The sequence below is a fragment of the Cylas formicarius genome, unplaced genomic scaffold (assembly GCF_029955315.1).
Source record: "Cylas formicarius isolate icCylForm1 unplaced genomic scaffold, icCylForm1.1 PGA_scaffold_4__25_contigs__length_36172078, whole genome shotgun sequence".
NCBI classification, from domain to species: domain Eukaryota; kingdom Metazoa; phylum Arthropoda; class Insecta; order Coleoptera; family Brentidae; genus Cylas; species Cylas formicarius.
The window spans coordinates 7149968-7265499 of NW_026844334.1; the positions used below are offsets into that span (position 1 = coordinate 7149968).

The window sequence follows — 115532 nt, forward strand, 5'->3', positions numbered from 1 at the left end:
TTTTGCAGAAAGTTGGTTTTAAAATTCAAGATGGTAATTGCGCCCTCTGGTAGCCATTTCTGGATTCCTCTTGCGTCGGTTTTTGCTGAATCGAACTTGCTGACGTTTCGCCAATCATCCTGTTGGCTTCTTCAGAGCTTGACTGAAACTGTGAAACTGTGAAAACGTCAGCAAGTTCGACTCAGCAAAAACCGACGCAGGAGGAACCCAGAAGTTTTGTAAAAAGCATTACAGTAACCTGTGAAAGTTTCTTTGAAAAAGAAATGTCTAGCAGTTTCTCCTGGTCGGTTTATTTAATATTTATTCCCAATACCGTACCCCTTTGCCCTTACCGCCGCCCCGATATATGTATTATATGGCTTCTTCTTAATTATTTGAAAGGTTATGATAACTGAAAGTTCAAAAAACATCTTTTCGCGAGCACTGTATCCCAAGTATTTCCAAATCCACTTTCTGTAGAACCTATTGTAAAAAAAAAATATTTTAGGTTATTAGGTTTTGTGTTGAACAGTAAGAATTTTTAAAAATGTGTGATAATTTATGTGCATTTAAAAAATTGTTAAAGGAATATCTTGTGATTAAATGCCTATACTGCCTTTTACCTTCCTTGTTTATAGACACTTTACTGTTTGTAGTCTTAGATTATGTGTCATTTTATTTTACTTTATTTTATTTTTTTGACCACAAACACGCACAAACATTCTGGCAGTCGATTTGGAAAATAAAGATTATTATTACTTGTCATTAACTTGTCTACTATTGAATTACTTTACTGTTTCGACTAATCAACTTTCATATCGGATATATTTGCCTTTCTGGCTCTGTTCAAAAAAGGGCCAACAGGAATTTATCCGACGAATCCGTTGTAAGCAACCTTATATTGAACGCACGATCTTAACTATTGGAAAAACTCATAGCTCATTGATCAACAACTGAGGCATGTTGAGGAATCATAATGCTTTAGCAAAGAACCTCGGAAAAGAACTAATTTTAACATTTTATTTTGTCGAGAATAATTAACTGTCATTTTTATTTTGTATATAATATTTGTTTTAATTATAATATATAATATTTGTTTTAATTATTTTTCTTCTTAATTTGTTGTGTTTCATTTTTTCCATCTTCAAATTGTAACGACTGTCAGATTGTGAGTTGGAGCGATTTTTTTAGTTTCATACTAAATTATAACCTTAGCCTACATCAGCAACAAAAACAACAATAATAATCGCATTCGATTTCCATCAATAAAATCGCACCAAATAAAAATCGTTCCGGCAGCTGCTTGACGATTTTGATAGAAGCTAATTACCCGATTTAATAAGCTAATGCTAGGATCGTGGTCGTTTTGTTTCGTTTTGCAAATAAATCGTCTGATTTCTCCCCGAAGTAGATTACGGCGACGGATTTAAGTAAAAGGGAAACCGAACTGTTATTATTTGGCTAATTTCCTGACACACTTGAGCATACAATTTGAAACGCATTATCTTTTTCTTTTTTCTTTATTATGTTTGTCTTCGCGCCGTTCAGTTTCGCGTCAGGAAAAACGGAGACGGCTAATTATTCTTAATAAAAGTGAGTGGAGAGGAGATTGGAAAAAAACTAATTTGAATCAAACTATACCTAATGACCTAATTTTTTGAGTTTATTATTATTGCTATTCTGATTGAAAGATTTACCAATATACAGGGTATAAAAAAGTATACTACCAAACATTAAGAAAATATGCCTTGCATAATTTCCAAGATGTCTTCATAATCTTTTAACTAATTTGGTAAAATGTAATGGTCGCCTTTAACTTATTAAGAGCCTGATTTAGCCCTAGAATTTATTAAATCCTAATATTTAAGTGTGATTTTAAAATGGAGCTCTTTGCTTTTTGGTTTTTGCGTGGAAATTTCTTTTAAAGCTTTCCTACCAAAAATATGCTCGAAATGAACGATTATAAGGTTCGCCGACCTTTTAATACGGCAGTTTTGTGATGGCGTCCAGGGAAATAGCAGTAAATATACGACCGAAAATTATTATGTTATGAAAAATGTAACAGTATTTGAAACGTGCAACATTTTTCTCTTAATTCGAATACATTTTTTTCTTGACCTGACGAAAGGGCAAATTATTTAATCTGAGGCAGCGAGTAAATGATAGAAAGGACAAATTGGCTATGGTAAAACTGCGAAAAAAGAAGGAAACTTTAACTCTAGCTTCAGGTTTAGTTTTAGATTTTAAAACTGTGATAAATTGTGAATTATTTTTAAAAACCAATGAATAGAACTTTAGGTAATTTTTTAAATAAATAAAAAATAAAAATAAATATTATAATTTAATAATAATAATAATTTATAATACAGAAATCATTACTATTTTACTAAAATACGAAAAAGAAACTGATGTGGTAAAGTGACGCTTCCCGCACATCTCGGTGTGTAATTAGGCATTTTACAGGCGGAAGTAGAAAAAAGAGTTTACCAGACATGTTGCATCGGATTACTAAATTTCGTACTAGTCAAACAAAATATTTACTAGTTGCATTAAACCTATTCGTTTATTGTTCCGAGCGGTTCTGCTATTGTTATTTTTAATTTTTAATTGTGTACATTAGACAGAGAGAGACGTATTATTGGATATGTCATATAAACGACGGAATAAACACAATTTTAAAACGTTAAGTTGTTTATTTAACTTTTACACTTGATCATTAATTAATTTGTTTAAAGAAAAAGAATGTAATTGGAAGAACAATGATCCAAGGATAGGGCTTTTAAGAGGATTAAAGTTTTACGAACGTATGATCAAGAAAAAGCAGGTCCTAACCTTCAATTTTGTTTTGTTTGTACTGATAAGACATGAATATTTGGCAAGATATTAATATAAAAACTGTAAAAACCACTAAAGTTCATTTTGTGTAAAAAAAAAAATGTAAATATATTGCATAATATTTTTCGGTGTATTAGTTTTTGAGTACATTTTTGCAAAACAACACATTCACTGACATGACCGTCAGAATTGACAAACGTCAAAATTCAAACCGTGCGGTAAAATCTACGAAGACATCCGATTGCTCCCAAACTCGTGCGGTAAAATCCCGGAAATATCCGGATCCGTGGGAAACGAGACTTCCCGCACCCTAAATCGGCGTGTAATTAGGTATTTTACACACGGGAGTAGAAAAAATTTATAAATACACGAAATTTTGTCATTACATCTTAAAAAATGATAAATAAGTTTTTATTTCTTTTTTTACTACACCATTAGGTATGGTGATTACACTATATTTTTAAAAAATCATATTGTTGTATTAAATTTTTTTACCAAATTTTGTAGCTTTCTGTAATCTTAAAAAAAAACGAATACAGAACACAGAAAACAGAAAAAATGAATGACACATAACCAAACTCATAAAAACTAACGAAAACTAATCCAGCACGCTAGTTCCCGTTCATTTTATTTGAATTTATTTCAAATATTAAAACAAGACTTCAAAATAAAAAACTTTTAATTTTGGGAGAAGACTATATGCTATATTTTGGTGCTGCTGTTACTTCAATAAATAATGCGTTTTATAACGTTAAGTTCAATGTAAAGAGATGATATTTTAAAAACGCACATTTTTAAGGATTATAAAAAAATTAAGCCCCAGACATCGAGGAGTTCCATTTACAATTCTCGAATTTGGTTGTGCGGGACGATTCAAATGACACACTGCCATTTTTATCTCGTTTCGGGGAATATCAAAACCCTCGAAACTGGATTGTTTGCTCGATTGCAAACGAACGCGCATCAGGTTGGTTGCGAAATTAAACCCATGACAATGACTGCTTCCGAGGTCAGTGGCAGCGAAGGGGTGATACACCGGAAGTGGCCGAGTCCGGTGGGAAATGGTGTCGCGATAGTAACCGAAATTACGGAAACGTGATATAAATAGGGCGACGATCAATGGGACCAAGTCAAAACTTAAATCGAATATACCGGATTTACGGGCCAAAGTTCGATGGGACCTAATTTTATGGCATATCATTTCACAATTAATTCCTGAAGGCACAATTCTCGAAACTTGAAACATGTTCAGTCACTCATATTTAATTTCTCAAGAAAGCGTTAAAGGACAGGGAATGAAATCGTTGTCGAGAAAACTGTTTCATAAGTTCAAGAATTATGGGGGAATAGAATACAAACAAAAACATATTGTTTGACACACGCGCAGTGATGTTGAAAATGTTAACAGAGAAAAATGTGCTGTCTGTGGCTGTTTTGTCCTTGTGAATGAAAAGAGTTTTATCGTTTGGAAATTGACGTTGAAACGTGTTCAATTTTAACCTAAATTATTGAACATTTGTGAAGGAAAATGTACCGAAGAAAATGGTATACATATCATTTAAAAACAAAAACATTTTTGGATTAATTTTATCACTCTATCAGTCTTTAGCTTGGGAGTTCCCTACGTATTTAATAATAGTAATAATTGCAGTAATTTTTATTGAGAATTAAGATACATTCAGCATACATGATCCGCAGGATACATTACAATATTCTCAAATGGCAAAGTCTAGCTCACTAAGTCAGCTACACAACATTAACTCAACTCGATAAATCTATCTATTATACACCTTTTTGCAATACATAATACATACATTTTATTCAAATCAGATTTCCATTATTATACTGTATTTCAATTTCGTTTATTACACTTCTATTTTTAATTATTCCCTTTTAATATGATATGATAATGTGATAATATGATAATATGATAATTTTTTATCTTTTTTATTTTTTTCTTTCGTTAATAGAGTTATTTTTTGTTTCTTCTTTTATTTTTCCTCAACTATATAAAACAATTGCGTTATTGAGTTGATGTGTTCCTTCGGTTTTATTTATCCACCAATGATGACGTTTTGATAAAAATTTCGCTCAAAGATATTTTAGTTTATTTATTTTTGTATTAACTTTCTTTCTTAAATAAATAAATAAAAAAAATAAAAGCATGTGGAACACCGTGTACATTACAAATGAAGCGAAATTGTAGAATAAAAAGTGTTGCTAGTTTATAACAAATTACATATCTACTCCCTAACAGTTAATTGGAAACATGGTATAAAATAAAAAAATAGGTATTCCTTTTTTTCATCTGTCACGGCCTCATTATCAATAACAAAGCCTAATTAGTTGAACCATACGAACTGCTCTGTACCTAATTTACCCAAAAACTCGCCGTCTCGGCTTCTACGCAAAAAATAATATACTGAATGAATTTTTAAATCGTGACAATATTTGCATTTCATCGGATACACACACATTGTTCGTTTAAGGACACACCTCGCGTTACACTTGAGCCGTTTAGAGAACAAATTTAGTCCACTATTCCGCAAACTCATAAGTTTTATTCAGAAGGATAACATTATAAACTTTTATTGAATTCACCTCTTACTAGCATGTCACTTATATCACTTATATACGAGCTCATTTACTGAAAAAACTGTCGAAGTCATTAGAAACCGTTTGACTACTATTTTTGGAAACGATCATCAGCACATGCTTCTAAATTTCACACAGTAACCTGCACTTTCAAAAATTCGTCATTATATGATGTAACAGAGATATCAAAAAATGTCTAATGATTCTTCAATAAAATATATTAAACACTAATTTTAAATAGAAAAAAAAACAAAGATTTTAGCCAGAAAAATATTTATCACCAAAAAATTCCTCTGGATGCGTAAAAGATGGGTACCAAATTTGAGGAAGAAGTGAAAATTAGTATTAAAATTATCATAACAACATAATTTAGTGGTTAGGTTTCACTGTTTTTTTTTTGAAATAGTGTTTATTCATAATGGACATTATTTAGTTTAAATATTTAAGCTACCAATAATGTTCCTCTCCTCGTTGCTTATTAAGAACTCATTATGTGCTATTAATTTCCTAAAAACTGACATTCTAAACTCCTAAACTCATTTTTGATACAGTTCATGTTATTCCAGTTTTCCAGTTCTAAATTTCACACTTAAACACAGCATATAGAACAAAATACGTCAACAAATTCGGTGAATGTGCGCGTTTAGTGGTTTCTAATAATAACATAACCTTATTTTTTAATTCTACAATTGACATTGCTTGCGACGTATACATGTGACTCAAATCGATTTGAATCGAGAATGAATCCCTAAAAATGATAACCTATTGGGTTGTTCGGAAAGTCATTTCGTTTTTTTTGGGGAACATGAAAGACAGTTTTCGTATAATGAATAAATATTTTATTAAATTATATATTGGCCATTCTGGTCCAACACCTTTTGCCATCTTTCTGGCAGTAACATAATTCCCCTCTCATAAAAGTTTTGGTCCTTGCTAGCAAAAAACTGGTTCCGGTGGTTTTTGACATCTTCATTTGAGGTAAAGGTTTTGCCATCCAAAAAATTTTGCAGGGACCGGAACAAATAGTAGTCGGAAGGCGCCAGATCTGGAGAATATGGTGGATGTTGCAGTACGTCCTATTCAAGCTGTAAAAGTTTTTGGCGAGTGACCAAACTTGTGTGAGGTCTCGCATTATCCTGGTGGAACACTACACCCTTCCTGTTGATTAATTCGGGCCTCTTCTCTTTAAGTGAATCATTCAATTTGTCCAGTTGATGACAATAGACTTCTGAATTAATCGTTGTATTGTCCGGCAAAAGCTCAAAAAAAAAACGATTCCTTTGACATCCCACCAAACGGAGAGCATCTCCTTTTTTTGGTGAATGTTGGCTTTTGACACGCTTTGAGCCGGTTCATCTTTTCTGCTCCATCACCTCTTGCGTTTAACATTGTTGTATACAACCCATTTTTCATCCCCAGTAATAATCCGCTTCAAAAATGGATCATTTTCTTGACGTTTGAGGAGCGAATCACACACGTCAACGCGACGACACAAATTTCGCTCCGTAAGGACATGGGGCACCCACACATCGAGCTTCGAGGTTAAGCCCATGCCTTTCAAATGGCCATAAACAGTCGAATTCGACAAATTTAATCTCTCACCGATCTCTCGTGTGGTTATTCGCCGATTTGCATCAACTAATGCGTTTATCGCATCTTTGTCAGCTTCGACCGGCCTTCCAGACCGTGGTGCATCTTCGACATCAACATTGCCGGATCGAAATTTTGCAAACCAGTTCTGGCACTGGCGTACTGTTAACACGCCTTCTCCATACACATCCGTCAATTTTTTTCTCGCTTGGACAGCATTTTTACCTTTTCTGAAGTAAAAAAGTAAAATATGACGAAAATGCTGCTTATTGCTCTCTATATTTAAAAGGGCACCAACCAAAAACTACTGCGTAGAATTAATAGAACTTTTTCACACACAAGCCTTGCAATATCAGCTCTCAAGGCATATAATGGTTATGCGGCTTAAGTGTGAAGTTGGTTTCGAAAAAACGTAATTAAGTCCTCTGACGGGAAAAAACGAAATGACTTTCCGAACAACCTTATAAAAAGTGTGGGTTTGTATTTTTAACTTTACTATGCTTCAATTGTTTAATGATAAAACTAAAGGAAACTAGTTACAGTAACTAAAATCAGCAGAAATTTTTGACAGGAAATGGGAGGTTAAAGTCATCTTGGAAGTTTTAATAAAATTTAAACCATTTAGACGATAGTGTACTCATTTTTGTATCAATATCAGTAATGTATTAACGTCATTATTAAGACAGAGGACGTGATTTTGACAGATACGACTGTCAAAATTTAAAAATAGCACGTCGAATTCAAAACGATCGGAAACCTCACATGAAAATACCTGAGAATTTAAATCAAAAACCAATTTAGAAAGCGATTCGAGTCAATATGTCTAATTTTATGAAGAACCTCGTGAATTTCTTGGACGAGTAATTGACATCAAAATGTTGAATTATGCTTGTTTTTCAATAAACTGCAACTTTTCGCTAAATTTTAGGTTTATTTCATTTTTATTTTTATCATTTTAAGTTCCAACAAATTCAAACATAAACGTCACTGTCCTTTTGGTTCAGGAATTCAGAATTGATTCATAATAATTGCCACTTTAAAAACTAATGTAAGAAATGCAGCGAAAATTCCAAAATGCGTACATCAAACTAACCAAACTTTTTCATCATGTGCATTAACACTTTTACCTGTTCAGAGTGTTCCAGACTTCATTTTTCAGACGCAAAGTTCGCAAAACCGCAGTTTATAAACATCGCGTATAGAAGGAGAGATCAAATCAATCAGAAACGCGTTTTTAAAAAATAATAAACAGTACGACCAACGGTAACAAACAGCAAAGAGAAATAGCTGACATTTTACTGTTCCAATTTCCGATCATAAATTAAAAAATTCAAACGCACGTCGAGCCTTATGTCGCAGCCACCTGCCGCAAAATTATAGACCAGATACATCGTATTTAATGTCGGCGCGCTGAGCTCGATGAAAGTAGAAAAAATCTCCGATGATCCGTTAAACTAGTGAAACGTCGTCGGGGCGTGAACACGGCGCAACTAAATAAAATGATAATTCCGATCGGGAAAACTGTCTTTGTTTATTTGCGGCAAATTAACGAAGGCGGCGCGGCGAGGCCTAGATCGCGATTTTTCCCTGCGCGACGAAAGTGATTTTGATTTCCATAATGCGCCGGTTTTACGTTATCATTTTATTCAGATAATGACAGTGATTGAGTTCGCGAAACGAAAGTGACTGCGAGAATTAAAGAGGCACGCTTATAAGTGTTTTTATGATCGTGTTTTTCAAATGGGAAATGATATTAAAGTTCATATAGTTTTTTTAATACTCAAAAATAACGGAATGGCAAGTTGCCAAAATATTTTTTTTTATGAATTTTCCTTAATACCTTTCTTTCCAGTTTGTCGATTAACATTAAATTTAGCACACTTAATGCCAAAACTGACCAAAACTGATTTAAAACCCTTAATCCAAAGTTAGTTAAGGTCGTGGCTTGGGAAAATTACCTGTTTGTTGACTTTTTACAAATTTTAAAAGCTCACAATGAAAGACCATTTAAAAAGCCTAAGACTGCCAGTATTCATTAATTCTATCTTATCTTTAAGCCATATAGCTACTACAAAGAGAGAAGCCCCGCCTAATATTGACAATACAGGAACTGAAGAGAATTTTGAAAAGATATATGCGACATTTTTATGGCAGTATTTTTTCAGAATATATCCGGAATCTTTAGGAAAAAAGGAGTTGAAAAAATACTGTAATTTCAAGAAAGAGCAAAATATTGAAGGCAGCGGTTATACTAGTCTCTGAGTCACATATAAGGCACCTTTGAATCTTTTCAATTGACTTGTACATAAGGCAACACACTTAACCCCTCACATCCTTATTCTTAGTTTGCCAGTGGGCCACACAAACATCAAAAAGTACGGAGATAATCCCCACATCAAAAAGTAAAAACAACAATAATTTCGGAGACTGATATAATGTAATAAAAATAAATAATTTTCTAGAAAAATTCAAACCCCCACAATTAAGGGGTAGGTGATAATATAATTAATAGTTTTAAGTTATTTTCCCCAATCAAATTCAAAATACTGTCAAAATGTATATTGTTGATTTTGCTTTGAAAATTGTTAAACAAAAAGCAAAATTTATCGCCATTCATTCATGAAATGGAAATCTCGAAAGGATAAGTTATAAAACTTTTTTTAGTGTATTTTCATTGCAAGCTTTTAAACAAAAAATTTTGAGGACATTTTCTTAGAACCGTGGGCAGCTTTGGCATTAAGTAAAGTTAAAGTTAAAGTATCAAGGAAAATCGGAAAAGTAGAATTAATAAAATAAAAACTCAATTATTCTTTTACACCCTGTAATTCCCCAATTTTTTCAAAGTTTTTGAAAAAGTAGTATGAAATTAATTTTGGAATGAGCTCTTTTTTGCGGTCGCGCTGTATAATAAATAATCAGATACTGAAAATTAAGAATGACACTCTCATAAATCTAAAAATTGCAAAACCCTGATAAAAAGCAACTAGTGGTGTGTGTGTAAGCCATGTTTATATTATATTTTTGTTATACTTTTTTATTTCTTAAAAACAAGCTTAGTTCATTCTTTTACGAATAAATTGTTGAATAATAATAATAAAATAGAATATATTATTAAAAAGAATTACAAAAAAATGGGGAGTTAATAATAATAATAATAATAATAAACAAGATTACATTTGGCTTTAAATTATGGCCTGAATATTACTTTTTACTCTTCTAGTGTATTGTAGAAATGATTCTCTTTTATTATTTCGTATTTTATTTTTGAAAAATATACTTAATGAAGATAAAATCAGATATTTTGAACTTTCTTTGTCTGTGTCTGTGTCTCTCGACGTTTCAAGTGTTCAAAGTGTTTCCAGTCACCTACAGCTAAGAGAGTTACAAACAAATGGGGAGTTATTATGACAATAAATAATTAACAAAGTTGTTAATAAAAACAATAATATTAGAAACAAGTTTGCTTTTAGCTTTAAATTATTGCTGAAATATTACTTCTATTGTATTGTACAAATAATTCTCTTTTATTATTTCATATTCTATCCTTTGTCTTTATGATTTTTTTCTCACGACATTTCAACTGTTCAGGTGCCTCCAGCCATCTTCAGCTAAGTTTATTTTATTTACGTATAAATAATTGCATAATAATAATAAAATAGAATTTCTTATTAAAAAGAATTACAAAAAAATGGGGGTTATTACAACAATAAACAATTAACAAAGTTGTTAATAATAACAATAATAAACAAGATTGCTTTTTACTTTTCTAGTGTATTGCACAATTGATTCCTTTTATTGTTTCGTATTCTATCTTTTTTTTTAATATTCTTAATGATAGTAAAATGAGATATTTTGAAATTTCTTTGTCTTTATGATTAACTCTTACCACGTTTCAACTATTCAAGTGTCCCCAGTCTCTTTCAGGTGAAAAATGTATTGCATTGTACCAAATCTTGTTTTATAAAGATTTGTCATTTACCTTCAAACAAACATACTTATTGGTTTCACTATTTTTGACTTGCTATTACTGGCGATGCGAATGGTTTATAATTCTATTCTAGTAAATATCACTGAAGTTGCAGTTTCTAAATAAGTTTTTGAGTTATCTTCCAGGACAGATTTCGGTTTTTTTAGGAAATATTTTTAACGTTAATTATTTAAATATGCCGCATTAAGTTTACACAACTTGAATAAAGGTAAGACATTCTCAAGTAACGAACAGGTAATTGAGTAGAATATACATGAATCTCTCTGACTTACTCTAGTAAAAGGTTTTGGTCTATGCAAAATGCACGAAAAGGACATGACGGACCTAAAGTAATCATCCAACACCATTATCCATCCACCAACACTTCCAAGCAACATATGTAGTGCAGGCGGATCAAAACGAACCTAACAACTTTATCAACTCTAAAGTCATATATCGTCGTCTCGCCTTCAGTTGACACCTACAATTCAAAAAGGAGAACCCATCAAAACAAATACCGTCTAAATCCTTTGGGTAAACTCGTCGGAATATCCCCATAGACGAGCGTATATTACACCGAAGAAATAAAGCAGACAATTATAGGAAACAGTCCAGCACGTATGGAAGCATCTCTTCCGTTACACAGGACGTCGAGTGAATCCGTTCGCGTGGCTGCACACCGAGCGTTGACCATCACGATTTCGCGTTGACCATTACCATATTATATCCTAAATTATGGCGAGCATTAATTAAAAATTTAATCATTTTACCCTAACGATAACAGTTACTCGTTCATTTTTATTATTACGTAAAATAGGTCGCCCTTAACCACGTCACTTTTGTGTTTAGACCGGCGCCGTGACCGGAAAAACAAATGAAAAACTAGCCGGCCAGACTAAGGTCACGTCACGATGAACACAGAAGGACGGTTTAAAAACAGACTAAGGACGTTTTGGGGACATTTTGTGAAAATAAAGTTCAAAAGTGCCTCGCTCTCTGGGACACCAGCGGACGTTATACTATTTCTAGGTCTAGTGTTAAGTTTTAGTGTAAACAGGGTGGTCGCCAATAGACCGCCGCGATTTTTGATGGACGGCCAACCAGAAATCGTCTTAAGACTGAAAGAAGGCGAGGAAACTCCCATAGGTGAGCCAAACCTGATCATAGTGCACACCGATCTACGTTTTCCTCGCACTCCGTAGGATCGCTACTCTACTCCTTGAAAGGTTTTGATCCGGACGACGACAAGCTAGAGTTTGGAATCGTACCAAGTGCCGGAAGCAACGTCATAAGAATAGAAAACACCTCGAGTACCGAAGCAGAGGTGTACCTCGACAAACTGCTAGACAGAGAGGTGAAGCGTTTCTCGCTGTGCCGTTCAGAATTAACGGCACCATCTTGTTGACAGGAACGTGACGAATACGCGTTGGTCCTAACTCTGACTGACGGTCACTTGGGCCTAGGCAACTACATCACTCAGAGCCTATTGATTCTCGTCGAAGATGTCAACGACAATACCCCTACGTTCAAGAAGCACCGATCATCCGTGACGTTGAAGGAGGACGCCAAGCCACGAATCCTGGCAAAGCTCGAAGCGACAGATGCCGATATAGGTCCCTACGGTCAAGTGGTTTACCATTTCGCAAATGACGTCGACCGAGACCTGTTTGGTTTGAGTACTACTAGAGAAAAAGCGGTCGTACGCTTAATAGGTAAGGGAAATAATTTATTTCGGCACATCGAAAATGTCTTTCTCGCAGGCCCCTTGGATTACGAAAAACAAACGGTCCACCAAATCAAAGTTTTGGCGGTAGATCGGGCCAAAGAAGGCAGGGTAAACACCGGAACCGCCGTTATTTTGGTTAAAGTCGAAGACGTGGAGGACCAGCCTCCGGAATTCGTAAAAGTCACACCGGTTGTTAGGTTATCGGAAAACAGCCCGATAGGTTCCCCAGTCTTGCAGGGTACTACGGTCCATTGGGATACGAATTTATTTTACAATTTCGGATTTCGTAGTGACCGCCGTGGATGGCGACCGCGGAATCAACAACAAAATCCAGTACTACCTATCCACCAATAACCTAGAGCAAGTTGCAGACTTGTTCAACGTCGAAGAAGATACAGGGAGGGTGGTGACCGCAGGGGTAATAGACAGAGAGGCGCTGCCGTTGGGTTCCAGTTCTCACATCCTGGAGATTATAGTAAGTACGTGGTGGAAATTGTAAAGAGCATTATCCAGTGTCGCGCGTTCCAGGCTACGGAAGTGGGAGGCAGCATAAATCCGCAGCCGTATGCGACTACCGAAGTCACCATCATCATAACGGATGAAAACGACGAAACCCCATCTTTCGCAAACCCATTTTACGAATGCGAAATCGCCGAGAACTCCCCTAGGAACACACCCGTGACTTTCTTGGGGAGCTCGTCGCCTGAGGTGTTTGATTTCGATCAGGGACTCAACGGTACCTTCCAGTTATATTTGAAGGGCGGTAGCGAAGTGTTCGAGTTGCTACCCAAACGAGTAACCAACGAAGCGACGTTCAGTATCAAAGTCAAGAACAACACGGCTCTGGACTATGAGAAAATTCGACAAATCAACTTCACGATCGTGGCCAAAGAGGTCGTTAAAGACAACCCGAAATTCAGCGAGGTGCCAGTCACCGTTCACGTCCTGGATAGGAACGACAACTATCCAGAGTTTACGACGAGTTATTACGAGGTATCCGTACCCGAAAATTGCGAGGTAGGCACCACAGTAGCGTGGGTGCAAGCCCTCGATGAAGATTCCGATAATTTCGGTACTCTAGGAGTGCGGTATACGAACATTGCCGGAACCATTGCCTATATGTAACAGTGCTTCTATTTTATAGTGCATTTACTAACGAGGTTACGCTTTTAGGTTGGACATTAATCCCATTTCCGGAATTGTGACCGTGAAAATTGAAGGTGGTCCGAACTGGGACCGGGAACAAATCTCCAGACATTTCCTCACGGTGGAAGCTCGAGATGATTTGGGTCACGGGAACCGCAACTCTGTACCCCTGATCATAAACTTAGAAGACGTCAACGACAACCCGCCCGTATTCACCCAAAACAGGTACGAAGCGAGGGTGCTGGAAGGAAAATTCAACTTTGAAAATCCCCTGAACGTAGAAGCCAGAGACGCAGACCTTAACGGTAATCGATCCCACTCTTAATAAAACAAAATTCGCAAGGAAGTTTTTCTTCCAGGCACCAAGAACGCCGAAATAGAGTACTACCTGTTTGGACCGTTCCACGAAAACTTCACCATAGACTCCGTAACAGGCAAGATTTCGTTAAAAGAGCCGCTCGATTTTGAACTACTAGTAGGACCGCCAAAGGAAAACATCAGAATTTTGCCTTTGTCGGTTAGGGCGAGAGATTGGGGTACCCCGAGCCTCTTCAGCGACGTAGAGCTGCTAGTTTATGTGGAAGACATCAATGACCACACTCCCGTATTTGAGGAATCCTTCTACAACGTCAGCATACCGGAAAACATCACCGGTGGAACCGACATTATCCAAGTACAGGCCTATGATGATGACGGCTCCTCGCCCAATAACCGAGTGGTCTACCGGATCCAAAGCGGAGCTCTGGATAAATTCGTTATTGATTCGGAATCAGGTATCATCTCCGTGGCTCACGGAGCAAACTTGGATCCGGATTTAACGCAACCGAAGAAGATGCATTACTCGCTGAACGTCTTGGCTTTGGACGGGGGAAGTGGAGATTATCAACTCCAAGCTGCCGTGACGGTGGAAATTTTAATAACGGACATTAATAACAAAAGGCCGAAAATTTCTCAGCCGTTCGAAGTACTCATAAACGAAAATTCTCCGGTGAGTATATACACACGCGTTTTCCAAAATAATGGGTTTTCTTAGGTAGGGGTACCCGTGACGAAAATCAACGCGACTGACCTGGACGACTCTGCAGATCTACGGTACACAATCGACTCCGATAAGTGCGAAGCCAAGAACGAGCTCGGGGTTGTGTTGAAACCCTCTGAGGTGAATTGCTCTAGTTTCTTCTCGGTGAGTTCAAAGACTGGACTTATCACCATAGCACGACTGATAGATAGGGAGACGGTCGAGTCTTTTCGTTTAGGAGTGCTGGTTAGGGATGATAATTCGGACACAGGCCCTCAGCAAGATTCAGGTATGAAATGACGGTTGTGATTAATGCAAACCGACCAATAACATCGTTTCAGCCTTCATCAAGATCAAAGTTGAAGACATTAACGACAACAGTCCCAAGTTCGATCAGCCTTATTACAAGTTTGCCGCGCAAGAGAACAGCAAAATCGGGGTTCCAATTGGAACCGTCAGGGCCTACGACGCGGATAAAAATAAAACCGTTACGTATTCGCTAGACCAAAAGGGATATTATCTGGGCCTAATCCACTTGGACAACAACACCGGTAACATCGTCGTAGCTCATAAGGTCGACCACGAGGAATTCCAGTGGCTAAATTTTACCGTCAAGGCGACCGATTCTGGCATCCCGTCTAGATCTAGTCGCGTGGAAGTCTTCGTTCAAGTGCTGGACGAAAACGATAACAACCCGGTGTTTTTGCCCGAACCCAAGTGGTTGGTGATACCCGAAGATATACCGGTCGGCACCGAGATAGCGACAGTAAACGCGACAGACGCGGATTCGGGAGAGTTCGGGAAAATCACCTACTTCCTCGACAGACTGTCTTCCCACGAGAAGTTTCAAATCGACAGCGATACCGGGACCCTGATAGTAACCGACGAGCTAGACAGAGAGGAAAACGACAAGTACCTGCTGATAATAGAAGCGTGGGATAATTACCAATACGGATTTAACAACGGGGAAAGTAGGAACGCTTTCAAGCATCTAAAGTGAGTCGACGCATCCGAAATCCGTCGCCAAGTAACTCTTTGGTTTCCAGCGTGACCATTTTTGACGTGAACGACAACAGACCCCATCTTCATCAGGAATCCAAATGCGTCAATATAACTGAGTTTCAAGAACCCGGTGAACCGATCACCATCATCCACGCGAGCGACGCTGACGATCCCAACACATCCAACGGCCAGGTACCAAATGACTTCGACGCGAACTAGATGAATACCTCCTCCATTTTAGGTGATTATAGATATAGCGGACGGTAATCAAGACAATTTGTTCGAAGTGGATCAAATATCCGATTGGTCCGCCGAAGTCAGACCAGTTTCTTCCCTCAGAGGGTTGCACGGGGACTATACCCTGACGATACGTGCCCAAGACTTGGGAACCCCGAGCTTCTTGGTCGAGAAACCATTGAAAATCTGCGTCGCAGACTACAACGACCACCCGCCGGTCTTCGTATCACCTCCTCACAACTCCACACTGAGAGTTCCAGAGGTTTGACTGTTTTAGACTAAATAGTCACTTACTCTAGAGACGTTTTTGTTTTGCAGAATGCTACAATTGGAAGTGCACTTATTCAAATAAAGGCGACGGATGAAGATTTCGGGCCAAATGGTGCTGTGAGGTACAGGTTGAAGTCGGATCCGGCGGGACACTGGAAAACGTTCGAACTGCAACCCGTTTCCGGAATTTTGGAACTGAAACTGCCGCTCGACAGGGACGTTCAGAAAATTTACGACGTACGTCAGCCAGTCGCGTCCCCATTCCCATAACTCATACGAGCGGTTTTGCAGCTACGAATCGAAGCGTACGATTTGGGGATCCCCACGTCTCTAAGTTCGGATTTGGACTTGACGGTATACGTCACGGACGTGCACGGCTACCAACCTCAGTTTCTAGTCGACGAATTTGTCGTCGAATTCACCGAGAATACCAACCCGGGCGTGGAATCGCGACGATTGCCGAAAACTCTGGACAGAGACAAGTTCGAGTACGACGGTCCAGCGGCGCCAGTCTGCTACTTTATTGTCGGCGGCAATGAAAACGGGTTATTTTATTTAGACCCTTTCGACCATACAATTTCGGTAAGACTTACCATAGAGTTTGGGTAGAGAATTTCATACTCTTGAATCGACCCAAATTCAAGAGTTCGAACTCCATGTTTTCCAGTTATGGTAAGGGTATAACGTGTAGTCGTTCTGCGATCCTCCTACGCCGCTGTTAAAGATATAAGTCATCATAATAACTTCCCTTGCACAAAAGTTACTAGCATGAAATGAGGTAATATGTAAAGGGTGCGATCTTTAAGGCTGTTTTTTTTTTGAATACGTATTCAAGTGACTAACTTTGTGGCGGGAAAACTGACCATTATAACCTGAAACCATTTAATTATTTTTCTTTCTAGGTCTGGTTTCTTCAGTTATTTGGTAGCATTTGATACTTGCCGCTCTAGAATAAAAATTAATCAGCTATCCCTTCTAAAGCAGTTTCAAAAAAATTCAGAAATGAATAATTTCGTTTTAATGGACATTCTATGGAATTCTTTATGGACGTCACGTTTCAGATTACCAGTACCCTGGACCGAGAAGAGACCGATCTTCATTTAATATTCGTAAAAGCGACAGAGAATTGCGCGAACCCGCCGAAACCCCAAAACTCTTTCGACGCCAACGACGACACTCAAATAAAAGTTATCGTAAAGGTTTTGGACGTCAACGACAACCCGCCTAAATTCACCAGGCGTATATTTACCGGAGGGGTGAGCACGGCGACCCCATTCGGAACTAATTTCATGCAGGTCGCGGCAGAAGACCCGGACAGCGATGAAAATGCGATAATATCGTATTACATAGTGGGCAAAGTGAAAATGACCTTGACGGAAGGTCTGGACCACCTGTCTAGACCGCCGTTTATCGTGGAGAGAGACACGGGCGCGGTCAGGCTCAACTTCGACCCTCAACAAGGTATGAAGGGCTATTTCGACTTCGCGGTGCTGGCCAACGACACGGCCGGGTTGCACGACACCGCCAGGGTTTTCATTTACCTGTTGCGAGAAGATCAGCGGGTCCGGTTCGTACTGAGACAGACGGCGCTTGAACTCAGGAACAACATCGACGTGTTTAGAGAGTAAGCCTTAACAATACGAGTAATTCAACTACTTGCGAATCTTCAAGATGAAGAGTGCAGAATAACCTAAAAAAACTATTTATCTGTTAATGGCACATAATACGTACCTTAAAACGGGTTGAGGTTGACCAATTTTAACTTTATTTTTTGTCGTAATTTAAACAATTTCCTATATTAATGCTTTGCACTCGTATATATGGATTTTTTATATTGAATTTGTTTTAATTAAAAAAAACACTTTATATAAACTATGGGATGAGAAAATGGGATTTTTTAAAAATATTTTATTATTATCATAATCACTACCATTATTATTAAATAAATTCATACAGAATATAAAAAGAAATACATCCTATAATGTTTATGGTACGGTTCCAAGCAGTCACCGATGTGTACGGATGCAAGTGTCACAAATATACCTAGTTTCCCGCCTGCTGCCTTGTACTTTACGGCCTTTTTTCTTTCTTTAGATGTGTCATTTGTTTTTTGTTTTGGTCCCGTTGTGAAATTTGATGTAATAAATATTTTTATATAAAAATGACTTTCGCCACCATTTTAAAGACTTTCTTAGGAAACAGTATGACGCTGAATAAGGGTCTGTGCGGTCGACACTTCCCATAAATTTATTACAACTTGTAAGTTACATCCACGTACTCTTCTGTTGGTAGGTTGTGTTTCTGAAATATGCCAATAACAATTTTATCCTTAAATTCAACTATAGATTCTTCTACCGATATCTCTCTTGGTGGAACAAAATGTTCTTTGCTTGTCCAAATAATCTAAAAGTGGAGCATCCAAAAAATTTGCAAAAATCGTTCTCTAAATATGTAAAAAAGGTTTTTTGGCGTTAGAATGTTGTGAGCAAAACTCTTGGAAATTATATTTAGGACAACCCCAATAAATACGGTAAACTCTTCTACTGTAGATCTATCCACGTTTTGATAACTTCTTCTGTGCTATTTTATGTCTAGCGTAGTTATTTGTTTGTTCCACTATTTTTATTACTAGCTCATCGGTAAAAAAAACTTGAAAAAATCTATGGGTATGGTACAAGTATCACGAATTTGTGGTCCTTTATCCCCAGAAGTCAATAGAATCCTGTCTGGTATCTGATCGTGGCATGCGACGTCCTGCCATTGACCAAAATTACCTGATTGTGTTATATTCTCGTTTTCTTCACTGCTGCTAGAACTTGGTGGTAAAGGTACGGTTGTCCGTATTTTTATAACTATAATATCACTACCACTACTAGAGTCACTAATATTATCACTATCCAATCTATCATTTTCAGGCGCGTCAATATAAAATTCATCGTCTTTGCAATTCATTTTCAATTTCATCTTGTAAAAATTTCTTGGGCATTTGAATTTTTCGAAAAATACACCGAACTTTATCCAATCGTGTTAGTTATAAAACCGAGTAATATTCAAAATGCAAAAATGGTGCACATATGAACTAAAGTAAAATAAACAGCTTACGATGGCATTTATAAAATAAATATCATGCTATCTTTTATTTTTACGTAAACATGTCCTCAACGAAGGTTCAAGAAAGCAATTTAGAAATCTTAGAATTGAGCTTAGGGGATGCCAGACCTGCCAACCTTTTGTAATGATAAGATATAGTGTGCTGCCTATACGGCGACATACAAGTGCAAAGGGTTATCTCTAACCATTTTACTTGTTACTTTATGGAGGAAAGAAAGAAACGTCAGCACTATTTTTAAAATATGTATTAAGGGAATTGACTTACCCCATGAAAAAACAGTGACTAATCTTAGACCATGAATTAACTAGTAGTGCTGCGATCACTCTCAACCTGGAAAAATGCGTTCATTGTTTTCGTTTTTACAAAGAGCTGAGGTTGATCGTGCAGGGTTAGATTGATCACACTGTTCTTAATAAGTATATCGTCTATTATCTAAAAATTAAAAAAAGACAGTTTTATCATTCTTTTATGTTAATTTCTCTGAGGAAATGGTATGGTTAAATCTAGTAAAAAAAAAGTAAGTCGTTTTCAATTATATCAAACACTTTTCTCGATACTACAGATTTCAGGCCTGGAACTTCGACTTCTTCTCCTTCTAATACTTCATTAACGATTTACATATGGCGAAGTTTTACTTTTTCCGAAAACCATACAAAAATCTCACTAGCAGAAATTTTCCCTTGTTGATGTTTTCTAACGTAGGAGAAAAGTATTCAACTTTCTCTTGGTCTTTGCTAAGCGTCATTGTCGCTGTCCTCTAATTCAACATTTTCATCATCTCTCGTATTTTCCAATGGTTTGACTGAAACACTTCGTCCTGGTTCCTCAGTTTTCTTTTACATATAGATTTGCCTGAAAACTCGATTACGGTTGAATGGTACAAATCGGAAAGTAAATTCTTTTTGATATCACTTTTCTCTCCGTCTGATTTTTGAAAGGAACCTTCAGCCTTGATCTCAAGTGTTTGCTTTAACAGCTTAGGGGATTCGTTTTTTTGAATTCCAGAAGATTTGGAATTTTGCATTTTCCAGGATGTTATAGTTTTCCTCCAGTTATCGAAGTAACAGATTTGAAACGGTTGCATACTTTGTCAGGGTATTTGGTCCCTTACAGTAGATGCATAATTTTTTACCAAGATCGTCCGAGACATTGAACGTGTCATAATTAAATATATTTTCGACGGGAACATCTTCAATAGTTTCTTCGAAATTGTCGAAGTATTTTTTAATCAAATCAGAGGAGACGGTTTTTTTACCAACAACACTCCGATGTCTCTTTAAGGAACTTATCGAGTCAGGCCCAGACACTTTTACCAGTTTTGTCTAAAACACTTTTGACGGACATTCTCAAATCCATGACGCTGGGTGGATATCCCCAATCTGCCCACTTTAGAACACTGTTGATAATGGCAATTTCTTTTTGATATGTGAACAATGATTGCCCTCCCATGATACTTGTTATTTAACATTCGTTTAACGCCTGGTTGACTAATTTTACTTTGTTAGTTCCTCCCATTTTGATTGGTATTTATAGATCTGCGAAAAATGTTCTGAATAAAATTTCAATACGTACATAACGCCGGGTTAGATTGATGAGCAGATCAATGCCACCCCATTCAATATTATTAGTCCTCTTTAAAAAACTGCCCTTAATAAAACCTCCGCATGGGAAAATAAGTTTTTTCTTTACCATCAAAAGTACTGCAACTTTGAAAACCGACAAAATATTATGGTCAAATTTAAAGGAATACATCTTACTTCCAGTGCTGATTGCAAAGTAACCACAACGTTAACTAATCTAAGGCATGCTCAAGGATATGTGACTGAGACGTGCAGCATCAAGCTTACATTGTTGCCAGTTATACCTGCATATATGTGATGCAGTGACAAACGAACAATGTCACCCAGTCAGATCACTCTCAATCGACTTTGCCGTACACACAATTAAATTTAATAATCTAGCATTAGTTGTAAACTCAGCCAGTTTAATCTTCCGCTACAGGTGTCCAGTCTTCGCATCATTAGCTATAATTTCTTACTTTTGAACTGGTGCTACAAGACCCACCTCTTCGATTGAACACAAAATCTAACACAACACATCTGGTATAACGCAAACAGCAATCATAAATCGTAGTCTTCGACCTCAGAAGTGTTGATGATTTGTATTCGCTAGTGTTCTGGGTAATGTGACCGGAGCAATCGTAAACGTCGACGAATTCCGAGTACACACGAATCACGACGGTACCATTGACAAAACCAGGACCGATCTCTACTTGCACTTGGTCAACAGGAAAGACAATTCGATCCTGGAAGTCGCCGAGGTTTTGAGACTCGTCGACCAAAACACGGAAAAATTGGACTCCCTCTTCAAGGTATACGTGAAAGAGTCACGTTACAACATTTTAATGACCAATTTGCAGGATTTTAACGTGTTGGATACCCAACCTGGTGGCATCATGGCGTTGCAGTCGAATTTGCAAAGCGGCGAGACCACCTTCTGGCTATCGGCAGCTTCTTTATGTCTTCTTCTCCTGTTAATCTTGTGCCTCGCACTTTGCGTGAACCAACGACAAACGTACCACAGAAAATTGAAAGCCGCGACAGCTACAGCGTACGGTAAGTAGATACGAATAAAATTCTGGGCTCTGGTCTGTAGGGTAGCTTTGTCTAGTGCGAGCAGAGTCGGATATAGATGGCAGAGGTCTAAGCATTTTGAGCGGAAGAGTGCCCAATACCAACAAGCATAGCATGGAAGGTAGCAACCCGATGTGGCTGAAAGCATACGAGACTGAATGGTATAAAAGTCCAGATGACTTGAGGTAAGATGGCGGAGGGAATTCGACACGAAACAGGATTTTTTTTTTATTTCGTTGCAGTCAAACTTCTGATCACGACTCGTTGGATGAGAACGTGATATGCGGCGAACTGACGGACACTTGCGACAATGACGAGCAGACGGAAGAGGAAAAACGGCAAAATTTGTATCAGACGCTTCCCGTGCCGATGCCCAGAAAGCTAGAAACGACCGAACTGTAGAGGAATTTAGCGCGTTTCTAGCAAAAGCCAAAAATCGGTGTGCAATAATAGAATACTAACAACACTTTCCACGAGAGCGTGCGTGCCAAAAAAAGAACGCGACCTATGAAGTTGGCGCCTTACGATCAACCATACAACGAAATATCTTGCGATAAGTTAATGACAATACGAAAACGCCACTGCCCGTTGAATAATCTTAACTTTTAAACAATGCCTAGCCATTAGATATTTATACATATATATTTTAACGAAACAATTGAGCAGCCGGGATATAAAGAAAATTTGTAACGAAGTTGTTTGTTTCATTTTACCAAAAATAACAAAATATACGGCGCAGTATTGGACTGAGGTGGATTTTACTTGATGAAAATCCATTTAACACAATTCAATTAGAACAAAAAAATATTCAGATTTTCACAGCATTTAATGATATATATATATATATATATATATATATATATATATATATATATATATATAGTATATATATATATATATATATATATATATATATATATATATATATATATATATATATATATATATATATATATATATATATATATATATATATATATATATATATATATATATATATATATATATACATATATATATACATATATATATATATATATATATATATATATATATATATATATATATATATATATATATATATATATATACATATATATATACATATATATATATATATATATATATATATATATATATATATATATATATATATATATATATATATATATATATGTATATATATATATATATGTATATATATATGTATATATATATATATATATATATATATATATATATATATATATATATATATATATATATATATATATATATATATATATATATATATATATATATATATATATATATATATATATATATATATATATATGTGTGATGACACTATATTCACACAAACACTTCGAACACTCGGAGCGCGAGCATTGAAGATGCCAAGTGAGATTTTGGCGAAACGTCTGCAGGATTCCAGTCGGATGCAAGATTTGCAGGATTCCAGTCGGATGCAGGATTCCAGTCGGAGTTCAACGAGCGAACGGATGATATCCCGGAATATAGTGTCATCACATTTTTCCATCCGTGAATCAATACGTGAGAATATATATATATATATATATATATATATATATATATATATATATATATATATATATATATATATATATATATATATATATATATAACTTCCTTAGTCTCATTAGAATAGTGCTTTCTACATTTGAGCGGGAGCATAATTCGCACACTATTCATCACACGCTGTATTACACACGAAATAAGAATGACTACTAACAAACCTAAACTAAGTAGTTTATCAAACCAAAGAATATTAAACACAGGTAGGTATAAAATTATTTTCTATTACGGACCACAATTTTACCTGAATTTAAATTCCGAAAGTTTAGGTAATAATCTTGTTGCATTGTATGTTAATGACCACCCTTGGATAATCCCATTCAAAGGCAATTGGTCACTTTCTTATATTTATGAACAGACTTTAGTAATAGAATTGCCGGTGTAAGGTTATAGATTTAAATTTAACAACGGAGACGCCCTTAAGTCAAACTGGTCATTAAGTAATAGATTCGAATATCTCATTTTGCTAATCTCCATAGCTTCCAACCAATTAGTTTTTTGCTTTTCGATTGATTATGTGCATTTCTGAATTTAAATGAATGGTTTTAACATGTTTCACATGTTAAACTAAATCAATTATAAGGCTTCCCAAAATAATATACAATTTACAAGAGCAGGTAAAGGAAAGACAGTCCTTGATATCGATTCTCTAGAATGTATTACAAAAACCAAACAGTTTCTGAACCAGACATATACTGAAGTATACAATATGATCCCACCGAGTTATGTCAAAAATCTACCTATAATTACCGATTCATCACAGTTTAATGACAGGGAAAAATACGAACTAATAATCATGAATCCTCCCTCCAAAATTATAGTCTCTAATTAAATTACACAAACAGGATCAGGATATGCCAATAAGGCCTATAGTTTCTTTTGTAACAGACCCATCAGTTAAATTCTTAACAAGATTAATAAAAATAATACAATTCATTCGAACTAATTAACAAGGTTAAAGACATTAACATTCCTCCTAAGGCAATTCTAGTTTCATTTGACGTCCAAAACCTATTTCCTAGCATTCCATCAATTGAAGTAATAACCATAATAGACAATATTCTCACTCAGAGCAAAGTCAACCCCATCATAAAACAAGATCTGCTAGATAGTTTAATAGTCTGTTTAGACCAAAATTATTTTGAATTTAATTAATTTTTAATTGTTATTTAATGGTCAATTTTATATTGCGAAGAAGGATTAATTATGGGAAAAATATCATACATAAACATCTTCTAAGTAAAGGATTTCTCTGGTAGAATAGATACGTAGACGATGTTGCTTGTTTCACTGAAAAATCTCTATAAATCTCAACATTTTTTGTTCTAATTTAATTGGGATAGCGCAGTACCTAATTATTTATTATTTATTTTTTTATCTACAAGATGGCGGAGTTAAAATCTTGATTATGATTATGAATTATGAATGACTATTAAATCATTAAAGCTAGTCCCTAGTTGCTACAAATTACCCGAAGTATTGCTAAATGAAAATAAGAATTTATGTCCAAATTGTAACCTGTTATTATGGAATTTTAACGCTCCACACCAAATTGCACAAGAATTATGTTTTCTTAACCATATTATTGGCCTTGCAGTTAACCTTTACTACACACACAGGACGTTGTTATAAATATAAGTTCTGAAATTCCATCATTGTGAATATAACCAACGAATTTTAAGTGATGGTTATTGGACTTCGATCCATTTTAACCAAGCAATATACACGTATATATGTGCAATATGATCTAAATTCGCTAAGCTCTTAAGACTGCTTCGACTGAAATCAATAAGGAATTTTTGGACGACGAAAATAACACATTCTTTTAATAATTTATACACCAAATCTCGCTGGCTACACCGGGGCGTATGATTTTCACAAATATGACATAACAACCGAGTTTAGAATCCCACATCACCATTGCGTGCACAGATACATGCGAGCGGCGTGTTTTGAGACCGGTAGGAGAAGGTTAATGGTCCGGTCCGATACATCTTAAACATGGCTTTGTAACTTCGCCGAGTTTGTTAACGAACACTTGTCTTGAACGTTAACTGTGAAGCTAAATGATATTGAAGCTAGTTCCTGCGTAATTTTGAAGCGTTATTCTGTAATATTTGCGTTTCTCGTGGCACAAAATAACGTTTCCGAAATATTTTTTCGTAAACTCGCTGGACTACGGCATTTATTTTACGGTGGATGTGCCGCTCGATAAGAATGGACGCGAACACGGACGTTTATCGCGGTATTTTTGATCATTCAAATATCGTTCCTTACCAAGCAGACGCCAAGTTTTCGAAGTTATAAGTAAGTAAGCGAATTTCCGTTGTGTTTATCCTGATTAGTTTTGCGTTTTTCTGTGAATAGCGCGATGGCCGAAGCTAAAGCAGATACAGTTCCCGGGTTGGGTTTTAAGGACAAGGAGAAGGCACAGGAGACGATCAAAATACTGGAAGGTCGCGACCCCGATTATCAACGGCTTGCCGTTAAAGGGCTGGTCGGTAGGGCAAAACGCACCCTTACACGTAAGTAATTATACTCAACATTGGCGAGTTAAAAATAAACTTGAAATTTGTATAGCTGAAATTTTTGTTTATCAACGCAGTGGCGCGCGTAACTGAACCGAAGAAAATAACTTTTTTTTTAATTTTTTATAAGTTTTATTTATATAAAATCAATGTTTCTTTTATTGCAACAATTTTCGTACCTGTAAATTATCGGAAATACCGGCAAAATCTGCCTGCATTTTGATATTCATAGCACTACATCACACCTATGAATAGAAAATCCGATTATTATTTGCATATACACATTTGGAGTCTATAATTTAAATTATACTGTGCAAACAAATTCGGATGAGAGTCACAAAAGTATAAATATGACCTAATCCTTTAAAAGTGATTATTTAATTTTGTTATTACATGGACTTGCCGGCTTTTCCAAAAATTTCAAAAGGGAAAACCGTTGTTCCGCGCCATCTCTGGGTCAAGTGCTGAACTTTTTTGATCTTAGTTTTGTTTCAGTTACAAAAGACAAGGAAAAACTGCAAAATATAAATGACGCCTTGTCGCTTTTCGAAGATTGGCTCAAGGACTTCGAATTCAAGAATTTATCGAAGGAAAACCGCGCATACTTACCGCTGCAGTGCATAGAGTCCTTGTTGCCGTTAAAGGAAAAGTACAAAATCAAAAATGAAGATGCGGAGTCTTTCATTAAAGCTTACAAAGAGAAAGCCAGAGGAGATTATAAAAACTTGCGAACGGTGGCTAGTGGCGAAGATAAACCGACATGGGATATTGTTCGGAATCAAAACTTGAAGAAATTACTGAAAGAAATGGAGGAAAGTAAGCCGGACTTGTGGAAGGACGATCTGCCTACAAAAGATCACCTTGAACTCATTTTATGGGCTTACAGTCCAGATGCCAGCAAGATAAAGAAAAATGTGTCTGTATATCAAGAAAAATTAGGATCTGGAAAGGCTGAAGACGATGATGAAGAAAAAATGGAAGTAGAAAAGAAGAATGATGGTGAAAAGAAAAATAATAAAAGAAAATCAGGGGGATCAAGCAGCAGCAGCAGCAGCAGTAGTAGTGGAGACGACGATGACTCTCCAAAAAAGAAAAACAAGAAGGAATGAAGTGCTTCGTCGTTATAACTATATACTACCTTAGCAGATTGTAGCAATTTTTTTATTACCTAAAAGATACAGTTATCTAATGGATTTTTGTTTAGAATGTTTATAATACTAAATTTATATCAATAATTTGGTTGTGTTAAAATTGCGTTCAAATTTATTTTTACGTAAATAAAAATTTTTGAAACGACTTCTAATGATTTGTGCAGTTTTTTCCGTGGCAACCTTACAGGTGCTCTAGATTTTGTTGCTTTTTCTATTATTCCAAGTCAATTTAAAATATTGCACGTCAACAGTTTTGGTTAATGGTTAGCTTTTACTTTTAATGGCCACGACTGCAATAGGTCACTGGGCCAGCTTACGATGAGTGTAACATATACAAATATCCTGAAGAATGCCTTCCTTAAAGAAGGGTCTGGACCAATCCACTTTCCTCCACGTTAATTAACATTTACAAAAACGGGAACAACTTCTAAATAAATTGTCATAAAATGACGACCTTTTCTTCAAACAGCATCAGCGCGCATGGGATATCCGTTCCCATCCGGCCTGGTTACCAGCGTGGGTACAAGACATCCGGAAACCGTGCTAACATAACACATCACAAATCCGTGTACAACCGCGTAAAACGAACACTATTTCTGGAAATTATAGGCACTGCGCCTCTATCACTTCAGATAACAAATGTACAAAACAAAATTTTCTTTAAACGACACTAATTTCAACTGATTTCTATAATTTTTTTGAAACCGGGCAGAAGCAACGTCCGCCATGTGCAAAGGTTCCATCGAAAGTCCTGGTTAATGGTTAATGTAAATGAGACCCAAGATACATCCTGATGTACCATTTGACTTCTTTCTATGCTTTTGGCGAATGACCAAAGCAATCTTGCCCAGCTGTGAACGAATAGTATTATCCTTCTCTTTCTATGCTTAGTGTCATAACTGTCAATTTTTTTACCAGTGGAGTGGCCAATTTGTTTACAATACAAATGTTTATAGATGTATTCAACTAGATAAGCAACGTTCACTATGAAAATTTATCTAAAATTCAACAACAGGGAACCAATTTGATATTTGTAACCTATAAAACGGAGATCGCTTTAGGACAAAATGGTTTGGAAGACGTCTTGGACCAATTTTTCTTAAATTTGATAGAATGGCGGATACAGATTGTGCAAGTGAATCTGCAAGTTCTATAGGTGACGAAGAACGGGTAAGGCGGCTATTTCAAGCTTGCGACGCCAATGGCGATGGTTACATCGATAGGTATTTTAAATTATTGACAATTTATATTAAAAAAATGCAGCATATTTTTACAGCCAAGATTTGTCGGCTATATGCCGCGAATTGTCTTTAGAAGATTCACTGGATGAACTTATGTTGCAACTTGGTGCTGACTCTCAGGGTAGAATATCTTATGACCAATTTTTAAACCGCCGATTAGCATTACGTCCAGAAATTGATGCTTTAAAGGTGTCTTGCAAAGACAACAGCAGTGAAAACAGTCAAGGTTTGTATGGCAATTAATCAATATTCTAATTGAATACCTATAGAGTATGTATGTAATTGGTATAGGCAAATTGGATAGTTGGGAATGGGATTCTGGTGCAAGAGATATGAGTCCGGTTCCTAAGAACATTTCCAAGAAATTAGCAAGTGAGAACTATATGGATGAAGAAATATTTAAGGTAAGAAATGCACTATTATTTAACCATATTATAATTTAATAATTTATATCATAATCTAACATTTTCCGAGAAGTAATCCACCATATATTCAAAAATCCAATATCTAAAATCCTGCTTAACACGCCCACGTACGGCACTTGTAAGTATGGACAGTTGTTTTCATATAAATCACAGCCTTCACTATATTTATCAACCCATATAACGGAAAAAATTCCACAGTTTATATAACGTATTAAACCCGCATTGAAACATTGTTCCATGTATTTTAAGTGTTCTGCTGCTTTTTTGTTTACAAGAGTTTGGGGAACAAGATTTAAATTGTTGGCGCATTCAATATATTTTGCTCGGAAACTTTGTAAATTGGGGTTATGTGTTGCACAGTAACCTAACAATCCGGCTGCACTGAAATAAGCTGCCGATTTTAGCGGTTTAGTTTTGATATCCTGACCCACGGATATGGCCACTTCTTTGTAATCCCTGGCAAGGGTCTTCCAGTATTTGATCCACTTTTCCACTATTGTACCTTTGACTTTTCTTTGAAATGTTTGATTTGTCACTTTCAGATAATCTAAAGTGTTATTTCTTGCGTTCCAGTACTTAATTTTATTCATTTCAAGCCCGCGTTTCAGGTTGATTTTCAAACAACAAAAAATTGTACTTGTGGGTAAGTTTGGTTAGCTTTTTCACCACAGTAAATAAATTGGTCGTGCCTCCGTTTTGACATCGATTTCGATTAAGCAGGGCCGCATTTGGTCCTCTTGTATCTGCGATGACTGGCATGGGTCGTAATTGATCCCTCTAATTTTTTTTATTGATAATTAATTTTCCGCATGTTTGTACAATGTTACTTATAACCCGGGTTTTCTAATAATCCCTACTAGTTAAATGGAAACGGCTAAAATCTCGCAAGGGAAACGCGATACAGGTAGAAGTGATGTGATATGTTATAATTGGATAAGAATGTTATTGGTAGAAATGTCTCCGTGTAAGGATTCGGATCTGTTTACGGTACGTACACTGCTTAACCTTGTCTTGAACTTATAATAATAATAAACGGATTTCGGAGCGACAAGAATCCATTAATCTTAAGTTCGGTTTATTTAAACTGCAAGTAATTGCCGAGGGTGCAAACGACAGCCTGGATTCCTGGCCCATACTAATTCGCTTATTTTTCTTCTGTCGGAATGAACTTTTGCTTTGGTAAATATAAATATAAAACGTTTTCATGCTATTATTACGCCACGGGATCTATAAATAATGCCGTGGAGTCGCCAAAATGAAAAAAGTTTCATGACGAATGTTCTCGATTTTTCATTTCTTTCTTGTTGGAGAAATTACCGACCGCCGAATATGTCTACGTATTGTACTTTAATTTTCCATTTTTATAAATCGGATCCTAGCTTAAGTAGACGTTACGTGTTTTATGTTGATGTAAACTTAACAAAAGTGTATATTTAATCGGGCGTGCAGAAAGAAAAAAGTGTAGTCTGTGACGTTATTTACGTCCCTCTAGAAATTGCTTCCCGAACGAGACGAGCGTTCTGCAATTCAAATGTTTTAAACGCCTCCATTCGAAATGAGCCCGTAATTTCACTTTGTTTAAGTCGGCTCCTCATTTACTTTGATATTCACGTTCATTTACCTGCTATTCGCCGTCCTCTCGGGCTATTGTGATGTGTAATGTGTCACCGTCATTATGCACCTTCAGAAATTATCTTAGAAATCGCAGTTATTCACACAGAATATTCGAGAGGCGAATAGACACTAAAGACCAACTTCAAACCGTTATAGTTAAAATAGTGGATTTAATTATGTATACAACAAAAGCAAAAATTATTCTAATGATCAACAATTACATTTCGCTTGAATACGTTTTGCAGTTTTAATTAATTGTTATAGTTTTAACACTTATGAGGTGACTAGATTGAAAAAAAAATCCAAGTATATTATTAAAAAATTTTAACAGATAGATGCGCGATATCTTTTAACATTTAGTTTGATTTTTGTTAAGCAGAAATTTGAGTTGTCGTTTTTCTATTCCGGTTTTAGGTAAAACAATTATAAAAAATCATTTTTAACGTAAATTTTTTGTAAAATGCATGAGCATTTTCAGCGAACGTTTTTAAACTTAAATTTTAATAATGTCGAAAAAAACATATTCCATAATCTCTGTGACTTGCAAAATGCTAAAAAGCACAACTATGCTGTTTCATAATACGAGAGAGTTATGAAATGTAAATTTGCAATGACATGAATCATTACATAGGGTGGACAACTGAAAATCTATATCGTAAATTTCAGATAAATTGCAATTATATCCATTTTTAAGACCTACATACCCCTGACCGTTCCTAAATTAGGGTCACACTAATTTGCATATAATAGAAAGACGAGTTTTGGTGAATGAAAGCAATGTGACAGCAGCGTGAGATATTAATGATTCTAAGATCAATTAAATAAAAACTTCTATAAAAGTAAGAAAAATAGGAAAATATTGTAATAAATTTTATTATTAAAAAAAAAATCTACTATTTACAATACAGAGTATTCAGATGTCGTTTGAGTTCAGAGAAATCCTTCATCTATTCGTCCTTCTAATTCAATTACATGTTCGCCGCACTTCAAAAGGGTTTCAATTTCCCTCAGTGCCGTTATGTCTTGCTACAAGCACTTGCGCGCATACCATTTCTATAGGGCGTAATTCACAGTGCTATGGCGGAAAACAAAGTTTTAGTTAGTTGACAACAAATTTCGTGCAAAGAGGTTTATTCAAATTTACAATCAGCACATATCTCTAAAATTGCTTTTTATTTAAAGTAAGCCAATGAATGATGTCATTTTTGTTCCAAGAAGACCTGTTTTTCATTATCCATGACTATAACAAAAACATCAACATTCATGTCTTCTTTGTAGTCCACGTGAAAACTTATTAATTTTTTATCTCTTCGCTAGAGTGTTTTTATTCCAGTGGACCATAATTCCATGAAAGTTTGCCTCACGTTTTATTTAATTTAATTTAATAGAACTTTAACGATCTTATTACCTATTGTTATTGGGTAAAGTCATTAACAAAAAAATTATTCTTACTTAAGTGACAAGGCAGGGGGTTCTTTCTGATATATGTCTTGAGTTTTGAACATTTGTGGCAGTGTTGGATAATCGTTTTTACTGTGCGTTTCGAAAAAGTTTTTTTACGAGAATATAAAAATGCAAAACAGATTGTGAGAGTTGTGTACGAAAATTTAATCATTGAGGGACTTATTAAATAAGAAACAAACGCCAATATCGTCGATAAGGGATATTATTAATAGAGGAGAATTGAAGAAAAGGCTTAAACGCAGTGATTTTTAAACTCGCCGTGTAGACAATAGTGACTAGGACCTTATAAGATGGAAATAAATTTTGTTTATCAAAGCGAAGTTGTTCCTACCTTGGATAAACTCAAAAAGAAGCTAGTGTCTCCCAGAGTTGTTTGTAAATGTAATGGAGACACTTGGAGATTTAAATACCTTCAAGAAATGAAAAGATATAGGTTAATCAGATCAATAATTTACCTTGATGAAACATGGTTCGATACATACGGCACTATATGCAAAGGATGGGTTGATTCCACTTAAAACTGTCAGACGAACCCACCTTCAAATAAAGGAAAACGCATCGGATTAGTCTCAAACCGCTTGCTGTTGTCTGTAAAGAATGTTAAGGATTCCAGCTTTGATTATGCGATAATTTAGCTGAGCAGGCTTGGCATACTGTTTTACGCATATAGCTATAAGATAATACTACGGTAAAAAGTGATGCGCCGCAGGTGGCTATGACATTTTCGTAGAGAAGGTGTGGATCTTTTGCGCATGCGTCACTCCCAACTAACCTAATTGTCACATTGCCGTAATTTAATTAAGAATGGACTAATTTTTATAAGAACGCAAAATCAGTCTCTGAAATCCGCATATAATTGGCAACGCCGAGCTAGGAATTGATATGGCCAGAGAATACTAAGTCTGCGACATTGTGGTTTATATTTTTGGTGGGTATGATCTCTCTTTTTGGTTATTTAGATTTGAATCCAAATTGCAATAAAATATAGCTAAATTATTGTGTAAATTGATACAAATATCTAAAGCCCGGTAGACACGATGCAATTTCTACATGTATTTTTAGCATTTAACAATTGCTGTTAAATGTTTTAACGGGGAATTTTTTGCGGTAGCCGCCATGCAGTTTTTACTAGCAAAATGTTTTTTAAATTTTGAGACAATAAACTACACTTTTTAGGATTTGGTAATGTTAATTCTGTTACATTTAGGGCTAATTGTTTATTTACTTGTTTTATGCTAGTTTTTAATTTTCTTCGCTCCATTTTCTAATACCTACAGTTTTTTAATGAAATTGTCAATTGGTACTTTTCATTATTATATATTTTGGAGGCGAAGCTTTCTAAAAAGAGTGGGCGTTCTGTCTATGTGAGGTGCTGGTGTCGATTTACGGGCACCAATTCGGGAAAAAATAGCTGGTATCGTGTCTATCGGGCTTAAAGAATCAAAACACCAAACTACTTACAGAATTATATTATAGACGCCGATCCATATGCTGTAACTCAGCATAACATTAACCATGCACTTGTCGCCAATTTTTTTAACAACGCTTTTCACACCTTAATTCCTTTTTTGCCTGATTTCGGCATATTTTGAGAAAATACTGCCGTAAAAATGCAGCATCCAAACATTGACGACCAGCCAGCGACCATGTTGGTTGTTAAAAGCCGCAAGGCCTTATGGGTCGAACGTTAGAATTTGTAATTAGGGCTACCATTGGTTAAAAACGAAATTTCAAATCTCGCCCATTTGTAGAACTAGGTAAAATCAAAGGTTAGAACAGAAAATGTTACTCCTAGTTTAAGTCCCAGTATTAATAAAAATTTGATAAAAAAGAGAGTTGGAAAAATTCAGTACAGCACATTATAAATCTTGAGCACTCTTACATTTCTATACAAAACAACATATATAATATTATAATTAATTCCATTGACGACTCTGATAGTGAAACAGAAATAGATTTAGACATTTGGAATAAAAATGTAACTATGTGTAGATATTCTTAGCTATGGGTTTATTGTATTGTATATTTAATGTCGTCGCTTTTTCTTAGTGAGTCCCTTTAATACCTACCGGACCCGAATTTTTGGTACCGTCGGCAGGTAACTTCGATAATTGCGGCCAAAAGCCAGCACCATGAAGATTGAGATTTTATAGTTTTACAGTTCGATAATGATTTACCTGTCTCAAGTCAGTGTGTACCGCATTTCAACCCCTAAAGTGGGCCGCTGTAATCAACTGGCCTTTAAATAGAAACGCCCTAAATAAAATAAAGGTCTCTTTGGGTCACCAACCCGTTTATTACGTTTGGATCGTGAAATAGAGGTCTCGGAAGAGTCGTGGTTGACGGAATTATTTTGTAGCGGAGAATGTAGTGCGGTTGCTTTATTTTGTCCGGCCCTTTTAAGATGGTGGAGAAGAAATCGGAGAGCTTTATGTAAATCAAACTAGACGGGGCGAAAGAGCGTCAGACGTTCGCATGGACGGCTCGTTACTTAAATATTTGCCGTGTGTCTTTTTTTTTGATAATCTGAGTACGCCACTAAGACTTGACATGTTATGCATAATTATAATTATTTAATTAACTGGGCTAACGTGTAGGTACTACAATAGATGAGCTAGAAGGTCAGCTGTAACGAAAAACCTAAAACTTTTCTATTGGCAGTAACATTTTTTTCAAAGATGCAAAAACAAAAGAACGCAAAAGAAATGAAAATGTAAACAAAAGTATAAATGTCATTTTACACTGCAAATTTATACTAATTATTATATCTATAGTGTGTTTGAATCAAGAAGAACAATTCAGGTAAACCAATTACTTAAACCTTTCAACCTTTGGACTACCAGGGAGTTTAGGTTTAAGAAAAAAATCACTTTTATAACTTTAAGAACCTCTAAAATATGTTTATGAAATTTTTAAATTAAAAAAATGTAAAAAATGGCTTTTGAAGTTATAAAAACCGCTTTATTTAAACCGGAACACCCTATAGCTCAAAAGGTAAGTTTATTTGAATTTTTCTTCTTTAAATTACCTAACGATTACTACCCTTGAGTATTGAAATTTACTTTTGAAACACCCTGTGTATTGGATTATAAATTACGCTTGATTCCACCACACAGCGACATCGATCATAAAGGCTTTTACCCAATCAGAACAAGACAAAGCTAAACGAAAGAAAAGACGTTGCACGCTCCTGGAACAATTCGTTCCTGGTCTTTCCTCCGGCTAACGCTTTGGCGTAAATCTTTCATTAAACGTTCTTTTCTGTCGCCCCGTTAAAAGATGGCGTTTTTATCCCCAAGGTGAGGCCATTTTTTTCCTGCAAGTCATTGAAAATGGTCATTTGAGTGTCTATACTACCATTTGGGGCGAATTTGTAAGTACAGGTGTGATCGAACAATAGGAGGGACGCATTTGTAATGTATTTTGAATAAGAGGCTACCGCAGAGGATTTTAACGGTGTGAATGGATTTCGTCATATGTCGTTCGGAAGATTAAGGAAAAACGAACGGAAAAATTGATCAAATAGGAAAAAAGAATATTTTATAAGATAATAATAATATTTAATTTGGCATGCATGCTTAAATGGTATATTTAAACTGCAAAAAAGGAACTGAAAACAGTTCATTTGAATCCAAGCGTGTTCTGTTCATAAACGCGCGAAATTATATTTACACTACGTTGGTAAAAGATAACCTATGGAATATTTTACAACACAACTTGCTAATCGTCATATTAATTTTGAAATGGGAGAAAAAAAATAAAATCACATACTACAGTGTGTTCTTTTATATAGGTATTCGACTTTTCGATTTTTTCGAAAAACTCTGCAGTGCAGAGGTGGAAAAAAACCATATATTCTGAATACTTTGTCAGGATATTATTAGCAAAAGTTTAAACTATTTGGACAACTTAAAACTATAATAAATTCTAGCTTTGAAGGCATTTTTCAAAGGAAAAAAAAATAGTGGAAAAAGAAATTCAGTATTTTGTCCCTAGTACATAAATAATAACTCTTAGGTTACTAATTTCAACCTAGTAAGCATATAGAGTAAATATAGATACAAAAACTAGAAAAGAATCATAAGCAAACAATGGATGAATGGATTTCATCTCTAGTTATTTCAGCTTTAATAACAACGAAAATGTTCTATTACTAAGCAATCCTATTATTATTTTGTAAAACCGCAGAGAGATAAAGAAAACATCTATGTCCTATTGTTTTAGATACCACAGTTTTGACGTTTGCTGTATTAATTCTGTTTCTGGTTGAGTAAAGATGTTCATAATTTCTAATAGGAATTTTATTTAAAAAGATTTGGGCTGCTCTTTTGAAAATATAGTTGTCTTGTATCGGGCATATCGGTTCATTAAAAATTTGTATTGTCTTATCCCTATCCCTTTTGTAAATATTTTTTAAAATGCAAATAATAATAAAATATTTGTTTGTCAGCCCACCCCATGCTAAAAAACAAGGTTTTCACTTAGTATAACTCTAAAATTTTTGTAAAAAATCTGAAAGATACTACTAAATTTGATTTCAAAGCTACTCGAGTTAACTTAAAATCTAAGAGTATCATATAATGGTATTTTATTGCTATAGTAACTGAAAGACATAAAAAACAGTTTTTGTGAAGTGTTTGCTAAACTTGTTGCTATTAGACCATTATATGTATTCTGTAAAATTACCTTGTATTTTTTTTTAAATGTTCCCAAGTATCAGTCTCATAGTAAAAACTTTCTTCGTCTGCAAATGCAATAGAGCTTCCCCCACCCATCATTCATTCATTTATTCATTAATATAAATAATAAAAAAATAATCATTCGTATATAAAGCTTAAATTCATAGAAGCGTAGAATTTATCACCATATAAGCAGGCAGCCGGTATATAAGGCGTCGCCAATCTTGGCAGGAGCAATCCAAAAGATTTTTAAATAGTGTCACCGAGAGTATTTTTTAGATTTACTTTCTTTTCTTTATTTTATATTTTGAAGATTTTGACTCTGAAGGGATAGCGGAAGACTCTTTTGCAATGGTATATACAACTTTTTAAGTAGATCTTGAGACATCCAAAGAAAAAACGTCAAAGTAAAATGACAGTCTTCAAACCAAAATCGAAGCTATATTTTTTGTTGTTATATCCGTGTCTTCCTATGGCTGTTTGATTTATTGATTTGAAAGGAAAACTATATGGGAAAATCTGTGAAATGTGAATTTAAAAAAAGTGTATATGTCGTTCGGAAGAGAAAAGACTTTTTTATTAACTTGGTTAGTTGGATTTTTATCGTATTTCTTTCGAAATAGAAAGGAAATAATTTGGTGACTGCCGACTCGTTTTGCTTTAGTATTCACGGCGAAATGGCGAAAACGCGACCTTTAAGTGTCGGTGTGGAAGCAACTATGTGACGTGGGACCATAAGACCTTGCGGCTTTCAACAAACAACATGGCGGCTGACAAATCGTCAATGTTTGGATACTGCATTGTTACTGCAAAATATGTCGAAATCACATAAAATTTTCATGCAAAAAAGGAGTTAAGGTGTGGAAAAGCAGTGCAGAATTGCAGTACTCACCTCGGCGTTTTTATTTTCGTTTGTTTTTTCATTTCGAATTTCCACATGTATTTTTTCATGTAAGCTATTTTTTTTCGAATTTTCGTGTTAATTTTCATAAACTCATAGGTTTAACTTCTTTTAAAAAATGTAAACAAAGTCGAAATCACGAAAGGTGGCTGTTAAAAGTCCAAATACTAATTTGAGATGCGAGATATCGCAAAAGAAACATCTAAGTGCAAAAAATGTTCAAGAAGCAGCTCCTATAGACAGAACGCTCATTCCTTCATAGCAAATCTAGTAAAGATATAATTATGACAAGTGCCAATGGGCATTTTGTTTAAAAAATTATAGGTATTGGAAAACATAACCAAGAACATTAAAGGCTAATATAAAACAAGTTATTTAGTATATTTTATTTATCACTTCGAAGAAGCATCCTGATCCTTACGAAACATATGCATGGTAAAAACATTTTTGTAAAAAGTTTGGCCATATTGTTTGTTGCGTCACAATTTAAAAAACGAAATTCGTAATAAGCAGGCATATTTTGCTCAAAAAAATTGCACTGTGTCCGCCATCAAAAAAGTGACAGTTAAAAATTGTTATAGTTTGGCACAGGGCACAGACCGTTCTGCGACAATTGTAATTACTTAACTCTGCGTTGCCAATTATGTTCATATTTCAAAGATTAATTTTGCTTTATAAAAATTAATCAATTTTCCGGAAAAATTACTGCAATGTCACAACTTGGTCAGTTGGGGGGTTTCGCATGCGCAAACGATCCATACTTTCTCTACGAAACAATCATAGCCACCTGCGGCGCAATTTTTACCGAAATAGGGCGCCACTATATTATCTTATAGTTATATGGTGTCGGAAAACTACCCCGACCTACATCGCGAAATGTTCCCTATAGAAAACCTGAAGCAACGCCGTCGCGGTAGGGTTTCTGAACGGCGGCAGCGGCTATCCGAAACGCGTTACGTAATAGAACTACGACGCCCATAGCGTAGTGCATCGCGACGTTCCGCGTCGCGACGATACCGTCTTTCGCCGTACCCCCACGCGCCGACAGCGTCCGGTCTGACGATCTGTCTGTTTCGGTGACTTCCCCGCCGTTTGTCATTTGTTTATGCGGTGCGTGTCAATACGCACATCGAAGGCAGCCGCGATTTCCGATCGGGTCCGAATCGCGACGGGGCGTCGAAAAATGTGGGTCGTCGATTAAATTGCGTCGTGACGCCGGCGACCGACCGTTTCGTTGATGCGGTTTTGTTTTGATCGGTGGTGCGCGTTTGGGTTGACCTTGTGACGGATTTTTGCGTTAAATTTTTGTGAGGTGACAGGGGAGTTCAGTGGGGAAGAGCGTTCTTTTAGGACAGTGTGTCCCACTTAAGAACTGTACACCCTTGTAAAATCTTTGTTTATGTTTCGATTTTGATATTTTTTTGTTGTTATATAGATCTCTCAAAAACGCAGTCAAACCTTATTATATCAACCTGAAGTCATGGCTAACTGGGACTAATTTTTGATGTCCAATATCGAGGACTACATAAAACCAAACTATACTTATTTTCGTGCATTTCGAATACAGGGTGCTCGAAATATCGCGGACGCCTCGCTTGGGTATAATGTTTGTTGTTTGTGGCTCAATTTTGATCATTCTTTTTTGTTGGATACATTTGACTGAAGGATACTAACGATTTTCTTAAAATTAAATGTGATTATAGAGGATTATATATGCTTTACAATGCTGTATTTTTTAATTAAAAAGGATTTTTAATTCTCCTCTAATAATAAAAATAACAGATATATCAAAATCAATTGACGATTTGTAAACCAAAGTTATATTTTAATTTTGTTTACGTCTTTTCGAAATTTGTATAATTAAAATTTGTAACATCTTAAAATCACACACAAAATAATCGTTATTTACAAGGTTTACAATATATATTTTTTAATATTAAAAACTTTGGTCATTGGTCTAGTTACTTTTAGGTAGTCCTGAACACGAATCTGTTGTCATCTTCAATTTTAAAAAATATCTAAAAGTACTTCTCGATTTTCCGCTTCGGAAAAAACTGTTCATATCTCTTTACTAAGACCTATCCAGCAAAAAAGAATTATCAAAATTGAGCCATAAACAAACATTCTACAGGAGTAATGCCTAAGCGAACATCATGAAAATTTGTATAATTTGTTTTTATGTAGTCCTCAATAAGAATTCGTTGACGCTTTAAAATTTTTGACAGAACAACAAAAAAATATCAAAATCAAACCGCAATCAAAGATTTTACAACGATGTATAGCCTTCAGCGGAGCGCAAACGATATTTCAAACACTAAGAATTCGTTAAAAAAATCCCTACTCTCTCTTCTCGCTCTTTTGTTAAATAGTGTCATTTGGTTATGACTTTAAGTTGAAGCCATAAGGAAAACAAGGTTTTAGTGCATTTTCAGAGACCTATACAACAAAAAATCAAATCGAACCACAAAGGTGTACAGTTCTTAAGTGGGACAGCTTCCTATTACGGGATTCTTTTAATCTCCATAAAAGTTTATTTGGTCGAAAAGATTGTTTGAATGCGCAGCGTGCCATGAAACTGACTACTATTATACAGGGTATCTCATAAATATCTCGTGGCACACAACTTCCTTATTTTAAGTGGGACTCCCCGTATTTATTTTTTTTAAATCTTAATTTTGATTAATGATTATTTCAAAAAAATTGCCGCATGTAAGGTGTTGAAACACAACACCCTGTATATTATAGGCCTTAGTCCTTTCCCTATACCTGCGGCCAGTATATCTTGTTAATTCACATTGTTAGCATTGATTTCGAAAAAAATTGTCATGCTTTTGCTTCTATTTATATCAAAGGAAACCCCTTTCACTATTTTTAACTGTTGATAAATGCTCATTCATTTGACAATTGCGTTATTTTAAAAGTTTAAAATTTGTAAATTATTTTATTATCAGATACAAAATTGTTTTGGATTACTTGAATATGTTCTTCCCCAAACCTATTTTCAAAAAAAATTTTATTATTACATATTTTCTATTTTAGTGTGATGTGATGAAGTGAATAATACAAAATGAAAGTAAACGAAAGTATTACAATAATTGCTTCTATAGACAGATGAATTGTTGAAACACAACAAACTCTAATGTTTTTCCTGTACTTTGTACAGGCCTAGAGTGCACAAATTATTTTATACAGCTACGGAGCGGAAAATTCAAGGGCTACAAATCGGGTTATCTGGATGGCGAGTTTCAGAGTTCATTAATGCCTTTGCAAACACAACCAAGAACATGTCTAACTTGGTCAAATTCAATACTGATCAGAAAGAACTTTTTCGGTTTGATTGACTTGAAAACACGAAAACATTGAAAATAGGCATAGGGAAATATATATGCAGTATGTATGCAATAAATCTATTTTCGTAATCAATTTCGAAAAAGATAATTTTTGAGTTTGACTTTGTGGTTCAATAATCCAAATAATTCAAAATTTTTACATTAATCAAGATATCTATTTTTGTTATTTATGCAGGAAGAATCCGAAAGTATTTCAAATAGTGTCGTCAAAAGTATTTTTTTAGATTTACTCTCTTAACATTTTTTTTCGGTTTATTTTTTATTTTGAAGATTTTGACTCTGAAGGGATAACGGAGGGCTATTTTTACAATGAATGTTTTTGATGGTCTGCGTTAAATATCCACTTATCGTCAATACAACTTCTTAAGCAATGCCTGAGACCTCCAAGGAAAAAACGTCAAAGTAAAATGACAGTGTTCAAAACAAAATGGAAGCTATGTGTTTGCTTTTATATTCGTTTGTTTCTGTGGCTACAAATGCTGGTTTATTGATGTAAAATTAAAACTAAATGACAAACCCGGTGTTTTTTTCATTAGTAATGTGAATTTTAAAAAATGATTTTCTGTATAATGTGTTGCCGATCTGAAATTTTCTCCACTCCATGTGAATTTAAATTTAACGTAAACACTTATAAATTTTCATCCTCAGTATAGATTACACATCACACAATAAAAAAATAATCCTTAATGGCTTACTGGCGATAATTGTAACTTACATTTTTGAATTTAACGTAACTGAAGCCGTTTAGGAAATAATTTATACATATATTCTCAATTAAGGTTCTTTCGCAAAAAACGTGGAAAAAACTAAAAAACCAAGAAAGTCGTCGGCTCCTGTGGATGTACCAAAAACCTGCTGAGGTGACCAATTAAAACGCTTATTCTTGACAGATCACCATGGCAACAGATGAATTTTAGCGGTCATTTTTTCCTCGTGTGAATTATGCTGGAAGTTTTTATACAAACATGCGTTGCTATGGAAATCTGTCAACAAAATCAATTTTGGATTTGTTGGTCGTGCGAAATTTTCTTACCTGATCCGGAAATAATTTGACCTCTAGTGGTATTACTGGTAAAAAGAGGCCTTCTAGACCTTATCACGTAGGTCCTGAAACAGATCCAGGGTCGGCTTGATAATCTGTTCGCGTACACATTAATCAATGTATATGAAATGTATCAAAATGAAAAGTTTATTGCAGTTATAACACCAACTAACCAAAAATATTTGGTTAATTCGCGGCGACCACCCTGTTCGCAATATCAACGAACCTGTCTCGCGATCGTTAAAGCACGTCATTGCAAATCAGTTCACGTATATACGCGTTGCATACCGAGCGACAAAAATGTCAGAAAAATAATCTCCACCGGAAAGGGAAAAATGGAAATTCTCCACGATGACGACGCGACCGTCTAACCATATTTATGCAGCTGGTTTCGATGCGAATGACGCAAACGAATCTAAGTTTTTGCTTAACTGGATCGTGTTTCCTATTAGGTGCCCGGCCCGTTACATATACAGGGTGTTTGCTTATATTCCGACAACTTATCTACAGGAATTTTCGAACAATCATTATCTCTCAGAGGGCTAACAACCGCGGTACATCTTAATAAATAAAGCCCTGGCTTGCGTGCTCGTACTGAAAAGAATGGTCCCTTCCACTTTACAACAGGCGGGTCTTAAACTCATTCCGAACTCAAAATCATAATAGGTAGTAAAAACGGTATATCTTTAGGCGAACTTTACCTCCTGGGACGGAATTAACACGACTTATGTCTAAAACGGATTATCCATGTTTTAATTTCTTTGTATTCATTCAACCCTTTTTTCTCTAAATATGCGACATGCTATAGCGCAAATTTTATGGCATTCTCCGAAAATCACAAATGAAATCCTAAATATGAGCAAAACTGCAATTATTTTCAATTCCAGCCATTTTTGTCGCAATAACTGGCAAACTAAATTATTGTGGCTGACTAATTTCAATCAAAACGGATATGCGGGTACATTCTGGACAAACACCTTTATATCTAAAATGAAATGAAAAATTACAGGGTGAAAAAGCAAGTATCATCAGTCAAACTTGTCGCGTTTTTAACCTTTTTCTTTTAAATTTTTTGCTTAATTTTTCCTTTTTTTCCTCTGTACATCTTGGAACGTAACCAGGTTGTCAGTTTGGAAAACAATTTATTCTAAGATTATGTAGTTTAGCGAGCAAATATATCAGAGCAGTGAAGAGGAATAATGACCTTTAAATCGTAAATTTAAATTTTACATTTATTATATGTGTTTTAAAGAAAGTCGATACGGTTCTGCGCTGTTTCTTTATTCGAGAGAGTTATATATTATTATTGAACTGTAACGCTGAGTGGTCTTAACCGTATTCCATAGGCGTAGTGTGATGATTGTTAAGGGTCCAGAGAGTAGTAGGTAGACGGCCAGGTAGTTGACCTACCTGTCTTAGTGTTGCAATTGTATAGAAGAAACTAGATATAAAAACTTACTGGTGAATTGTCGAACAAGTCCCAAGACGCTATACATATCATCTTTAAGTTAAAGCGAAGGTTGAAGCTTTATTTATTGTATATTTTTTATATTTATGTATTTTTATTTATTTTAGTTTATTATAGCATACTTCCAAAATTATTAGGAATCCGAATAAGAGCTATAAAACCCTATAGAACTTGGTTTGTTTCTTGAGTGTTCTTTAATAAACCCACTTACATGATAGGTGTATCAGCCGTAATATAGATAGATAGACCTAAGATAATAAGAAAATAAAAATATTAATTTTCCCTTTAATGTTTGTTTATTTGTCGCTTTTATATTAAGATATTAAAATGAAGGTTTTAGGCGAAACGGTACGCTTGTCTTAATTATTAGTAAGCTAGACTTAGCACATAAAGATAGTTTGCGTAAAAATTGAGACTTAAAGGTCTTCATTCAAAAAACACACTTGAAATTTTTCATTTCTCTTTCCAGATGTTCATTTGTTTAATTTGAAAGGAAATCCCTGTAGTTCAGGACGATCCCTAAAATTTTACAATATACAATTTTATTTTGTTTTCTTCTTTGAGAACGCGATACATCGATAACGACCGCTCGCTTAAATGATGTATCGGCGTTAATGTACGCGGGGGTCGTAAATGTTTTATCGTCCTCGTAAAAGATTCTATTTTTAAAGTTCGGAAACATATTCGGGGGAAAACGGCCTCGACGATACATCATCGGGCTGTTTAAAAGTTGTACGTATGTCTTTTTAAATGTAGCGAAGTGATTCTGCCGTACCGAAACAAACAAATCCGTGCTTTGATGCTATCAAAGTCGACTATTGTTTTATCCCGGAATGACACGTCACCAAGCGATGTGAATTTGTACAGGTTATTAGAAAAAAGTGGGTCAATCAGTTAACCGCACATTGTTTTGGCTTTGTTACTGGGATATTTCGATTTGGACGCTTTTTTTTTGAATCTGGAAGAGGTCAAAGTTAACCTTTAAAAATGTATATTTCAAGAGCGTTCATCCAAATACAGAAATCACCGTAGTAAACATAAAATAACCATAAAATGTTAATCTAACTGATTTAGAACATGCTTTTTTCAATTTTCCCTCATTGGTTCTCTTAAGAATCCTTCAAAATCAGTCTATATTAGGCAGAGGAATGTGAATTTAAAAGTTTAATTAATTAATTAATACTCCTGCACACACAAACAGGAATTGCAATGGAAAAGTGCTTACTGATAGCTAAACTTATAAATCTAGATTAAAGAGAAACATACCTACATACTAAGTTTCATTTAAAAAGTAAGACAATTACACAAGAAAGGGCTTGAAACTACTAAAAATAAAATTAATTAAATAAATTTATATTAGACAATTATAATTTTGAATAAAACTTACTCATTTATTAATATCTGCATTAAGTAAAACGTAACTCCATTTTTATTCATTACTCCTTTGAACTTTTTTCTAAAAATCATGCCGGTACTGTATTGAGATGAAAATATAATGCGCCAAATTTCAAAAAGGAGTTTCAAAATACAGCGGAGATATTAATAACATTTTAAATAGCTGTGACACCCTGTATATTCAAAACAAAGCATTTACCGACTTTTTTGAGAAACGATGCATGCAGTATAAGTCATAGGTATGTGACGTGCGCGCCAAGTTAAACTGATCGTATTATAGCGTTTTAAGTTTCAACGTTTCGCTCAAAAATAGCTAATAAAAGGACGAGGCCGGATTGTTGGGTATACATTTTATATTAATGACAGTCTCGTTTACTATAAACTTGCTCGATCAAGTTAATTAAATCCAAATGCCGAGACAGGGCGGGAATTTATACATCCTAAAGAGTTTTGCTCGCCACGAACCGCAAAATGAAATAATCGTTGCCGCGTAAGATCTAGAAATTGTTGTGAAATTAATGAGGTTAACGAACTTTGAGGTCGCATAATAAAACCGGGGCGATAATTTGTTGAACAAATAGACTGGCATGATACAGGAAATGTTCACCAAATGAAAGAATCGGGGACCATTTTTGGCCTCGATATTGTTTTTCACCATACCGAGTGTTTCAAAAAACGTATGGGCTAAGTGAAAACTTTTTATGTGAAAGTTGTATTATCTTCTGGATATATCAATGATAATACTAGAATAGAACACCATGTACTCAGAGTGAAAGGTTTTTGCAACTTGTTGAACATTTTTATTGTTTGAATAATTTTTTTTTAATATTTCATTCTTTTGATGTTACTAGAAATTAGTAATAGTGGTGGTTACTAAATTCTATTATTGAATAATAAACTCAAAATTACTAAAACAAATACATATATATTTTTGAAATCGGGTTATAAATGGTTTTGATCTTAAGTTTATAACACACCGGTTTCTCCATAAAAAAGTGAAGTTGTTGATTTTTTTGACAATAGCGGCGCTCATTTGTTTTTATTGGTACCGTCAGATCTTCTCCCTTAGGTGCCTTCTTGATTAACCGAAGATGTCCACACTTGTAGTTTCAAGCCATGAACATTTTTGTCTTGCGGGATTTCTTCTAACAGTCCCAAAAGTTGATTATTTTCTCTTCTGTATGTATATTCTAGCTAATTACTTTTACGCCCTTTAACATATTGTTCCCATCATTCTTAAAACGTTATCTTTTGTCATTCGTATTATCCATGTGGAAGAACCACATTCCAAATGCGTTGAGTCGCTGCATTATTCTCTTTCCCATTGTCGAAGATTCTATGCCGCACAAGACAATAGAATAAGTGTCTGTTTTTCACGAAACAGTATCGAGTATCGACTGACAGGGGTGGTATTTGTTAGAAATCTCTTCCTTCTCACAAATGTGGCGTTTTCAGATATTGAAACTTTCTCACTTCTTCTATTTCAGTACCATTTTTAGTGAGTTTAGATTTCTACCGTTAAGATTTCTACATTATTTTTGCTCTATTTAGTTTTCATTCCATGTTTGTCATGTGATTCCGCAGTTACGGTGCCACCAAACCGAACATTATCTGTTTCCACTATAGTTGATTAGCTTAATGTCTGCGTAGCCTAAGCCCTGTTTGTGTGTGTGTGTGTGTGTGTAGATGCAGATTTAATGCGATTGAAGGTCTTTCCATAATCAATGATTTGCATATTTTTCAAGTAATACTGTTCCAAGCCCTAATCTAAATTCAAATTGTTCGCATTTTACGTTGATACGCCTGTGTAATATGTTTAACATAATTTTCAGAATGTGGCACGTTGAAATCGAAGCACTTAATATCACTTCATTGTCGTGTTCTATTTCAGGTTCGATCCGTTCTTCGTCCAATATATCTTTAGTAGATCCTGACTATTCTTTTTTTATTTCTTTCTAGTCTGTAATTAATTGGTTTGCAGTACTTTCTTTCTTGTTTCTGTTATTGCATTAATTTTTTTGTAGTTCCTCTAGTTCCTTTAGTTCTCTGCATCGATGGCTCATCGATTTTTCATTTGCCGTGTCTGACTAATTATTGAATGGGGTTTCTTTGTATTGACCACCCATGGTTTCTTTGCTGCAATATGTTGTTCTGTTTGTATTTGGTTAATTGTCTGCTGTAAGGAATATCATGGATCTTCCATCGATTGCTTTTGTTTGCGGTGTTTTTTTTTAATCGCTATATTTATTTTTTCAGTTATTTTAAACGAAATCTTTATGCTTGATTATCTTCGGTCTTATATATACTGTTCATATGACAAGGTTATGATCCTACTTCCAATGTCTGTTCAGAAGATTGTAGAGAAAAAACCGTACAACTGTTATGTAAAAAGTTTTTACCGATCCCCTTTAATAAACTCTGTGATGACATGACAAATGACAACCATAAAGTCGAAATTTTTTTTTTTAGAGTTAGAGAGTTTACAGTTAATTGAACTTTTAACAATGAATGCTGACCGAATTGATAAGTTCATTTTTCCATTCCCCAGTCTAAAATAACCAATTGTGCCCCTGCGCGAAATGTCACTTAATCGACGTTTTGAATATTTTCATTTTATTTAATTATTTATATATTTTTTAGTGTTAACGAATGGTGGTTAAGTCCAGTGAGTTGATTCCTTCCTTCGTCTAAAAACGTATCTCGACTGGAATAAAGTCGGAGAGACGTTGAACCGTTTTTCCACGAAGCATTCGGAATGTGTAATAAAGATAAATGGCCGCTCCCAAATCGGACAAGTATAATCTATATTTATAAAGGCGGCGGCACGACAATTTTTTCGGGATAATGTTTCGGGATAACGTATACGAGGCTTTCGATTGGGTGACATTTGTCTGCCTCAAACGCAACCCAAATGGTCTACGTTAAGTCTACAAGTCCTACTAGACCCGCATAAAGGTCTATTATATTACTCTCATTATAATAATTGTCAGTGGCTTTTTTTATACTTCAAAAACGGTTCTTTTGAAATGACAAAATTAGAATTATGTATATTAACCAAGAAGTTCAAATTATCTAAATTGAGCCCTTCGAAAAGCTTGTAACGTATAGTCTGTCTCAATCTTCATCGTGCTGGCTTTTCCCTGCAATTATGGAAGTTAGCTTCCTACGCCATCCGTTAGGTATTAAAGGATAGAACATTCGGGGCGGACTCTCAAAGGTTTTGGTAATGATATATATTTTTTAGTTTATTTACGTTTACTAAATTGCACTGAGAAAGAACAACGACATTAAATATATACAATAATTTTATAACTAGGAATAATTATACATAATTAATTTTTTATTCTAAATGCCTAAATCTAATTATGTTTCACTATCAGAGTCGTCATTGAGATTAATTATAATAGGATTTATGTAGTTTTGTATAGAAATGTGAGAGCTCTCGATTGGTATGTTCTTAATTACATTTTTTATCAAATTTATAACACACGCAATGATATGGAGGAAGACGTAAAACAGTATGGCCAGCTTGTTCAGCCAAATTATCGCATACCTACTATTTTTTAATTGCATATGAATTTATTATTATTATTATTATTATTATAAGAATAAAGTGCAGAGGAGAACCTATTATGCACATTGATAGTTAGTAGCATGAGAATGTTATACATATAATAAATATTTATTTATTGCTGTAAAACAATGCACTGTCCAAGTGACGTTTAAATACAGATAAGTTCGCCGCACACACAACATCTGAGGGTAAACTGTTCCAATAATCGTTACTGTTAATTATAAAATGCAGGCGATGTGAAGTCCTGAATTTGGGACCTTCAAAAGTTGTGTTTTTTGTAACTGAATTCAAAATGAAATATCATTTTCTAACAAATATTCCTGGATGTCAGTTTTTCAAACTTGATGAGGCTGGACTTTGCGTAGCTGTTATTGGGTATATTTTTTAAAACATCGTTTTGAAATCAATTTTCAAAAAGTTCGGCACTTGTATCCTCATGATAATCGAATCTAGAACATTTAATATTATTTGCACACAACAGCAAGCAGTTTTAAGTGGAATCAACCCATCCTATCGTGTTTATCGAACCATGTTTAATCAAGGTAAATTATGGATGTGTTGTCTAATCTATATCTTTTAATTTCTTGAAGGTAATTAAATCTGCAAGGACGTAATCTGTGTGATCCCATTACTACTTCCATTTTGCCTATTTTGCGGTACTTAAATCCCATGGAGGGTGGCACAGCTTATATTTATATTAGTTTCATCCTCTTCCATCTTCTTTTTCATTTTATACAAGGTAGGAACAACTTCGCTTTGATAAAAACAATATGTTTTCCATCTTATTAGGTCCTGATCACTATTGTCTATACGGTGAGTTAAATCACTGCGTTTAATCCCTTTCTTCAATTCTCCACTATTAATAATATCCCTTATCGACTATATTGGCGTTTGTTTCTCATTTAATAAGTAGACAGTAAGAATAGATTTTTGACAACCTGTTCTGCATAGTTGTTGTTTTGTTTAGGCGCTCCACAGTGTCCTCCTGCCTTAGATGAATTTCGTGGAGTACTGTTTTTGTTGGGGAACTGGCTGAATTTTTTAGCTGACTCAAATAGTCAGCGGGTGTATCTCCGTCCAGTTCTTTTTACCTTTTCCGATCGCACGCAGGCACAATGTTCACCGGCTGCCTAACCTTCTGAGATTTTAATATTTTCGATGCGTATAAAATGAATATGGCTCTTGCTGTTTTATCGATTTTGACTCTCATTTTAATTGTTTCACATTTGACGTTGCAATCAAAGCTGAAAACGGCGAGCCGTAAATAAATAAAGATTGTTATTGCGATTTATTACCGTCATTAAAAACGACATAGCGGCGAGGACCGGGTGTTTCGACGACTGTCGGACCCCCCGTATCATTCGTTGTATGTACAAAACGGCCATAAAATGCAGTTATTAACGACTACCACGTTTTAAATGTTGTTCGCGTTTTATGATGTGCGAATGTCTGATGTGTGAACATTAACGGCATGCGTGCGCTGTCATAGCGCCATTATTATTTGGAAAGTAGGGACCGCGGAAATGTCGATCGCCGTTATGTTGCTCGCGTGCGTCCATTGGTGGCGTCTTAACGTTTCCGAAAACAATATTTTTCAAACCGGTTGAACGTTTTTATTCCTTTTAGTCCTCGCAGTATAATAATGGATTAATTATGTTTAATTTATTATTATTTATAATTATCACACATGGTGTTCGACAATTGAGTTCGGAAACTTGGAGGAAAGATTCATTCATTGATTCATTTAAAGATTTGGTGAAATAATGGTAGTAATTTATGTAACAACAATTCGAAATCGTAATATTTTGCTTGTCAAAATTATAATTTTTTTAATTTTATTTTTAACGCAGTGGTATTGATTCTCAACGAAATAAGCTGGTATTTTAAACACAGGCCTGATTAAGATGCAAAGATTTTTTTATTTTCCCTGTATTTTATTTATTTAGACTGATATTGCAAAATTGAACAGATCGCCTTAAGCAGAACCATAAATCCTCAAAAATTGTTACTCTTGTTGTAAATCGATAAGTGTTATCGTTTAGCCGCAAATCGACTTTTTTATTTTCGGACCGAATACCCCTCACTTCTAATTTACAGAAAGGTGATACTGGATAGTGGGCTGAATTTTCAACGGAATAAGTTGGTATTTTACACACAGCTCTAATTTAGTAAAAGTCATCGTTACAAAATAAAAGTGTTTGTTTCAGAAATCTGTCACTAGAGGGCACTTTATCTAGAACATTTTTTATTTAGACTGATATTGCAAAATAGAACAGATCGCCTTAAGCGAAACCACAAAACCTCAAAAATCGTTACTCCTGTTTTAAATCGATAAGTGTTATCGTTTAGCCACAAATCGACATTTTTATTCTCGGCCTGAATACCCCGCACTTCTAATTTACAGAAATGTGATACTAGATATCGCGATACGTTACGTAAAAGCAAGTGGAAATGCAGCCCTGCATTAAATTTTTCAAAACCGTATGCTCCAAATTAAAAAAGTGAAGCAATGGCATAAATCAATCCAAAAACATGTTTAATTTAAGTAACATAAATGCATTTAAAGTTTTCGAAAATGAAAAATTATTAATAATAATCGGGAATTAAGCAGTATACAACATTTTCAAAATGCCCACCGTTCATTTCAAAACATTTTCTTACACATTTTCAAAAATGCTGTCCAACACGAAAGATACGTCTAACCTATTTGCAAGAGTTTCGCAACCGTTTATATTTTTTTTTTTTGCGTAGATAATTAATATCTGTTATAGGTGTTTCATACTTTAAACACTTTAAGTGTCCCCAAACAAAGAAGTCCATCGGATTAAGGTCTGGTGAGCGAGGCGGCCAATCTAGAGGTCCGCCGCGATCTATCCATCCATGTCCAAATGCCTGATTTAAATATCTTCGTACAGCCGATGTAAAATGGTGTGGAGCGCCATCTTGCATTAACCACATGTTTTGTCTCCACTGCAAGGGTACCTCTTCCAGCAAAGGTGGTAGTTGCTCTTTTAGAAATCCCCACCCATTCATTTAAAGAAAGCCGACGCTGATGTTTTCCTTCATTTTTTGCATGTGGGTTGTCAATGTTCCACTGATGCATATTTCAAAAATTTACAATGCCATCACAACTGAATGCAGCCGCGTCAGTGAACAAAATGACATGTAAGAATTGCGGGTAATTTTGAATTTTCCCTAAAATTTGATTGCATAAACTTACCGCTCAATTGCTCATCACCCTCATGCAGTGCTAACCTTTTTAACATGAAAGGGTCGAAGATCATTTTCATTCAAAACTTCCCAAACTGTAAAGCTACCAATTCTTCCACGCGCACCAGGATTTCTCGTACTCATTGACATATCAGCCTCCACATTTTGAAGTATACTTTCTTCTCTTGCAGCCGCTCTTTTATACCTTGATCTGCCTTTATTCATAATATCAGGTTTGAATGATCCTCTTTCACCAAGTCTTCAAGTTTCTATTGGGATAATCCTCGCTATAAAGCCGTCGTGCTTGATCTGCATTTCTATTTGCTCTTCCGTAGCAAAAATGCATATCACGATATTCAATATTTGAATATTCCTAAGGATTTGTGACTCTGCTTAAGTCAATCTGTTCTGTTTTGTACTATCAGTCTAAATAAATAAAATACAGGGAAAATAAGAAAAATGTTCCAGATAAAGTGCCCTCTAGTGACAGATTTCTGAAACACTTTTATTGTGTAGCGATGAATTTTACTAAATCACTGAGTTAAAAATAAAATTTAAAAAACTGAATTTTGAGAAGATATAACTCGGAAAATATTACGATTTCGAATTTTTGTTACGTGGCTTACTATCATTATTTTACCACGTTGAATATTTCCTCCAAGTTTCCGAACTCAATTTCCGAACACCCTGTATACTTAATTAATAAAGAACATTGTTTCACCACTGCCTTTACTGAACATTTGTGATAAATTTTCAAATAATTCTACTCTAAAGTCCAGCAAACATGATCAATTTCTATTTTTACCTGCAAAATAATTTAGAGTTTGTGTGAAAATTAACTGGAAGCTTTTGTGGGTTTAGCGTTGATAAAAAATGTAAATAAAGTCGAAATCATGCACGAAAGAAGACGATTGAAAATGTAAATGTAGTATTTATTATAAATGCTACAACAGGAAAAAAACATTTTTTCGGATCGGTTTTTAGCTTATTGTTAAGGAAAGCCTCTTTTCCCAAATATTATTATTAGGTGAAAATGTTAGTCTCAAAAAAATTGAGGTAATGTAATGGAACCAAGAAATTAAAAATGACTTTTATGAAAAATGCAAACATTTTGTTTTAAAAAACTGTCGCTGTAATATTGGAAAAAATTTTTTTTGGGGAACAAAAAAATTAATATAATTCAATTCAACTGTTAAGCAACCCAATTTCTCCCATTTTTTCCTTCTTACGGTCACGAGTACAGTACAGTACAGTGTGTTCAAGATAAGGAAGGTTAATAAAGTGCTGTTGAGAAAACAAAAAAATCCAGTGACTTGAAGATACGCCAAAAAAAACTATTTTTTTTCTGGTGTTATTTGAAGAGATATAACAAGATAAAAGGCAGTTTCTCGTTACCACTTTTTGAGATTTTAAGTAAAGAAACGTGATACTTGAAATCTCTTAACTGTATTTTATAGAGCTCAAAAAGTGGAAACGAGAAAGTGGCGTATCATCAACTGATTGAAATTTTTTAGTTTTCTTACCAGCATGCTATTATTAATCTTTAAATTTTGCAACTTTTATCTAACTTAATCAAATTGATATTTGCATAAAGTTTAGTCTTTTAATTGACGATAAAAGCTACGTTTATTGTCTATATTAAAAAATCCAAAACTAACCAAAATAATTAAAACATATTTTGCGTGAAAAAATTGCTTAGGCCCCTGCCATTTTAACAGCAGTTAGTTTGTTGGGTTGATACGCGACCAACTTAACGGCGCAATGGGCGTGTACCCTTAGCTGACTTGCCCAAGGTAATAAGAAGAAAAGGGGAAGATATTGTTTAGTACCTATTTCTCTCGGTCTGTGGATATCATCAACACTAAAATTGTAAGCAAAAAAGAGAAAACCAGTTCGGATTTTAAACAATAGTAATTTATCCTACAAACGGAACACACAAAAAATAATACTGCGTTTGCTGTTTGGAAATCCGCAAGTTTGTGGAAAGAGTCGATTTCTAGTTGGTAAACTATCGAAAATCCTCGATACGTCACATTTGAGGTTGCTGCGCAGCATCGTTGCGATCATAGACAGTTTCTGAGTCGTGTAGGAGCGAACTCATTGAATGTAAAATAGACAGCTGTAGACCGGGCGATATGTATGCAGACCGCGGCGTTAACGTAGCTGAAATGTACCGTTGCAATGCCTATCAATAAATGAATAATTTTATTCGTTAGTTAAGCATTCTTAAGCATTCCTAACCGACTCCTACTTTAAATGTAGGTGATCTTTCGTCTTCCCTCGCAGACGGTGTTCCGTTTAAATCTCTCCGTAGCCGAGTCGTATTTTTTTTCTTTTGGGGGAGTGACTTTGCATACCGAAAACACTTGGTGCTTAGTGATTTAGTGTCCAGTGCCTCGGAACTGAAAGCCTCGACCGCGTCATATCGTCGACAGCGGAACCGGAATGAATGACATTCATTCCGATGAAGTTTTGAACGTTTAATAGTCAGGCTGGCGGGTGCTGAGATCATTTCGGAGGGCGGCGGGGACGGCGGCGGTACGGGGACGGTCGACAAAAGTTGTCTCACGACGTATATATTTAATCCCGTGGAAACTTGTACCGGCACGCCCAGTCCCGAGAAATATCCGCTCGACGCTACCAATAGCGTTTCCGGTAAGTTCAACTTCGATCCTACCCGACTGCGCCACTCGCGACATTGAGATCCGAATTGCTTGATAAAAACGAATGGATTTGTCGACGGACTCGAACGTTTTTTATATTCAGAAGAAAAATATATATTTAACTCTTAAATTCATGAGTTTTTAATCAGTTATAAACTAGTAGATATAATGGAATTTTCTTTTTATTTAATTTAAAAAAAAAACGATAGTTTTTTTTTATAAGACGCCTCCTTTAGTGGTAGAGGCCGAGTCAACCCTTTTCTTCGTTTTTATGCGATTTGTAACTTTAAACTGCTCCTTCGATACGAAAATCCATTTAAATATTCTTGTTTTAACTCTTTTACAAAACCAAGCATTTACTACTGAGTGCAATAAAAATTGATAAGGAGTTTCAAGTTCTAAAATCCCAGCAGGCCATATTTCTATAGATAATAGACTTCTCTCCGGGCTTATCTCCCTGTTTATATCCCTGTTTACTACGAGGATATCTGAGGTGTCATTGAGACATTCGAATTTAGCATTTTCTCTCTTTCCTTGTCGCTCTCTTCTTATTTAGTCTCGTAGTAAAATTCAACGATAGTAAAGATCGTTATCTCATTGGTTTCAGTAGTTATGAGCAGATTTTAAATACAAAAAAGATTGTTAGTATGCATAATTTAAAATTCTTTAAACTATACAGGGTGGCTCAAAAAAATGTAACGAAAAAACATTGTTTTAAATGGAACACACATTATTTTTTAATTTTGCTTTGAATTCCTTTCAAAATTCTTCAACTTTTTTATTAATAATAATACGTACAATATTTGACTTTTTAAAAAAATTGCTAGATTTCCCAGAAAAAAATACGATAGCGCCATTACTTTTGAAGGTGGATCATTCATATTTGACATTAGTGTGATTCGAAGATGACGTAAAAGATTTACGCAACGGAATTTGAATTAGATGCACGCTTTTTTGAGCCATCCTGTATACTTTAAAATAATGTTAAATTGTACATGAAAGAAATCTTTATAACTTTTGAATTTACCTTCCTATTTACCATTTTCTCATACATACTCTGAACTATTTTATTTTGCTAAAGATTGTGAATATTCATTTAAGAGTTAAATCAAATTGTTTGAGGCGTCGAAGATAAAATCCAGATAAATCGTTGTCAATAACAAGATTTTTGTTAATGTTGGGCCTAATTCAAATTAATTATTTAATTTTTTCTTTATTCTTGAGAACTTTTCGAACCGACTCGTACAGAAACAACCGCAACCAATTCCTTTTGTGTCCAATTTTGTTGCGAATTCCATGGGGAACCGCCTTGCCTTGTTGTATCGAGAATGTGTGTTGGAAAAATAACATCAAATCAATATTTTAACAGGGCGAAAACGAAAGGAAGCCTCCAAATTTAATATTTGGTTCGCGATAAATGTAGTTCCGGACTTTCGTATCCAAATAGTTTTTCTTCGCAGGAACGAATTGAGCACTCACTTGGAAAACTGTCACTTTTTTTACTCCGTATGGCTGACCGATACGTTAAAAAACTTTATACAAGATTCAGATTTAGGAGGTGCATAGACAGGGTGTTTACAGTTTCTAATATGTTAAATGTAAAAAAGAACACCTTTTTACAATATGTTAACTATTTTTTACCTGATTTTGTTGAAATTTGTCAATGAGCATTGTCCATAGACATGTACGCCAATGACTTTTTTTGCAATTTTTGTAATTTACTTTCTAAAATTATGTCTATAGAAACATTAAAATACTGGAAAAACTATTAAGCTTAGGTATGTATTTATTATTTATTAAAAAGTTAAATACTTTTTAAAGGAATTCAAAACAAAATTTAAAAATAGAGAGTTTCATTAAAAAAAAAAAGTCTCGTTTTTTTTTGAGCCGTCCTGTATACTCTAAAATTAATAAATACAATTCATTTTTATGAACATGTATTTCTTTATTAACTATTATTAATTTAGCTACTTAAATAATTTAATTAGAATGCTGATATTGTAAATCAGCAATGAATTCCTTTCTTTAGGTGTCAGAAAGAAATCACCTTTTCCTTCAATTTTCAAAATTAAAATTTTCTGTAGAACTATTTTCTGATATTTTTTGATATAAATTTATCACTATCAATTATATCTTTAAAATTATTCATCTTATTTTAATAGGAATTATTAATTATTAACAAATATTGTAGTCTATCGTTTTTTTGAATCGCCCTCTATATTTTAGATATGAAAACGTGATGAAATGCGTCGTTGTTTTCACTCTGCAAATTGTAAGTCAAATTTGTTGAAGTTCAACTTTTTCTTGAGATGTTCAAAGCTTTAATTAATTTTTTTTCTGTGTGTCCTTTTCTTCTATTAAACTTATATATTTGTAGGACGAGGTTCAATCACTTCAACCACATCAAACGAACATCAATTTTCTTTATACAATCTTTATTAATATTACAATGTGTATATTATTAAAAATTGAGAATTGAGAATTTTTTTGACGAAATGTTCACAAATAACAATTACATTTTTGGAGAAGTCCTTTCGTTACTGTAAAAATATACACACTATTATGCCATAGAAAATTTTAATCGGTGAATTCATCAAGCTAATTGTAGAGCTGCCGTTTTCCAATTACGAGGAAATATGGCGTGGTATATAAGGAAGGCGTGATCACAGAGGTAATTTATATGACGAGGCATTTGTGGCACTTGGGAAATATTCTTGATTAGAGGGGCCACTGGCTGCCATCTGCACATTATAGCTATGAATTGGATGTCGTTGTACTCTTGCTTTCACATGTCGGTTTTGATAACATTCAAACAATTCGACAGAGGCCATTTTTGTTTGCTTTTAAACCCACCTCCGAAATTTTAAATACTTTTTTTTTGGATATTTCATAGTGACAAAATGTCACCAGAGGAATATAGATACAAGGAAGTAGCTTTATACAAGGTCTGACTAAACAAGGAGGTAATTATTTCTTTGGTCCGAAGGATTTTAAGGCGAAAAAGGTACGACGTGTCAAGTATGGCCGCGTACTAACACCCTGTATTTCTCCAATTTGCAGCTCCAATACGCAAATTTTTTTGCAGCAAAATTGTGCAATCGATCCGTAAAAAAACGTATAAATGAAGAAAAAGTGGAGATCTGGGGTCATCAGTCTCTGTCAGAGAAGGAAAAATTAATCATCTTAAATCGACAGGGAACTCAACAAATTTAATCCTGATAGCTCAATATTCCTGCGAAGTAAACAGACGTAGCAGAAAATTAAATATAATCTTCGTCTATGTATCGGAAAACTTTGGAAATTTATCAATCCCAAATACTTATTGCAATGTTTGTGATTATTTGTTTGCCGCCTATTGATTTTGTTTTTCCGAAATTATCAAGTATAGTTTATAGAAAGGACGTTAGATATGATTGAATTCCTCCAATCCCTGGCTAGCGATATAATTATTGTTTTTTTGTAATACCAAAAATTTTATGTCGTTAAGCATTTCGGCAGTCACTTTTTTTTATTTACTTGGTCGAGTTTGATTATTTTCCTTCTGTCCGTTATGACATACAAACCGCACCATGTTACACTTGCCAACTAGTAGTAAAGACAATCTTTTAATTGAGCAATATTGTACTGGAATATTTAAACAAGACTGTGAAGGGGAGAATCGTGATTCCATTGGTATTGGTATATTCCACAAACATCTCAAAACCATTCTTGTGTTTTAGAAAAATTTTATTTGAAAGTTTGAATCATTTTTGTTGAGTATTCCATTTTTGATCATCAAGTAGAGCCCTCAGATTTTACCTCTCGGGTCTAGTTTTTGCTATAGGCAGGTGTATATTTTTCGTTATTACTGTTATATTGCCATTGTCATTAAACAAAAACAAATACATATGGATGGAACTAACCAAAACTAGAAATTATATACAATACTCAATTATCACTTAGGAGGAAACAATTGTAGTCCGCCATCATATGTCTATCCCATCGTGGTCGATAACGATCTTCCATCTTCCTTGTGCACATGGAATTTTTTCCCCCGTCCTTCACTACCACCATTTAAGTTTTCTGGAAAGCAATCTAGGTGGTTGTGGAGATAGTGAACTTTTATACTTAGACATTTTACAACCGAGAATATTAAAGTTTGAAAACAGAGTTTTCACTAATTCTACATAATGGAATGGAAGAAGAGAGAGAAGAAAATTTTGTACTACTTGAACAATTGCGCACCAAGTCCAACCTGTCTCGTTCATTGATGAGGTGAATTGTGGAGCTTTAATAAGGGGCCTTAATTTAGGACTATCGAATATATCGACTTTTAGTTTTACAGGGCTAATCCCACGAAATTGTGACAAGTACCCCAAAGCTTTCGCAAATTGCTTCATCAACCTCAGCGTGGTGTGCAAGGGTGGAAGGAACAATTTTTTGTTTTTCTCGAATCATGGGATCTCTTGAAGATCAATTCTTGTTAACCCAGTGCTCATTATTTACCCTATTTTGTACAGCCACTCTATTGTGCAAGGAGGAAATCAACACAATCTTAAATATTTTTGACAATTAGGTATATGTTTATTTATTTATGTCCCTTATCAGAATATCAATCAATAATATCAATTAACCTGTAACTCAACGACTAGAGCTGATAGAAAAAATCTGGTGGTACTCTTGGAATCAGTTATTTAATTATTATTATTTATAATTTAAAACTTCAAAGCTCGGCATTCGTACGCTTTCACATGCTACCCTTTAAGTCGGAAAATATTAAACTTCAAGAAAAATGCAACCCCCTTTAAGTAACGCGCATAACCTGACCGTCGACGGTAGGTGATCTAAAGCTTTCGCCGCATCGCGACGATGGAGGCGCCATCTGCCGGACGCCGACTGCAGGCGATCCGGGGCCCCACATGCACCCGAATTTCCTCTACGGGAAAGTGTTGCCCGACGGTCGACCCAATTTCTTCATCGATTACGACCTTAGTTTCCAGGCTTACGGGCCGCGAACCGGCAAAGGTCAAACCAAGTGCTGCGTGGCCAGTCCGTTCCTGGCGAACGAGCTGAGTTTCGGGCATCTGTACACCATCAGCAAGAGCGAAAAGGTAATCAGGAACCACCAATGGTTGTTATGTATATATTTTTTGTTGGATTTCGATCGAAAATTGGCCCAAATGACAGGTTATGTATAGCAATGAGGAAAACAATGTGTAGAGTAATTATAACTCAATGGATACGTAAAAGGACTACTACAGGGACTTTCAATGTTTGGCATTGTGTTCATTTCAAAATTCTTTCTTTCCATCGAATGCGGGTTCTACCACCCGGATTTGGCTAAATTTGTGGGTTTTTTCAACTTCTTCAATAGCTTAAGGTCTTTCATTTTGAATGTCGACTTGTGTTTTGTTGGAAATGATTTCCCTTTACACCATCCTAAAGGAATAACAAGAAGCAATACGTCAGATAAAATAGTATGTGGGTAAAAATAAGGATCAAAAATTATTTTTTTGGTTTCTGTTTATCTGGAATTTTATTTTATTTTTTATGTAGCATAATGCTAAATAAAGATTATATTATTATCCTTAATTTCCAGAAACAGGACTGAACAATTTGAGATCATTTTACTTTTCTTCGCGCCAATAAAAAAACTAAATTTTTGAGATAAGTTAGCTCGCAGCTTATCCAGAATCATGGCAGTCACATTTGATTGGTACTAGAAAATAAATCTTGTTGGGTATCCACGAATTGTTTATTATTCTAGCAATATTAAGTTTTAAGGTACTGTAATACTATTTATGACTGTTCTGGATTCCTCCTGCGTCGATTATTGAAGCATCGAACTTGCCAATCATCCTGTTGGCTTCTTCAAAGCTTCATCGAAACTGGTTTACATAATGCTATGTAGCTGCGTATATTGGGTCTGGTCAATAAGCCTCCTTCCGAAGGAATCCTTTAACCCCATTTTTTTTTAAAGATAGGGATGTTACTTTCCGACATTTTTAAAAAAACCGTACTCTTGTTTAAAGTACAAAAGTACTGGTCATTTTGGTTATATGAGTTTAAATAAATTAGCTTATTTGCTTCAAACTCATCAGCAGTAACATTTATGAACTGTTTGAATAATATAATTTATTTCCATATTGTGATGCAATTATATTAAGGTGTCTTAAACCGTTTCAAGAAGGAAAAATATCAGATGCATAAAGAATTTATCCTTTCACCAGACAGCACATATCCCAACAATTATCCATAACGTATTCTCTGAAGATACGGAAATAAGAAGGTGCGTCCAAAAAGGATGTATTCTATCTCCACTATCATTCAGTTCTTGTCAGAAGCCATATTTAAAGAAATCTTTAAAGAGCAAGTCATAGGGAGTAAAAGTAAATGGTGTGCCAATATCCAATCTAACCAGAGAAAAGATAAACTCTACATCTTGGTCACATTTTTAGAAATGAAGCATATAATATTCTACAGTTTATTAAAAAAAAGCTAAAATACAACGGCGAGGTAGACTCTTATTGAAGCGTTAAATTAAGGGTGATAAGACTATAATTGTACTCGGTGATTCACTACTCGAAAGTTGTTTAAAATTGAGGGGTTCGTCCTACTTTTGCCCCGGCCACCGAGTGAGGGGGATGGGTAAAACATAAGCAAAATTAGAGAGATTTTGGCGTCACCCGTTTTTCACCGGAAAGGAGAAGTATTAGCTACAAAAAAAAAGTCTAGGCCTGAAGTTTACAGCAAGCATCTATTGTTATTAAACAAACTCTATGGTTGTTTAGATATTTCTATGGATTCTTCAATTTGTCGTAGTTTTAAGGCTCTTTCATGTTCTTTCAGTCTATGTCTCCAATGTATTCTTTACCGCACTTGGATGGAATGCTGCAAACTTCTGTTTGATATGTGGTCATTAATGTTTAGAATATAAGAAAGGACCAGAGTGGCAAGTTGCATTTGGAGTAAAATTCTTGAGGAGGTTGTAGTGAAGAAGGTTCAATATCTCTTGTGTGAAAATTATTCGATAGAAGAGCGGATGTTAATTGTTTTAATTTTGAGTTCAATAATTCGGGATGCGATAGATGAAAGTTGATAACCGATGAGATTTGGACCGGATAGTGATGTGACAATGCATTAAGGTCTCTGTCCGCTGTTTTTCTGTGAACTCAATGTTAAGAATTAATAGAAATATCTAAGAATAAGAACAATCGACGCAGCATGAATCCAACAGGTTTGTAAATAGTAAGTTGTTTAAGTTTAACAAACTAAGAACGCAGATAAAAATGTGTATTTTTCTTGTAGTTTGCATTTCAAATCTTGTGTTTCGATAATATTCACGAACTGGTTAAGCAGCCGCACAGCATACTCGACGTTGTTTGGATTCGCTAGGGCAGTATGCTCGCCATAACTGAGATTGTTTTTTCATCTAGGAGGAGCGAACATACGACGAGCCGTATTCAGGCGACCTGCCACGAAGATCGTGGCTATGTTGTCCGGGATCCCAGAGACACACGGAATGCGACCAACCGCCATTGTTGGAGGAGTGCAAAGTCGTCGGCACTCCGTCGGAAACGATAACCAAACCTCCAGGGTTGAACGCGTGTAGCGGCGCTTGCGTACGTACAAAGAAGTGCGCATGCGCACCCGATACGAGTACTCATATCGCTCATGTGCCGAGTCAATATTTAATATGGAGACGCAAGTCTAATTTTGTCCCAGATTATTTCCCCCGGGGGACTAATTAGAAACGTCCGTTGCCGCGTCACAACGGTCACGCCCACCTAATAATTCGACTTTATTCGAGCCATTAATCTGTTGTCGGCGGTCGTTTCGCCTTGGATCCATTACAATCTATATTTAGGTGCGCGTTGTAAAAAAAAAAACGTTCAACTCGTAAAATACAACGTCGATATCCATAAAAGAAATTAGATTAAAGATGAAGTGACGCATTCTGCGCAGATATAACCGGCGCAGTCGCTAGGATCTTTTCGTACTTGCGAAATAGCGAAGATAAGTTGCCAAATGTTAGGTCTAATTATAAGAAAGCGTTATTTCGGTAGTATTGAAAGAATAATACATTTCTGCCCATATGTTAGATAAATAAAGATCCGTTTAATAACATTTTCATAGTCTTTTTAGTTTTTAAGATGCAGAGAATTTTTGGAAATCTTGCAATTTGGGACGCTCCTCAACTCCGTTGTCTTTTAACTTATGTAAAATAGCATTTTGTTAGATTTTTGTTGTATTGTAGATAATTTTTATAAACCAAACTTATGTTTTTTTTTAATATATAATCGTCTGCACTTTTTCCTAGAAACACATAAATATAAATGACAAAGTTTTCCTTTTTTTTTTCTTCAAAATATTCCATTAGCTCAATATAATACTCTTTACTTACAGAAAGATGCCGCCACTTATAATTCTAGACTCTTAAGGGCACTTTGCATGGCAATTCATTAAGCCTTTCATAATCTCCTAATGAAACCAATGGTTCTGTGTCAGTTTTGCAATAGAAAAAATGGTCGTTAATTTGGATAAAATTTAGTTTTTATGTAATAATGTTAACTTTCATAACTTATAACTTGTATATATAAGTTATAAGAAAACTATACGTATTTTTTGAAATGGTGTATCTAAGGTATCCAATTCTTCGTTAGTAATATATAATTGTCAATATTTTATTGTTATTATTACTATCTACAGGGTTTGATGTTTAGAAAACATAGGTTTGGTTTATACCTGAAACATTCAATAAAGTAAAACATTTTCAAAAATACCTTCTATCTTAAAAAACCAAAATTTTGATAGCTGCATTTTGTTAACGCACCCCCACAAAAGTACCCAACATGGGGCACCCGGTACTGCGTTTTAATATTAAAATATCTACCCCATCCCAGAATCTCATTATAAAAAATAGATTTCTCTATTCCAAGAATTAAATCACAAAACTTTAGCTACAAATTATCCGAACTCGTAAGAGTTGGCTATTCAAGGTACCAATGTAAGTAGTAAAAGTGGAAAGAACCCGAAAATTATTTTTTAAAGAAGCCCGAGTTTACCTTGAAATTAGTTCATGCTCTTTGTTTCGCGCCTCCCTTAATAATGTGCGAAAATAAAGCGGCTTTTAATAGGCGCAGTCGCTGTAAGACTCGCCTCCGGCGAGGCAATTTATTTTTTCGACGCCGTTTTGTTTGGTCGGAAACGATTGGTAAGTGGCGGAAGAAAAATGCGGCGACGCTCATTTGTTTTTTGCTCGTTTCGAGTCTTTCCCGACCGCATAAAGGTTTAGCTCCGTAGTTTCGCATCGCAAAAATTAGATTATCCTAAATCAATGAGCACGCTGGAACCTGCAATCGATAAACAGGAAAATCGCACCGGGCCTTGTGTACATTTTCCGGGTCGGCGGACAATGGGTTTATAAGCTGTAACATAGGGCGTAGAAAAAAATATTATGGCTTTGTTATCGCGATTAAAAAGGCACACCTGGCCTAAACTTATATAGACAGGGTGGCCACTTTTCGATTGGTAATTTTTAATTGTATAAAAGTTGTGAATTTATATGCCCTGAAAATTAAATTATCAGAGGTGGGCTAACGAATATTTGTGAAAAACTGCATTTTTTGATTTTAGTATTTCCTTTCTAGCACATTTATTTACAATTAAAAAAAAAGTTGTAAAGTTCAAATGAGATTCTGCGATATTTATTTGGGGCTCCCAATTTTAAAGTGACGAAGTTGTATAATTACTACTAGTCTATGGTTACTCATTTCGTAGAAAAAACCACTGAAAATCGTGTAGTAGACAAGGTAAGTTAATTCCTAAGAAACATATTTTAAACACTAACTCTATAACTCGTATAACTTTTGTGTGTAAAGTTTGAAATCAATGAGCTCGGAAGGAACTACTAAAATCACGAAATTTGGTTCTCCTAAAAAGTTTCTTATTCCACCCCTGCTTATTTAATTTTGATGGCTTCCAGCATTATAATTCTAAAAATTCAACCCTATATCTTTAATGATTAAAAGTTAGCCATTGAAAATGTGGTAATGTCCCGTATTTTTAAATCAAGCCTTTAAACAATTACTATCAATAAAAGTGATTACTCAACAAAACCATCTATACAATACGATCTGGCGATTTACTTCAATTTGAAAGATGATTTGTCATAATTACGAAGATGTTAGTATACTGAAAACTTTAGCAAGCGGCAGTGGAAAATCGTTACGCCGCTGGATTGCTGAATGTCATTCGGTTAAAATAAAATCTAAACGATTTGCCTGCGAGGATACGTTCTATTTCGAAAGCTTTCGTTAAAGAATCGGCGTCATTAATTTCGGATAAAAACTCGATGTTTTCCTTAAGGAAGATAAATGCTAAAAGCGTTTCCATTGCGACGTTTTACCCGGCCCTGGTAAATTATTTATATCGAACCTCGTCAAACGCGGCACTCGAATGTTAAAAGCATCATCAATTTTTGATAAAGGGTTTTTAATTATACGTACAGATCATGTTCACGTCTTCGCGTTTGCGAATGTAATATTTACAACCAGTTAGACAAACGCTATTTTAATCACGAAGTTGATTTGGCACAAACGGAGCGAGTGCTTAATGAAGGAATGACTGAAAAAGTTTGTCAACTTTTTCTTCTTTTTTGTGCACATTTTTGACAAGACTGAAGACTGACCAGAATGTTAATTAAGCTACAAACGTCACACTCAGATCAAAGACCACAGATCAATTTTATGTGCAATAAGCTCTATAGATAATATAAATGCAATTCAAAATTTAATATCTTCGGAACGTAACTACTTTGCGAAGATATTTCTCGGAGGAAGCCATAACGTCTTTTGAATAAACACTGGTTGAAAATTGGTGTAATATGTACAGTGTGTGTAGTCTTCATTGTGCGTTTGACTCTCTTTATTCGGCATTTTTGCCAAATTTTAACATGTATTTCCCTAAACGTGTATTAGGGCGCGTACTTTGTATATTAACGGTTTAGAGAGTTTGAGTTACAAATGTAACGTGGTTTTAAGTAAAGTGAACTCTTTTATAAGATTCCATCATAGTCAAAAGCTATGCCAAAAGATTTGCGATCGGTACATAGTGTACAGTTTCTTGGAATATTCATAGATACAAACATGAATTTTAAAACTCATTGCTCTTCTTCGGTATCGGTATGGTAACCTGAATGATATTTTACCAGAATCATATTAAGTTCTTATTACGCTCATGTTGAGAGTAGAATTAGGTAGGGTATAATTTTGTGTTCGTGGTTCTGAAAATGACCAGAAGATGTATGAGGGATATTTACAAACCTATCCTGAAAAATCTATTTTTAAAAAATAATATTTTAATATTTTCTAGCCTAAATGTGTGTTTATGTGTCTCAAAATAGATCAGTTTTTGTGTTGAACAGTAATTTTCACTCAGTGAAGACGACTTTAGTGTTCCTTATGCAAAGTATAATAATTCCTATAGAATCCTAAGTGTAAGTGGTGTGCAATTTTTGAACCTCTTAGCGAAAGAAATAAAAATGTGTGATAATTTTAACAAAAAGTTAAAGGAACCATAAACACTATCGTGCACTAGGTAAACCGTTTCCGGTACTTTAGTCACAGTCGATATTTAAAACACTGATGGTATTTTAGCGTTTGTCACTTCCCGTTACTCGCGTACTTCTCATAGAAAAAGTGTTTATAACATTCTTCAGACACTCGCTTATTTTTTTTTAAATGGCTAAAAGATAAATGATCTTCCGTGACGTCTTAAGACAGTAAATAAATATTAAACCATATTACTACTTAGATATTTGTGTTATTCTTTAATAAGGCAGAGTTTTGTTACACATAATAATAATAATAGTTTAATTAGAACAACAGTAAAAAGCAAGGGGACAGAAAATTGTATGCAGTTACTATGAACAATAAAAAAATCTCACCTCTTCGGTTGAGAATGTGTAGAAGGCGAACAATTTTCCTGAAAATATCTTCCGCCGATCGATTTCGTATCCGAGTTGACCGAAAACATTTCAAAGGGCAACTTGCACACATACAAATGCCACAATTTCGTCAATATAGCTGAGAGAATTCCTATACCGTAAGCGAACAAAGGAAGCTTCGAAAAGTTTATTTTGCGGCAGCGGGATGTTAAGATGTGTTCCCGCTGGTCTTTTTGAAAGATATCCGGTCTAAAAGTGGTATTATTTGTTTTATTAGCCCGGTTTGAGCTTTTGCCGTTCCATACTTTGAGTGCGATAGTAAAAGGTCTGGAAAATTATTTTGTATGTTTGCCTGTTATTTGAATGAACGCGGATGGATATTTGTTTTCTGGGCTTCAGGTCGACCCAAAAAAAATAAATAAAAATACAAGACCCGATGGTGCCCAGATATTCTATGCCGCATGTGGCGGGTGAACTTTTACCTTCATGCCAAATTTCAAATCCATAGCTTTAAGTTTATCGTTCAATATTTCGCGCACCCTGTAGAAGATGCGAAAGCTTTAAATACAAAAGTTTTAGTTCTCGAGTCGAGCTACACCGCTATGTGTGTTGTTCCATTTATGGCCATTTTTCATTCGAAGAGGAACTCAACTTCTTCAAATTTTGAAAAATATTTATTGTTTCATGTCAGTAGCTGCAAATTTCGCCTGGTTAAAATGACCGGAATACGAAAAATTGTTTATAAATAAGTCCTTAATATTTTTTTTGTTTATTATTTATTATATTTTATTATAATAAATAGACTCAAAATATATACCATGAAGATGCGAAGTTCAGAATATCTGCTCTCCCACGTCAGTGAAAATATATCTTTTAATGACTTATAATCAAACATATTTAGTGTAATGCAAGTAACGGATTGAGCATGCTAAATTCAGATTAAGGTGTCGCAAGTGCAATCCTAAAGCTTTCCCTGATAAGTTATTTACTGTCTTATGACGTCATTGAATAGCGTACCGTTTTTCGGAAAAGAACATTAACCATTTTCGCATACGCAGAACAAAAATTGTACAATATAGTTTCCAGAGGCTTGTCAAACACCCCATTCGGAAGAATCGGAAGTATCCCTAAATTGTCGACTTCGCAACGATGGGAAATTGTGTCTCGCGCTTAATGCACAGCAACTATCTTTGTGTCCGCGACTAGAATTCTCAAAACGTTATACACGTTCGCGATTCGAATCGATTCTACTTTCCGGATGGCGCGAACATTTCCCGAGTCCCGAAATTAGATTTATGGGCCGAAATTGCACATTTGGCCCCGTAATATCCTTTGCGCTTCGACAGTTTTCGTTTTAGATGCGAACTGCAAGGATAAACGATATACAGGTACTGCTGCGTCAAGCGACTACATACGTGACGTGGGTGTTATAAGCTCTTTTTAACGTTTGACGTTAAAATCATTCATATTCCACAACGTAACATATGGTAGATTACTTCCGAATTAATTCGCGCGACGCTGCGGGACGTATTTAAAAATTTTATCCGTTTTAATCAGGAAAGGCTGCAGCAGCAGCTGGACGACCAGGCCCAGAGGTACGAAGAGCAACTGACCGAGTTACATTCTGTGATAGCCGAACTGACCAGGAAACTTCATCAACAACGTACTATGGCGATCGCTGAAGAAGACGAAGTTTCTGGTATGTCATTGTTTATAATATTTAATAACACTTTTTTTTTTTAAATGAACTGAGCAGACATAGCTTTTATCTGGATTAAGTTTGTCCTCTCTTTTACATCGAACTATCGACCCGTTCCGAATAGTTCAGGATACTAGATCTTTCCCTTTGGGAAGGCAACGAAAACTACATTTTCGAGAACTTGCTTTTTCATCAAAATAGTTGTTATTGCACCCATACTAGGCATACCTAACTATTTTTGGATGTAACTTATCCCACTGAAAAAGGTAAAATGTATTTCTTACCTTTACCTATACTGTTATGTTTAATATTTTGAGCTTACCTCCTAACTAATAACACCGCTAATAAGCAGCACGTACACAAAACTTTTAAGTCTTTGTTTAAGGTTAAAATTTCTGTTTTTCTCAGTTTTCGCCACTCAAGCATATACAGTTTTAAAGTATTTGTTAAAGCTTAAAAACACTGTTTTGTCCAAGTTTTTTTTACAGAAATATAATTAACACAAACATAAGCACACTACTCACTAGTTTAAATTATTTTAATTGTTCAAAGAACACAAAATACAACTGTTTAATACGACTTCAAATTGATAATTTTGGTCTTATGGGATTGGACAATCCTATTAGGTTTACGATTCTTGATATCTACCACTTAGCATGCAGAGAGCATTAAGAAAACTTTTTTTACCTAGTTTTAAATATTTAAAAAAAAGGTCAAACTATGAAAAGCAAAAGTAGGTACTGTAAATCTAAATTAATAATGTTAGGTTATGTCTTTAAAAAGGAATAACGCTTAAAGTCATCACCGAACTTTGCTTTTCGCTATAAAAATTCTCTCTAGGCTAGAATTTGTTTAAGATTGGTTTGTACATGGACGGTTTAAAAATAATACATCAAAATAGCGTTTGATAATGACCGTCAGATAAAAATATATTCTAATTTGAAAGTAAAAAAGTGAAAATTATTGCTTCTTTGGTTTCTAGTATTTTTCCTACCTGCAAACTTGTTAGTTTCGAAAAATCGATGAAATCGAATTTTTCGAAAGTATGCGCGCTTGGCAACGAAACTTATATCTTATATCGAGAAGTATTTCATAAAAATTAAAATTCGCACTTGCAGGGTATCGAGAAAAAAAATCGTTTCTCCAAGACGGTATATACTATCAAGAAAATGCTTTCTTTATCCAAATGAGGCGTAAGATTCGGACCAAAAACCTTTATTCTTGATGATTTTTTAAAAATGTACAGGGTGCGTCGGTAATTTGCAAAAAACTGAAAATTGGTCTCCCTTTGTAATGATAATTGACCATAACAAGAAAGATGTAATTTGATTGCCAGTTTTTTTTTACATAGCTATATAGCCCGTATGGACAGCTAAAACCTTTGGTATTTAAAGTTTTCACATACTGTACAGTGTGATCGGAATATTCTATTTTAAATTTGGCAAGGAAGTAAAAGGCCGTACCCACATCTAAACAGTAGAATTTGAGCGTAATCAAGTATCGCCAAATATTTTATGAAAAGTTTTGAAAAATGTTCCTTGTATATTTTATCTTCCAAAAAAACATGATTTTCTCAAAAACTATTTCAGACATTTTTTCGATTGTATACAGAGTTTTTCAATTATGGACAAAAATCTAAAAGACCATGAAAATCGTTCTTTTCGATATTAAATTATTAGTCGTAAATTAGAATTCCTGAAAAATGTGGCCAATTGGTTTAAACAGTGTAATAAGCCACATCGAGAGCTACAATTTTTGTAATTACGGTTTTCGTCTATCACATACGCTGTTCGAGATATTTGAAAAAATCCAAATGAAAATCAAAATTTCTCGCCCTTAATCGAGACGCAATGACGTCGTACTGCACGGTTTCAGAAAACAAGTATTTTCTTGAAAACCACTTACCCTATTGGAAAAAAACCCTACACCAGGAAACGTGGGAGATCCAGGGCTGTCAGGCCTATTTCGAACATTGTTTGAAATATATAGAGGGTGTGTCGATTATTGGCAGAAATATAACAGTTCCTTAAAATTTCCGTTATTGTTGGTAAATTATTGGCTATAAATGAAAAATTGCTAAAGATGCAATAATTTGATCTGAACAGTATCGTAAACTAGAGAGAGTTTCAGGTTTCCGTCAATTATACGGGGCGCGCGAGATATTATTATTACATATTATTTGTACAAATTTAAATATTTAACAAAGTTTGCCGTAATTTTAAAATTCGGCGGGACATGAAAGGCACTTTATACAGGATCCATGCACAATTAAATTACATCGATTTTGCGAAAGTTCAATAGTGGTCCGCAGGAGCACGATAGAATTGGCTTCTCTCTGAAAATAAAATCTGGTCCGCGCTACACTCTCCGAATTTGCCCCGCCCACCAACGATTTTTCGAAAGCAACTTGTTAGTTAACGTTTCATAATAAACGCTCCTCACTTGCGTCTTGCAGAATCTTGCACGAGCGCCCACGAGGAGTCCATAACGTGTCCGTTGGAGGTGAGCGAGTTGGAGCCGCTCGAAAACGAACTCTCCGATCTAGATAATAAATTACCGGTAAGTGAGGTTAGTTTCACGTTACGCGACTCCCTTCCAAACCGGCGTTCCCAGTTCTCAGAAAGTCCGCTGGAACTACCAGAACCAAAGTTAACGTCGTCCCACCACGATCATTCCGAACTGTCGCCGTTTTCGGAGGTGGTGGAGCCTTTGAAGCAGGAAATTATGTCCCTGAAGCAGCAACTGCACGAGGCACACGTCAGACTGGCTCAGATATCGCTGAATAAGTTAGACGAGGCGGCGGATGAAGAGACAGTAACCGAATGTAAAAACGTAGATTCTCCGGATAGTCATATCGAAGCCGATTGCGAGCCCAGACTATATCAGGAGAGCAAGTCGGACATTAAATATAGCAGTATAGTACCGATTCACAAGACCAACGTTAAGGATAATAGTGAATGCACGCAGCCTGTGATGAAGATCGCGGAAAGGTGTGTCACAAAAAAATCATTTCCTTTATGTTTCTTAAAAAACTTCTAATTTCGAGGATTTTGAGTAAAAAAGTAACTTTGGATTTTACCTGAAAAGTGGAAAATGTAGAAACTGTCATCGTCACGTCCCATATTTTTAGGATAAAGTTGAGGAGGACCGCGGACGGTCAAAGGGAAGTGAGCCCTAACGACCTATTGAGCGGCGACCTGTCAACCGCCGTCGCGGAACACATTGTGGGTGATATTTTGAGGCAGTGCGATATTCAGACCGAAAAGCAGACGATCGATATGGAAATGCGAAAGGTCCAGTCCAAATTGGAGCACGCGAGAGCACAGAATACGGTTCTGGTGCTTACGCTGTCCGAAACGAAAGCTCATTGCGATAGGTGAGTGGCTCCGCGTGACTCATAGAGGTCTGCTTATCAACTGTGAACCAAAACTAAGCAAAATTACTTGCCACGGTGTCTTTTTGACATACTTGAGCTTTGCGAATTTTCAAGTTCTCGACAAGTTATTTGCATCTCTCTTAAAGTTTGCCTCTTTTTAATACCCCATCGTGTCGAATCTTGCTTTTACATTTTTTTTTTCGAAAACCTGTTGAAACAGAGTGGTGATCAGTGATTAGGAAGTTTTATTTTATTTTTGAAAAATACAAATGTGTTTGTAACCGCTTGTGTGGTTTTATAACATTAAGAATAGGAGTGCGTAATCGCTAGATGTTGATTGTTTTTTCAGGCTAGCTTTATTGTGCGGGAAATACGAATCGAACGCTATAGCTCTGCGGCTAGCGCTGGGACTGACAGACCGTGCCATCGAGGCCTACGACGTTCTGCTGGCCCTGCTGGAGACGGAATTATCGTTGAACGAGGAAAATCCCGACACGATCCGAAACCGAACGGCCGCCGAGACTGTGGCGAGACAGTTGCTGTCTCACCTCGACTTGTATCAGAAGACGGACGTTTTGCTGTCGCCGTGGCAGAACCACGTGTATAGCGCGCCGATCGAAATGAACGAACCGTGGACCACCGAACACGAGTTAAGACTCCGCGACCACGTGTCCAGACTGAAAGCCGAACGGAGTGGCGTTCAAGGCACATACGTCGCGTTGGAGTCGACGCAAGTGGAACATGCGCCCGTGAGGCCTTCGAGCAGTCAGGAAGCCCGGAAAATGGACTTGGAAATGGCGGTATTGATGCAGGTAATTTTATCTAACCATAATTAAGAATTTCAACTTGTATGTCGGTCAATCGCAACCTCAGAATTTACAAAATGATTCAAATATAACTTGCGTGCATGTTTATCGGTCCTTTGTGAACTTTTGACTTCAATTTCATTTTGTTTAGAAACTACTGATCAGATCCATAAAAATAAAAATGTGTTTCTGCTTTTTAGGTTTGGCATGGTAAAATAACTGCACGAGTCAAATTAACTTTTTTTATTACTAAAAACAAATGGGGTTATTGACAATTAGCAACTCAACACTTATTTTTTAATAATGGGTATGACCCCCCTCTTGCCGTAACAACATCTCTTACTCGATTAGGCATAGGCTATTGTTTCTTTGGAATGTTAAGCTACTCTTCCTCTACTGCAACAATAAGCTCTGGAATCGAGATTGGGGTACGAAGTCTAGCTCGAATTTTCCGTTTTAGCTCATTCATAACTCATAACTCGAAAACCGACTTCTGTAATCTAATCTTGCACAATCCTTGCGGTGTGCCGTCTAGAATTATCATGTATAAAAATGAATTCTTCTATCTAGTCCACATATGGTACCACGTGATCTGATAAAATATCCTCGATGTTATACCTCCTGCTTCCATATAAATTGCACCCCATATCATGGAGGAACCACCTCCATAAGGGCTCCGCTCTTTATTGCAGCATTCTACAAATCGCTCTCCTGGTTTTCGGCACACTTTTTTTCGTCGGCCACTACCAAAAAGGCATATTCTGGTCTCATGTAAGAACAGAACAGAACTCTAGTAAGTTTTGGACCAATTGCAGTTGTTTTTGGGGTAACGTTATTTTCCTTCAGTCTTCTTCTCACTGTCCACTGACTAATAGCCACTCTTCGAACTTCATGGAGCTATTGTTATACTTGAAAGTGACGATTTCTGATTATTGTTGAAAGCGGTCACTACGAGCCGTTGTAATGTACTCCAGTCTCATATCCTCGGCATACTCTTCGAAATGCTGCCCGTGTCATATCCAGTTGTCGAGCAACAGCTTGCTTTCAAAGCCCACTTTCGATTGAAGCGATAACTTGAGCAGCGTTTTGCGGTGTAGTATGAATTAAGTTAACACAATTAACCGATATCCAAATGGTTAAAAACGAAAAATGTGATAATTCCAATTGCAAATGCGATTAATTTAAATCTATAACAAGTTTGTTACTATCACTATAACTACTGTATGAACACGTTTCATATGTTTAACCGTAGCTACGCATATAAAAGATCAGCACTCTTGACAAATTTAAAGTCATACTAAAGCGTATTTAATTCTCTTCCAAATAGCATGTTTATTTTTTGGGTCACATGAATAGTATCTAGAAAAAAAAACTAAAGTCAAAAACCTACAGTAGGCCGATTTCTATGCACATGTTTTCATGAACCTACGGTAAGCGTCAAACTTGAACTATGCTGCCATCTCTCGTCGAGTGGCGAAACTACGAAATCTATATTTTGCGTACGTCATATCTCGACGCGGTGGGCTTAGAAGTAGCGAATTATACTACTCAAGAAAACAAAATTACCAGTGGTATACGTTATAGGAAGAAACTGAGTATTTTTTGAAATAAAATTATAAGTACGACGTATGTTTCGAAAGATCTGGGAACATGGCTGTAAATGTTATTATTTTTGTTAATCTTCGTCAATGTAATTTGTCAACAGAATCGCTATTTAACTTTGAAACATCGAATTAATTTTTTGAAGTTTGACTTATTGTACGTATTTAAGTGTAAAGACGTGTTTTAAGGTGCCCTGATAAAAAAGTGTCATATCTGTTCAATCTTTCATAATAGACCTTCAGAAAAAGAATGAGTGATAGTAGTGACGGGGAGGAATATAAATCTCAATACCAGAACGCGAATAAAACAAACAGAAGGTCTAAAACAAGAAGTTTATCCGCGAGCTCGGTAAAATAATCAAATATCGACATAAATAAAATCGTCCGAATCGAGAGGAAGAAATCCTGGCCTACGATAAAAACCACCGCAGATAAGGATTTACTAAAGAAACTGCCTAGTAAATACGATGAAATACAGGCCCTAGCCAGATAGGAGGACATTACAGTTAAGGAAAGTCAGCTACAAAATACACCGTATAAAGAAAATGAACTGGAAACCATTGTCTCGCATAAGGAAAATGCCACAAGAAGACCATACTCATAAAAAAGTAGAAATAAACCAAGCAGTAGACACGAAGATGGAAAAAAAGTGGACAACACCCAAAACTACTAAAAGCCTAATAATCGATTATGTTAAAGATTCAAAAATAGTTATACAAAAACTCAAACATGAAATAGACGTAAAGGAAATTGATGGAGGACTTAAAAGTATCAGACCAACAAAAGATGGAGCAATTATAATAGAAAGCTATAATCAAAATCAGCAAGAAAAGCGAAAAAGTAGTTCAAAAGCAGATATTTCAAAAGCAGATATAAATATCAAGCAACTAAATTATAGTAACGATCCAATGTTTATGGGCACAGGAATCGATAAAGGATTTTCGGATGAGTTCCTTGAAGAAGTACAGAGATTGAAAGTCGAAATAGTGCAGGAATTAGGGTATAACATTGTGGATAAAATGAAAGTCATGTATGTACCAAAAGAGAATTGGATTCTTCAAGCCAAACGCAGATATAGTCAAATGGTTTCTGAGAAAAAGAACTATCAGTTTTGGCCTAGTAAAAGTGCACGTCCAAGAGTGGTTTCGGACACGTGACCAAACATTGCAATGAAGCACAATGCTATCACAGTAGTAATCACTGCAGTAAAATGAAACTCGCAGAGACAAACCATTCAGCGAGGGTTCTGTTCAGTATTCTAGCGACGATTGGAATGCTTTCAAAATAGCACCGAACGCAGGAAAATTGGTGAGTTATCAGTTACAAGGGGAATTTGAATGTGTTTGTGCTACAAAAAAAGAAAATCATCATCGTATCAGTTTATAGACCTCTTCAAGAACAATTTGATCTATTTTTAAATAAACTAGAACTGATGTTGGCACTGTTAGAAATAGACAATACTATAATATTCATTGCAGGGGACTTTAATATTGAAATGTTGCTAGAAAACAGTAGGAAGAATTTTTTTTTCTGTTTAGTTTTTGCGGAATACATACATGTAATACTAGAATAACACCCAACACGAAAGTTCTCTAGATAATATTTAAAGAAGGGGGATGAAAATAAATTTGTACAAAAAAATTTTTTTTCTACTCCCGATCTAGCGTGCGGGAAGCGTCACTTTACCATGTCAGTTTCTTTTCCCACGAATCCGAGCCACTTCGGACATTTCCGGGATTTTACCGCACGGGTTCGGGAGCAATCGGATGTTTTCGGAGATATTTCCCACGCTTTGAATTTTGACGTTTGTCAATTCTGACTGTCGTGTCAGTGAATGTATTCGTTTTGTTTTGCGAAAATGTACCCAAAAACTAACGGTCGTAGAAGAAGTATATTATGCAAGACATTCGCTAAACTTTTTAACTCACTCGTTTATTAAACACTCGCTCCGCTCATGTCAAATAAACTCTTAAGTCAAATGCCATTTACCGCACTTGTTACATAGTATACTATTACCGACGATGACAAAGACAAAATACCTACAATGCTGACTTCTTAGATGTAAATGTGCAGTGGAATACGTTTAAAAAAGATTTCATAAATATCTTCAATGAGTGCGTCCCCCTCAAAAGGGACCACAGCAACAAAAAGAAGAATGTTACAAAATCGTTAAATCTAAAAGTGATTAAACAGAGACTGGATATACTGCTAACCTTGTCAAAAATAAACACCAACTACAAGTATTTATATAAAGCAACAAAGAAAGAATATGATGAACTTCCAAATGAAGAAAAAAAACAATTATACGAAAAGAGAATAGTAAACTCGGATAACAAAATGAAAAGTCTGCGGCGAAATTATAGGAAAAAGTAACAAAAACGGTCCAGACTTCCTTGAAGGTCCTACAAAATTTACAAACGGTTTTAACAAGCACCTAACAACCATAATCCCGGCACTTTTAGTCACGCAAACTTATATTCCATTTCAAAATAACATATTAGGTAATAGTCAGTCAGTACATTTAATTCCTGTGACACAAAATGAAATACTAGAAATTTCAGTAAAATTAAAAAACAAATATAGCAATGGCTATGACCAAATTCCGGCTAGTATAGTGAAACTATCGATTTTAGTAATACCACAGGTTTTGTGTTACTTAATAAATAACTCAATGAAGCAAGCGGTCTTTCCAGAGGAACTAAAAAAAAACTAAAAAAAAGGAGATTTGAAAGATCTAGATAACTATCGACGAATTGGTCTTTTATCCAGCTTTCCCAAACTGTTTGAAATGGTGATATGCTCCAGATTAGTTGAATTTATGAATAAATGTCAATTGTTCTCTAGCTCTCAACATGTCTACTTAAAAAACAGATCAACCAGTTCCGCCATTTTTTAGTTCACAAAAACCATCTTAGAGCAGTTTGACGAAAAAAACTTAGCCATAGGTTTATTCTGAGACCTCAGTAAGACATTCGATTGCCTAGACCATAAAATCCAAACCGGGAACAAAATATTTGTTACAGGAATTGATGGGATTAAGGGAAGACAAAGCAGAACTTTTGTCGAAGTTGTTCGTTTTGGAAAAAGAGAAAAGTACACTCGAACTGAAACTGAAGTACGTGGAAGGCCAGCAGAAGGCGCAGTCGGCGACGTTGAGGAACCTTCAAGGGCAATTGAAGGACACTGAGGCCTTGTTAGCGTTGGCCAATAAAAATAAGGTTCGTCGCTCCACCCAGTCAGTAAGCACGAGACCGACTATTTCGCCCTTCTAATTTTAGGAGAGGGGTTATTCCGACGCGGAGCACGCTCAGGGCGTCGAACTCGAGCTAATGCAAGCGCTTGCGCGCGAAGCGCGTCTAAAAGTGAGGTTACAAGAGTTGGTGACGACGTTGGAACAGGTGACCAAGAACGCGGAGGCTCGATTGATGGAAGGGAGGGAGATCGTACAAGACCTGAATCATACGAATAGTATTTTAGCGGAGACGGTGGACAGGAATAATAAAAAGTACCAGGCCAAGTTTAAAAAGATGGAATATCAGATGCTCAGCATGGTGGAGAAGCATACCGCACAAGTAAGTGATGGAACCAGGGGCTGGAGTAAATTACGTCACGCATTAAGCACAGAATACACCACAACCAGAAGGATAACTGTGAATTATTGCCAACATAAAGATTTTGTTTGCTATTGATCTGTTATTAATTACACTCTTATTCAAAATGCTTTGAGATTTTCATATTTTTTTACGTAATTTACATCAAATTTTAATGCAGCTGTGGGTTCTATCTGCATCAAATAGAATGGGGATTTGTGAAACACATTTTCGAGATGTCTATTCTGGGGTGCGGGGAGGTATCATAAGCGTCGTGACATGGCATGCATAAATCTAAAACCTATTTAAAATGTTACCAACAATCTTATCAATTCAATTTTCCTTTTTAAATATTTATTCAAACGCCTAGAAGGCCAAGTTCATAGAAACACGGAATTAAAATGGAGAATAATATGAAATTTTCGGGACGAGCAATTAATTCCTTGGCTTTTGGATAATTTAAGATGATTTGTGACTTTTTTTGAATGTTTAAATTTGTTTCTAATAATTTATATAAGTGCTGAATTGCAAAATATGTGACGTCACGACAGGTTTCGGAGTAGCATGGTAGACGGAGTGTCATGTTGTGTTTGACCGCCTCCGACAAAGGGCGGAGCTCCAAAAGTTCGTGTGACGTTGATATTTATGTCATCGGATTTTTCTAGGTACAAACGTTGCAACAAAAGATAGCCACGTTAGAGACGCCCCCTACGAATAGTTCCGAGAATTCGTTAAGTTCGGCTCCGGTTTAAGGAACCCGCCGCCATTTAATATTATCATTCGTTAGATGCCAAAATCATTTAAGTTTTTTTTTATGAAAATGTTTCCAGCGCCCATTTATTACGTTTACGAAACGCAAAGCGGTCAATTAGGGCAGGATCGGAACGCGACGATAAAAAATAATAATGTAAAAAGATATGCTAAAAGTGTTTGCCTCGCTGTGATTTTAATCCTAATCGAGATACGGGAAAAGTGTACGAAATCTCTTTGAATTACAGTAATTTATTATTTCGTTTCGCATAGTAGTAATTTAATGTTTTATATTGTTTATATTTTTAATAAAATTATATTACCGCGTTAATATAAGTGGCAACTATTGACCCATACTGTATAACATTAAACAATAAATGTTGCATAGCTTGGCCGTTTTTTTTTGTATATCGTATATGTAGTGGAAATTAAATTGACTCGGACTGCCAATAGAAACTCTGTATTTTAATTAAGATAAAACAGTCTAAACGGTACATGTACATGTTTAATCGCTCTTGGAGCTCGATCTGGAACGGGATGATTTAGCAGGTGACGCGGACCTTGATCTTCCATCCCGGCTGGATCCAGACTTGGACCTAGAGCGACTTTTTGACCTCGAACGACTCTTCGACCTAGAGCGGCTCTTTGACCTTGACCGACTCTTGGACCGCGATGCGCTCCTTGATCTTGAGCGACTCTTAGATTTTGACCTACTCTTAGACCTCGACCGACTCTTTGAACGAGACGGGCTCTTTGACCTGGAACGGCTCTTAGATTTTGACCTACTCTTGGACCTGGAACGACTCTTCGATTTCGATCTACTCTTGGACCGGGATGGACTCTTAGACCTCGACCGACTCTTGGACCGAGACGGGCTCTTTGACCTTGATCGACTCTTCGATTTCGACCTACTCTTTGACCGGGATGGACTCTTAGACCTCGACCTACTCTTGGATCGAGACGGGCTCTTTGACCTGGAACGGCTCTTAGATTTTGATCTCGACCGACTCTTCGATCTTGACCCGCTCTTCGACCTCGAACGACTTTTTGATCTCGACCCACTCTTCGACCTTGACCGACTCTTGGACCTAGACCTACTGCGGGACCGACTCGACTCCGAATCGGACATTATCCTCCCCTTCTTACTCTTCTTCCCTCTGTCGCTATCGTCGCCGCTGCTGGCGACTTTACGCTTCTGGTCGTCGCTTTCGTCCTCGCTGGTCGAAATGGTCGCCTTGGAGACGATGCGCAACTTCTGCTTCGATGTGAGCCCCTCGTCCGACTGCTTCTTCGATTTCCCCTTTTCTTTCTTGCCCTTCTTCCGCGCCTTGGGTGCGTCGCTGCCGCTCCCGTCGGAATCGCTATGATCTCGCCTGTGTTTCCGTCCGCGACCGCCTCCGCCCTTCTTCCGGTCACCGCTCCTCTTCCTCTTCCTGCCTCTTTCTTTCTTCTCTTTGCGCGGCTCGCCGTCGCCGCGATTCTCCTGCCCGCTCTCCGAATCCGACACGTAAACTTCCTTCCGTCCTCTACCTTTCGCCTTTTTCTCCGACGGCATTTCCTGAAAGAGGAGCGCGTTCTTCGTTTTCTCCTTGTATTCCTGCCGTTTTTGGAGCGTCTGCTCTTTGGTCAATTGCCGTTCGACCTCGCGCCGTTTCTGCTCCTCCATTTGTTTCATCTTGAACGCCGTACGTTCCTCGTCCTGCTTCCTGCGCAACTGTCGCTCTTCCTCGTCGACGCGTCTCGCTCTCCCCACGTGGTACTGCGCCTGCGACAGCAGGTCCTTGCACTGACGCGCCTCGAGTCCGGCCAAGTTCACGTCGTAGCGCATCTTGTCGCCGAATTCGGACAAGTACGTGAAATACTTGAGCGACAAGCCCAACTCGTGGACGGCCTGCAACACGGTTTGCAGGGTCGACTTTTCGTCTTTGAGGATGTGCGTGGCGAGACGTTGCAGCACCAACGCAATGTTGTAGAGGAGGACGGTGTCCTGCGGGGCGACCCTACGCGCTTTCAGCAGCACCATCTTCGCCTCCTTCAGTTTCGATGCCTTGAAATAAGCGCGGGCCAGGTACTGAAGCACCTCCACGTTGTTGTATTTGTAGAATTTGCGAAGACAATTCTCATACTGCAACGAAAAAATAGAATGGTCGTGAATTGTACGCCACGACATAACCAAAAAGAATATGAATGGAGAGACAGTTAAGGACCCTCAATCTATGAGTAATAATAATATACAATCTAGGCACATAAAGTCAACCAATCGCGAAGAAATTGTTGTACTTGTAGAAAAAGATGGGTGGTTAGTAGCATCATATCAACTAATTTCGAGGAAATTCTTTATGCTTGACAAGGGTTTCACACAATACAAAAGACAGTTTTAAAGTGTAAACGATACAATATAATTAGTGTGACGACATAATAACCCCGGTACACCTCAATGGGAGCTCCAAGTCACATACTGTAACTTGGGGGCGAGAACTAGTATAGTAAAATTAAATCAAAATTTATTTGTAATAAAGAATATAACCTGTGGTACAATTAAAAAAAACAACTCAGACTTTTTTATTCATGCTATCACAGGTGATGACGCATCATGAATTTTTGAATACTATAATAAGACCAAAAGGCAAAGTATTGACCAGCAAAACCAAAGAAAGCTGGACGGAGAAAATCGGAAATTAATTAAGTTAATGCTGATTTGTTTTTTTGACAAAGAATTTGGTCCTGCAAGACAAATTGTTAAATCAATTTTGTTATAAAGACAATGCAGATAAATGGATACTAATGTGTTATAATTGTATGAGGGGCCCAATTCGAGTAAATCATGTAAGACGTCGAGGAATTATGGTGACAGTACGAAAAAATTCCCTTTCCAACTAATTATAACCAAACCGACGGCCTTACCATTTGAATAGCGCTGACAAACTGCTTTTGCTCGACGTAGACGTGAGCGATGTTCAGCCAGACGTCGCAAAAGTCGGCCGTAGCCTCTCGGACTTGCGCGAAAATGTCGCGGGCCTCGTTAACGGCGCCCTTGTGGGCCAGCACGGCCCCGATTCCATTAGCGGCCCAAATGTTTTTCGGATCGATTTTCAGCACTTGCTTGAACATGGAAAGGGCCCGCTCCTGGTGCCGTTTTTCTCTCTCCTTATCTTTGGTCGGCTGGTGTAGGGTCTGAAGCCACACATTACCCAACGCGATGAGCGAGTACGAGTCCTGAGACGTGGCGGGGTTCTAAAAAAATAAGTAATAATATAGTACAGTGTGTCGATTTTTTGGTGTTATGGCGAGGTATCTCAGCTGCTGTTAGGAGATAGAAAGACGTACTGTGCTCGCTTTTCGTGAAACCAAAGATAAAGAAACAGAAAATTTCCCCATTCCATTATTTAGGTTTTGTATTTTAAACGCTGGAAACGAAGTCTTGTAGATATTTCTACGTTGAATCTAGTGACGTACTCAGTTTTTTTGTAGAAGATATAATTTTTTAAGATACGAGCTAAAGTTCTATTATTTTTTCAATGCATATATATTTAAAAAAAATGTTATTGGCCTTTTTATAAACTACATTTGAAAAAAAATAATTTTATTTTATCCTAATTTCATTTCATTTAACATATTGTTATTGTTATTATTTTTTGTTATCACGTTGAGGAAAAAATTCAAACTACCAGAATAAAAAAACTAATAAACATTTTTAACAAATTCAAAAACTGCAATCACGCAATAACAACGAAAAATGGACACACCGTACACTCATCACTTAAATCACTTGAGTAATAATAAAGAAAAAGATTGAAAAAATATTGTGGTGCACCTACACCTAAACAAAATTAATTATTGGGCAAACATTTATGAATGAAGTAGAGTAGTAGATTGTACCACATGGTACCCATAGATTAAAAAAATTAAGTGTTTATTCTTAATACAACAAAATTAGCAACAAGAGACCATGAATGAAGTGAACATCAATGTTCACTACATCGGGGCCCCTATCTCGAACTCAAAGTCTGACAAAAATGTGGAAAGTATGAGACAGGAAGCTCGCAATGCTTTTAATTTTAAAATTCGCCGTTACCACAACTACAATTCTGAAGAGATTCTTTCATAACTTACTTTTAAAATACGCTCGTATTTTTTCTGTCCCGGTCCCCATTCGGCCTTCGCCAGATGCAGGTTGCCCAATAAGGACCACGCGTCCGGATGCTCGTTATTTATCAGGAGCGCCTCCTTGAACCAGTCGGAGGCCTCGTAAATTTGACCCTTGTCCCTGGCCATGCAACCTAACCTAAAAATATCGGAACATCCACTATCCGTTAGCGCGTGGAAAGGAATTATTTTGCTTTATTGTCTAAAAAGAGACAAAGCACAATGTTCAAACGTCCACCACTTTTTTAAATATATGTCATATTTCGAAAATATTAGTTACATTACATCAAGGTCCTCAAAATAAAGTATGACACCTGTATGACATGTTGATTAATTTTTACAAGAGTTTTTCAGGTGCTTTTTCCCAGCCTAAAGTTTAATCTAGTTGGTCTCTAAAAAGTTTACATTTTCGACAATTTTTGAAAAGGTAATAGTCCAATTTTCTTAGAATTTAGCCTTGCACTTAATGATGTCGACTAACCTCAAGTAACAGTCAACATAATTCGGATGCTCTTTCAAGATATCTTTGTAAAGCTTCTCCGACTTGTCAAATAAGCATAGGGCCTCATTTAACCGCGCCAAATTGTAGGTTATAGTGACGGATATCGAATTGTAATACTGGGGATCGTGTTCCGCCTCCGTTTTGGCCCTGTGGAGAGCCTCCTCAATGGTTTTTTTAGCTTCCTCCAAATTACCAGTCCTGAAATACAAAGTTAACTCAACTACTACTACTACTACACTGCCATAACAACACAAAAATATACAAACAGTTTTAATACAAGATAATTTTCAAGATGCAAGCAATAAATGTAAACGGCATTTTATACCAAATGGCAATAGCACTATTTTAATGTATGCGAAAAAATAAATCTAAATATGTCAAATACAATTTCCAAAATTGCAAAAAAAAAATAGACAATTTGAGTATAGAACATAAGTTTCATACAGGAAAATAAGGTAAAGGGTCCTTTGTATACTGCACTAAAAATTATTTTTTATGGCAATTGTAGGAAAAACAAACATTTTTTCCACTTTTGCAAATGCTTATGCAAAATAACGTAAATAAAGACGTCTTATTATGCAAGCAGATAATACATATAAAATATGATACCTGTAATGTAGAGCTGCCACATTATTTAATATCTCAGTGGGTATTTCCGCTTGAACATCCTTTTTCAAAATGTTAATCGCTGTGCCATACGCGTTTAACGAGCCCTGTATTTCAGACTGTTCCAAAATCTGAGCTAACTCTATCCAGGCCTCAATATCATCTGGAAACTGCTCCGTGACCTTCTTCAAGTGATTTTTGGCAATATCCCGTTTGGACTGGGAGGTGGAATTGGCGTAAAGAGAACCTAAGATTTTCATTGTTTCATAATTACCAGGCTGAGCCTTCAAAACTTTCTCAAAACATTGCGCAGCCTATAAAAAAAACAATGTCACCTCTAGCCGATCCTAACCTGGTACTTTCAATGTACATTTTCCGTATCACCTCTGTAGATGTACATTTGTCCCAGACCAAAATGAGGCAGCACAAAAGCTATTGGAGCGAATTGGGTCGCTTGGTAATAGTATTGGAAGGCTTGATCATAATCGCCTTGCACATGAAAAGCTCTGGCCAATTGATAACAACTTTCCGCTCGCATAGCTTCATTTTCTGTATTGTGAAAAGCATGCAATGCCAAATGCTGGACCTTGTTGTAATCTTTTTTGAAGAAGAAATGATTTGCCAAGTGATTTAAAACCATCGGATTGGAAGAATCTATTGTGTACGCTTTAGACAACATCTGGACACCACTTCGAATAGTTTCAGGTTGTTGCAAGTTCAGTTTCAGTATAGCCAAACCCACCAAAGCTCCCACACATTTTTGATCCAATTCAAGAGCTCTTTCAAAAGCTAATCGGGCTTTATCTTGGTTGCCCAACTTCATGAAACAGTGACCCATACCTAAGATAAAAGTAAGGTTAAAGGAGTTCCATAAGGGCACTCTAGATAATATTTACCCAGCCTAACGGCTGCTGGACACTGGGGGTTGGTTCTCAATGCTTTTTTATAAAAAGCCAGAGCTCCTCTGTAATCTTTTTTATTGTAAGCTATACAAGCTTTACCAAGTAGTGAAGGAATATTATTAGGAGACTGATTTAATACAAAATTGAACTGGGCATCTGCCTGCTCCATTTTGTCACCCTCTAGTAGGCAGAAATAGGCTCTTCCCAGTAAGTGGTTCTATTATAATAAAACACAAAAATATACCTACATGGTACTTTTTTAAGATGATAGTACATACCTGGTCGTACATGATAATTTTATCAGCTGTCGTATACAAAAGGGTGGCTTTTGTAAAAAGTTCTCTCTTCTTATCCTTATTCTTTTCACGGTTTGCTTCCTGCACATAATATGCAGCAAGCATATCGAGACCACGCATTTGATCCTTTTCATAGTCTCTGTAATCGGTATTCGCGTCAGTGCGCGAGGCCTCGAGTATCTTCAAGAAGTCTTCGATTTTATCTTGCTGGTAATATGCCAACTAGAACCGATTATTTAAAATATAACAAATACCAAGTCCGCAAAACTTCACAAACTCACGGCAAGATTGACCCATATTGAAAGCTGGGTATTCTCTTGGCGGAGAATACCCAATACTTCATCCCCTTCTGGAAGTTGATTTGGGTCCAACTCAATTACCTAAGATGTAGCGATATTACGCCATAATTTAGACTTTTCGTGATTTGAATACGTACCTCGTCGGTATCCCGAAGAGGGATTTCGATTGAGGTAGACATTTTTCGGTTTTTCTATTAACTAAAAAACCACAAAATTATTTTACACACAACTCCGCGCATATCAACTAGAACAGATGCAGCGAAAATAAACATCTTGCATTGTACATAATGTAGAGTTCTTCTTCTTTTACTTCTAATAGCCATGTTACATAAGGTCAATCGCCCAGCAAACTACAATTGATAAACAATACGCAAAATTCCTAAAGGATACCTTCGTAAGAGAAGGGTTAACATATACTTAATTCATTCTCAAAAAAATATATTTAGACCGATAGCAAAAAACGGTCACTCCTGCTTTCAATTGGCGTGGAAGAAAAAAACAGCGGGGTCGACAACGATTACACACTTTAAAACTTTCACTGAACACTTAAGAAATTACATACAATTCAAACCGATATCGGTTTTTGGGACGATTACAAAGGATTCTGTCGGGAGCGATCAACCGCCAAGTGCGATGGTCACGACAGAATCCTTAACATTGGGTTAAGCCCATAAGGTAATTCCGCCAGATTTTAAGAATTGCGGTGTCTTATGACCATTCGCACATTGCCGACACGCAATGAGTTCAGACCCACGCAATTGTTGTTTTAGGCGCAGAGAAAAAAGATCTTTGGAGTGCCAAATTGCTCAAGACATAGGCCAAGAAACTTAAGAAGAAGAAGACCTTTGGAGTTTCCTTGGGAACAGCACAGACCATAGCATTGATCACAGAATGCGATACCAATTACCTGTCCGTACACTTTACTCATTACGTATTAGAACAATGACCATTTAGTTAAAATATCTGAACACCAAAAACAAAATTCCACCAAAATAATCAAGACATTTTGATCCAAAAAATTGCATCGTGTCTACCGCGCTTAATACTTTTTAGCGAATTATACAAAAAAGCAGTGGTAATAATTTAATTTATGCATGTTCTAATTTCAAAAATTATAAGAAAACACTAAAAAGAAAAGTAATTTGTTTTTCACAAGGAAAGAAAATAACGAACACAACGAAATTAAACCCCTTGACTTTCCATAGCGGGAGGCCTCAGCAACAAAATACAGTTCTATAGATTACAACGTTAAACCCGCTCTGCGTTAATATTTGAACAGCTTGCCACTAAAAGGATTTCGGCAGCAGCAAATTCCTGCAAGATTCGCGAACGGCATCGGTCTGCGATTTTGCGCCTGGCATTTAATCGACACCGGAAGTGCGATTGGCCCTCGGCTCGAGCCAGACGCCCAATAACAAGTGACCACGCCTTTCCGTTTGCATAATATTAAACATTTTTGCTTTTCCCCGAGGTAAACGCCCGACATATTGATATTTACATGAGGGGTTGGAATCAAAACTAGCTTTTTGATGATAAAGAGCTTTCGCCAATTATCAACAATTTCATTCGTTAGCTGGGGAAGAAATTTCGCATCCCGTTTTTTTGTTTGTTTGTCTAGCCTTACCATTAATGCTTTTAAAGATTTTGAACACTGACACTCTTCCGAACGAGAGCGATAAAATGATACTTACAAAAATAGGCGCTACACAAGATTCATCAATAATAAAACGGACATCGCGAATTATTACGCAAATATGTCGATCTGTGTGTGTGAACCCGCATAACAGGGGCGTTACAGCCTAAACAGGCGTGTCCTCGTTCCCACCTCTGTGATTCCTGCGAGTCCTGCCGTTCTTTCGGCTACAGGTACGCGCGGAAGCTTTTGAAGCTTTTCGATGCCACTTCCTGTCGTCTGTGCTTTATTGCGCTTTCGTCAGTTGAAGTGGTATTCCAGAAAGTTGGTAAACTGTGTTGCAATGTTGGTGAAATGAACGTGGATCAGCAGGCGCAGGTTGCCGCGGCAAATTCAAATTTTGGCAGATCTCTAGTAAGTACCGGAACATTTCCAAGTCACGAATTACATTCACCAGGTGTTTACCATAGCATAAGAAGAAAGATAAACACAGATCTAGAACCATTTTATTAGTTGCAATTTGAATGGTAATGATTTTTGCCCATTTTGTCATTTAGCAACCTTCATCGGGGCCCGAATCAAAAATTGACATGGCGTAAAGTGCAAACAAACTGGATGCAATTTGTAAGGTGTAGAAAGTCAATAGCCAGTATTTATTATATAGTACAATTTAAAACAAGACAGTAAAAAAAATTGACGTCAAACCATAACGACAAACAAAAAGATACCATTGTGGTTTATTTTGATTTTGATTGTGCTGTTTTGCCTATTGATTTTATAGAGTTTGCAAAGTACATCAAGCATTATCTATTGTCTCAGAAAACCGACCACTACTATTCAAAGTTAAATTGATTTGAAGCGGAAGCACAAACTGATCATCCCTATATATAACAGCCGAAAAATATAACATTCACACAGTTTCTTTCATACTTTACTTTAAAGTCTTTTCAAAATTATTGTTCTTTTGAACAAAAGAAAAGCAACCTTCTGGGAAATTTGATTATTCTTCAATGGGAGAGTGCGCAGAAAAATGACAATAGCTAATTATAAAAATCACATAATGAAATAATGTCTTATGTATAACTTTTCTTTCTATTATTAATTATACATCATAACAAAGTACTAAAATAGTACTTTACTTTGTGTATGTACGGGATACGAGAAAAATACGTACGTACTCGTTACCGACACAAAGTGAACTACTTAAGGTACTAAATGTCACTGAAATATCGTTTGCCACCAATTAACAATAAAAACAAAACGCATCAATGTTTATTTTTTGAGACCTTGTAGTTTTAAAAGCAAGCGATATTCCAAAAAATTTTATACCACTTTTTCTTCTTAAAATTAAGTCGGGGTCGGAAGGGTTGGTTGGTATATATTTTGAAGAAAAAAACATCACTATGTATGTAAATGAAATTTAACTTTTCGTCCAAACAATTTGGAAACACAATTTTCTCTCTTGTATTAGATAACGTATGTAAAATACACTGTAAGTTATAATAGAATACAGGATGTCCCCAAAATGTGCACTTTTCGGAATTAAACCTCCTTTTTCATAGTTTCCACTATTTTAAAATCGGTTTGTAGAATGGATAAATTAAAAGAGGAAGTTTACGACAAAACATTCCATTTTTTTTTATAGTTTATAGTTCTTTTATGGCAGATTAGGGAAAGAAACCGAAATACGACCGAAACCTTATTCCATCACGGTGACGAATACTACGAAGGGTCGGGTATTTATAAGGTAGACAAAAACCCCTGTTTGTTTTGTACAAGTTACAACGGTAGTCAGCTCATTAAATTAATTGCTGTCCAACACATACTATGCGCGGGCACTTCGTAATTGAAGTGCATTTTCGTAGGGCGCCTATATTCTCTTTCGTCAAAAATTAGATAATAGTTAAGGATAATTTTTTGACCAAAGAGACAATTTTTTTAAAAAATGGAATGTATAAAAAAGAAAGCCAAACTAACCAGAATTTGTGACATTTCATTATTTTATGCTTATTTTTCAAATTGCAATAAAACGTTTCACTTTCGGTGGATGGAATCAAAGGATTTACAAAACCCACATAATTCGAAGCTTCCTCTAACAAATAAACCAAATCAGAGAGCAAACAAAACATAGACACATAACCCAAGTTTTGGAGGTCGGCGATTTATTTTCAAAACTACTTTGGCATATTTATTTTACATAACATGGTACTTCGTCATTACAAAATAAAATGTTCGACAAAGTGCCCATTTCACAAACAATCAAGAAATCAACACAATCTTATAATTGGTGATAATTGTAATTATTTTAATTTATTTTTGTTATTTTATTTATGTAGTATTTATTTTTTCCAGACACTCCATTGTGTGACTTGATTTTGCTTTCTACCTTTTAAAGTATTGTTTTCCTCTTATATATAATATTAAAATTTTGTGAGGTTTTTTTTTGACGACGAACAATTTCAAAAATCACCAAGAGAGAAAACACTTGGGTAACCTTGGCGTTGAAACCTCTAACAGGTGTTAGTAAGATTTTGTAAAGGATTGAATATAAAGTAAATGGAAATTGGAACTTAAGGTGCGAATGTAAAACAGCGAACATTCCCATCTTATGGGGGAAGAATTTGAAGGAAATTGGGAGTTTTGTAATGTTTTCTATAAACTGCGTTGCTATTATGGAAATGTTATAAAGTGTCGTTTTTATTTTATAATTCTGGCTGATACAATATACCGTCTAAACCGCATCAAGGAATAACTTACATTTTACAAAAACTACTGGATTCCTCCTGCATCGGTTTTTGTTGCTCCGAACTTGCTAACGTTTCGTCAATCACCCTGTTGGCTTCTTCAGAGCTTGACTGATACCGAGGAATCCATAAGGTTTGTAAAAAGTATTACTGTGGAAGTTTCTTTGAAAAAATAAGGAATAACTTGTTAAGAAAAGAAAGAAGAAGAGAAATAAGACGGCTATTCAGGATAGATGAGGGTCTTACTAATAACATTATCAAAAAACGTCAAAAGCAGACTCAAATTTTATGGGAAATAAACTGTCTCAAAAGTTATTAGATGTCAACTCAATAAAATTATTAAAAATTTAAAATAAAATCGTTTTTTTTTTATTTTATAAACTTCCTAGTATTACGTTAATTGCAGAATTTTACTTACTAAGGTAAAGGGAAGGAAAACTGAAAAGGAAAAACACTGAAATCAGTGTCAAAATACAGTAACGTGCTATATGAACTCGAGAAACGTTCATATACGCAACTGGCCTACACTTTCTGGCAAATATTTTGTAATTAGCGAGATTTCTTATGCTAAAGGGCAGACAATTATATAACTTTGGACCCAAGCTTGCAACAAATCTGTGGTTACCGTCCTTTCTATAGAGAGTGTCGTATCTATGCGTGCTCAGCTCATGTCCGTAAATTTGTGTTTCTTTTCATAAGGAGACAGGTGTTACAGAAATATGACATTATAATATTTGATATATTTTCATTATATCACTAGTTAGTCGGAAAACGTCTTTCTTTTTGAAACACAATTTTTTGAATATCATTGTGAACAAGGTTTAAGTGTATAAACCACCCCATACAACTGTAGCATATGGTATTTATTAATAAATATTCGCAGTTCATAAAATTTGTAGGATATGGTGGGGCAAGGCGGCCAACTTAAGCTTTTTATTATTTTTTGTGGCTTTTAACCATCAAGTCGATTTATGTTTGACTACATTAACTAAATTTACCCCACTCTGTCGTATTTATAATGTTATATATAATAATTATATTTATTAAAAAGTATTTGATAACAAAAAAGTTACTGATTCGTAACTATTTTTCTATCCATTAAAAAATTTGTTATTGGAATTTTCGAAAGCTCTGATTTTAAGCTAAATAAAAGAATTATCCAAAAAATAACACTTTGAATAAATTATTTATGATTCACTTATAATAATGTGGAATAGGTTTTTTTTACGTAAATGGCTAAAAATGTACAAATTACCAGAATTAATAATTATTACAAGAAAAAAAAATGGTTAATTTTTGAGGTGGGCCCCCTTGCTTAGACAAGTCCACTTTAAATTTTTGTCAGCTATGACATCTAAGTATTTAATGTTTATTATAATCAATGTAATATTTTTACAAAACTTCACAGAAGTTTTGTAAAAAGTATTACAGTAGCCTGTTGAAGTTTCCTTGAAAAGTTATCAATGTAATATAATAACTTAATAACTTAATAACTCAACAAGTGTACAATACAATACAAAAAACAAATTTGACGGAAAATTAAAAAAAATTATTGCCGTGTCAAAATAATGCTTAAACGCACCACCGAACGATAGGCGAAAGCGGGGCATATCTTTTAATTAACTATGTCAACATTGGCTCGCCCTTGGGGCGACGCCGTACCGCCACGCGTCTCCATTCCCGCCGCCCCATACGCACATAACGTCTTCAACTATTATTTGAGACACTCGATAAAACCAATCAATTGATTGTAGCGGGAATTTCAATTAATTTTTCACCTAAAATTAGCCCTTTCAATGTTTTTCGCTGGCAAAGCTCGCCGAAAGTGTCGACTGTCTTTTGTTTGCTTTTGTCGTCGTCACCGGGCCGATTCTGGTCGCCTTTTAAGGGGCCACAAACGCCATTAGTCGCCCTTGTAACCTGCGAATCTTTGTTTTGTCCATTCGATCCGCTCGGAAAATGATTGATAATGGTTTTGATTTTAACGTAACGCGCCGGAGCTTCAATTTGTAAATTGAAATTTTTCATTCAATTTTATAAAACCGGGCGATATGGATTTTTGGCGAAGTGCATATATGCATATATGCATTTTGTTGGTAATTACAGGATTAATTTATGGAAAGTTTGATTTTACTTTTCTGAATATTTTCACATACATAATATGTGCCTTTTTTGGTGGATGCATAAACAAGATTGCTTTCGAAAAATCGTCACGGGGCGTAGCGCGAAGCAGACTTTTATTTTAAAAAGAAGGCGCTTCGTGGTTTCTTGTCCTAGAGGGACGCATGGTTTTTCTCTCGTGCTCCTGCGTACCACTATGGAACTTTCGCAAAATCGATGTAATTTTATTCTACATACACCCTGTATAAAGTGTCCTTCACATCTCGTCGAACTTCAAAGTTACGGTAAATATTAAAATTTGTACTGGTAATTGCGATTTAAAATTATATTTTTTCAAATATCTCGCGAAACGAGACTCAAAATCAAATAAATCAAATCAAAATATCCCATCTCTAACAGTTAATCATTTATCGCCAATAATTTCCCACAAAAACGGAAATTTTTAGGGTCTTTTAGATTTTTTGTCCATAAACGACACACCCTGTATATGATTCAAACAATGTTCGAAGTAGAATCTATAGCACTGGGTCTTCCACGTTTCCTGGTCCAAGAATTTTTTGAAAATAGTAAATGCTTTTCGTGAAAATATTTTTTTTCTGAAAACATGCAGTGCGCCGTAATAATCAATGACAGTCTTGACAGCCCCCGAAATAGCGATATCAATATGGATTTTTTCAAATATCCCGAGCAGCGCATGTGATAGACGAAAACCGCAAATACAAAAATAACACTGTTTGAACCAATTGCTGCTAATAATTTACTCTGTAAAAAACAATTTTCTAGTTCTTTTAGATATTTGCCTATAATTTCAAAACCCTGTATATAATCGAAAAAATGCCTGAAATAAATGGATCTTCCGCGTTTGCTGGTTAAATAATTTTGCCGATCGGGTGAACAATTATGGAGGAAAACATATTTTTCTAGAAACTGAAATTACCAAAAAAAAATTCAATTTTTTTTAAAAAATAGTTGCTAAAATTTGACTGCACCCAATTTCTACCGTTTAAATGTGGACACGGCCTTTTACTTCTCTGCTAAATTTGTAGTTGATATCTGCAAATTTAGGACGCTTAACATTTAGCACGGAATATCGGGAACACCCTGTACAATATGTGAAAAAACTTTAATACAAAAGTTTTTGCTGTCTAGGCGCGCTATATTGCAATATAAAAGAAAGTGAAATCTAAATCATACTCTTTCAGTTATAATCAATTTTCAAAAATTAAGGGCTCATTTTTCAGTTTTTTTGAATTTGCGAAATATGAAGTCGATTGCTTCAAATTTCGGACACTTACCGTGTTTCAGAGCAATGTGCAAAAAAACAGTCGAAAATCACGAAAAAAACATGGATACCGGCGTCGGATCAGGGCCATTTCTTATAAGCTTATGTGCCTCGTGGAGGGTTAAAGAGGAGGCAAATATTAATTTTGTAGCTCCAACGTTCCGAAAGTTATTCAGGAAAAACCAAAAGACGAGAACGGAGAACGGACAAACATAAAAAAAATTTTTTTTTCGTCGATGATCATTTCTGTACCAACGACGATCCCATAGGGCCTACCGTTACGGAGATGTAAAATTTTTATACGATACGATTTCATCGATTTTCGAAAGTAACAAGCAATAAAAACAAATCTTTGGTCCAGTTCGACATAACAATATAGCCAAAATGTCTGAGTACACTTAGTAGAACACAATACTAACTTCTAATATTTAACATTTTAAGCTAAATTGTTTAAAAAAAGGTTATTTAGTTTTATATTAGTCACGGAGTAGGTAATTTTTAGATTTTTATGAGGATTTTCTCAGAACTTTCTAGCTTTTGTTTATATTTAATAAGTTTGATGCATTTAAAAAAAAACAGGCCATTTTCTTAACAGGTCCTATGGTCACTTTTTCACTGTTTATTCACCAAATATTCCTCGACTTGCATAAAGAAGTGTTTTGAACGACTTATTACCTCAAAATTTCATCTAATTACCTTCAAAGTTTCCTTACCACTTATAACCGACTATAATTCCCACAACTGATTCCCACACTGATTTTTCCTAAAATTTCGTCTAATTTCAAAGACTGTACATTTGGTTACAACAATAAAATCCATCACAAGTCTTATTAAACAATGTAATTGCGGGACTAGATTAATGGTAATAACAACAACAAAATTTTAAAAATTACATCCATAATAAGGGCTTCGTGGTTTGTAAGCTTTTTGTCTATCGAAGCACTTCCATTTGTCGTTTTCTTAAAAGAAGAAAAATTTTCAACAAACTTCAACACAGTATTCAAAACCACCATCATTGACGTCAAAACATTTTCATATTATTGCCAAATCAATAATGGGAAACATATTTATTTTTCTTAATTTTTATTTTGTTTCATGGAGTGCGTTTAAATAATAAAAATACATTCATCGTTGTCTATGAAAATTACAAATACTAGGCAGCTCACAAATAGTAATTAATATGATATGAAATATCTTGTGGTTCACTAGATGAACGAATATACACCATTCTTTTTATAGCTACAGTTTTTCTGGAATTCTTTGCGGAATTCCTTGGAATTACTGGGTAATTAGTTCGCTGCATTTCTATGCGGAATTCCTCTCCGTTGGAATTTTTCATACTATACACTACCATTCATCTGTTTTGTTATTAATTAATTTTTGGTTGTTGTTTTGTATATATTAGGTTTTTGATTTAAATTTAAAATTGTTGAATCAGTGTACGCACAGACCATTGGTTGAATGTGCATTTTTCTCTGCTTTTATCATTAAATGTTATTTTAGTTTTATAAAATTTATAAAACAGCTTCTCGGATGACTGATTAATGACAGGTAAAGACTTGAGTTGCGGTTAAGACTGTTATATTTCTATAAACTCTCGGATTTTTCGTTGGTAGAAGAATTGATTACATGCAAGAACTTTAGTGTTATCGATTAAAATTTTATGTCTGCTTTCGTGATTGTGTTCGGCAACTGCTGATGAGTTTATTTGTCTTAGCATTAAGGCTTTTTCATATTCTTTGAGCCTAGTTTATATTTTTCGTCCTAAAAAAATATCAAAGCAACTAAAACTAACCAAAACTAATCAAAAAAAGGAAAAAACCCAGCCGAAAAAAATGTTTTTCGGGTTGATTTTACTAGATTAAAACAACATAGAATAAAATGTTTCGGTGCCAAAGCCGCAATATTATTTTTAAACGTTAATCTTTTGCCTTAGGGTTGTCTGTTCGGGTCCCCGGTGAATGCGACCTGTTACCCGACGCATCAGGAGCCTTACAAGACCGCGACTCCCGCTGGTAAGTCAATTACAACCTTCTATCTGCGTCGATATTGCCCGAGTGTATTTTATAGATGTGATTTTTTTTCGACTCCATTGACCGTGAAGGAGTGCCGATTAAATTTTGTCAACGCAAATACATTTTTTTTTGTAATTGCTTTCTAGAATAAAATGAGAAAAAAAATCCGCTCACGATCACAAGATATTTTTACAAACAAATACTGTAGATATCTGCATATACCTACATAGTGTTTATTAATTAACAATAGGTATTAAATTATTAATATTAATTATAGGTGTTATTTCTTCGATGAATTGTAATAAAAATGCGGCTAAAACTTAAAAAAATCTTTTTTTAACAGAATTTTTTATTCCAATGTCCAAAGGGGCGTCACTGGTAAAAATGTACAAACATCTTAGAAGTTAAAAAATGCTATATAATGATTAAAATTTGAGAATAAGATTTCCTAAAAATATCTAGAGAGATAAGAAAATTATAATCAAAATGTTAAGTTTTAAATTTCATCTTGTAGCCCTGTAGCTCAAAAATTTGAAGGTTTAGGGAATACGTTTTCTGATTAAAATTATTATTAAAAAAATATTACATTAAAAAGGAACCAATTATCCCTTCCACCAAATTATTACAAATTTTTAAATTTTTCAAAATCCCGACCTTTAACCACTGCCGTTATTGTTGTTGGTCGTTGAAACATTTTAATTTGCTACGTTTGGACAATATATACCTAGATATGTTTTGAATATTTTATTTTATTTATTATATTTATATTTTTTGGTATATTGGTATATCTTTTTTTATTTTTGTTTATTATAATTAATTTGATCTAATCTAAATCATCGTCATTTACAATGTATATTGTTGAATCATAATCTAGGTTTTTTATTTGCCGGAACAATATGTTGTTTCAAATATTTACTAGATTTTTAATAATTTTGATTTTAAAACTATGCAAAATGCTAATTTAGGGTTAGTTGATTTAAAATGAAGGGTTTTGCTGAGTGATTTATCTGCGATATCTGAGAAAACTGGCAATAATCCTAACCAGCGTTTTATTAATGTTTTTAGCGACGTTCCCTCCAGATTGGAAAGAACCCTGGCATCTCGAGGGTACGTATTACAAGCTTATCTCTTATTCATGTTGCAAAATACAAAATCTAAGCTCCCTCGCAAGCGTTTCACATATATTATTCGATACCGAAATACATATACGGGTTCAAATGCACTGAGTGTTTTCGAAAAGTTTACACAAAACTTAGATGAAAGTAAAGCATAGTATAAGTTGCAAACAAAACTGATACTGTGATATTAATCAGGGATATTTTTCGAAAGATTTGCATTTATACTATTCTATAATAATAATCTAACACTGAATCATTTCTAAATAAGGTCAGGTTTGTAATCACCCTTTCAATTTTCTTTAATTCCTTTCATTTATCTATCTATGTCTTCCTTAGTCTCTGTCTGTTCATTTTCTTATCAATCACTGTTCCCCAGCTTCTCTTGTTCTTCTTCCAGTAGGTGATTATTCTAGTGCTTGTTTTGACATCTCATCAGCGATGGTATGGGTATTTTTAATCTGGCAAGCTTGGATAAATGGTCTTAAATTATGAAAAAAAAAATCTCCACTCTGTGATATTTATTGGTTTTCTAAACAATCCGTTTTTTTTTTTATGTTTCAACGAACTATAAACCTAAGTTGATGTTTTTGAGTGTTTGGAGAGACAGGAACATAGTTTATTTGCACGCTTTATTTTTATTTTAAATCGCTTTTTAATAATTATATCTGAAACATTTTAAGTTACCTAAAAGAAATTTAGACAAAAAATACCTTTGGTTGGGCTATAAAAGTTAGTACTGACGTAGTTGTTTCTGAAACAATCATTATTCGCGCTCAAATATGAAAATTACTTAAAATAATTTATTAATTCGGGTTAAAAAATTTAAAGAACCCCAAAAACACTATATTTTTTTTACTTTGAACAATCTTGCTGAACATATTTTAGGTCCTATGCTGTTTTCCGTTTAGACCTCCGACTTCTGTAAATTTATTAAGCATTGTTCCTCCCATCAGTACGCAGACGACACTCAAGTATATCTCTCTTTTAGTTATTCTCAAATTAATACCGCCGTTAATAATATAAACAGTGACCTACGTGCTCTTATTTGGATAATAATCTGCGTTTTGAAGGTTGAAGCTTCATTGATCCAGAAATCATTTTACAAGCTTCGGATTCTCTACTTTAATAAAGATATTCTGGACACAGCAATTAAGTAAAAACTTACCGATTCCTTAATTCTCTCCTCAATTTCATACTGTATGGTAGTTTACTGGCGTGCCCTACTTCAAAAGGACAAGGTTAGTCTTCAGCGTCTTCAGAATGCCTGTTTCAGATTCTCATACAATATTCGTAAATTGGATCACATATCTACTAGCCTAGAGGATTCTCGCTGGCTAACATTAGACGAACATTTTAAATCGCAGCTTTTAGCCTTAATTAAAAAAGTAATATCTGTCCAACGTACGACGTATCTTTTTGACAAACTTACTCGTGGATCAGATATTCATTCGGTTAACACTCGAAATAGGGGGTTGTTTACCGTTTCCAAACATACTTCAGCACAGTTTCAGCGCAGTTTCACGTACAATGCTATCAAGGCTTACAACAAACTTCCTCTGCCACTGAGATCAATCACCTCACTAATTTCATTCAAACAAAAACTTAAACAATACATTTATCATAATAGAGACCGATCATGAAACTAGTAACTATCAAATTGTATATATGTATTTCTTTTTTGAATTCACTTTAGCAGAGTCTACCATTTTGAATGAATGTCTATGTAATTTATATGCTATATGTTATTTTATAATTAGTGCTCATATGTCAGAGCAACTATGTTGGATTCCGCCCCCACAGTTATATATTTTTGTAAGATGTCTACTTCGAAACCCAATAAAGGCCCTTTGCTATTATTATTATTATATATTTTTTAAAAATATAGCCAGAAAATATAAAAAAATTGTTAGCAGCATTAGCAGTTTTTAGGACTTCTTTTACAAAACCGTATCTTTTGGAGGCGGAATTTTGGGATATGTTTATTAACCAAACTAAATTTATTTTGAAATATCCTATTTATCATGCAAATTAGAGGAAAGTTTTTTGAAACATCTTGCAATTATAGAAAAACCTTGTATGTTTACACTGTCTGATTTTTATTTAATATTTCACGAATGCTATGGAGTAGAATAGCATACCACCAATGAGATTTTCTATTCTACTCGATAATATTGTACTGCAGGATATAGTTTAATTGTATTGTGTTTTATTTGCTGTTTAAATGTTTGTCAAGTGCAGAGACCAAGCTCAAACTAACAATAACGTGTAAAATTATTGTTAAAATGAAAAGCGTAAAAAACTATACAGATTTTGTTTTAATAGTTCTGTTATTAATAACTACACTAGGTTGGTATACTTTGAGGAAATACTGTATTTTGTACCATCAAAAGCACTTTAAAGGTAGTGGTGCTCAATCTGAAAGTACGTGGATACTCTATTTTGGATTCATCTAATACTAAATTTTCAGCACCATGTTCTGTTTTATCACGTCTTGGCAGGCATTTTCGGGTCCACAGAGCTCTTTTTTTTCATTTAGCTATCTTACCTTCAATTCATAACGCAACAAAAAAACGGTATAAATTTAAGAATGAAGTGATAACAATGGTATCAATTATATTTTCGTTCATAATTTTCCTTTTTGTTAATCCTTTTCAATAAAAATTGCTTGTTTACGAATTAAATAATAAAAAAAAAAACAAATCAAATAGTCTGTCATCAGACAGTCATTTTTTTACAGCTGCCAAAGTATTTCTTCGTAAATTTTGGAACTGGAAATGAAACAACGTATTTTAATAGAAAACAAAATATAACCAACAAATAGTAAGAGTTCCAATAATTTCCAGTGCATTAATTACCTTCAAGATTGGTATTAAATGATACTATAATCAAAGGGAAACATGCATTTTATATAATTAAAGATTTAATAAAAAAAACTACAAGAATTGGTTAGATTGGATCACAAACGTTGACAATAATTAATAATCACAACGGCCGATGCTACGTCATCATTAAGATGTATTTGACGACAATATGAGAATGAGAAATCAGATTTTCAAGGACACAAAAAACCTGGAAAAGTAAAGACAATTTTCAATCGGAAATAACAGAGTTATTTTTTTTAAATCCTCCGACATCGGAAACGCACGCCGCTAATTTTTACGGTACAAATTTCAACCTGTTGTCGAGCGATCAATTATGCAAACCCTTAAATCATGGGCACCGTGTCCCTACGGGGTCGGCGGAATCCGCCGAGCAATGCGAAAGAGCAACCGACCGAGCACTCCGTTGTTGTGCGTAATTAACTTGCATTAGACATTACGAATTATTTATTAACTGCTGGAAATCTCCCGTCGGATATTTTAGCGTCTCCGGGTAGACGGGCACAGGCAGATTGCCCGTCATGATGAACTGTCGATACTTCAAAGTTTTTGCGAGAAAAAAAACTGTAGAAATTCATATTCTAATATTTTAGGAGTTAGAGAAATTCACAGTTGACGAAGCATTTAGGAAAACAAAATGTAGTAATATCCTGAAATCTTGGTCACGTCGTTCCGCTCTATGGTTTTAAAATTTGTGTCTCTTACACAAAATTAGCGACAAGTCTTTTTTTTTTAATGAAAAACCCTGTTTATTATGAAACATTCTGACAAATTAAATCCGCCATCAATTCACATATCAAGTTCCTGTACGAAATAAATAATTTAATAACATAATATAACAAATAAACATTTGTGTGAATTAACCACATAATATATGTATTGACTGACAATAGTCATTGCATTGAACATTTTTTTCACCAGATTTAAAAAGTGAAGAAAAGATTCCAGAAATTGCGGGACATTTTATTATTACATTTCTTATGTTTTTTTTTAATTATGGTTATGAAAAACGTAAACCAAAATGTATATCAATTAACGTTTTTTTTTTGCCAGGTAATAGCTGCGGCGGCACGGATGACAGCGAACAGTATATTCCAGAAAGCGAACTTGTTCACACCCATTTCTCTAATGGTAAGTATATTACACTAAGCGCCCATGCCAGCGAGAGCCTACTGTATACGGGGCGTTTACTAAATGAATTTTTTGTTCTTTAATACTCAATTAATATTTAGGGGACACCTTAAGAGGAAAGAACCTTACAATTAAAACCATTTTCTTTTATTTTTAATTTAAAATTAAACTTTATTTTACGTCAAACTTACAACCACCTTAAACATTAACGTTCGATTAGAAAACACCCTGTATAATGCGCCGAATAGAGTTCCCCGCCGGCAGGCACTGATTTAAATAATCCCGGGCGGTTGTCGCTTTCCAAAAAAATGGTCATAAAGAAATCACGCTGCGTTCGATGATCAAACTGTCAAAAGTTCGTCGCTAGGAACGAGACGAGTCGCTTTAAAAGCAACGGGGCTCTTTTGTCGGCGACGAATAAGAGTTTCCGTCGAAACGCGCGTTTCAAACTTACCGACTGCCCGGAATACTACGAAAATACGTTGACAATTTTTTTACCACAACGTGGCATCATATCGACGCAACTGTCAAACCAGAGAAGGGTTGTTAGCTATTAAATATTGTAGGAGTTTTAAATATAGTAAAATTCTGGCGCCAATGTGTTTTTCGGTCATTTCCTACCCAATCTGCAAACGGTTAAGCCTTGCTCTGAAAATTTAATTTGATATATGCTCAATTTGGCAAAATTCAGCCGAAAAATAGCACAACTCTGAAAACTGTGGTGTTGACCAACTGTCGGCAGTCACGTTGATTATTAAACGCTGCTATCGGTTGAAGAGTTATAAATTCCACATATTGAATGTCCTGCCTCAGGTTTCAGGTTATGTTAGCATTTCTCGTCTGAACCGACTTTGTTTATCTATTTACACCGTTTGGCAGCAAAATTAAATAATTACCAAGACATCAACTTTCATCAGAAGACGATTTTAGGAAACAAAAAAATTTCTATTTTAATGTAAAACGTACTGTACTAAAAAAAATACAAAATATTACTCTGCCATTTGAATCGATGCCTGAACTGCAGCAGAAAAAACCTTTCCAAAACAAAGTACAAGGTTAGCGCCAAAATTTCCCAGCCTGACATAGATGCAACTCCAGTATCACAATAAAACTTTGTCTTCTCTTAAATATATATCTTAGTAGGCTGCGAAAAAAATTGAAGTCTTGCGTCAAACAGTTTTTTATTGGAAGCATTTTAAACAAGATGTGTCCGAAAAAATGTCGCAAATAACGCAAATTGAGTATAAAGCAGTCATAAAGTTTTTGACAAAAGAAGGGTTAGCACCTAAAATAATTAAAGAAATGCTGGATGGTGTGTACGGCCAAAGTTCTCCTTTGTATTCTGTAGTAAAAGAATCAGCAAAACGTTTTCGAATGAAGATGATTCAAGAAGTAATCGACCAGTGGAGGTCATAGCGGAAGATATTGTTGCGATTATGGAAGAGGTGGTATTGAGGTCAAGGTCAAGGATATCTCAGAAATTACTAAGCTTTAAGTGTTCGTCGAATCCTGCATGACCATTTAGGTATGCATAAGGCAAGATGGGTTCCTAAAAACCTTTCGGCTATTCAAAAACAACGCCGTGACGAGTGTGCATGGTCTTTTTTGGAACTCTGTGGGTCGGAACCGAAGCTTGTGATAGAAACTATTGTGACAGGAGATGAAACTATGGTTCTCTATTATGACCCTATTATGAAAATTCAGAGTCTGCCAGTCAACAAAAAAAGTGATGGCCACGATCTTTTGGGATTGTGAAGGAATTCTTTCCATAGATTTGAAAGAAACTAATACCACTGTCAATGGTAAATATTCCGCAACATTATTACATAAATTGCGAGACTGCATACGTGTAAAACGTCGAGGAAAACTGACCAGAGCCGTGCGTCTTTGGCACGATAAGGCACCTGTCCATACTGCTGGTGTTGCACAAGCTGCCATTTTAGACTGTGGATTCCAACAAATAGATCATCCTCCCTATAGTCCAGATATTGCCCCCAGCGACTATTATTACGTGGACGGAGGTTTGACGACGAAGTTGAGTTAAAACTCTCTATTTTAGTTCATTTTGCAGATAAACCAAAAGAATATTTTTTTAATAGGGATTGAGTTGTTGATAAAGAGATGTAATAAGTGTATTGAAGTTAGGGAGGATTATATTGAAAAATAATAAAAAATTTTGTTACTCTACTTTGTTTCTTTCATATTCAGGCCGGGAAATTTTGGCGCTGCCCTCGTATTTAACATTTTCTGCAAGAAATACTGGTTTAAGTTCTGAACTATTACCATTGGCGATCCACACGATAAAATATTAGACAGACATGTAGTCCAAAGGACTTCGAGAGTCTGAACTGACCAGCAACAGAATTAAAAAATTGTCTTACATTTTTTATGCCTTGGGGAATATTCTAAATAAACATACCTTATTAATGGTTTAAACATAACCAGAGCATTTATGGTAAATCAGTATCGGGACATGCTTACAAGAGCTATCTCAAAAAAAAAACAAATACAAATATGTCAAAATTATTTATAATAGGTATAACTGTTAGTAAAAAAATATGTTTCAAAAAAACCTCCACAGGCTACTGTAATGCTTTTTACAAAACTTCTGGATTCCTCCTGCGTCGGTTTTTGCTTAGTCAAAATTGCTGACGTTTCGCCAATCATCCTGTTGGCTTCTTCAGAGCTTGACTAAAACTGGGTTTCTGAGTTTCAGTCAAGCTCTGAAGAAGCCAACTGGATGATTGGCGAAACGTCAGCAATTTCGACTAAGCAAAAACCGATGCAGGAGGAATCCAGAAGTTTTATAAAAAAAAAATTGTAAAAATTGTGTAAAATTTGTAACTTCCCTTTGGGATAACAATATTTAAAGGTAAATTTTAAACGTAAAACTTTATAATTCTTCTTCATCAGAATCTAATCTGGCAGTTTTTATGATATAGTAAGATAAGGTGCTTCTGGTTTTTTTTATAAATCTACAGCTCACGTATATAGTATTATTGTCATTGTGGCTTTGTGTTATTGTGTAATTATTTTATTTATTTATTTTCCTATGTATATTTAAGTATATAAAAACCAAACTATTAGCACCATTTTTTATATTATTAATTTCCACTACATATTACATTTCCTATATTTAATTTTGTTTCTAAACCCGCAGGAAATAAAATATTCTGTATGAAGATTATACAATTTTAGACCAACACAAGCTTCTCTTAAGTATGCTATTGCCATATTATGTATATTAAACATAAATTTTGGATTGATTGTGTAAATTAATAAGCTTTTCATGTTTCCTCAAACTGAGAGAAAAATAACCATTTACTGATATGTTAATTCACAAAATTTTCGATTAAGGTGAGCATTACAATTTTCCAGACGTGAAACCAGAAAAGATCCACAACATCTGGAAGAGCTCGATGCAAGCGCGGGGTTATTCGGCTGACAACTTGGAGGAACTTTACGCGGGAAGTTACCAGCATACGGGGTGTTTCTATTCGAACCCGTTTTACGACAAACTCGCGTCCTTCTCGTCAAAGCAAACGTTGCCCCAAAGTGTGGATCCCAACGTCTCGGGAGATGTCGCGAGTCAGCGACAACTCGTCAAAGAGGAACCCGTCGAGAAAGAAATAAGTAAGTTAGGTTTTAGCGGAAGCACTTGTCGCGTGAACCCCAAGTCTGACACCATGTCGACGTAAAGTACGTCTCCAAGTACACGAACTCGTTTTTGCTGAGTTAACTTTACAACCACAGCATTTGTAAGCTCCACCCAGTACATTTAGAGATCTAAAAAATGTTAATCTCACTCTCTTGTATGACCAAGTACAGTCGCTTCCGTGGCGAAACATATATGATATTGATAATATTGACGATAAGGCAACCTTTTTCATTTTCCATACACCATATAAACCGTGGATAACAGACAACATTAAACTACTTACAAAAACCCGAAATAAAGCTAAAAGCAAATATAAAAGAACTAAAAATGTCGTTGGTTTTGAACAATACAAAAGTCTCAGAAATTTTACAAGTATGACAATTAAAAAAGAAAAAAAGGCCTATATGCAACATGTGTTAAATCGTAGCTCGAAAAAAATGTGGAAATCTTTAAAAAATCTTAATATTATTAGCACAAACCAATTGTCTTTACTGGTTCGAGGCTGAAATTTTGTCCTATCACAGAGACTGACGTGTCGAAATTTTTATGCAACATTAAGTCCAGAGCAGTCGGAGCAGATGATTTACATGTGAACTTTCTAATCTTTTGTTGTCCATTTATTCTTAAATATATCTGCCATATCGTTAATTTTTGCATCAATAATTCCGTTTTTCCTTCCGCGTGGAAGATCGCACATATTGTGCCTCTTTCTAATACTAAAAGTCCCACAAGTTATAGTGCCCTATTAGCATTTTGTCTATAGTTTCCAAAATTCTGGAAAATGTCATTAAAATGCAGGAAGGGACACAGTTGTGCAACTGCTCTCCTAAACGTCGCAGATAATTTATTCCGCACAATTGACAAAACCAAATGGATTACTCTAAGTCGTTTGATACCTTGAATCACCGTAATTTGTTAACTATTCTAAAATACATAGGGCTTGATGAGGGTGCTGTCGAGTTTATGGGGAATTACTTACAAGATCGTAAACAAAAAGTGGTTCTAAATGGACGACAATCAGACTGCCGTGCTATAATATCTGGGGTACCTCAAGACTCTATTCTGGGGCCAATTTTATACTGTATATATACGTCCGCGTTTCCTAGTTTTATACAGCATTGCAAAACCCAAATGTATGCAGATGATCCACAAGTTTATTACTCATTTTCGGGAGATAAAATTTTGGATAGCTGTCAAATCATAAATAATGATCTAGAAATCAACAGCGTGTCCCTAGAACATTCGTTCCATCTAAATCCAAAAAAGTATATAGCAATGTTCTTTGGTAGTCCCGTCGATGTTGCTCGATTTTTTCAACTAGTTGGAATAAAAATATCGAATGTGTGCATTCCTCTGAAAACGGAGGCAAAAAACTTTGGGCTTATGCTCGACAGTAACCTAAGATTTAATGGTCAAGTTACACAATGTATTAAAAAATCCATTGCTCACTTAAAATGCTTATATGGTTCTAAAAATATTTTAATTCGATCATTAAAAAAGGTCTTGTGTGATCGGATAGTTTTATCTTCTTTTAATCACTGTGATGTCGTCTATGGCCCATGTCTGACAGCGGTTACCTCAGAACGGAATCAAAAAATCCAGAAATACCGGTTGTCTGTAAACACAATGACCCAATGTTAGGTCTGATTTTCTATTGATAAGAATATCTAAGAATTGGAGGTTATTATTAGCTTCCTACTCAATGGTAAAACGTATGTTAGGGTGTATCGAGTTTAAATGTCTAAGAAAATCTACTAGGGTTTCTTGAATATGGGGCCAAATAACAAAAGTATCATCGACGTAGCGTTTCCTTAATTTTGGTTTTAGATGAAAGGTGTCGAGAGCTTTCTTCTCAAAGGATTCCATAAATATAAAGAATATAGAAATGGTGCTGACAATAGGTCGAAGGGGTAATCCTAGTTTGTGAATCTTTGGAAGTCCGTAGAGATCAGGAATCTTAGAGTCGTCAGGGGTAACAGATTTTTTCACGGAGTCTGTGTCCATGACTACCGTAGCATTTCCCTTATCTGCTTTTAGGATCAGGATGTCTGGATTGGATTTTAGAGATTTTAGGGCGATGCGTTCACGCTTTGCAATATTGGATTTAGGAGGTTTCTATTTTTTAAGGATTTTTGCGGTTTTAAATCGAATTTCATTAGCTGTTTGGGATGGCAGTTTGTTTAGGATAGACTCGACATTTGAAATGATTTCCCCTTTTGGGATAATACCTGGCGCAAGGACGAAATTGGAATCTTTTGAAAGAACTAATTTTTCAGTTTCCGAAAGTTGGTGCGATGATACATTTATTACAGTGTTTGGTAGTTTAGAAGAGTTTGATGGTTTTCCTAGTAGTGACGTTAGTTTTTCGAATTTCTGAATGTGATTTTGCGTGGTAGATAAATTAAGATTTAAAACTTTGTCATGAATCATGTTTGAAAGGGTATCGAACTCGGATGGGGACAAAATAGAAAAAATTTCAAGGTGTAGAGACAGAAGAGGCTTGATTTGGTCTATTTCCTTACGGGTATGATTAATTCTTTCTCGAAGTAAAGCGAAAAAACCGACACAGGAGGAATCCAGAAGTTTTGTGTGAAAGTTTCTTTGATAAATATGGCTTGTTTATAATTAATAACCTCGAAAACAATTGTAAAAATTTTAAACCACACCATAAAACGTAAATATCAATGGCAAATGTTTATATTCGTCGGGGAGTAATTCTCGCTGAAACTGGTTGTTTGCAGTATTCCCGTCGGGTGTATTTTAGGGATACACGAGGGCTAATTCAAGGGGATGAATATTAATAAAGCCGATATTGCCGAAGTTGCGTAGTTACACAATCTGGCATGATATAGGCTCGAAAAATAATGAACTAGGGAACGTTTTTTTTAACAGCGCTAAATTTGAGATTATAGTTTGAAATATAAAAAATAAATAAATAAAATAAATTGAAATATTTATTTTTTCTTTTAAATTCCTATATATCACTAAATAACATAAAAATATTTTTTAATTTCTAATTGTGTTTTTGATCGAAACACCATAATGGGTGGATAAAAATGCAATTATTAGCCGCTTGAAAAAATACCAGAAAATGTATTTTTAATCTAAAAGTTCCAACATATAAAAATAAATATTGTACTATTTCGCATTATCTTAAGAGAAAAACCCAAAAATTATATTTTGTTTTAAAATGAAAATATTAATAAAAATATGGTAATAAAAAATAGTATGATACTATTTTGACTTAAAAAAATTAAATTCATGTGTATATTATTTATTATTTTTGGAAAACCTGCCGAATTTTGTTAGCTTCTGTGCCCACTGGTTGGCCGTATTAAAAATTAAATATAAAATAGCAATTACATCACAAAGTTAACGTAAAGTTGTCAAAAAATAATAAATAATAATAGTATTTAGATGCGTAGATAATAAACCGATCAAATTCATATTACTTTTAGCACTGTTTTAAAAAACTAGACACGCACACCCCTCAGTTGAACTCCATAACAGAATACGATGTAGAGGTACCATAAATTTTGACATTCGACAGTAAACACCTTGCCAAACTTAAAATAATTTAGGAAATTATTATTACTGTCGAATTTTTCTTGTTTTCCATCGATATAAGGAACAATGACTTTGACATTTACAACGTTTATTAACTTTAATATTTTAATTAAAGTTCTTTCCCATTAAGGTAAAAATCAATGGTTTTTAATTTTTCCGTTTTTGGTTTCAAAGTCGTCGACGGACAAAATATTTCCCATTAAAAACGAACAATGATCGTTGTTGTTGATTTACTATTGGCCAACCAATTTTGCGAAATTAATTTCCTGGCCATGCGGTAACGTATCCCTTTCACTCTCATTTTATTTGTTTTATTTTACGGAAATGGCTTCGGTACGAATTCTGAATACATCTTAATAAAATACAACGTTTATATATTATAGAAAAGTATAATGCAATAAAAACATAAGTAGGTTACTTACGTAGAGAATTGAATCAGAAAAATTGGATTTTAAAATAATAAAAATCAATCTCACCCTAAAGGCTTCTTAGGGCAACCCCCCTGCCACCTGCAAAGGGGCATCAAGAACTCGACACGCGTGTACTTTAAACAGAATCTTGTTTACCCTCGTGAAGGGATAGCGTCGGTTTTTAATCGCGGAAGAATGAATTTTGATTTTCTATGAAAAACCGGAATCGCGTTTCATCGCGATTTGCATATCGATGCGCCCGATGGAAATTTTCAATATCGCGACTTGAATTTTTAACTAAACGCGAATTTACGGGGAGGTCCCAGTAAAAGTGGCCTCAAACCTCGATATCTAAGCCAAAGGACGTAGTTTAGTCGGTTTATACAGGTCGATTCATCGATGAGTGTGCAGCGCACGACTTGCCTTGTATTTTTGAGAAACATTTGGTTGTTTAAAAAACAAAAAAATTGCAAAAGATGTATATTTTTTTTAGGATGTTAATAAATTTTTAGTATATTATGCAACAAGTGCAGTAAATGGCATTTGACTCACGAGTGATTAAAAAAGTTTACCGAACGTGTTGCATACTATACTTTTTCTAAGACCGTTAGTTTTTGAGTACATTTTCGCAAAACTTGAATGACATGGCCGTCAGAATTGACAAACGTCAAAATTCAAGGAGTGGGAAATACCTCCGAAAACATCCGATTGCTCCCAAACCCTTGAAGTAAAATCCCGAAAATCTCCGAAGTGGCTCGGATCCGTGAGAAACGAAACGGACGTGGTAAAGTGACGCTTCCCGCACGTTAGACCGATGTGTAATGAGGTATTTTACAGACGGGAGTAGAAAAAATATTTTATATTGTATATATTGTATTGTAGATGCAGCTCCAGTATCACGATAAAACTTTGTCTTCTTTTAAATATATATCTTAGTAGGCTGCGAACAAAAAATTGTAGTCTTGCGTCAAATAGTTTTTTATTGACAGCATTTTACACAAGACGTGTCCGAAAAAATTTCGCAAATAATGCAAATTGAGTATAGAGCAGTCATAAAGTTTCTGACATAAAAAAAGGTTGGATTGTGTGTACGGCCAAAGTTCTCCTTCGTATTCTGTAATGAAAGAATGGGCAAAACGTTTTCGAATGGGACAGGAGTCCCTTGAAGATGATAACGGAAGATATTGTTGCGATTGTGGAAGAGGTGGTATTGAGTGCGATCGTTTAAAGGTTAAGGAAATCTCAGAAATTACTAAGCTTTTGTGATACAAGTGTTCGTCGAATCCTGCATGATCATTTAGGTATGTATAAGGTTAGTGCAAGATGGGTTCCTAAAAACCTTTCGGCTAATCAAAAACAGTGTGCAGTCTTGTTTTGGAACTCTGTGAGTAGGAACCGAAGCCTGTGATAGAAACTATTGTGACGGGAGATGAAACTATGGTTCTCTATTATGACCCTCTATCGAAAAAAGAATCAATGAAGTGGCGTCGTAAGGGAGAAGCAACTCCAGAGTCTGCCAGTCAACAAAAAAGGTGATGGCCACGATCTTTTAGGATTGTGAAGGAATTCTTTTGATAGATTTTAAAGAAACTAATACCACTGTCAATGGTAAATATTACGCAGCATTATTACATAAAGTGCGAGACTGCATACGTGCAAAACGTCGAGGAAAATTGACAAGAGGCGTGCGTCTTTTGCACGATACTGCACCTGTCCATACTGCTGGTGTTGCACAACCTGTCATTTTAGAGTGTGGATTCCAACAGATAGATCATCCGCCCTGTAGTCCAGATATGGCCCCGACCGACTATTATTTGTTTGGATATTTGAAAAAGGACTTACGTGGACGGTGGTTTATCGACGAAGTTGAGCTAAAAGAGGCTGCTTTAGCTCATTTTGCAGACAAACCAAAAGAATATTTCTTTAAAGGGATTGAGTTGTTAATAAGGAGATGTAACAAGTGTATTGAAGTAAAGAGGGATTATATTGAAAAAAAATTGTTACTCTACTTTGTTTCTTTCATATTCAGGCCGGGAAATTTTGGCGCTGCCCTCGTATGTACACCGTGTGCCAAATAAAACGATCCACTGTACGATCTGGAAACTCATGGATGATACGAAAAAAAGTTTCTTACAAAAGTTTCCTGGATTCTCCTGAAGGTTTAAAATATTATAATTTTGTTGATACAGGCTGTCCCAAAAGTGACCGCCCTGACATCAACTTTGTTATTTTAAATGGAACATCCTGTATACTTCGGTATTTTTGGAATCCCTGGTTAAAATAAAGGTCCCTTTCTTAAGAAATTCCTTTTCGAACTTTGCATAGTTTAGGCACTTTGGGCACTCCTCTCGGGTATCCTCCGAAATATCGGAGTACTGAAAAACGCATCCGATATAGATTTTTACCTAGAATTCAGTGGCGTAGAATTCAGTTTTTTTCTAAATGGTTTTGTCTTTTTGAAAAAAAGTTTTTTTTTTAATGGACCACCCTATATCTTATAGGCCAACTTGATTCCGCTTGGTATGAACTTCTCAAACAGTATAGGATTATTGGTATAAATGAACTCACAAAAATGATTTTTCAAACTTTTCATGAGTTAAATTTATACCTAACAATAACTTTTATAATTTGCATGAAGGTAACTTAGTTTAATATAAACCAAAACGAGAACCTAGATAATCTTTCAAAGAAACTTCCACAATTTGTACCACAATACTTTTTACAAAACTTCTGCGTCAGTTTTTGCTGAGTCGAAATTGCTGACGTTTCCCCAATCATCATGTTGGCTTCTTCAGAGCCTGACTGATACTGGCTCGTATTTTACTCTGTACTACTCTGTATTGTTTGAGGGGGGCGCTAATAGATAATAGTTTATAGATTTCTATAGACTCTCGGATTTTTCGTTGGTAGTAGAACTGATTACATGCAAGAATTTTAGTTTTATCGAATAAAATTTTATGCCCGGTTTCATGAATGTGTTCGGCAAGAGCTGATGAGTTTATTTGTCTTAGTCGTAAGGCTCTTTCGTGTTCTTTGAGTCTAGTTGATATTTTTCGTCCGGTCTCTCCAATGTATTCTTTGCCGCATATGCATGGTATCTCAAATGGAATTTTGTCTTTGACGGACCGAAGATGTTGAAAGATTTTTGGATAAGTGGTAAATCTGGTTTTGACGTTATACTTCTTTAGAACTTTTGATATGTGGTCGGTGGTGTTTTGAATGTAAGGAAGGACCACAGTGACAAATGTAGGATTGCTTTCCACCTCATTGCTATCGGAAGGTTGTGGTGAAGTGTATTTTTTGATGAACGACTTAATATCTGTAATGGGAAAATTATTATATTAATAATATAAATTATTATCAATTCTGTTTTCAGTGACTCAGTCTGTGTGCGTAGGTTTTCTGTAAACACAATGACCCAATGTTAGGTTTGATTTTCTATTGATAAGAATATCTAAGAATGGAAGATTTTCTTCACCATGAGGCCAAATAACAAAAGTATCATCGACGTAGCGTTTCCATAATTTTGGTTTTAGATGAAAGGTGTCGAGAGCTTTCTTCTCAAAGGTTTCCATAAATATATTCGCGATGCCTGGTGATAATGGAAACCCCAAAGCTGTTCCCGACGTTTGTTCAAAAATATGACCGTTATAAGATAAGCATTTTTCAATTAAGATGAGAAGGTTTGGTTCCATATTCTCGGATATTAATATATCTTAAATGATGTTGAGAGTTTAAGGAATAGGGACTTTAGTAAAGAGAGATTCTACGTCGAAACTAACCAGAATATCCTGTGCATCTGGTAATTAGCTGCGAAACTTTCAGTTTTCTTGGGGAATCTTAGGGAGTCCATGGAGAGGAAGAATTTAAGAGTCATGAAGGGTTAAAAACTTTTTCACGGAGTCTGATAGAGAAGAGGAGTTAAACAGATTTAAGGTTGCGTTCCATAGATGACGTAGGATCTTTTTGAAGTTGAAGATGCGATCTATCTATATGAATATCTTGAATTTTTTCCTGATATTCATTTATGTTCATGACCACCATAGCATTTCCTTTATCAGCTGTTAGGATTACGATGTCGATTTTAAAAATTTTAGAGCAATGCGTTCAAGCTTTGGAATATTAGATTTAGAACGATTTGATTTTTTTAGAATTTTTGCGGTTGCAAACCGAATTTCATTAGTTCGATTTTTATAAAAAACCTAATGCTGAAAACCGCAAATGGATATCTGTTTCGGTTTCAGAGTTATATGAGGTTTTGAAAAAAAGCCGTAACTTCAGATGCCAGTTTGTTTACGTATAGACTCGACTCGACATTAGTTTTGTAAATAGTATTGGAGTAGCCTATAGACGTTTGAAAATGTTTCCATTTTCTTATATCACCCAGTAAAGCGCGTTCAATTTAAAAATATACATACATTTTTGTATTACCAAGATTTTACGCAACGCCCTGTATAATTAAAAATGTCTTTCGATTTTATTCAACATTCGTTAAAACAATATTTTGTTTTTGTACTAAATAAGGGAGATATTCTACTTTGGGTCACCCTGAATGTCTTTTTTTTCTTAGCCACAATATCGAGTTGCGACAAAACCACGCAGGCGTCCAAAATCAAGACGGCGTGGCGCTACGCCAGCACGGGTGAGTATTTTTAGAACCAGAACCGAAGTGATTCGAGGAAATTGAAATTCAACAGACAAAGCGGAACCAAAACCGAGTCAAGAAAATTGTCCATTGAGTACCCAAGGCCATTCCAACGGACGCAGGGGATCCCTTCAGCTGTGGCAGTTTCTGGTAGCGTTGTTGGACGCTCCTGACGCCAGTGCCGGGTGTATCGCTTGGACGGGCAGGGGCATGGAGTTTAAACTAGTCGAGCCAGAAGAAGTAAGTCGTTAGTTATTGCGCTAGACAAACAGATGACATTCTTTCATATTAGCCATTTGAACTCAAGTTCTTTTGACCTTTTTTGCAATCGTTTTTTGACCAGACATGCAAAATTGTTACTCTCTTCCATTAATCTTTTGGTCTCACACTTTGACCTACTCCATCGAGTGTCAGGTGTCCAGTTATCGCTTGGATTCCATAAGTACTTATTTATTTTTTGATGTTTGAAGCCCTCAAGCCCATTATGAACAAAATTTAATTATACGTTCTTGTTGGATTCTTCAAAACATTTCTTCTTCTTCACCGTCTTCTATAAGTGCAGACCTCGTTTCGAAGGTTGGCAATCATCAGAGCAATTCTTATTTTTTCCTTAAGGTTCTTCAGCCATAAGCTTCCTTCTTAGAGATCTCTTTCTTTGGAGTTTTTCCTTCATAATGATTTGTAGCAACAGTATATGTTGGAACCCAAATCTTTGCGCTTCCTTAGGGATCTTAGGCACATCAGCACTAGCGTTAAATCTTATATTAAGAAAACGATTATTATAAACCTGTGGTTGGCAAGGAGAGAGAAATAAATGTCTTTCCTTTAATCAAACACGCAAAATAACGATGTTTCTAAAATCAATGTTTGAAAAAACAGGAAGGCAGGAAGAAAAAATTACATCCATGAAATAATCATTTTAGCCCGGCCCATAGCACTGGTAATATAAATTTACACTTTTTTATTTATCTGTGAATGTATAACAACGTATAATTTTCTATGGGTAGTATCGTGGTAGTGTGGATAGTATCGTTTTTGTGTCAATTTAGGTTATGTTTAGGTTAGGTTATTTTATTAATGATTTGTGTGATCTCTGTCCATGTGGTCATGATGCTCCTAATTTTTTATTTTAAGGTAGCGAGGAGGTGGGGCGCGCAGAAGAATCGGCCAGCGATGAACTACGACAAACTCAGCAGATCTCTGCGTTATTACTACGAAAAAGGAATTATGCAGAAAGTCGCTGGTATTTTTTTGTATTCTTTATCATTGATTTAATTTTTTATTGTAAATTCTAATATATGTTCAGGCAACGTCTTGTGGGTAAAAATTAAAAGTATAAAAATTAACATTAACATTAAAGATCTAAAGGCAGCATAAAGACAATATATATATATTCCTTCATTTTTTTTAGCGCCTTGACAGGAACTTTGAAATATAATTAACTCTCAATGAATATAAAATGTGACCCACCAACTTGTATGACTGAAATATATAACTTCAAATAGCCACAATATGGAGATATTTATGCTATTATATATTATAATTTAATTACATTTTATATTACCATAGTTTTGGAATTTTGGCGACCTACATAAAGTGAATTAATAATTTTGGTATTTTTTCTGTTTGTTTAGGTGAAAGGTACGTTTACAAATTCGTATGCGAACCCGACGTCTTGTTCGGCATGGCCTACGGCCACCATCAGATGGATCCCGCTAAAAGTCCGTTGGCCAGCAGGTCGGACAACTTGCCCGGCAAGCTGGAGTCGACCCACAACTTGGCCTACACGGACATGTTCAGTTTTTACAATTGCGGCATCGCGCACTCTTACCAGCACTTACATCCTTATCTTCAGGACCCCAAACCGACGCGGTATCCCTAGTTTTTCCCCCGATCCCGTCGATATTGAGGACTTTTCGACCGTCTGCGACACATTAACGTTACATATCATTAGTCATTAGAAGATCTCGCATTTTTTTTCTAACATTTAAGAAACTTTGTTTCACGTAAATACAGGGTGCTCCAGAAAACATGAGGTAAGGCTTCAAGATGTGATTTTTTTTTAATCTGCTTTTTTGCAATAAGCTAAACAATTTTTGCATAATTTTTTGATCTTCTCCTTCCAGTGCGTATCCACTAATGGATGTTTCTCTATTGCTTGCGGTCCACTATCTAATATTACGTAGCCAAGACATTTTTTTCCTTGCGATCTCCGGCCTTCGATCAGCAGATGCAAGAATTTGTACTTCGCGTTTCGCATTATATATCCCTGATGCCGTTTTATTCTTCTTACTCAATTCAAACAGTTTGTTAGTTTATCCGTTCAACGGGTTGTGCGATGCAGTCACATCTCGAAGGCCTCCAATTTATTGATTGTATTCGCCTTTAGTGTTCAACCTTCTCAACCGTAAAGAAGCACGGACCGAACGTAGCATTTAACGAATCTGAGTCTTAGGTTAAGGTCAAGATCGGAACAGGTAAGCACCTTTCGAAACCTCCAGAATGCCAGTCGAGCCTGTTCAATGCGACTTTTTATTTCCTTGTCTGATGTCCATTCTTCGCAAACCCAAATCCCCACGTACTTAAACTTATCTACTCTTTCTACGGGCTTTGCGTTAAATGCTTTGGTGCAGTTTTCAAACATATTTAGGTTTCTAGGGATAATCATAAACTTTGTTTTTTTGGTGTTGATATTCGGGCCCATTGATTTGCTAGTTGACTAGGTGTTGTAGGTCGTGTATGTTATCAGCAATTAAGACCGTATCGTCAGCATAGCGGATATTGTTGATCCACCCTCCATTAATTTTGACTCCCATCTCCGCCTCTTAGAAAGCTTCCTAAAAACTCGCCTCCAAATGCAAGTTGAACAGGAGCGCTGACAGCACACATCACTGCCGTACTCCCCTTCTAATCTGTATGGTTTTGGACATATTGTTGCCTAGTTTAATTATATAGAATGATAAAGTGCTAATTTTAGTATTGTCAACGAAATGTAAGCCATTGACTTTTTTTGCAATTTTTGTTAATTACTCTCAAAGTACAACTTTTTAATAATAAAATTCATGTAAATTGCCAAAGCGTACGTTTATGAACACTTATTTTTCGGAACCTTTGGTAAATTAAGTTTTAAAAAATGAAAAAAATATCGCCCAGCCTAATATTTACGAGGGCAGCGCCAAAATTTCCCGGCCTGAATATGAAAGAAACAAAGTAGAGTAACAATTTTTTATTATTTTTCAATATAATCCTCCTTAACTTCAATACACTTATTATATATCTTTATTAACAACTCAATCCCTTTAAAAAAATATTCTTTTGGTTTGTCTGCAAAATGAGCTAAAACAGCCTCTTTTAACTCAACTTCGCAGTTAAACCGCCGTAAACGTAAGTCCTTTTTCAAATATTCAAACAAATAATAG

At 35.4% G+C, this 115532-nt stretch overlaps 6 protein-coding genes across 12 annotated transcripts; 4 read left to right on the plus strand and 2 right to left on the minus strand.

Moving 5' to 3' along the window:
* Positions 1-11860: 11860 nt before the first annotated feature.
* Positions 11861-22776, plus strand: LOC132701236 (cadherin-23). Of its 2 annotated transcripts, none has more exons than XM_060669017.1 (19): positions 11861-12112; positions 12169-12320; positions 12375-12678; positions 12727-12930; positions 12983-13167; positions 13221-13813; positions 13866-14143; positions 14198-14826; positions 14872-15145; positions 15198-15852; positions 15903-16050; positions 16100-16357; positions 16414-16602; positions 16657-16947; positions 17427-17989; positions 21650-21848; positions 21897-22092; positions 22148-22295; positions 22353-22776. In XM_060669017.1, the coding sequence occupies exons 1-19, from the start codon at positions 11878-11880 to the stop codon at positions 22510-22512; spliced, it is 5661 nt and encodes a 1886-aa protein (XP_060525000.1). In that variant the 5' UTR covers positions 11861-11877; the 3' UTR covers positions 22513-22776. The 2 variants fall into 2 exon arrangements, with proteins under 2 accessions (XP_060525000.1, XP_060525001.1); XM_060669018.1 differs by having other exon boundaries at positions 22157-22295.
* A 3084-nt stretch (positions 22777-25860) lies between these two features.
* LOC132700769 (uncharacterized) lies at positions 25861-27525 on the plus strand. 2 transcript variants are annotated; one of them, XM_060668293.1, is made up of 3 exons: positions 25861-26013; positions 26074-26231; positions 26730-27525. In XM_060668293.1, the coding sequence occupies exons 2-3, from the start codon at positions 26078-26080 to the stop codon at positions 27341-27343; spliced, it is 768 nt and encodes a 255-aa protein (XP_060524276.1). In that variant the 5' UTR covers positions 25861-26013; positions 26074-26077; the 3' UTR covers positions 27344-27525. The 2 variants fall into 2 exon arrangements, with proteins under 2 accessions (XP_060524276.1, XP_060524277.1); XM_060668294.1 differs by having other exon boundaries at positions 25927-26013; positions 26052-26231.
* A 771-nt stretch (positions 27526-28296) lies between these two features.
* LOC132701299 (colorectal mutant cancer protein) lies at positions 28297-78558 on the plus strand. 5 transcript variants are annotated; one of them, XM_060669100.1, is made up of 12 exons: positions 38670-39037; positions 54011-54403; positions 59230-59501; positions 61827-62012; positions 67895-68036; positions 70492-70595; positions 70650-71026; positions 71167-71412; positions 71762-72224; positions 76843-77037; positions 77098-77391; positions 78075-78558. In XM_060669100.1, the coding sequence occupies exons 3-12, from the start codon at positions 59310-59312 to the stop codon at positions 78159-78161; spliced, it is 2286 nt and encodes a 761-aa protein (XP_060525083.1). In that variant the 5' UTR covers positions 38670-39037; positions 54011-54403; positions 59230-59309; the 3' UTR covers positions 78162-78558. The 5 variants fall into 5 exon arrangements, with proteins under 5 accessions (XP_060525081.1, XP_060525085.1, XP_060525083.1 ...); XM_060669099.1 differs by having other exon boundaries at positions 38670-39021; XM_060669101.1 differs by having other exon boundaries at positions 38670-39016.
* Positions 29066-29709, minus strand: LOC132701301 (mitochondrial import inner membrane translocase subunit Tim29). Its single transcript, XM_060669104.1, has one exon. The coding sequence runs from the start codon at positions 29639-29641 to the stop codon at positions 29066-29068; it is 576 nt and encodes a 191-aa protein (XP_060525087.1). The 5' UTR covers positions 29642-29709.
* A 25-nt stretch (positions 78559-78583) lies between the features above and the next one.
* Positions 78584-85199, minus strand: LOC132701298 (RNA polymerase-associated protein CTR9 homolog). The gene is made up of 10 exons (XM_060669097.1): positions 85048-85199; positions 84893-84991; positions 84594-84833; positions 84310-84532; positions 83784-84253; positions 83417-83727; positions 82787-83005; positions 82273-82444; positions 81064-81393; positions 78584-80284 (listed from the first exon to the last, which is right to left on the minus strand). The coding sequence occupies exons 1-10, from the start codon at positions 85087-85089 to the stop codon at positions 78665-78667; spliced, it is 3726 nt and encodes a 1241-aa protein (XP_060525080.1). The 5' UTR covers positions 85090-85199; the 3' UTR covers positions 78584-78664.
* Positions 85200-86897: 1698 nt separating this feature from the next.
* Positions 86898-115133, plus strand: LOC132700849 (ETV5-related protein Ets96B). Its single transcript, XM_060668420.1, has 9 exons — positions 86898-86957; positions 94627-94705; positions 95771-95812; positions 99756-99833; positions 103212-103466; positions 112039-112110; positions 112166-112353; positions 113248-113356; positions 113748-115133. The coding sequence occupies exons 1-9, from the start codon at positions 86898-86900 to the stop codon at positions 113993-113995; spliced, it is 1131 nt and encodes a 376-aa protein (XP_060524403.1). The 3' UTR covers positions 113996-115133.
* Positions 115134-115532: the final 399 nt, after the last annotated feature.

Bases quoted from the DNA above. Each gene is read 5' to 3' on its own strand.
- LOC132700849 (XM_060668420.1), top strand. From the start codon at position 86,898: ATGAACGTGGATCAGCAGGCGCAGGTTGCCGCGGCAAATTCAAATTTT. The intron at 99,834-103,211 runs GTAAGTATATTA...ACAATTTTCCAG, and splicing joins TCACACCCATTTCTCTAATG to ACGTGAAACCAGAAAAGATC. The intron at 112,111-112,165 runs GTGAGTATTTTT...GAAATTCAACAG, and splicing joins GTGGCGCTACGCCAGCACGG to ACAAAGCGGAACCAAAACCG.
- LOC132701299 (XM_060669098.1), top strand. From the start codon at position 28,499: ATGGCGGATACAGATTGTGCAAGTGAATCTGCAAGTTCTATAGGTGAC. The intron at 72,225-76,842 runs GTAATTTTATCT...TATTTGTTACAG, and splicing joins AAATGGCGGTATTGATGCAG to GAATTGATGGGATTAAGGGA. The intron at 77,392-78,074 runs GTAAGTGATGGA...GGATTTTTCTAG, and splicing joins TGGAGAAGCATACCGCACAA to GTACAAACGTTGCAACAAAA.
- LOC132701301 (XM_060669104.1), bottom strand. From the start codon at position 29,641: ATGAATAAAATTAAGTACTGGAACGCAAGAAATAACACTTTAGATTAT.
- LOC132700769 (XM_060668293.1), top strand. From the start codon at position 26,078: ATGGCCGAAGCTAAAGCAGATACAGTTCCCGGGTTGGGTTTTAAGGAC. The intron at 26,232-26,729 runs GTAAGTAATTAT...GTTTTGTTTCAG, and splicing joins GGCAAAACGCACCCTTACAC to TTACAAAAGACAAGGAAAAA.
- LOC132701298 (XM_060669097.1), bottom strand. From the start codon at position 85,089: ATGTCTACCTCAATCGAAATCCCTCTTCGGGATACCGACGAG. The intron at 83,006-83,416 runs GTATCATATTTT...TTTGTATTTCAG, and splicing joins GTGGCAGCTCTACATTACAG to GACTGGTAATTTGGAGGAAG. The intron at 80,285-81,063 runs GTAAGGCCGTCG...TTTTCGTTGCAG, and splicing joins TTGTCAGCGCTATTCAAATG to TATGAGAATTGTCTTCGCAA.
- LOC132701236 (XM_060669017.1), top strand. From the start codon at position 11,878: ATGAACACAGAAGGACGGTTTAAAAACAGACTAAGGACGTTTTGGGGA. The intron at 12,931-12,982 runs GTACTACGGTCC...CGGATTTCGTAG, and splicing joins AGGTTCCCCAGTCTTGCAGG to TGACCGCCGTGGATGGCGAC. The intron at 14,144-14,197 runs GTAATCGATCCC...TTTTTCTTCCAG, and splicing joins CAGAGACGCAGACCTTAACG to GCACCAAGAACGCCGAAATA.